The sequence below is a fragment of the Phyllopteryx taeniolatus genome, chromosome 7 (assembly GCF_024500385.1).
Source record: "Phyllopteryx taeniolatus isolate TA_2022b chromosome 7, UOR_Ptae_1.2, whole genome shotgun sequence".
NCBI lineage: Eukaryota > Metazoa > Chordata > Actinopteri > Syngnathiformes > Syngnathidae > Phyllopteryx > Phyllopteryx taeniolatus.
This window is the reverse complement of record NC_084508.1, coordinates 10,641,211-10,749,840: the sequence shown is the minus strand read 5'-3', so window position 1 is coordinate 10,749,840 and position 108,630 is coordinate 10,641,211. Positions and strand designations below refer to the sequence as shown.

At 41.0% G+C, this 108,630-nt stretch overlaps 6 protein-coding genes across 13 annotated transcripts; 1 reads left to right on the top strand and 5 right to left on the bottom strand.

The window, feature by feature from the left end:
• Nucleotides 1-11,117: 11,117 nt before the first annotated feature.
• Nucleotides 11,118-40,532, bottom strand: faah (fatty acid amide hydrolase). Its single transcript, XM_061779421.1, has 17 exons — nt 40,126-40,532; nt 39,783-39,896; nt 39,442-39,582; nt 37,847-37,980; nt 36,635-36,841; nt 36,504-36,544; nt 36,307-36,431; nt 35,582-35,707; nt 35,406-35,500; nt 34,685-34,784; nt 33,825-33,868; nt 33,712-33,751; nt 33,530-33,638; nt 33,255-33,400; nt 30,379-30,500; nt 12,780-12,836; nt 11,118-11,136 (listed from the first exon to the last, which is right to left on the bottom strand). Exons 1-16 carry the CDS (start codon nt 40,345-40,347, stop codon nt 12,818-12,820), a joined length of 1,785 nt encoding a protein of 594 aa, XP_061635405.1. The 5' UTR covers nt 40,348-40,532; the 3' UTR covers nt 11,118-11,136; nt 12,780-12,817.
• On the top strand, nt 11,399-19,149 carry dmbx1b (diencephalon/mesencephalon homeobox 1b). 2 transcript variants are annotated; one of them, XM_061779423.1, is made up of 5 exons: nt 11,399-11,893; nt 14,469-14,675; nt 14,792-14,970; nt 16,127-16,556; nt 16,658-19,149. In XM_061779423.1, exons 2-5 carry the CDS (start codon nt 14,522-14,524, stop codon nt 17,074-17,076), a joined length of 1,182 nt encoding a protein of 393 aa, XP_061635407.1. In that variant the 5' UTR covers nt 11,399-11,893; nt 14,469-14,521; the 3' UTR covers nt 17,077-19,149. The 2 variants fall into 2 exon arrangements, with proteins under 2 accessions (XP_061635407.1, XP_061635406.1); XM_061779422.1 differs by having other exon boundaries at nt 11,400-11,893; nt 14,520-14,675.
• A 754-nt stretch (nt 40,533-41,286) lies between the features above and the next one.
• LOC133481065 (cytochrome b-c1 complex subunit 6, mitochondrial-like) lies at nt 41,287-44,166 on the bottom strand. 2 transcript variants are annotated; one of them, XM_061779956.1, is made up of 4 exons: nt 44,026-44,166; nt 43,605-43,640; nt 42,456-42,617; nt 41,287-41,480 (listed from the first exon to the last, which is right to left on the bottom strand). In XM_061779956.1, the coding sequence occupies exons 1-4, from the start codon at nt 44,068-44,070 to the stop codon at nt 41,448-41,450; spliced, it is 276 nt and encodes a 91-aa protein (XP_061635940.1). In that variant the 5' UTR covers nt 44,071-44,166; the 3' UTR covers nt 41,287-41,447. The 2 variants fall into 2 exon arrangements, with proteins under 2 accessions (XP_061635940.1, XP_061635941.1); XM_061779957.1 differs by having other exon boundaries at nt 43,605-43,637; nt 44,026-44,164.
• Nucleotides 44,167-44,338: 172 nt separating this feature from the next.
• Nucleotides 44,339-59,621, bottom strand: si:ch211-221n20.8 (uncharacterized protein LOC100034409 homolog). 4 transcript variants are annotated; one of them, XM_061779952.1, is made up of 23 exons: nt 59,492-59,621; nt 58,453-58,590; nt 57,403-57,454; nt 57,057-57,326; nt 55,887-56,006; nt 55,632-55,772; nt 55,209-55,334; nt 55,043-55,075; nt 54,704-54,826; nt 54,437-54,559; nt 53,040-53,162; nt 52,499-52,621; nt 52,145-52,267; nt 51,340-51,465; nt 50,008-50,136; nt 49,833-49,925; nt 47,739-47,834; nt 47,445-47,540; nt 47,247-47,342; nt 46,097-46,198; nt 45,922-46,027; nt 45,722-45,838; nt 44,339-45,589 (listed from the first exon to the last, which is right to left on the bottom strand). In XM_061779952.1, the coding sequence occupies exons 2-23, from the start codon at nt 58,579-58,581 to the stop codon at nt 45,514-45,516; spliced, it is 2,523 nt and encodes an 840-aa protein (XP_061635936.1). In that variant the 5' UTR covers nt 58,582-58,590; nt 59,492-59,621; the 3' UTR covers nt 44,339-45,513. The 4 variants fall into 4 exon arrangements, with proteins under 4 accessions (XP_061635936.1, XP_061635937.1, XP_061635938.1 ...); XM_061779953.1 differs by lacking the exon at nt 59,492-59,621 and adding an exon at nt 59,342-59,364; XM_061779954.1 differs by lacking the exons at nt 57,403-57,454; nt 59,492-59,621 and having other exon boundaries at nt 58,453-58,588.
• Nucleotides 59,622-61,490: 1,869 nt separating this feature from the next.
• On the bottom strand, nt 61,491-89,512 carry ghrhrl (growth hormone releasing hormone receptor, like). The gene is made up of 13 exons (XM_061780283.1): nt 88,544-89,512; nt 76,459-76,564; nt 75,035-75,142; nt 73,656-73,747; nt 72,682-72,785; nt 69,277-69,409; nt 69,013-69,166; nt 68,019-68,079; nt 67,749-67,818; nt 67,364-67,455; nt 66,965-67,094; nt 64,494-64,535; nt 61,491-62,419 (listed from the first exon to the last, which is right to left on the bottom strand). Exons 1-13 carry the CDS (start codon nt 88,595-88,597, stop codon nt 62,318-62,320), a joined length of 1,248 nt encoding a protein of 415 aa, XP_061636267.1. The 5' UTR covers nt 88,598-89,512; the 3' UTR covers nt 61,491-62,317.
• Nucleotides 89,513-89,649: 137 nt separating this feature from the next.
• Nucleotides 89,650-107,919, bottom strand: fyco1a (FYVE and coiled-coil domain autophagy adaptor 1a). Of its 3 annotated transcripts, none has more exons than XM_061780274.1 (18): nt 107,805-107,919; nt 106,203-106,303; nt 104,805-104,911; nt 104,579-104,704; nt 104,038-104,144; nt 103,301-103,444; nt 103,097-103,190; nt 99,522-102,023; nt 99,364-99,456; nt 97,984-98,102; nt 97,745-97,912; nt 95,973-96,125; nt 95,677-95,906; nt 94,567-94,720; nt 92,722-92,814; nt 92,426-92,636; nt 90,800-90,909; nt 89,650-90,606 (listed from the first exon to the last, which is right to left on the bottom strand). In XM_061780274.1, exons 2-18 carry the CDS (start codon nt 106,261-106,263, stop codon nt 90,531-90,533), a joined length of 4,548 nt encoding a protein of 1,515 aa, XP_061636258.1. In that variant the 5' UTR covers nt 106,264-106,303; nt 107,805-107,919; the 3' UTR covers nt 89,650-90,530. The 3 variants fall into 3 exon arrangements, with proteins under 3 accessions (XP_061636258.1, XP_061636259.1, XP_061636257.1); XM_061780275.1 differs by having other exon boundaries at nt 106,203-106,300; nt 107,805-107,911; XM_061780273.1 differs by lacking the exon at nt 107,805-107,919 and adding an exon at nt 107,614-107,760 and having other exon boundaries at nt 106,203-106,300.
• Nucleotides 107,920-108,630: the final 711 nt, after the last annotated feature.

Below are 108,630 nucleotides of genomic sequence, written 5' to 3'. Positions count from 1 at the left end.
AAAAAAAGGTATTCGTGATGTGTAAATGTGTAACCTGAGGATCAAAAAAAGTTATGTAAATAGATATATTGTTCCAGTTTGTGATCGGATCGGTGATCGGTTTGTTTCGACTCGCAAAGCGGTGATCGGCCCCAAAAATCCTGATCACGTAAAGCTTAGTAAATACAACTAAGGAGTGAAGGACTCCTTTGATAGAAGGGCTAAAAACGATGCGACATACATTAAATATAGTGAATGTGACACTGAACACACTGAAGCATTTATCAGGCTTAATGAAAATGCTCCGTTCACACAAAGGAAGGGGCCAAATGAACACGCTTTTAAAAAATCAATCCAGCCAATTACTGTCCATCCCGGTGTCACGGTGGCACCCATTTTAAAAAATAAATAAATTGGGGGGGATGGGGGGTTTCAGATGCTGAGGAGGAGGTGCCGTGAAGAGTGACAACTTCATGTTTGGGTAATTATCACCACTCCTGCCATGTCGTCAGGGGCCTCTTAACAGCCTCATTGTTACTGTTAAACACTTTGGCCCACTGATTGATGAATGAAAAGGGAACATGGACACACACACACCTCTCGTGGGACTGACACATAATGTGTGCGCGCGCTTGTGTGTGTGTGTGTGTGAGAGTGACCCCCGCCAGCTGGGCAGACTAAACACAACACAACAACACACACACGGGCGGGATTGTGAGGACTATGCCACAGGGGGCTGGCTATCAATACATTATTCATAACCATCTGACGGGACGGGACGGGCTCGGAGGCAAGCATGCACACACACACACACACACACACACACGCACACAATGTGAAAGCGGCCACTTCATCATATCAGTGACGGGTGCGAGTGAGAAGTCCCCATGCGTCCTTTTACTGCACCGTCATCAGCTTCCATGACACTCCCTCGTGTCTTTGCGCTGCTCATTCATCTCATTCATAGTCATGAGGACCCAAATGTAATAATATTAGCAAGTCTATCATGTCCACATGTATCACTGTGACTTATTCTTAGACGCTAAACAAAAAAAAAACCAAAAAAAACACAGCTTTTAACTCTTGTCGCACATTATCAGACAAAGAAAAATATTTTGCTAACCTCACTGGGCTAGCAAAGTAAGACAAGATATAGTTGGCCGTTCTAATCTAATCTGCACAGGGTCGTCACAATCAGTCATGTTGGCCTGTAATTGTAATTTCAATGACATTAACATTTTTTGTTAGTTTACTCACATCAGTGGCGTTCTGATAACTATTTTCCAAGTAAATGTAATTTAATATACAGGAGCTGTGAACACTTACAGTAGTTCTCTTTATTATGACGGATGAGTAAAACTTGATCAATTTAACTTTTCTTGACCTAAAAGAATTCTACAATACAAATTACAACGGCACATGCTTATATTAAAACCATTATCCAACAACAGAAAAATTACCCCAGAAACACAATGAATGGAGAAAACTCAGTATCTGTACGCGACAAATAATGATTAGAAGGTTTGAGTATAAAGAAACGATGCTGATTGGCTGACTGCTTATTGTTACATAACATCTCGCCACTATTCTTCTACAATATTGTCCACTTCTCTCACTCTGTTTCTTTTCCAGACTTTTGAGTAACATGCACTTTTTACTCATTTTACCCGATAAAAACTGACATACGTTTGCGAATAGCAGTCATTATTATGAGCATACTCACACAGTACTAGTCCAGTGGCTCTCAAACTCTTTATAACAATTATCAAAAGTACCTACGATACCTCTTCATGTGTACTTTTTAAGCACAATATAAGAATACTCGAGTACCACCATAATGACCAACAGTAAAACATGGTAGCGTAGTCAGTGTCATCAAAAACAAGACGGAGGTTTTGACTCCAACTGTATGAATGTTTGATAAAAATTAACTATAAAAATATTTTTTTTAATTATGCAAAGTGTCCTGCACGTTGATCCGATAGCATATTTATAACAAATCAAATATAAAAGATTACTTTAAACTACCTTTACCAAAAATGCCATTTGTTGCCTGTCCTGTTTCCTAAATTAGACTTTTCCATGAAATATAATAATTTTTATTTTATTTTTTTTTTAAACATATTTTTGTTACTCCTTATCCCAGCTATATTAAAATGTTAGTTTCTTTAGAATAAACAACATTTATTTCGTGTACATTCACACTTTCGTAATGTCCCTGGGGTTTCATTCACTCCTATGACTCGAAAAACCAAATCTGGAATATTCACATAATACACAACACATAACACATTCACATATTCACATAATACACAACTCATAACACACGATATTCACATGGTCCACAGAAAGTTGCATCATGCACATCCTCTGCAGGCCATAAGAAGGCCAAAAATTAAGTTCAGTCGTTTATTTTTCCTGTATATTTGATGATATTTCAACAGTGATGGTGCGGGGCACATTCCCGTTACCTAATTTTTATTTGTTTATACTTAAAACACAACTATTTTGTTGAATCACTGTAACGTTCTAGTATACTATATTGTACAATATATACTATATTGTACGTCATGTGGTCACTGATGGTGTAGTGATACACTCGCCTGACTTTGGTGCGGGCAGCGTGGGTTCAGTTCCCACTCAGTGACGTGTGAGTGCGAATGGTTGTCCGTGTCTATATGTGCCCTGCGACTGATTGGCGACCAGTTCAGGGTGTAGTCCGCCTTTCGCCCGAAGTCAGCTGGGATAGGCTCCAGCGCCCCGCGACACTAACCACGATAAGCGGTGTTGAAAATGGATGGATGGATTGTGCTTCATGTATTTGCTCATTCTCTGCTAACAAGTCACTCATGTTAATTTCAGTCGTGTTACTCAATGAGGATGTTCAGTACAATAAAACAATTGGCTGATATAGGCCCAATACACATTTGAACTCATTCACTGCCAGCCTTTCCAGTTAACATGGATATTTGACTTCGAAAGCCGTCAATGGCAGTGAATGTGTTAAGCAGATTTATTTATGTGTATTAACAAATTTAGAGTTGAAAAAAAAACTAAAGAAATACTAATATATTTTGAGAGAGTTACAAAAAGCAAATAAATGGCACAGATTTGGCAGAAGGGCCCGCATACAGTTTTTAAAAAAAAAGTACACGGCACACTCGGTCAGCCATGAGCATATGAGTACGACCAGGCACATGCACGCATAGACCCCAAGTGGTGCTCAAGCACTTGCCCTTTGGCCCTGGATGAAGAAAGATCCCTTTTTGCCGCTGTCCTTTTTTCTTCATTCATAAATATTTTGAATAATACAAATCACCTTCTCTGTCATCAATTCCACCTAAAGTATTTTGATATTTGCGTGTCATTTAATTGAGTCCTTGAGAGAGTTGTACATAAGCTCCCACCTTAATTTATTTGGGGTTAATAAGAGGCACTTTAAATGGTGACACGTTTGTGATCAGCCCCATTTAACATGAGCTTGAATGTGATTGTGCTATTCTGAACACAGCCACATCGCGATTTACTATGTAAGAGGGTGTGTGCACTTGTGCAACAATGTTATCACAGTTGTTTATTTTTACTTCCCCTCTCTAAAAAAAAAAAAAAAAAAATTATTATATTGAGTTGTATAGGTTATAAGGGGGGGAAAAAGGTTTTAAATTATTAATCTTGGTTTCATTTTTGTATATCACAAAAAGATGACATTTGTGAATAGTCACCTCCATTGTTTGTAGTGGTATTATTGGCTGTGCTAAATATATACTACTGTTTTTCTTCTTAATTGTATGAATCATTTGTACGATGGGTCCCCTTCTTCTTGGCTTGGGCGCCTTGCTGTTTACGAGCAATGTATGTGTCATATAATTACTGCAATGGCTCCTTTGCGACACTTATTCCTGATAACCGCCACCTTGCCCAATAGAAATTGAGAGAACGACTAGAAATCATTCCGTCAAATAAAGTCCACGGTACACTCTGGCACATGCACGTGCAAAGTACTTACACTCATTTACGGTATTTAATAAGATCGCTCCTTATTCATGATAATAAGTACGACATTGCAAAATTGAAACAGACACAATGATTGGAATTAAGACACAATAACAAAGTTAAGGACATGATGTTTACGAATAAAATATTGCTCCCATGGCGTCTGACATACCTGCCGAGCACCGTGAGGCCATCCAGCACCTTCGGTTTTGTGGACGTCATGTCGTTTTTTTTCTCGCTTAATGCCGGCTGCGGCTCTTCTCTTGAGGTCAGCCAAAGCCTTTCTAAGAAGGCTTTGCAGAGCACGACCTAAAACCAGATTATAAAGCCACAATAAAAACAATCCCTTATGCTCATTTCACAAAACAACACCGTACAGTAATAAAGCTTACGGGAGAAGCCTTCGGCGTGCGTATACGCTTGCTAACTTGAACATATCAGCGGCCATTATTGCGATGAAGGCCTTTAAGAGAAGACTGCGCTTAAGCTGCACAGATGAGCCTCAATTCTCTAAATGTCGGAATCCGCATGACCCTCAGATGCTTTATCGCAGATTTGACAACAAAAGACAGATGTCAAGAGGTACCTCGCACTGTCATACCGCCCGTCCGTTTGAATCGGGTAAAGACTCGGAGCTGTTTCTAAGTGCTCCCAAATCAGATAAAAACAGACGGAGAAAACCCAACTTCTCCGTGTAAGAGCGCGCCGCTTTGTACGGCTCATGTGGGCCAGAGAGGATTACTCCTGGATGGGAGCCTGGCTTTGGAGGACTATGAAGAAGGGAATATGGACTTTATAGGATCACTCGAATCAAATAGCGGATGGGAGCCATTGTGTGCGCCGTGCACTTGTTCTTAGATACTCCTCAATTTCCACACAATCAAATTCAGGATGTGTAGTCACGGTGGCTGGCCAATGGAGAGCGCTGGAGTCCCGCCCCTCCATTGCCACATTACCTTGAAAAAGACAAAATAAACATGAAATAATAACATTTGAATATTTCCAGATATATGGAGCCTATTTTTATGTTCAGATAAGCAGGATATGAATTATATACTGTAATTTCTTGTGTATATTGCAAAAATTTTCCCCCCAAAAATTTCAAAAATCAATAGTGCGCATTATACATAGGTATAGGGGAAAATGGGATTTTTTAATTTTTTTTTAGATATATATATAATTTTTTTACCACCATCGAGAGGTTATGAAAAAGCTGGACACTTTCATTCCAATATGCCACCGCCACCTTCAGGTTATGACAAAGGTGTAGCCTACACTTTAATTCCAATATGACAGGGGTACGTATGACTGCATATATGTACAATTGTGCTCATACGTTTTCATACCCAGGCAGAATTTGTGAAAAAAAAATTTTGAAATACGAGTGATGACTGAACAACAACCATCATTACTTTTTTTATGGTTGTGTTTTGTTTAATGATAATGCTTTTCTGAAATGCTTGACAGTTTAATTTGAATCCCATTAAAATAAAAGTAAATGTGTTTCGCCTGGCCCTTCATGTTTACCGATCAACTCTGGTTAAAAGTTGTACATGCGCACGTCACGACGTCACGGCCATCTGTCATAGGGTGCGGATGATTGACAGATTGCAATGTGGTAGTTGGAGATGATTGGGAAATGGATAAAGAGAAATTAAAACATACACTCCTGCGGACGTTTCTGTTCGTCCACTGGAAGCCAACCATTTACTGCCACCGATGGATACTGTATATACGTCAAGCGTATTTTTCAACGGGAAGGAGTGGAGGACTACAGCTTGTCTCTGAAATTTGTGTTTGCAATCAAGTGTGATGACTAACAGATCCCTTTAGATGGCGGTGTTGCAACAATATTTTTATTATTGTTATTTGCACACGGTGTCATTTTTTGTTCTTCTAGCTTTTGTTTCATCTTTGCAAATGGTAGTCTGCTCAAACCATTTATCTAAATAAGTTAAATTGAGTTGAGTTGACAATGGTAATTACTTTAAGTGCAGAATTTGTTTTTTTAATACACGTTTATTTTTGCAAATGCATGCAAAATGATTTCAGTGCACAACAGAATGCGAAAAATGTCCTATTTTGTAAACGTACTATTGAAATCCATTTGAAATCATCCTAATAATAGCGATGTATCGACTGCATTCGGGGTTCTTCTCTTGTCTGACTCTGCTGTAGGTTTGGGAGCCCCCTTCCCTGGGTGATAGTTAATTACTCCCCGATAAATCCATTGGCAATTTCTCCAGTAGTCCCCCCCCCCCCCCCCCCCCCCCCACACACACACACCCACATACACCCACAAGACCACTTCCTCCTTTTTGCTCCTTCTAAGCTCATGTAATGAATCACTAATCATTCATTCCAACATGAGTATCCCCAGTCTGTTATCTTTTAATTACCCCCTTCCAGGGGGTAACAAGGCACCGTGCTCGGAGGTGGGGGTGGGAAGACGACAAATAGCATTCCAGCCAAGTCCGTTTGGACCCATGATGTATATGAAATTTTAAAATCCAGAAGTTTGGTGTCGTTTAAAGTCTCGCGAGGACAGCGTATTGGATGCAGTGGCAGCTAGTAAATGATCATCGTCATCTGAGAGCCTCCGAGCTACGCTAGTTTATGGACTTGGAGAAGCAGAAGAAAACGACCTGTTCTCAATCTCTGCAGGACTCCTTGGGAGCCAAATGGTCCTCTGGTGGTGCGTTTATGCGACGGCAGGAAAATGGAGTGCGGAACTCGGTCATTTGCCCAACGCGACGCTTGGGATTCGGAAGGCCGAGACGCAAATTGGAATTGGCGGTGAAACAGGGTCACGGGGATTTGTCCGTCATATCAGCAGCGAGATGGCGTGCGTTGATGTACGCGGGAGGTCCGCTGGAACAATGGCCGGCGCGTCCGCAAGCTGGTCGAAACAGACTTAGGGTTTGTCGCTGCCATTCAGCGTCTTTTGGGGGAATTCCCACGCATGGAATTGGCTCAATTATTCCTGACCTGGGATCTTTTTTTGTAGGTCACGCTCAGGAAAAAGAGACATTCCCATACGTTCTCCTGCGAGCCAAAGCTGAGGATCTCATAGTTTACATCATCCAAACTGAGAACCACTTCCAAATCTGACAGGTGCCCCCTCGCAAGTCCCTTTACGGCTCTGGAATTTAATCTGGCTAATTTCAACATATCCCGTGGAGGATCTTAAGGCTCAATTTGAGAATAAAGAGAGACCCTGAATGGCCCTATTTTGGAATCCCGGTGTCCGTTTTGTGTCAATCCTTTCCTGAAAGCCTGTCAAAAATGGTTAGCTTCTCCAGTGAAACTACTTCTTTGCATCTTAGCTCCCGCTCTTGCCCTGTGTCTGCACAATTTCTTTCTATCCTCTTGTTTCTCTCCTTTTGTTTAGATAAAGCGAGGGATTAGCGAAGATTTTCCCCCGTAAAGTAGTGGTTTGATGGGCTTTTATCCCACCATGTTGCTAAAGCTGTGTATCCCCTGGATTAGGGCCCGACAATAGGAACCCTTGTGCTGGGCCGCAGCCGGAGGGGCACAAGCAAAGCGCGGCTCTGAGAAAGTGGGAGGAAACAAACCTGCCAGCCTCGATACGTCAAAGTCTGCAAGCGGGAACGTTCGGGAGAGCGGCCTCGGGTTGCCTCCGCAGGATCACGCCGGGATAAACTAGTGAGGAAAACTTGGGGTCACCTTCACAGAGGCAGAAAATGTCTTTACAGGATGTACTGTAGCTGCTTTGGTACTTAACTGTACACGGCAGCGTGTCTGCTACCTGTCCCCAAACAGCAGAAAAACTTCATCCTTGAGCCATCCTGGGGACATTAGTGTCATTGAGTTTTGCTTTACAGATGATTTCATTTCAATTTAATACATGTGTACATACATAAATAGTTGATTTTTTTCATTGAATAGCTGAGGATAGGTTTCACGGGGGGGGGGGGGGGGGGGGATGTAAACACTACTCTTTCTCCTTCTTTGTATTTTACATTCGTTCGTATTCCCTGTGGCACCATGCCGCCTCTCACAGGTCGGTTTTGGTACTACAGCAGACGTCTGATTTGGATGACGTACGGTTGCTGTACGTGTGTGGTGTGGCCGTAATTTGTGCATTACTACAGATATTAAAAGTGAACACACCCCTGTTCAAATGCCAAGTTTATGTGATATTCAAAGAAATTGACCAAGATCAATCTTTTCAAAACTTTTTCCCCACCATTAATGTGACTTATAACTTCAACAACTCAATTGACTTGAAAAATAAAACCAAATCGAAAGGGAAATACAAATAAACACCTGAGTTAATGTGGTTGCAAAAGTGCGCACATCCTCTTGCAACTAGGATGTGGCTGTGTTCAGAATTAACCAATTACATTCAAACTCCTGTTAAATTGGAGTCAGCACATGCCTGCCACTATTGAAAGTACCTCTGATGAACACCAAATAAATTTCAGGTCGTCCCAAGCCCGGATAAAATGGGTGGGTTGCGACCGGAAGGCCATCTGGCATCAAAACGGTGCTCAACAAATCACGCAAGTGACTCGCTGTGGCAACCCCTGACAGCAAAACGCCATTAATCTGACTTTCCTGACTTTTTTTTTCCTAGTACAAGCCTAAAGGCTAACACTGACTGCTACTTTGAACTGTTCATAATTCCTTCCATGTTTTCTAAGGCCCCAGTTCCAGATGGCAGGCAAAAAAAAAAACAAAAAAAAAACACAGCCTAAAATCATGATGCTGCCAGGACCATGCTTTGCTGTAGGGATGGTGCTCTTTTAGTGATGAGCAGTGTTGTGTTTGCACCAAATATACCCGATGGAAGTATGGGCCGAAAAGTTCAAGCTTGGTTTCACTGGACCATAACAAGACCTCCCAAAACACGTGAGAAAATGTGTTATGGTCCAATGAAACCATGGTTGAACTCTTTGGCCATAAATCCCAAAAAGTATGTTTGGCGCAAAGACAAAACAGCTGGAACTCAGGCCTTAGTCAATTTAAAGGGAATTATGAACAGTTTGAAATAGCAAAAGCACAAAACCTTCAGATTTTCAGCTAGAAAGCAAAAAAAAAAATTGCTTATTTGCCCTTAATCAGAGGCACTTTAAAGGGGGGAGGGGAAAAGCTGCCATTCGAACAGGAGTGTGTAAATGTTTTATAGAAACTGTATAAGAGCAATAAGATATTTTTTTTTCCCTCGTCAAGTGTGGGGTCTCTCACATTAAGATGTCCAAAACCGGTATGCGCACGTGTGTACCCGCATCGACAGGCAGCTGACCTCATGTTTCACTCGAAGGAGTTGACGGCGGTCGTCAGCTGGCATCCGGCGGCATTTGGAGGCCTCGGCGTCGTCGTTCTTCGACACCATCCTCCCCCGGAGCGGAAACTCGCTCCACGACAACACGTCACGACGGAGTTTGAGGGCTACTCGCGAAGTCAGAGGATGGCTAACGGCGGCTCGCTTTGTCACTCCAGTCACAGGAGTCCCTCGGAAGCGCTCCGTTCCGAGCCATGCATCGAAATGATTAATTTCACCCAAACGAGCGCACGTGCGAGGGCTAACCTCGGTGGCGAGCACGCGCGGGCCGTGCCAGCTAATATATTCATGATGTCCAAGAAAGCTTAATGATACAAGGTAATGGGCTCCGAAGGCTGACAGCATCAACTTTCTCCTCGACAGTGGCCGCTGAAGGAGCGGGACGACAAACATCCACACGTTTTAAAACCCGATTAAAAACCGAACGAGGTTCATAAATCGCCGCGGCTTCCCTCGGCTGAGCCGCCTCCGGTCCTGATGCAGAGGATAAAGTTTGCAAGCGGGAAGAGGATGATGGAGAGGAAAGGCGATGAGTTAGATCTGGAGAGGAGCTTAAAGGGGGGGGCACAGAACAATGAGAGCCCCCAGGAAATCCAGCAAAATCTCAGATGAATTCGAGGTTTAGGGAAAGTTAGCATCCTGAAGGTGAGCACAATGAGCGAGGAGAGCGAAAACTTCCACTGCCGCAGCATCATCATCAGCATCCGCGTCATCGTCATCATCAGCAGCAGCAGTGAGCAAAATGTGTTTACCATTTGAAAGCCAACGAGCTGCAACATGTGAATAAATCAATCAGAAGAGGAGAACTGATTGTGCGGCTCCTCTTTCTTGGCCCAAAATCTCATTAAGCCCGTGTTGAGCTTGAGAAACATATTTGGATTCAAGCAGAACTTCTCCAATCTTTGCAAATCATACACTGGACAAACTTTTTGCATATTTTTCATTTTGCTTTGCCTTGCTTCTTTTGCTTACTTTGCATTTAATGTGCTTTTATTCGGTGCCAAATTCCTTTTCTGCAAAGGATCAATGCATTATCTATCTATCTATCTATCTATCTAATCTTTTTTATGATATTAAGATCCTTTTTGACTCAGTGTTATAGTAAACATGATTCAACCATTTATAAGAAAAAAAGAAACACGTGTGTGTATAGAGATTAAAAATGTATTTTGATTACATTTAGCAATTGTAAAAAATAAAACTTCCCCCCCCCCCTCCAAATAAAAGGGTTAGAATTGTCATCTTAGATATTACTGTGGTTCTCCTTTCATCCTATTCAATTTAACAGATAATGTCATCTGCCAGGAAGTTATGAAATCACACATATTCAAATACATGCTATACCGTTGCAGGGTGGAAAACTACCAGAAAAATGTCAAGGGTTGTTTTTCCCTTTCCCACGCTGCACGGCTGCAAATGTGTCCAAACGTCTCCAGCGAAGTTTGGCATCTCACCTCGTTGCACCCCCTCGACACTTTTTTTTTGTTTCTCACTCTGCACTCCACAAAATATGCAAGCTTTACTTACATTAAAAGGCTACTTCGTCTCCTTCTTTTCGCTGCCCTTAATTCCAAAAACCTAAACGCTTTTTTTTTTTCCTCACGGAGAAGAAATCTTTTGACGGGAAAAAAAACCTTGAAGAGGAGCGGGGCATTATTGTTTTAATCCTCTTACCAGCAGTCATTTCAAGACATTTTTTTTGGGGGGGGGGGGGGGGGGGGGGGGGGTTAGATGGCGTCTTGTCTACCAAATCCCGAACCCCCAAATAAATCCCTCGGGGGCCCGACCGGGAGAAGCTGGAGGCAGGAGCCCGGCAGCCTGCGTCTCCAGCGCGGGTAACAGGGCCCCGAATAAACCTGAAAAGAAAGAACAAATAATAAAAATAAAAAATAAAAAAATATGTATTTAATTAAACAATTTAAAACTATTTTATTACCCTTAAACACGATAGCTTTTTTAAAATATTTTTTTAAATAAAGCAAAAAGGCATATTTATTTTCTGGACATAAACTGTATGTCTACACATTTAAATTCGAATGCAAAAATACATAAGACTAAATCTATTAATCTGTCATGTTGACTGAAATAAATAGTAGTTACAATAAGAAATAAATGATCGTTAATTGCGATGTTGATGTAAAGTATGTAACGAACTCATTTACAGCCAAGTATACAAAAAATAAAAAGACAATAACGTAATATTAATTACATTCATCATGTTTTTAAACAATAAAGAAAATACGGACGCTAAACTTCAGTGGCGGATTTGGGCGGGGCTGCGAGGTGGAGGAGAGCGACGCGATTGGCCGACACGATGTCCACGTCACTGGGTGCGCCGCACTTTTAAAAGGTTCCACAGATGGACGCCGCAAGCATCTTCGCCACTTTTCAGGAACCTCGCGGGATGTTTTCAGGATCTTTTCACGAACTCAAAAGGGAAACGTTTAAATGACATATATAGATATAGATATATATATATATATGTATATATATATATTTTTTTTTTAAACCAGTAATGAAAAATATGAGGATTTTTGACGAGACTATTTAGGAGGACAATAATCGACAGTGGGTGGAGATATTTCATTTAAAAAGAGAACAAAGAGGACAGAGGTAAGTAGGAATAACACTGAAAATCATGTTTTGTTTTGTTCACAAAAAAAAAATGACATTCTCCCATTTTTGTTTTGTGCTGTTATTACTTTTGTTAACGTAAAACTGTTTTTAAATCACTTGGTAAGTGAAATCTTTTTTTTTTTTTAAAACAAACACTAAACCCGCATTTAGAATTTTTTATTTTTAATGGTAACAATGCCATAATGCTTAAACTGTATATAACTAAAATTCCCACTAACAGAGCAGAATCAGTTTTGCATTGTGTTTGTTCGTCTATTTAGTGACTCCAATGACAAAAAGCGAGTAAATAAATTGCTTTATATCAACACCTTTACCCAGATTCTCGACAATAGTGGTATGTGTTTTATTATGCATGTCAAAAATGAATGTTGAGAAAAGAAACCAAGCAGCGTAATATTTTTTTGCACAGTACTTTTAGTTTTAGTTTGCTGTCACATTTCTATTTGATTATTATTTATAGGTTCGCGTGTCACTTCACGCGGGTTAATTGTCAATTCAAATGTTTTTTGTCCCGTCCCCCCCCTCCTCCTCCCACTTTAACGTTTTCAATGCAAAGCTCACGCCTGGAGCCAAATGCTATGTAAGTCATAAATCCACGGCAATTAGGATAATGAGGGTTAAATCACACCCCGGAGCCAAATTGTCCTGAACAGAAGACATAAGAAAAAGAACATTATGTTTGATTTTTATTCTCTTCTTTAATGCATTTGAAAATGGTGCAGATTACAGGAATACTGCCGAGATTATGTTATTTTCGAAGAAGATTTGATCACACTCGCATGTATGCTGCTGGTCGACCTTTCATGTGTCAGCTCGATGATGAATTAACAGCCCGGTACAGTTCAAACCCATTTGCACCCACATTAGACAGGAGTCCACGGGGAGCGCCACGCAAATGTGTCAGTCAGCCTGCAGGCGTCTGGAACACAACGCGAACAACGTGCAGGGCCCAGGAAGAAGGGGGGCGGGGGGTGGGGGGGGGGGACAAAAACAAAACAAAAACGGGTTAAACTGTCACACAGCAAAGAAAACTATTTATTTTGACCGTTCATTAACCATTAATAACGATCATCCTCGTCGTTTTCAAAAGGCAAAACAAACATTAGGAAGAGTGTTTAACTATTTGCAGAATATCTTACAATGAATTAATTAATTTTAAAAAAAGAAAACCAAGTTGTCGGAATGGTTTGTTTTTTGGAGGAAAAAAATATTATGGCAAAGAACATAATACAGTATACTGAAAATAGAAACAACAAAAATCTCTAACATTCCTTTTATAAATCACTATTATTGGTCAGAAATGACAGATTATTCCATAATAAATTGTAGATTGTAGAAAGAACTATGACAAACCAAGACATTTATTAAGAAAAAAACAATATTCTATCACAGAAAAACATTTCATCCCATGTACCATTTACTGCATGACGGTGGAATTACATATTTAAATCTTCATTTTAAAGTTCAATATGATGAAAACACAAATGTTTTATTTACAGTCCATTTTAATTAATAAGACATTGCCATAAATAGTTGTGTATCCTTGAAGTGGTATTTAGTTATATTGTGCGCCTTAATTTTATAGATTTGAAACTTTCACTATCTTTTGTGAATTATGAGTTTGAAATATACAATCGAACTTAATATTATACTTCATCATAATGTAACGTTTGTCTTCCAGTTATGTATGTATACAGTATGCATAGCAGTAATACAATGCACGACGTTCCATATTTTGTAATCATTTCAATAATCATTATTTATTTGGCCACAGCATCCCAAGCACACTTTTTTTTTTTTCTTCTGGTAACTTTTTGATATTCATGACAAGAGTTTAGTCTACCTGCTGTAAAAGCTGTTTTGAACAATTACAAAGCATCGGGGCTAATTATCAATCGCACACAAAGACTTTTCGTGTCGATGTCCTTCCACCTGTTGCCATTTGAATGATCCACTTCCAACCGCTAACTAAATAATAATGATGCTTCCTCACACTGTATTGTACAAATCATAACCCCCCCCCCCACACTCCTGTGTGGAGTTTGCATGTTCTCCGTGTGTCCGCGTGGGTTTTCTCCGGGTTCCTCCCACATTCCAAAAACATGCATGCCAGGTTAATTGAGAGACTTGAAAGTGTCCACTTATTATCTTGGCTGTATTTGATACAGATGAGTTGAACCCACTCAATTATACGATACTACACGGATGTACTAAGTTGAAGCTGCAGCTCCATAAATCAAATGCATGGAAAACCTGCCCAAAATTAATTCGTCTTCAGCCACTGAGTACATTTTTTTTGAGGGTGGAAAGTATTCAGTTTAACTTAATAGTTCTAAAAATGTCAAATAATGTATCTTAGTTCATCTGATCTATCGATGCAACTGACGTACTGTATATATATATATATATATATATATATATATATATATAGTGACAGGCAAAAAATGTTTAAATGTTCTTCCACTTGATGGCAGAAACAAACATTTTTGTTTGTTGGTTTCCCAGGAGGTTTTTCCTAATGTCAATAATTTGTGCTTTGTCTGAACAAAAGTGGAGAAGCACTGCAAGCAGAGGCCTGACCTAGATGCTTTCTCCCCCGAAGTCATGCAGCACTACGGGGTCAACGGCTACTCCCTGCACGCCATGAACTCCCTCAGTGCCATGTACAACCTCCACCAACAGGCGGCACAGCAGGCGCAGCACGCCCCCGACTACCGGCCCTCCGTGCACGCCCTCACGCTGGCCGAAAGACTGGCTGGTAAGTATCGGCCGCCGGTCACGCGGCGTCGCCGTCGACCCCCCGGGCGGCGCAGGGGGCCTCAATTAAACGTGCCGCGTGGCTTGTTTTTTCTCTCAACGGCTGCACGTTTCAAGACATCATCCTGGAGGCCCGCTACGGCTCCCAGCACCGAAAGCAGCGGCGCAGCAGGACGGCCTTCACCGCCCAGCAGCTGGAGGCTTTGGAGAAGACCTTCCAGAAGACGCACTACCCGGACGTAGTCATGCGGGAGCGTCTGGCCATGTGCACCAACCTGCCCGAGGCGCGAGTGCAGGTAAAGCATCTTTAACCTTACTTTTGACCCAAGCATCGCATAGTTGAAAACTGAAACACATGTAGACAAGTAGACAAATAACATAATACTCACAGGCATTTATATTCTTGATCCTCTGTGAAGAATGACTAATAATACTGTGCCCTACTGAGCAATTGTGACCATCTCCATGTACAGTATCCATGTCTGTATCATACTGCCCCCAAGAAGGAGCAGCACAATGTCCATTCAATTGAAGCAAAAAATGCTGCTAATCAATTGTCATTACGCTGGGTTTTTATAAAGTATAACATTATAGAGTGCTACTTGTTAAAAGGTAATTACAAATATTTGCTTGTTTTTTGGGGAAGCTGTAACATATTAATGACATTTCCATTCATTTCATCGGGGAAAGTGGACCATTCTGCACTTAAGGCCCATTAACAAGGTCAGTGGGGACAATTAACATAATAACCACCGACAGTCTCTCCTCCGATGACATGATTAGTTAAGCTCAAAGATCCACAGCAAAAAACAAAACAAAAAAAAAACATGACTGAATCATGTCAAAGCCAAAAAAGTAAGCAGAGCTGCAGACTTTGCACAGATTAGCATGAGCTAACAGTGCTACCAGCCTTCGCTTCTGATAATACAGTGAACATTGCAGAAGAGTTTGCTATTCAGAAATTCACCTACTGCTGTTCTCTCTGTGGAACTTATCTTGGGCTATTTGCTGAATGGAACGCGCTAATATACCACAAGATGGAGCCAAAGCTGAGGCTAAAAGGAAAGAAGCAATTAGCATCAAGGAAGTCTGTTGAAGCGAAACGTCTTGACTGAGATACCAACATCAGGGAGGAGCTACGTTTAGCCTGGGTTGTTAGTGGAAGTTAGAGAGTCTCTGCAACATGTGCAGGTAACACAACATTATTTTTCTCACTATTCACAGCAGGGTTCGGTCCATAATCCCCCATTAATAGCAGTGGTTTACTGTAATATTTTAATAATGTTCACCAACAACAACATGGGGAGAACATGCAAACTCCATTAGCAAGGCCGGAGCTCAGAATCAAACCCCCAACCTCAGAACTGCGAGGTGGATGTGCTCGCCTCACTTTCACCATTTGAAATAGTGAAGAACAATGCATGATGTGTTTCCTCCAACGCATGTGCTCAGGTGTGGTTCAAGAACCGGCGGGCCAAGTTTCGCAAGAAGCAGCGCAGCCTGCAGAAGGAGCAGCTCCAGAAGCAGAAGGAGGCGTCAGGAGCCGCCCAAGCGTCTACCGATGAAGCCAAGGCCGAGGTCCCGCCCGCCGACGACACACGCGTTACCCCGCCGCCTCCATCCTCCGCCTCGTCCTGCCACTCCGAGTCGGACAGGCTGGCGGCGGTGAGGTCTCACGAGCCCGGCGAGACGAGCGTGGAGGTGAACATCACTTCCCCCGAGCCGTCGGATGGCGAATCGGCGGTAGAGGACAACGCGGACGCGGAGGAAGACACAGTGAGGGGGGAGGCGAGGGGGAGGGCCAGGGAGGAGGCGAAAGCGCACGGGGGGACGCAGCCCGGTGGAAGCTCGCCGTCCTACAAACAACTCAGCCCTACATCGGGTAAGAACACTGTCTTCATGTCCTCTCATATAGTTTTTCTAAAAGAATTACAAGTTGTAGTTTAGAATGTGAATTCATAACATCCTCTTCCTGTTTCTCAGACTCCCCCCTGAGCTCGCCCGCCCTGCCGTCCTCCAGCAGCGTGACGAGCGGCCCGGCCCAGAGCAACTCATACGCGTCGTCGCCTCTCAGCCTCTTCCGGCTGCAGGAGCAGTTCCGGCAGCACATGGCGGCCACCAACAACCTGGTGCATTACCCGTCCTTCGACATGAGCGCGCCGTCCTCGCTGCCCTACTTGGGCATGAACGTCAACATGCCGTCCCCGCTGGGCTCGCTGCCCTGCCAGTCTTACTACCAGACGCTATCGCAGGCCCAGCAGGTGTGGAACGGCCCGCTGCTGCCAGGGGCGTCGGGCGGCCTTCCGGGTAGCCTCAATAGCAAGACCACCAGCATCGAAAACCTCCGGCTGAGAGCCAAGCAGCACGCGGCCTCGCTGGGATTGGACACGCTCCCCAACTGAAGCTGCTCCCATGCCAAGCGCGTTCGCCCTCCGTGTTCGCCCTTCGATCCGGGCCTGGGGACTTTGGATCCACCCCCATTTTCCTTATTCAACCTCTCGCCTGTGCACAAAAACTTCACACGGCCTTCAGAGGCCACCTCGAGTTGAACTTTCCAACTGGCCTTGTTCTTTCTAAAGGTGTCCATCATGAGCATGTGTCTGCCGGGACTCAAAAGAATCCACTGAAATGCAGTACAGTGAACCTTCGCTATTCTCGGGGGATAGGGACTGAGAGCCCTGTCAAGATTAGCAAAAATCTGCAAGTGACACCCCCACTAAAGAGGTTTGTAATTACCTATAAATGCCACATGAAGATGGCAAAGCACTACTTATTTTGAAATGAAACTCAGTATACAGTGGAACCTTGTTTTTTTTTCTGATTAATCCATTACAAAAAGTCTGTCTATAACCACATTTTATGAAAAACTAATCAATATTTCCCTTAGGAAATAATATAAATCCAATTAATCCGTTGCAGACACCTAAAAATATTACAAGGAACTACGATAAAAAGTTTATACTGCAGCTAAGCAGTGAAATCCATGGTTCAGTCAGTAAGTGATCAGCAGTGCAAACGCTTCGCTCAAGGAAGTGCCACACCCCGTAACACGGCAACGTTTGGGCGCTTAATTCCAGGGAATGATTGGCAGTCAGGTGGAGGACTTTGGTACTGATCATTTTCAAACCAGAAAAAAAACCCACCTGGATGGATGAAAACCGTGACAAATTTTGGAGAAAAAAAAACAATTGTCGAAAACTGAATCTTACAAAAACTGGGGCCTTCAAAATCAGAGGTTCCACTGTACTTCCTTGGCACTAAAATGCTACCATATAGCACCAAAGCAATACTTTTATTGCGATAGCCTGAGTTTAAAAAGAGCGAATAGGTGAGTTTTTCAGCAGATAGGTTCCCCCCCAAAAATCCAAGACTAGGCAAATTTGCGAGGGGGGTTTACTGTATTCTATGCTTGGGGATATTGTTGTTTCCTACTCCACTTTTGCTGTTGCACATACAGAATATGAAATACTCTTTTATTAGCCAGAACTACTGTATGCATGCAAACATCACACTGAAGCAAGGTTTACAGGTGGACCGTTGGCAGTGAGTTAAATAGCTATTGACACCAAACTTGGTAGAAATAAAAGTTCCCATTGATCACTGTAATCCAAGGTGTAACGCTTGTATACATTGATTTTAACTTGAGCTAAAAAATAATAATAAATAAATAAATAAAAAATGCTTGGCATCATTGATCATAGCTTAAAGGTAACGGTAATGAACACATGCGTTATTGCTCAAGGGCTCCCCCAATTGTTGGGAAGTGAAAATTGACTAAGAAGACCGAGCGTTGCCGTGACCAGCGAAAAATAGCGAGTAACTGAGTCCGCTCCCGAAAATTGTTTAGAATTGGCTATATTAAGTTTAAGTGAATTTTTTTTCATAAATAAAAGAATAGTCCCCCCCCCCCCCAAAAAAAAATAAATAAATGTGAACTCGTGAATAGTGAACCGCAAAATGTGTGAGGGATTACTGCATAGAACAGAAAATACAAGTTGTTTTTAACTCAAATACAAATTACCATATTTACATTTGTTTCATCACTAAATAAGTCAAGCAATGAATGTACGTACTAAACGTTGACAACAAATTAATGAATTAATCATCTGTGTTGTAACCCCATGTCTTGAAATAAGCATTGTCCCATCATTTGAGCAAACCGCAAACAGAAAAGTAACGTGAGCATCGATGTTAACACAACGTTTACAGGTGTCCTGGCTGCTCTACCAAAATTATATACCACTAAAAATAGGTCATCTTGAGTCACCGTGGAAACGACAGAGACGCTGTCTAAATACTACACCTTGTCGCTTTAAAAACAAACAATTGCAGGACTAAAGAAGAGCAGGCAAAGTCTATGTATTTTATCTCTGTACATTTAAGATGTGTATCTTTCAATTGTGTAAAAAAAAAAAAAAGTGAGTAATTTATCTGTGAAATTTAAGGGAATAAATCAAGCCTGACAGGTGAAAATATGTTTGCGTCTTTATTGTTGTTTGCATTAAATTATAAATGGGAGCTAAGCTACAGTAGTAGAGCCACACTGAATAAAATCTAATAATACTACGAGAATCAACTTGTAATATGTATATAAAGGTTTTTTTGGGGGACGAAAATAGAATCATGTAAGAACAAAGCTATGCTTTATTGAGGAAAAAAGTACGACAGTAAAGTTGCATAAAAAAAGTATGATTTATTTTTTTAATATTACAAAATTAAAGTTGAAATTTTAGATGAAAAGTAAAAAAGTCATATTTTACCAAAATAATTTTAATATGCTCCGTACACATCACAGCGGCATTTTTATGATGAGCTAGGAAGACCTAACCGTCCAGACTGAAAAGAATATTTAAAAAAATAAAAAATAAAGAATTTTTGGGTAGGATATTAATCTCCAGCACAACACATACAGACACAGGTCACAGATCGCATAAGATCGGTTGCATAAGAATTCCACAAATCCAGCTCAGAATCTAAAAAAATGAGAGAGGTAAAAACTCTACGTGTGTTTTAGTTGTTCTTTTGATTTTTTTTGTGATACTGCCACAGAAGGGTATCAGCGATGGCAAGACTACGTGGGCACACGGCACAAGAACACACGCTTAGTTGATGCCGTATTTTTCAATTGATTATTTTACGGCCTAAAAGTGTTTTTCATATGTGATATTTACTGTAATTATGTCTTTACTACCATGTCAGTGTAGAATTGTAATAGACTATGGCAAGTTCAGACTTAATTTTAAACAAATGCTTGTCATATCGCCACTTCGGATGCCGATATCGTAAGTCTGTACTTGTTCTCGGACAAAAAATGTATTTAATTTTTTTTAAAATGCTCTGATACTGATACTACAGAGTGATACCGCCGCCTGTAAATTACGCTCCGCAAAATGAACGATGAATTCCGCTCCAGCGGCGGTCTGGCAAGCACCAAGTTTCTCGAGCCTCGTCGCCTGCTTCGATAAAATTACAGTACTGTAATGTTACTCTAAAAAGTCTTGTATTTGAGCCACACTTATGTCCTGTTCATGAAAAGTTTTTTTATTTTTTTTATTTTACAATATTTGATTAAAAGAAATGACATTTTTAGCAAAATTGTGAGACATAAAGTGTCGGTATCGTACTTGGCTTGAAAAAAGTGGTATCGGTACATCCCGAGGCACCACCATCAGAACGGAACTCCATCGTAAACTGAGGACAGAAGGCTTTATTATGAGGAGCATTCATCAATTTTATATGATTACGTTGCCTAATAGGGAAAATGTATTCAAAGTTGAGGTGGAGATCAGAACAGATTTAAGAAATTTGAAATTCTGCTGTTGATTTTGCCAATTTTGATGATTTTTTTCCAATTCAATTCGGACATTTTAAAATGTATTTGAACAAAAATCCTGACTCAAAATTACATTGAGCATTTAAATTCGGGGGGGGAATACTTAAAAATGTCTCCTTTTTTTTGCATCGATTTGTATCACATTATCATTAGCATTATTAGTATTCCAGATTGACATCTTAATTGAAAAACAAATATATTTTTAAAAATAAGGAACATTTTAAGTGACCCTGTGTTTTTCATGGAAAATATGATATATAGTGGCCACTTTTTTTTTTTAAGAAACTAAAAAAATCTTTGTTTCTAATAATTACAGTAGATATTGATATAAAACCTCCCAAAAAATGGTCATGCTCTGCACACCCATCACCGTTGTCCTCCTCTACTACACAAACCGCGCAGTTTGCTTTCGTCACGCGACCCGTAAATAATCCTGACGCACACGGACATCCCTCGCATAGTCGACGCAGAGGTTCACGATGCGGCGCACGGGGGAGAACCTGCCGCTTGTTCAGCCGTTGCGGGAGAGCTAATCCCGAATGAAGCGGGAGGTGTCACACCCATCCGCACGTCGCCCCCACCCCTTCCCTCAATCCACATCCACCCTGTCAGCCGAGGTTTGGCTGCACCGAAACAGAACGCTTTTGCCATAAGAAGATTACCTTGGGTCGGGATATCGATGGATTAAGTAAGAATAGAAGGAGATAAAATAAGAGCGAAAGGGTTCATGCAGTCAGCAAAGTTCACGCACCTGGTTTTTTTTCTTCTTCTTTTCCTAACCTAACCATTATGAACCAGCAAGGCCTTCTCTGATGACCTACTACACATTTATAATCTAAATTTTAATATTTGTTCCATGAAATGAAATTATTTTATTCCTAACAGTCTATTCTATTCATTTTGTGGCGTTTGTCTTGGCTGAACTGATTCCAGTGTGTCTATGTTGATTTCTTTTTTTTTGTCCAATCAGACTTCAGCCTATATTTGTTGCCATGTCAATGGCATCTGCCCAGGGCCTTCAAAATCATGAGTGCTGGTCAATGTAATTTAATATATTTTACCAATGGAACGTTTTCTTTCACCAATCCGACTTCACAATCATCCTCCTGGGGCCACAGAGCTGGCCCTTGATGACGTCAGCCGTTTTCTGTCCTCTGATTGGTTGATCAAAGCAAGCCAATTTTCACTTGCCAACCACGTCTGCAGCAATTTGCACAAATTCCATACATTTAACAATCAGCATTTCTAGTGAGTATGATGTATTTTATTTATGCGTTTGTCATGTTATTAGATGAATATTGATTCTGAACTGTTTTAGATGATGTGACGTGGCTGTGATATTGCATTTTTGTATAGTCTTGATGGTTTCTGTCATAGTGACGTGATCGTAGTAGTATTAAGAGGTGGATTAAGTCTGGTAAGTCCCCACAGAAGGCCTGCCACTGCTATAAACTATATTAGATCACTTTCTTGGACAGAATGAAAGTGGTTAGTGTTTTAGTAATGGAGAACGTTTACACAAGACTTCACTCCTTTGAGCACATGCACTTCAGATCCTTTTAAATATGAGGTCCATTTACCATCAACACTTGAGTTTTACTTGCAGCACGGTAGGAGTGAAAGTTAATACTGTTTGTGTGTGTGTGTGTGTGTGTGTGTGTCTGTGCGCACGCTAAGCCACTGAAGGTTTCCAGGAGCTCTTTGATGTGTATCTCTGCAATGCGCTATTAGAAGGATTTTCCTAGTTGACAGCTCAGAGAATGTGTGGAGGAATTGCGATGCCAGCGGGCCTAAAAGAATGCTGGAAACAGGATTAGGATCATATTCTGGCAGCGCCTGTCACTTCATCAATGGCTAAGGTTTCCTCAGTGACAGCCCTCCTTCTCTGCGAGCCTAAAACCTTTAGTGGGACCATAAAAGGGGTGAGAGAGGGTGGAAAAAAAAGAGAAACAACACAATGATTGAATGGTGCGCCGTGATTTTCTGGGCTGGTTTGGATGCGAGGGGCTTTGTGCTGGGAGGTCTGAGAGGGGCGGCATTGATTTAGAGGGAGGAGTAGGTCGTGGGGGTGAGAACAGGGGTAAGGGGGGGGGGGGGTTTACACCCACAAACACATGGTAGGGTTTTACTCCACACAGCCCTTAACACAAGGGGGGCAGAAGTTTGGTGTCCCCCAGCAGGTGCATGAGGGAGGGTCTCTTGACAGTTTGTAGTCCTGCCTGCTTTCGCTGGGCGGAGTGAAATGTCCTATCACAGTGGTTCTCAAACTGGGGTCTAGAGACTCTCAGGGGTCCACGAGCTGTAACTAGGGGGTCCACAAAATAATTTCAGAAATTACTATGTTGTCATTTTTTTTAAAGTGCATATCTACATGTTGGGGACTGGGACAGCACTAAAATAAACAGACCAATTACACTGGTACCTTGATTTAGCTAAATCCGCAGTAACTGAAGAAACCCACGTAAGAACAGGGAGATCATGGCAGGGCAGGGCATTCATAAGGAGGGGGGGGGGGGGGGGCACAGGGGGCCAAGCCCAGTGTTAGAGGGGCACCCTTAGCCCCACACCCCTAAAACCGCCACTGGCTGCCTCTCTCGTTTTCTTGGAATAATTTGCATTCAAAGATCCAGATAGTGTTTTAAGGACGGACATTAAAATTAAGGCTATCAGTTAATTGCTTTTTTGAGGGCATTCCCCATTCTTAAAAACTTACAAAATGTTACGGATCAGAATCAGAATCATCTTTATTTGCCAAGTATGTCCAAAACACACAAGGAATTTGTCTCCGGTAGTTGGAGCCGCTCTAGTACAACAGACAGTCAATTTACAGAACACTTTGGAGACCTAAAGACATTGACAAAAAACAATTGTGCAAAAAGATGCAGAGTCCTCTAGCACTTAGAGCAGTTCGAATGACTAATATCGCAATAGTCCGGTGCAATGACCATTGTGCAAAGGGCGCTGAGACTTCAAGGAGTGTGTTAAAAATTTGTTTTGCCCGCAAAACCAGCTTCACTAATAAATGTGAAATTTGGTTGCTATGTCTGTCATGATTAGAATCTGGAAAAAGTCTCAAGTCCTGAAACACTTTTACGGTCATTATCACCATTTTCCAGGTGAACTTCAAAAACAGACTTGTCCTAGAGATTTTGGAAAATTCAGCTCCCGAAGCCACTTTCACTTTACATGAAATTCAGTAGACAAGTCTATCAGGAGTAGAAGCATGAAAAAAGTCTCAAGAACCCATGTCAGAAATGACACAAGAAGCCGGCCATTGTTGTCTTGAAGCAGACAATTTAGGGTGATTGTCACCATTTCTAGTGGTTGAACTTTTGTCTGTTAACCAGTAGGAGAAGACGAAATATTTTTTTTATCCCCATGTCATTTCTGTGGCTATGTGCAAGCACTGTGTTGTGCTGTGCTGATCAGGTGGTCTCGTGCAGCGACTGAGTGTCTTCACATTGCGCCGCCGCCAAAACAACAAAAAAACAAACTCTTTTTTGGCAGGAGTGTAACTTGACACTTTTTTGCTCGCCCCCGTGAAACACGACTTCCACAATGTAGCAGGAGTTTGATTGCTGGCGACAAGTTATATAATGCCAGGAATTAGAGCCTAGCATGCAAATGTGAAATCCTCCCCTGGTTCTCCTGAGGAGCGCATGAGACGGACTATCTGCTGAAGGCTTCACTCCGGCTCCCCCAGCTTTGTGCTACAGAGGCGCTCTTCCTTTCTCCTCACCGACTCGGGTGATAATCCTGACACGCACTGTCTGCATTTTCTTACTGTACGTCTTTAAGCGCATTTGCTGAGCATTTATCTCTCCAATGTAAACCAATTTGGCTATAAGGGCCCGGGGCCAATCAAGGCGCTGGAGGGGGAAGAATGGAAAACCCAAACGTAGCAGATGTGCAAAAAGGGCGAGATGGAAGAGCTTGGCGACGATGCGGGCTTTGACGAACGAGTGAATGCAGCAAAAAAAAAAAAAAAAAAAAAGGAAAGCGGAACAGACTGAGAAAGAGTGTCCCTTGTCCGAAGGGTAAGCTTTTCAAACTTCGGATAGGGCCTTTAAAGCCGATAGAAAGTGGATCACGGAATTGTTGAGTCACAGAATCGGAGAGAATCATACAGCGCTCGTTTGTTAATCCTGTCATAGGAGAATAAAAAAAAAAAAAAAAATGCTGGGCATACTTTGGGAATCCTTCTGCTGATATTGAGAAGCAGTTGTATTGACAGGTGCTGTTGTTCAATAGCGCCTGTATCAGCTCTCTAGTAATCCCCCGTTGCTCTCCTCCCACTACTGCGCCGCGCCGCCATTGGAAGAAATGGCCGATGGAATGAAGCAAACAGGGTGAACTAGTCAACGGGATCATCTAGATCAGTAGTCCCCAACCGCCGGGCAGCGGATTGGTACCGGTCAGTGGGCCAGAGACTGAACCCAAAATGTTTTATTGACCATCACTCTGAAAGAAGTTCATCTTTTAGTCAAGTCCCCAGTCTTAAAAAAATTGTTTGCATACAGATCGCATTATTAGACATAAGGTTTGGGCCACAAAAATAGAGCTTCATTTCGCACCACTGCCATTGTTCCTCTCCGCCAGTCCTGAGTTAATTAACGCTAGTATGAATCTAGCGGCGATGGGAATAGCCAAAGCTAGCGAGGGTAATTGCTATTCTCATCCACCACTGGCTTATTTCCGTGATCTTGGACCCGCGCAGACTTGGTTATCTTGTTGGTTGGACATTTTACTCCTCCACAGAGCGTTATAAACCAGCGACGGCAGCAGACGGGTGAGTTGAAAGTCCTTTAAATTGGCCGATTGAAAGACAAGATGCCAAAAACACGTGGTTAGCGATTAGTTGACTATAAGCGTTAAGCGTCAATGCAGAATAGTAAAGTCGACTTGTTGACTAATCGGTTCAACCCCTAGCTCCCACTAATTACAATTACACCTGGTGTCATGGTTGGTTGCAGTTTTAATCATTTGTTTATATTTGATTCATCTGTTGAAATATTGCTTCACATTGAACCAGTCTGTGGCACCAAAAAAAATGTTGGGGGCCACTGCTCTAAAAGACAGGAGCCCCCCGCTGTGTCACATTACGGTAGCGGCCATAATGACTATGGGCTCCTTGGCCCCTGAAATGGGACATTAAGACAGAATCATCCCAGGTTAGTTGGGGCGACAGCAAGGTGTTTTATTCGCTCGCACACAAGCGGCGTAGGAGTGGGACCGGATGGCTTTTGAAGTACCCGATCTTATAGCCTAAGGTTCCTGGAAATGAGGTGTTTGCCGCTCTTATCAAGGCGGACGGTTCAGGCTGAATGCGTTCAACAGGCTGATCGCCGTCCTCCTCCATCACGGCGCATACTTCATATTTCACGATACACTAGCTCCCCGCTTTACGTTCCATCCCTGGAAGGATTGGATTGGAATACTCACACCACAATAACTAAATGAAGACATCTGCAAAGTTTTGAAGCTGTGACGCCAATGGGGGTTAATGCCACACATCAAGCAATGAGGAGAAAAGTATAGAAATCCTTCAGTTAAATAGGATGACTTCACTCACCCTTACGTTTTTCCTCTTTAATGTGTTTGTTTGTGCAAGCGGAGAGTTGCTTAATGTATGTGTTATTCAAGAGTTCCATGTTCTTTTATTACCCCTTAAACTTATACACAAGTAGTCATTTTAACATAAAGGAGGAGTGGGAACTTAAAAGGTCAAAAACAAGCCATTCTGGGAAGCTACATTTTTAAAAACGCCAACAAAAAATGTACCTATCGAAAATAAAAAAATAACTTTCCAGGGTCAAATGTCGTCAGTAAAAATAAAAAAAAAACTAGCGAGTATACAGGGAATGCGCCTCAAATGGACAAAAAAAATGCCTCATTGAAAAAAATTTGAAAAGTTATTCATCTTAACATAAACTAATACAATTTTTTATGTGAACATTTCAATTTGGACTACTGCTTTTGTGTATTCTGTATATCATAAAAACTGTATACAGTGCCGTGAAAAAGTTTTGGCCCCTTTCTCAAATTCTTATATTTTTGCAGTATCCCCACTTTAATGTTTAAGATCTCCAAACAAATGTAAGTATCAGAAAAATATAACCCTAATGAACTTGAATTTCTGTTTTTAAATGCCGATTTCATTTATTAAGGGGGCAAAAAACTGTTTAAAGTTACCTGGCCCTGTGTGAAAAACTTTTGGCCCCCTAAACCTAATCACTGGTTGGGCCACCCTCAGCAGCAAGAACTGAAATCAAGCGTTTTGTATGACTGGCACTGAGTCTTTCACATCTCTGTCGAGATATTTTGGCCCACTCTTGATTCCAGATTTGTTTGAATACAGCAAAAATTGAGGGTTTTCGAGCATGAAAGGACTTTTTAAGGTCATTGCACTGCATTTCAATTGGATTCAAGTCTAGACTTTGACTAGGCCACTCCAAAACCTTCATTTTGTTTTTTTCGAAGTTGACTTGCTGGTTTGTTTTGGATCGTTATCCCGCTGCAGAACCCAAGTGCACTTCAGCTTGAGGTCACAAATTGATGGATCAACCTTCTCCTTCAGGATTTTCTGTTAAAGAGCAGAATTCATGGATCCATCAATCACAGCAAGTTGTCCAGGTCGTGAAGGTGAAAAGCAGCCCAAGACCATCACACGACCACCACCATGTTTGACTGCTGGAATGATGTTCTTTTTTCTGAAATGCTGTGCTATATTTACACCAGATGTAACGAGACACACACCTTCCAAAAAGCTAAACTTTCATCTCATCAGTCCATAGAATACTCTCCCAAAATTATTGAGAATAATTCAGATGTTCTTTTCAGTCAGCAGTGGTTTTCGCCTTGGAACTCTGCCATGGATGCCATTTTGTCCAGTCTCTTCCCTATTGTTGTGTCATGAACACTGACCTTAACTGAGGCACGGGAGGTCTGCAGTTCTTTCGAAGTTGTCCTGAATTCCTCTGTGGCCTCTTGGATGAGTCATTGCTGTTCTCCTGGGGTAATCTTTGTAGGCTGGCCAGTCCTGGGAAGGTTTGCCACTGTTCCATGTTTTCTCCATGAGGATAATGGCTCTCCCTATGGTTCACTGGAATCTTAAAGCTTTACAAATTGATTTTGTTACCCTTTCCAGACTGATGTCAATTAATTTATTTCTCAACTGTTCTGGAATTTCTTTGTATCCTGTCATTTTGTTGCAGCTTTTTGTCCAACTTGATTTTTTCGGTGATGATTCTATAAGTGATTTCTTAAATGAACGGGTCTGGAGGTAATCAAGCTTGGGTGTGATCAGTTAAGATTAACCAAAAATTATGATTAGCCACAATAAATTCATGATTCAACAAGGGTAATTACTTTTTCACACAGGGCCAGGTAACTTTGAATAGTGTTTTTTTCTCCTAAATAAATGAAAATCACCATTTAAAAAGAGCATTTTAAGATCAATTGGGTTATATTTTTTTTCTGATAATTACATTTGTTTGATGATCTTAAACAAACTATGCAAAAATCTAAGAATTTGGGAAGGGGGTCAATACTTTTTCATAGCACTGTATCTTTGGTGATACTTTCTTCCATTCAAAGCATGCAGCAACATTTCACACCCTTTAATTGTTCCTGCAAGGGTTCCTCCTTCCTCTTTATCTTTTACATAAAAGATGAGTGGATGTCCCCATTGAGGCTGGATAATGGGCAAAGAGTAGATGGAAATCCACACACTCCGATATAAACAAATTAATTCAGTAATACATAGGTTAAAATCCCCCAAATATAATTAATGTATGTTTCATTTGTGTTCTTGTATACGTGTGTGATTGTCACCGCTATACCTCCTCAGTTCCTCCGGGATGTATGAACAATGTCAAGTTCCCCGAGGACCCGGCAAGTCCCTCCGGTGCCTTTTAAAGCTTAATGCTCCCTGACTGAGTGGCACAGCGAGAGCCACTCGCTCTCTCTCCACGCGCCTCCGATAAGCACCGAGAACAACCTCTCAATTGCGGCTCCCCCGCTCGTCTCGTGTGCCCGCCTTTTTAGCTATTTCCCCATTCAGGCGATTGTAATGGAAAACGGAAGCGCTGTACCTAATGGCTTGGCATCCCCGCGAGAGCTGGGGAGGAACATATGTAAATTTATGTAAACCCTACAGAAAACACATATTTACAATAGCGCGGGGTAATGTGACGACACGCTAGATGGAGACGCCATGTGTCATTAGGCTGCTTTATCGCTTTTCTTTTACCTGGGAGGTGCTACAATCACTCACGAGTGGAAAAGGAGAAAGGAAATGATGTGAGCAGTGATGAAGAGGAGGAGGAGAGATAGAAAGGTAGAGTGTTGGGGTGAAAAGAAAAAAAGTTTGATTGTGCAGGTATTATCAAACATAGAGCACGGTGGATGACAGATACAGCAGAATGTGTACTTTATTCTTAATGATTGTACATAATGACACAGGACACAAACCTTAGAAATTGTTATTTGGAATTTTCCAGTGCAGGTTTGTAGTTTAATCCAAAATACTACATCACATATTATGCAATGGTCCAAATGGGAAAAATGAGCAATACTCATGTGTTAGTCTAATCAAACGTTCTAAAGACATAGGGGGAAAAAAATAAAAAATTTAAATAATCAATGAAATGTGAAAACTTTGAAATTTGCCAATGTATTAGTTCAAACAACTCAAAAACAGGAGTGCATCATTTTTATCTTGTTTTAGCTTAGCGGTAGGTTAAAGTCTGTGGTGCACCAAGGAGTAGATACACAAAAATACACTTTATAAACAGAGAGTAATAAACTAATTGAATGGAATGTTCGTGCATCATGACTAATTTATTGCTGCTCCTTCTGGTGTAAGCAACCTGGCCTTCGGGGGGCAGTATAATGCAGACATAAATGAAGTAGATTTTCAAAATGACTATTTTTCTTAGAGGATTAATAATTACATGCCTGTGATTATTGTTATGTCTACACGTGTTGCTACACGGTTTGTGTTCAAATATCTGTTAATTAAAGGATTACAACATTGTGTTAGCCCGTCTATGCCCTTTTGAATTGTGTGTTAGGATTAAGCTAGGGGAAGGGTACAATTGTATGGTTGTTTTAATGTCACAAGGTGTTATTTTCTCTGCTTTGTTTAGTTTGACAGTCCACATTAACCGGGAGTGGCATTAAACAGCTTGAAGGCACTTTTTTTCAAACCCAATGAGAGCTTCTATCTTGAAAAACTCTTAAGTCTGGTCACTCATATCTCAAGGCACTGGATAGTGCTTTTTTTTTTTTTTTTTTTTCCACCATTCAAAGCAAAACGTTCTTACTTTTATACTTTGCAAAAATAGCCCATGAAGCTGAGATGTTATCGTCAATTTAGTTCAATTCAGTTTAATTCAGGTTTGCGCTTTCAATGCATGCAGCAATAATTCCTATAACATGTTAAGCTCAAAGTTTTTTAGTTGGTTCCTTATAGTTTAGTCAAATAACCATCATTTGGTCAGTGTTTCCACTTTGCTACAATTTCCTATAATTTAGTAGTTATATTGCAAATTGACTACCATAAACTCATTGACAAAAGTATTGGGACACATGGCCATAACACAATGTTGTTTATACGAGGTTGTTTCTACTATTATGTGATGAGTACACACCAGGCAAAGGTTGATACAGTTTCTTATTCAATAGCACTAGAAAGTGTCTTAACTTTTTTTACTGGTACTGCATGTCCGGTGTATTGCGATTCTTTTCATGAAAATACTCACAAGCCATAATGACATTATCTTGAGTGCAAAGAGGAAATGGTTGTGTTTGACAATAAAGTCACAGTCGCTTATCTTAAGTGTCCTGAGGGTGACAGTTGAGGCCTTACTTCATCCTGCTCTGTTTAACAAGCTCCTCCACCTCTTTCATAAAGCGCAGACACAACTCATCCTGCCACGGACGGGCGACGCACTGCACGGCCATTGGCAGACCCCGGCCTCCTGACAATGCCTACACACACACAAACACGTTAATACACAAAAATTCTCAGATACTAGATAGCATCCAGGGTAGTCTTTTGTCTCCATCTGTTGACTGACAGTGGAACTACAGGGAGTTTTTTTTTTTTTTTTCTATCCCACATACATTTTACCTTGTCCAACCAGCACTTGTTAAAATTTCTTTTGGACTTCTGGCTTTCAGTTTTTAATTTACAGTACATCAAATGGTGCTATTTTCCCCCATTCAAATCACACAGAAACATTTGGCAAACCTTTTACCGTTTTCTGTAAGGGTGCATCGCTACTGAAAGGCAAAAAAAAAAAAAAAAAAAAAAAAAAAAAGTGCACATCTATTGATATTGCATAAAATCCTCAGAAATCCACACTCTGCTTTATAAACTTGTTAAATAATAAAGGGTTAAAATACCATAAATATAATGAATATTTCATGTTTGTTTCAGTCTGAAATAGTTTATAAACATTGACATTGGTTTAAAGTAGAAAAATATGAATATATATATTTTTAGAATCAGGATGGATATTTATGTCCTCATAAGGGTTCAAATATTTTCTTTGTCTGTCACATACTTTAACATTTGTACAAACATGAAAAGGGCACGACAAAGAAAATGTATTATAATTTTATCGGCTTGTATTGACCACTAAAAGCTGATCCAAGCCATAAACTGTAGAGCACTTTCAAGTACAGTGAACCTCCTTTATCGCGGGGGATACATTCCAGATCCACCAGCAATAAGTAAAAATTCATGATATAGAAAGACCATCTTAAAACTTTATTTAAAGTAACCCTGGCGGCACGGTGAACGACTGGTTAGAGCGTCTGCCTCACAGTTCTGAGGACCGGGGTTCAATCCCAGGCCCCGCCTGCGTGGAGTTTGCATGTTCTCCCCGTGCCTGCGTGGGTTTTCTCCGGGCACTCCGGTTTCCACCCACATCGCAAAAACATGCATGGTAGGTTTATTGACGACACTAAATTGCCCGTAGGTGTGAATGTGAGTGCGACTGGTTGTTTGTTTGTATGTGCCCTGCGATTGGCATTTATTTCTATTGCACGAGGTGGCGGTTGTCATGAATAACTGACCAAACGAACAAACACACGTTGCCAATGTGTGTCCAAATGCTCAGGAACACTTTCAGAAAACTATTGTCAGTTAACACAGTTTTTCGCAAAATCTACAAATGCAAGTTAAAACTGTACCATGCAAAGCGGAATGCCATATACGTTTGTCAGTTTGAACATTAAATATCTTGTGTTGAATTCAAATGAATATAGGTTGAAAAGGATTCGCAAATCCTTGTTTGACCGCTTTACATAACGTCCCACCGTCATTGGAATTGTGGTTTGTCCTTGTTGCGACATTTTTGTTTGGTGGGGTGCCATGACATCTTTTTCATGTAAATTATTTGCCTTGGCTCAATAAAGGTTGGGAAACATTACCTTACACATAGGACACCGCGGTTTATATGGCGAGTATAAAAGTTTTTTTTTTTTGCCAAACATTAAATGATTTAGCAAGGACACACCTGCGCATTAAAAGGCACAGGTGGGACAGTTGGATCCAGGGCAAACATGTGGTCACAGAGCAGCGCCTGCATACACAGAGCCAGGCTGTACACATCTTTCGCCAGGGGCCCGGCTGTTGCCGACACTAATCCGATCACAAAAGTCACACAATTGTTGTTCAGTTTGCCTGGAACCAAATGGCAGAGTAGTTCCTCACCTGACTTTTGCCCCGGATGCTTTAAACACATTTAAAATGATTAAAACACACTATTGTAAATGTATTTCAACACAATACCAAAAATCGCAAGCATGAAATGCAATGCTTTACACAAATAATAAACTGCTAACAAAACATGCTGAAAGGTAAATAAATAAAACATTTTGGTGAAATGTGTGTAAAACATTACACAATGGTGACATAATAACAAATGTAAAATTTAGACAATAGCGCTTCATATGACAACCCAGATAAATGAATGTTGCATTAAAAAAAAAGTCCAAAATTATAAAGATAAAACTGTTCAAAGGTCAATGTTCTTGTAGGTGTTCAAAAGTGCAACTATGAGACAAACCTTTTCAAAATCTCAGACAAACTAATAGATCGCACCATAGGGTGGCACTTCGAGATCATATTTGGAAAAATATGTCAAATATGACGAGGCAGAATGGCACATGACCGGAGAGAGCCAATCACAAAAAATCGGACCTTTTGCGGATATATTTCAAATGTCACTACAATTGTAATTATGGAAAGAAACTGTAATTTAATTACCCGTTTTCTACCAGTAATGGATTATAATTACATACATTTTGTAATTAAATGACATAATCTCATTATATGTAATGTTCTAACGCTGCTTACGAGTGCACCAATTTACTAGTTTTCTGGGGGATAGCAGGGGAAACACTGTACTTTCCCTTATTACATGGAGGACAACAACTACAAACATAACATTTTTTCCATGCAAAATGTTAGTTTCAGATTTTGGTGTGAAGTCGGGAGCTGTAAATTGGACGAAATAAGCAATGTGATTAGGCTGATGACGTTCTGAAAAAGTGTACATTAACACAAATGAGTCAATAACCTGATAAACAGGGAAAAAAATGGCCTCTGGGAGAGCATCAATCAGAAATAACACAAAATACAACTACCGTATGGCACAGAAATGATTATTATTATTAATGCTTCCCAGTCACCGTGTTAATGAAGTCCCCGTTCTTTGTTGCGTGTTGCATTACCTTTTTGAAAAGCTTGTCCCAGAAGTCCTGAAAGAAGCCTTTATAATGGCGCAGTTCCTCCTCATCCTCTGCCGTCACCGTGGAAACAGGAACCACGCCGGCAGGAAAGTTGAGCAAATTGTAGATTGCCGTGTAAAACAGAGGAACTAGACGGACAGAAAACAAACAAACCAAAAAAAAAAAAGCTAAAAACGTGCTTTGCTTCTCTGCTGGGTTTGTTATGTAAATGACGACTGCGGCATCATGTAAAGTGTACAGAAATCCCGAAGACGTACAGGGAAGCCTGCCGCAGTGAAAGAAGTTGTATGCGGGTCCGAACATGGGGCAGAGCAGCACGTCGATGTTGCACCTTCTCCATTCGGCCAAGGTCTCGTGAATGTAGTCCTGATGGACACACACGAGACGAACAGTCAGCGTGTCCTTCTGCGCGTGTTCAAACGTCATCAGCTCACAGTACCTCCACAGCCGAGTGCTGCTGCCACAACTCCGAAACGGATCTGAAACATCAGCGGAGAAAGAACGAGTGGGTTCACTTGTCATCTTTGACCAAGAAAGCTTTCAACTTCTCACCCAACTCCAGTGGAGGCTTGCATGAGGAAAGAACCACGAGGAGACTGCGGGCAAATGAAAAAACTACTTTAGGGGAAAGAATGAGGGAAGAGGTGGAGTTCTACAACATTTCTCAGACAGTTCAAGCGTTCAACAGAGTTAATAGCTTTGTGCTCAAGCTATTATCAGCATGTTAAATTGGTTAAAATTGAGTGTGTAAAACACGTAAAAGTAACAGACGATGTGAGGACAAACAAATAGTACGGATTTGTGAAAAATATGGGATTGAGCATATTTGGACATAAGTGTCCACCCGACAGCGACGATACGTACCTGTGGATGACATAGTGAAGCGTGGAGAGGCTCTGTCACCAAAATGCACGCAAGCTTTCGCAACAAAAAATACATTTTCGTGTACGAAGCGAGATCCAATCGTGCCCATTTACTCTATTTGAATTACCGTAATTTCTCGTGGATAATACGCTCTTAAGTATAATCCGCACCCCCAAAATCTGGAATTCCCTAAATTGGATAGCGCAATGTGTATTCATGTGAATTTAGTAGAATTTGTATAAAGTAGTAGTTGTTTTTTTTAAGCATCTTTTTGGGGATTATTGAGAAAATGATATCAAAATATATCCCTTTATGCCAGTTACACTATGCTATCCTGTCACCTAATCAGTAACAATAAACTTATTTTATAAAATTTTACTCCGTATAATACAGAGCAGTTCTACACCACAACAACAGACATATACAAGCAAAAATGGCTTTAATTGTGCAATTGCTGATAGAATTCTTGCATTAAATCTCATTCGATTGTGCAGGTGTACTCAATGAAGTGTCCAGTGAATGGAGCTGGCTTTATGCAGACTACTCACCAGAGGCCTCATCAGGAAGGAGAGGGTCTTCCTCAGCCAGCACGGAAGATAGAAAGGGTACACTTGAAGTTTGAGAGAAGGATCAAGAGGTCCCCCCTTCCTAAAAGTACGAAAGTAGAACACAAGAGGGCCAGAGTGATTGGAAAGTGATTTACAATTCCTACCACTGAAGGTTTATTTCCAGAAGAATGCTGTACAATGAACACTACAAAAACGCAGCTCATTCCATAATAATTTATGTCCTATTTGACATGCTTAAGTTTAATTGTATTCCCAGTGATTTTGGTTACCATCAAGAAAACCATGGAAAAGGGCTAGATGAACAGTTCTTAAATTCAACACTTATGAGCAATTGTTGTTTTCATCATTATATTTGTTGGAATAAGAATGTATCTTTAGTTGTACCATGGATTCAAAATGAAGAAACAATGTTGGTCTCATCATTTTTTAGATTTCCACCATTTCCAATTATCACCTGCACTCAATATGTTTGTGTCATCTGCAAATGAGATGAATTTGAGTAACTGCATGATCACGGAATGAATGGAACTCAGACGTCAAGGCGCCACTGTACACAATACACAGATAGCAGAGTTTGCATGAATGTGAAAAGAATGCATGAATTTGAAACATTGGAGTGCTACTAGTGGAAAGTCAACACATGACATCATGAGTGCGGGCCAGGTTGTACAAATCTCTTCATCCACTGAATGAGACTCACAGTTTTTGTAGCAGGTTGGCCCCTCCATCTGCAAAGACGCCTTTGGTAGCGAGCTCAAAATTGTCCTTGATCCTCAGAGGATTGTATGGCACCAGCTACGTGTTCAGAGACACATATACAAAGAAGATTTAAAAACACACTTCACTTACAGTTGTGCCCTTATGTTGAGCTCTTACGGTATGTCCCGCCTGCTCCAACAAAGCTCTGACTTCTCTGAGGCTTCGGGTCATGCTCGGCGTCGGTTGCGTGAAGCCGTCGCTTTCCATGTAGCCGATCCTCAGCGGCTTGGCGCTCTTGTACATCTGACAACCACACGTACATTCATACCACGTTTAGAATAAAGCAGCCAAATTTTAGCACAGTAATTAGAGCTAATGTGGGACTCTCGGCCAGATTTAGGGAAGTCGTTCCATTTATTTCTATTGCACGAGGTGGCGGTTATCATGAATAACTGACCAAACGAGCAAAAACACACGTTGCCAATGTGTGTCCAAATGCTCAGGAACACTTTCAGAAAACTATTGTCCGTTAACACAGTTTTTCGCTAAATCTACAAATGCAAGTTAAAACTGTACCATGCAAAGCGGAATGCCATATAAGTTTGTCAGTTTGAACATTAAATATCTTGTGTTGTATTCAATTGAATATAGGTTGAAAAGGATTCGCAAATCCTTGCATGACCGTTTTACATAATGTCCCACCGTCATTGGAATTGGGGTTTGTCCTTGTTGTGACATTTTTGTTTGGTGGGGTGCCATGACATCTTTTTCACGTAAATTATTTGCCTTGGCTCAATAAAGGTTGGGAAACATTACCTTACGCATAGGACACCGCGGTTTATATGGCGAGTATAAAATTTTTTTTTTTTTGCCAAACAGTAAATGATTCAGCAAGGACACACCTGCACATTAAAAGGCACAGGAGGGACAGTTGGATCCAGGGCAAACATGTGGTCGCAGAGCAGCGCCTGCATACACAGAGCCAGGCTGTCCACATCTTTCGCCAGGGGCCCGGCTGTTGTCGACACTAATCCGATCACAAAAGTCACACAATTGTTGTTCAGTTTGCCTGGAACCAAATGGCAGAGTAGTTCCTCACCTGACTTTTGCCCCGGACAAAGAGCTTTCGTACCCAGTTTGCTAAGACACAAAACAAGTCATTTTATTTCAGGGAAGTATTGTGAGAGTTAACTGCAAACTCGTAGGACTGAATAAATAAGAGATGATGACCTTAGTCGCCCCACTGTTGGTTTGAAGCCGCAAATCCCGCAGAATGCAGCGGGGATACGGACGCTGCCCCCGAGATCACTGCCTATGCCAAGTATGGAGCCTCCTCCGCCAATGAGAGCTGCCTCCCCGCCGGAAGATCCTCCGCTGGTCTTTTGGAGGTTGTGGGGGTTCACCGTCGGTCCATAGATGACGTTACTGCATTCGTAACTGGAGGTAAAACCCGAAGGAGAAAGGAGATGACTGTGACCGTTTCTTTCCAAGATGAAAAATATGCAAATGTTAAACATAGCACAGCGGTGCCATGAGATATGAGTTTAATTTGTGCCGTGACCACGCTTGTAACTCAAAACACTTATCTTAAATCATCTTTTTTCATTTAAATGAATGGAAATGCCATTAATCCGCTCCAGCCTTCCCCCCTCCCCCCCCCCCCCAAAAAAATGGTTGTTATGTGTATTATGAGGAAAACATTCCATGAACGTGAACTTTATAAAAACATACAGTAATGACATAGTTAAATAGAATTAAAAATCAACAGTTTTTATCACACTGCATCAATTAAATTCTGCTCCTTCTGGTGTGTCCACATTGGCCAACAGGGGGCAGTAAAAAACAGACAGCTGGACATACTGTTGCTTGGGGTGTTATTATGAATCCCACTGGAGTTCTTGGCAGTCCTGCCCTCTTTGCAGCAGCCAATCATATTGCAGCGGGGTATGTCCTAGGGACTGAGCTCATCAGTATGGCACTAATATTAGTAATTCAATGCAGAGGATAAAAGGTATATGACTGTGGTTACTTTTATGTCTGTCTAATGTTTTTACTGAACCATTTGTGTTCACTCAGCTGCTTAAAGGGTTAAAGCACCTCAACATAAATGCTAATTAGCGTTAGCATTAAGCTAGCTGGGCCTATCTTTAGGCAGTTATTTGGCTGTTTTAAATACACAAAGTGTATGTCTCTTTGTTACACGTTTAGTTTGACAATAAACTTAGCCGGGAGTGGCATGAAAAAGCCTGAAGTCTCTTTTTTGATGAATTGCTCACTATTTGACAAACTACTGCTTACTGTAAAGTGTGTTGAGTTGAAAAATCTGCGCTTGCAAGTCAAAGCAAAAACATTTATTAAATCGGTCAAAGCACTCATATATTGAAAAATTTACAAGTCAGGTCACCCATATTTCAAGGCACCACTGGACATGGTTGACATTACCTTAACATGCTTTGAGAGATGTTGGTTTTCACAAATGGAATGGCGCCTTGCCTCTTCAGGACTTGCACAATCACAGAGTCCCTCTCAGCCGGCCGGCCCAGGTTAACGACCACGCCGCAGGAGGAGTCGTAGTTCTGTGGGAGCAGGACAACCGGCAAAGGGCAATGTCTTGCATGTGGATGAAAAAAAAATACATTTTATGGTCTCAAGAGTTGAAGCTGGCAGATTTAGCTCCTTTACAACCTCAGTCATATATCTAGCAAATTTTCTTCCCGTGAAAACAATTGCAGGTTGTCAAGCAAATGCCAAAATCAATGGATACCATTGTAACTAGGAATACACCACTTTTTTCAGACTGAGTACAAGTACTTGCATTTGAGTACTGGCCGACACAGAGTACCCATACTTGATAATACCGTTACATCTTGCAATCGTGATGAAAATTTGTTTTCATTTGATCAAAACACTCAAATAGAACATTTTTTGAGTAACGACTTGACTGACATTTTACCATCCAACTAAATTATTTTTTATAACACTCTTGCTATACATTTTACTGGCAGTTATGTGGTGTCTCCGTTGGTGAGGCGGCCACCAGATATAAAACCTATTCATCTGAAATATTGAAGTGAAAGCTATGTACTGTACTACATATTAGTAATCACGTGTTCTCTTTTTTAAGGTGCATACACCTGAAAAAAAAATTGCCAAAACTGAAGCATGAAAACAGAAAATATGACTAAAAATGTGTAATTGGTTAATGTTTTGCAGCCACTTTTTAAGGGCTCTTTTGAAAATACTCAAGGAAGCCATCCAACCTAACAGAACTGGAGAGGATCTGCAAGGAGGAATGGCAGACGATCCCCAAATCCAGGTGTGAAAAATTTGTTGCATCATTCCCAAAAAGACTCATGACTGTATTAGCTCAAAAAGGTGCTTCTATTAAATACTGGGCAAAGGGTCTGAATACTTATGGCTGTGTGATATTTCAGTTTTTCTTTTTTAATAAATCTGCAAAAATTTCAATAATTCCGTTTTTTTCTGTTAATAACGGAGTGCTGTGTGTACATTGAGGGGAAAAAAATTAACTTAAATTATTTTAACAAATGGCTGCAATATAACAAAGAGTGAAAGATTTAAGGGGGTCTGAAAACTTTCCGTACCCACTGTATATACAATAGATAATAGACAAAGAAGAAATAAGATAGCAAGAAGAGCATGAACGTAACTTGAGATAAAACTGCAACAGGACAACTTTAGTACAGCATTGCCCACCGCGCGGCTCTCCACTAGGCTGACAAGGCTCCGAGCATAAGTCGGGCTGCTGAAGTAGTATCAGTGTTGAATGCCTAATTGTAACCTATTGCCAAGACAACCAAGTCTGAGGTAAATCTTGGAAAAGGCACGGTGACAAGAATGGCAATTAAGCAACTTGCCGTGTGACAGTGGAGTGTTAGTGAAGCAGAGTAACTCCTGAATATCACATAATTTACATAATCAAGAATTAAAGTTTGTGTGAGTAGTTTTGAAGCGCATGATTGGATGCAGTGACCATACGAGTCAGCGGGATGAGCGATAAGCCAGCTTGCAATTACCTTGTACGCCATGTTCTCCTTGATGCTAACCGGAACGCCGTACAGGAGACCTCGGTCGTTGGGGTCCAGTGTTTTCAGATGCTCAAAACTCTCCAGCAAGATAGAGGTGCAACAGTTCAACTTTTTGTTTACTTCGATAGCCTGCAAAAAGAATGATAATTGCAATAATATATTGGAAAAAAAATAAATATCACAAAGTATTTGAAGATCCTCTTCAGGATAATGATTAATTTGGTGGACGTTGAGCTCCACAGTCAGAGCAATAACTCAAGGAAAAGTACTGGCAATCTTGAGTACTCCACTTTTGCGGAATAATTAAGACTAGCTTTGGTGTCCTGGACCTTTTCCATGTAGGAGTAAAACAGATCTTCGGGTTTCAGCAAGCCATCCTGAAGTTTACTTGTCAGCTCGGCAAGGGACAAGGACACAATGAAAGAGGAGTCCATCTTGGGATGCTGGAAGAGACACACACACACAAAAGTAAATAACCTCATCCCTCGAGTAAACAAACAATATTTTCTTGAACACATACACACACACAATTTTATATATATCATTAAAAAATACTCATCCCTTAAGTATAAAAGCAATATATTTTTTTAATTGCACACACGAATACACAATTTCTTATGGAACCACTGCGCAACTTTTGTTGTTGTTGTTTTATTTTTAACCTCAACTCACCAAGTTCTTGTAGTGAAGTACAGCCTGTTCGGCTTTCTCCAGGCTGCCATCTCTGAGCTTTCTGGCTCGCTGAATTTTCTTCCCAGCGTCCAGGTGGCCGTCGACCGCCCGGGCCCGCACCACCAGAGCCCCCACGAGGCAGGCGACAGCCCCGGCGAAAAGGGCGACTGTCGGCCGGATGTCCAGCTCCAGCCCTGCGAGAAACTGTTTGACATGTGCCATATTCGCTAGCCTCGTTCGCTACTACCAAACAATTTACGTCTGCGCAATCTTGTGCGCAACACTTTTTAAATGGGAGCCACCCATGGACGTCATATGTTTAAGAGGCGGGTTTGGCTCTCCTTTTTGTGTGTTTATTAACTCATTTGTTCAAGATTAATGCGGCTTGTCCTTGAAGACATTCATATCTGCGCATGCGCGTCCGGGATCCGTGGCATCTATTCAAAAGAATTACCTGAAATGGGCCAATAGAGGGCGCTCATGTCTCCTTTCTGTCATACAGAATCTTCTATCCATTTCCACTGACCTTTCCTTTTCAATATTTTGTGAGTGATTTTGTATACTTAACCATATATTTTATTAATTTGGAAAAAAAGATAGGATGGATTTTTTAATTCATTGAAAATGAATCCTAGGATAATAGTAGTTTCAATCTACCTTCCTGTTTTTCTGAACAACCTTTTTTTTTTACCATAATGTAAAAAAGTATGAGGTTTTTGGTTTTTTTTGGGGGGGGGTCATTTATTACACTTGATTAATTCAGATCAAACTAATGTTAATATCTCACAAAGTAAATCTATAATGATTTCATTGAGAAAAAACATTTCAAACTTATCTCAGCCTATATGATAAAGCAATCCCTTTTTTATTCCACCTGGCCTCTTAATAAATAAAATCATCATTTAGAAACTGCAATTTGTATTTACTTGTGAAATGTTAAAATTAGCTTGATCCACAACATTCAAGTGTGATAGATATGTACACAGACCCCAAAAAAACATTTAACACTGGAAGGGGGCAACTACTTTTCAATCTGTACTGTAAGAGCATGGTTAATTCTTAAGATTTATTTTTATATAATGGATAAGGAAATACAGCCTTACTATATGTAATTCACAAATTCAGCTGCTTTCAACTAAAAGTTAGACACAGGGCAAACTGTCTTGAGCATTCCACTTTAATTATTCAGTTTCCTCACATAATCATACAGATAAAACAACATACAGCATATTCATGTACATACAGTATATATTTTTAGATGCACTCAGAAGCATATTCTCCTTCTTGCACGGGCCACTGGCACAGCCAATGAGAAGACGGCTTCATTTAGCTGAATGGAAGAGCTTGTGCGCCACCTGGAGATGACAAAAATGGGAATTAGATGCACATCACTCATACTGACACGTGTCCGCTATTCAACTGGATTTACACTTTGTAGTTCAAGTGATAATGTTTTGCTCTCAAGTGGCACAATTCCAATACGCGTAACAGGTGTTAGGGCGGTAATATTAGTCATTTTACGCAGAGGATGAATAATCTATACCTGTGTTTATTGTTATAATGCATGTCTACATGTGTTGCTACTGTTTGTTTTCAAATATACGTTCTTAAAAGGTTTGTAATAGTGGTTCTCAACCTTGTTGGAGAAACTGAACACCATAGTTCCATACGTGCAGTCACAGAACCCTTCCTAAATTGGGAAAAATAAAATGAGATTTTCTTGTCTTCATTTTTATTTCTACCCTATGATAAAAGGATTTCAGACAAAGTTGTAACGTTGGAAAATGTTGTAACATGCCACCAGTGATGGTGAACCGAAGCATGATGTCACAGATCATACGAGTGGGGTGTATCTTGAACCCTTCTTCGCTGAACCCCTGAGACTGACTTACCGAAACACTGGTTTATAACTACAACAATATCAATACTACTTTCATTAGCCCATCTATGGCTTTTCCCATTATGTCTTCGCATTAAGCTAGCGAATTTTTTTGAGGCAAAGGTAAATAGATGTGTACTTTTTTTTGATTTTGTTTAATTTGACAGCAAAGTTTAACTGAGAGTAGCAATATACAGCTTGAACAAAGCACTTGACCTCTTCTTTGAACAACTGTTCCCTGACTGCCAAACCTCTGCTTGTTGTAAAGTTCACTGGCACCATCACGTTTTTGCTTGCAAGTCAAAGCACGGGGAAAAAAAAGTACATTTAAATCATCCGCACGACGGCTAAAGACAAAAACAGTGCGTTAAAACAGTGAGTATGAGTATTTGACCTGACCATGCAGTGTAAATTCATCTTGTGAGCCATAAAGCAGTCACATCTCACGTACGCAGTGGTCCCGAGCATGGAGGAAGTCAAAAAGCTCCTCCGTGCAGTCTTCTGTTGTGGAGGAGCGAGCGTTCACTCTGGTCGCACACTGCTCCAGACGTGCCTGAGTGAGGACGCAGTGCTCTATCTCAACACACTTTTCTCGCATTGTTTCCAGGGGATCCTAAAAAAACAACATTAGGAATACTGACAGTCACATATGAATTTTTTTTCTTCATAAAAATCAGATTTTAAACGATTATTTTTCTTCGCTTATGGAAAAAGCAAATGAAAATGACATGACTCAAACCAACTTCCTCTTTGTTTTCTTCTCCCTTCTGGGATTTGCTTCATTTCCTCTTCTAACAAAAAAAAGCTTTGGAATTGGGTTTTTTTCCCTAGCAGATTTTGCTCCCTGAACAAGCATTAACATGCAGCAGTTTCCACAGAATTTAAAATATGTAGACAGTATCATTAACATTTCAAAAATAAGTAATTTATTGGAATAAAAATGGAAAAGAAAAATCGAAATCCACAATTAGCTGAATCTGAAGGTGACCATTGTAGTTGTTTACAATTACAAGTTACCCTGCTGAAAATGGAATAGTAGTGTAACTATTTCAATTACTTTCCCAAAGTAATATAACTAAATACATTTTGATTACTTAATTTTCAATGAATGCATCAACGCTGTTGACTCAACAGCATTGATGCATTCGTTCAGCTCTTCTGGGGTGATCCCGAGGTGTTCCTAGGCCAACCGTCAAACACCGTCTCTCCAGTGTGTCCTGGGTTGGCCCCGAGGCCTCCTCCCAACGGGATATGCCCGGAACACCTAACCACGGAGGCGTCCGAACAAGATTTCCGAGCCACTTCATCTGGCTCCTCTCAATGTGGAGGAGCAGCGGCTCGACTCTGAGCCTTTCCCGGATGATCGAGGTTCTCACCCTACTAATGGACTACAATTACATGAATTTTGTAATTAAATTACATAATCTCATTACATCTAATCAGTTACTCCCTGACACTAACACTACAGATCTGTAAACAAATAAGAACCAGAGATTTTCTGAATTACTTGTAGGTTTGTTAAATCTTCTAAATGTGACAAACAGGCAGTGCATGTGTAAAGTCAATTTACAGTTAAGTGTTTTACAATGTGCAAACATACCACTAAGTCTGCCTCCACCTCTTCTTCCTCTTCCTGCTGCAAACAAACAGCGATGAGAGTAGTGCCTGTGAATATTCTCAGTCGTGCAGGTCACTGGATTCTCCGGCACTGAATCCATCACAAGTGACTTGTTCAGGCTGTTTTAGACGACACTACCTATCACTCAATATCAAATAACACTTTTCAATTAAAACGCATTTAAAAAAAAAATAGACTAATGACGAGCAAATTTACAGTTATCAATTTTACATATTCATTTTTTCAACAAAACAAAATATCCTCGAAAGTTGACACAAGGGATTGGCAAGGAATGGTACCCCATCATCTTGCTTAACCGCATCTGGCTAGCTACAAGCTAATGTTACCAATCATTTTAAGGTGACACATTCGTTTATCAGGCTTTATTAGAACCTGTACATACGTCGTCTGGTTCGACGTTCGTGATCATTTCCTCCCCGAGGACCATGTTGCCTGCTGTCCCGTGTTCTTAGTTTATCACAATCCAATTCGAGTGTATTTTTCTTTTTCCTCTTGGAGGACACTGCAGGTCACGTCGGCTGGATTCAAAGCGAGCGTCAGGGAGAGCGCGCCGGTACTTTCCGCTGTTTCAAAATAAAAGACTAATCCCTTCCTAATCCTCTCCCCCCTCTCTCCAAATATCTCGACAGTCTCCCTATCATATATACCTAAAACTACTATCGTTGGCGCATGTTATAAATAATATATTGATAGTAAAAAATTCGGGTTAGTTTCTTAAGATACGACCAGGTTTTTTAAGTTTGGTAGGTCCAAAGCGGAACTAAACTGCGCAATGTTACGCGTTCCTTCACCACCATCGTGTGGCTCAAAACGGTACTACACAAATAAAGACAAGACGCTTAAATTTAATGTATTTTGGCCACTTGGGGGTTGTATAAAAAAGCTAAACAACACAACGGGTTGGCATCATTACGTGTGGTGCACAAAATCTTCCAGAGGATTCACGGCTGTTTACCTTTATTCATGGTCGCATACTTTTCATTTGACAAATGCTAGATATTATGAGATGGCGCTATGCATTTTTGAAGTATTTCACAAAGCGTAGGCTTGACCAAAAAGTAGGAAAGCAATTCTATATTGTACTTTTAAAATGATTGCGTTTTTCCATTTGTGGAATGGTCGCCAGCCAATCGCAGAGCACATACAATATAGACAAACAACTCCTTATCTAGATCTGGGTCATATCCCAGCTGACTCTCCCAAAGACATCTGAGAGACTTTTTGAGACGGGGAACGCCCAGGACTGGTCGCCAGTCAATCACAGGTCGCATATAAAAACAGACAATCAATAACACTCAAACCGTCATTAAGTGGTAACTGAACTGATTCTGCCTGCACCGTCAGTGACCCAATACAATAAATTTATACTTCCCTCCAATTTAGATGGACATATTATACTGCAGTTTCTCTCACTTTGGTAGTATGTGGCCATTGTTAAACAGGGGAACTAGGCGGTAATATCTTCACTGGGTTGCAATGTAATAATCTGTGTTGCTACGTTCTAGCGATAATGATTTCATACGTACATATAATTTGGTCATATTGCGTCAGAATCAGGTGTAAAACACACAGGTTTGATACTACCCTGCAAGTCAGTGTGGACAGTGCAGCTATTAAGTCATTAAAAAAAAAAAACTTTAATCCGCTGTAAGAAAAAAAAAAATCATAATAGTCCATTGTACAATTTACTTTCAAGGAAAACAATATGAAATGGAAACCAAGATAACTATCAACTTGTCTTGTACAGTAGTATTAAGCCATATCCTGTCTCATTTCAACATTTAAGCAAACTATAGTCATCACAGCAGTTGCCTCCTTCAGCATTGACTGAAATGTGATTTTTGAAATGTTTATTACAAACAGTCCATCGTCAGCCTCTCCTCTCTGGACACTGGATTTTGTAGCCCACCCTGTAGGCTTGCAGGTACACGCGTGCCTGATTCATCCTGTTGGCCGGGGGGGGGGGGGGGGGGGGGGAATGTCACGTGCTATTATAATTAATGACACTAGGATATAACTGTAAATGTGTCGAAATGATGGTGCACTTCTGCTAATATGTATGTAAATGTAATACAAACCTGTATTTGGTGCAAAGCTGAATCCCCAAGGGTCCACAACGGTCGACGTAACTTTCCCTAAACGCTTTTCTCATCGCTCGAGCCATGCTGACCACAGTGGTGACCACTGGGCATGTCCTGCACATCAATGAGAACATCACACATGACATTGCAAGACCAAAACGGTTTTACACCATTGATTAGAAATGGTATTAATTTACAGTCTCTCGCAGCGGAGGCCCGCGGTGCCCTCAGGACAGGTGCAAGTGTTGTGAGGACTGCAGGTGGCTCCGTGCCGGCAGGGAGGCACACACGGGGTGGTCACGGCTGCGCATGAGCACGCTAGCAGAGTCAAGAAGTGCAGACATAACACACACACACACACACGCAGTGCACCTGTTTCACAAAGACGTCCAGTGAATCCTTTGGCACAGCGACACCTGTTGAGGCCTGCGCACACGCCGCCGTTTTTACAAGTCTTCTGACACTGAACAGGCTCTGAATGAGAAGAATTTAAGGGAGAACATAAGACTATAAATGTAAAAGCGAATGCCAAAATGGTGGACAAGGGTGTGAAATTCACAAGCCACTGCACTTTACTGATCTGGGTAAAAGATTTTGTGTAAAACCATTCTATGAATGGGAAACCTTGGTCTCAACTATTTTTTTTTTTTTACCTGCTTGAATAAAGGTTGAAAAAAATAAACAAAAAAATGGACACTTGACACACACGCATACTGCCCTACTGTGGTGAAAGCACTTGCCGCTGTCTGACACTTATTTTATAGGATGTCACACGATGTCTGAATCCTGGACACGCTCAGTTACGGCAATACACTATCTCTTGCCTTGGGACTGTGGACAAAGCAAAGTCTCTTTCAAAACTCTAACACAGAAGACAAGAAAACACGTTCCAAATATTATTTTGTAGGAAACTGTAGAAAGTTGTCCCTTCAACATGAGCATTAGTCCAAAAGTATGATTGGGGCCCTCAAGAAAATTGACACACATGGCAGGTATGGAGAAAAGATTTTATATTTAGAAAAAATATTTTTTGCTATATGTATATGTGTGTGTGTGTGTGTGTGTGTGTGTGTGTGTGTGTGTGTGTGTGTGTGTGTGTGTGTATATATATATATATATATATATATATATATATATATATATATATATATATTTCAAGTTCAGGTTATGGGTTAGGCCATGTCATATTCATAAATACAATGCACCCGCGTATTCACCTATTTGTGGATTTTTTTACATTTTTATTTTGTTTTTTTTCAGGGGGGCGGAACCAACCACAAAAAAACTTATTGGTGGTTTATCGCCGCTTATTCAAGAATTTTTGGGGCTTAAAAATAAAAACAATTATTTATGCAATTATAATGGGCGTCAGTTATTCGCACATCTTTGCCATTCGCGGTCCGGCCTGGTCTCTATTCTCCGCCAACAGCAGAGGTCCACTGTAGTGCTGTTTTTGGGTAAATTTTTATGAGTACAGCCAAAACAGGTACATTACCAGGATTCAATCTGGGCAGAATCTCACCTATCTGGCAACGAGCTCCTTGCCATCCACCAACACATGTGCACTTATTGACGTCAACACATCGGCCACCATTTTGACAGGCGGGTGTGCACAAGGCTGCAAATCACACACACACACACAAACGGCGTGTTGTTGCTGAAGTGGAAAGCCGACTGATGGACTGTAACTGAACATGCCCGGTGATATTGGGTTACTCACGCAAAAGACACTGGGGACCTGTGTAGTCTGAGGGACACTGGCAGGTATCGGGACCCACACAACGACCGCCATTAGCGCACGGCAGCTCGCACACGGCTGGTAAGTAGATCAGGTACAAGGGGTGGCGGGGGGAATGTTAAAAATATCATCTATTTAAAAAAGCAATGGAAACATAGCAGCAGAAGACTGACAATGAGTATAAACTCCAAGTATCACGCATCATCCAATAAGGAAAACTTCTACTGGTTACCGAAACACTAATAACAAGGGATAACCACGCAAGAGACAACGTACCTGAGTGGCAGCCTTCTCCAGTCCAGCCAGAAGGACATAAACATTTGTTCCAGCGCATACACGTACCGCCATGTGCACAAGGTGGGGAGCACATGGCTGAAACGCACATAGAACACATTATAAACTCCAATAACAAACATATTGTTGAAGTAATACCAGTGTCAATCAAAACTGGGTTATGTAACAGCACAATCTTTGATCCTTTTGTACTAAACCTCGTTAATGTAGTGTTCAATGAGTATATAACAGGGGTGGGCAAAATATGGCCCACTGGCCACATCCAACTCGCTCTGTTCTTTAAACCTAGCATTAAGAGTCTTGTAATACTTGCTGGTTAAATTGAGTTGTTCTTCCTAAAACTGGCTAATTAAATGTTGTTATTTACCTTTTATTCCTTTAACTAGTTAAACAATTGGGTATAGTATTTATGGTAAATAATATAATAAAACATTATTATTAATATAATTATTTTCTGTATTTCTGTATCTTATCAAATAATTGGAAAATTAATTATAATTAATGAATGTATAAATAATACAATTAAAAACAGATTCTCAGAGCTGCCAACCTATAAAAAATCCCTTCCAGAACAATTTGTCAAAATTTGTCTGAATTTCCATTTTTTCTAAATTTTGTCAAGAACATTTCCGCGCGACAGTCATAATCATAATCATTAACAAATAATGGCTTCTAATATTTTTCATTTTAATGTTTTATTACATCAACCTTGTAATGGTGGACGCAGAGAAGAGATTGCGACATTTCATCATAAAAAATATTGGTGTCTATGGATTAATTCACCTTTGCCAACCCTGGGAACAAAGAAACAAAACAAAACAAAAACGCATCTACTAAAGAAGATTAATTAGATCTCAAACGTCTAAATTAAAACTCAGCACTCTATTTTGCAAACAAATAAATAAGATTGCTGATCGACTGAATTGGCTAGTTTATTTATGGACAATAGTTTTGGTTTTTATTTTGTGCAATGTACTTCTTGTACACGTACAAGAAGTACATGAAGAAGAAGAGATGTAATTAAGTCTTCTCTTGCATGCTATCTATATTTATGCACATTTATATTTCTTATATCCACAATTCCTGTTTAAACTGCGCAAACTATTTTATATTTAGATTTATTTATATCTCTAAATACGTATTAATTGGCTTGTTATTTTCGTGTTTAAAGTTGGTTACTCTCCACGAAAACACGGTTCCAGCCAGACCTATATGACAAGTGTACTGTATCACTGTTTTGCGATTGCTTGTAACGATAGCTTAGCAATTAGCATTGACATTGTCTTCGCCTATCCACTCCTCGTCCTCCCTTCATGACACTTTTAAGAAGCATGGTAAGATGTGTAACTTATTCGCGCTACCACGGAGGCGATGATTAGCGACTTACAATGAGTTGACACCGGACGCGAAGAGAACTTTCGCTTCCACAGCTTGGCAGCCGGACGGCGTAATAAAATGGCGTGCAGCAAGCATCTGTTTACTGTGGCCGGTAATTAACCATTAAAACATTAACCAGTAATGTCAGATGCTGATGTTTTTTTTTTTCTAATATCTGGAACAATCAGTGTTACGGCCGTAACGAGTCAACGTTCAGTGATTTCCGTAACAAAATACGTAAGTTCCGTAACATTTGACAGCTCTGGATTCATTTTATTACAGTGCTGCCTTGAGATAGGAGTGCCTTAACTTTCGAGGTTTTTGAGATTTTGAGAGCAAAATTTGAGTTACGAGTGTGCTTCAGACCCCCACTGCTAGATGGAGGCAGCACACGTCACAACAGTCAGCCACCATCGATTCACATTGGTTTCCTTGCGGCGGAAGGACAATATCAGTCGGTGGCAGGAATGTGCCATTAAACTGGATTGCCGAGTGCCAATAGACCCATCAGAGGAAGAACAAGGAAGGACAATACATTAGGCACAGCAGTGTTTTATGCTTGCATTTTCCGTATATGCAGGTTATGTGGAGAACAGATGTTATTACTGTGTCTTTTTATACGGGACAATACTGTCCGATTTAAAATTTAAAGTTTTGCCCACCCCTTGGTATATACAGTATGTCAGTACAGAAAGGAACCTGAGCAGCCGAGGCCAGGGTAGCCCGGAGGACAGTCGCAGATGTTTGGCGCCACACACGAGCCGTAGTTCCGACACGGGGGGTCACACACAGCTGGAAAGACGACACACCAAAAGTCTTGAGTCATGCCAGCATAAAAACTAGACTGTACTCGCAGATTTGATGTTTGACTCACGCCGGCATTTGGTGGGGTCGTCCGTTTGCACTTGATAGCCTTCTCTGCAGGTACAGTTGAAGGCGCCAGGGTGATTCTCGCACAACTGCTCGCAGCCTCCATTCGTAAAGTCTCCGCACTCGTCCGCATCTCATGACAGAAGACAAAAGCATTCTAAGATTGTCTAATATAAAGGACTGTTTTGGCACAATCTTGGGTGTTAATTACTTTCAGATTTTTGCTATTTGTGGCAGGGCTCGGGCCCTACCCCCCACGAATAGCGGGGAAACGTTGTATCTCATCTCAAAGGGGGGAAAAAAACCTGGATGGGCGATGAGTGCTTAATTCGCCAAGTCATATCTGTTACCACTGTGCAGCTGATCATTGAGTACATTTGGGAGACTTTCCAGTTGCATTCAAAAAGGCTGACGTAACACAGCTGCCCAAAAAGCCACTGCTAAATCCCACGCTACAGGCCGAGCATGTCATTTGTTCCATTCAAATAGCACCAGTTCTTGGTGTGTTTCTTGAAACAACCTATCCTATTATGACTCAAATCTAGTCGCATCACCATTCTACTAAAGTCATTTTTTTTTAAATCAACCACTATCTTTTGTTGATGGTTAGTATTGCAAGACGTCAACATCAGTGTTAGGCTATGCTTACACAACATTCCCGGCAGCCCCGTTTCAGGCCATGATAGTTGTGAGCAATGACTGGGGACGGGATGGGCAAACGTGACAGGCCGTGATTACCCGGTCAGATTTTTTCAAGTGTCAAAAAATGTACCGCGGCAAACCTAGTTGGCCGTAGTAAAACGAAGTGAACACAACTAAACCTGACAGTATGTAATGGGGCGTATCAAAACTTGGAGGAGAGCCATGGTCGGACGGCAAGCATATGTATTCCCATTTTACACGCTGCCTGTAACTCTCAAGCTCAGCCATGTGTTTAATTGACTTACAATGCCAGCCACGGCGTGCCTGTTTATAACGCTAATGTTGAATGTGTGTGTGTGAGACAGAGCGAGAGCAAGAGCGAGAGAGAGATTGGTACAACAGACAGATCAGTGAATTAGTTGTAGTATGTGCCCCCCACTACCCAACTCCACCCCACCTACCCCCTGCGTTGACACAGACTCTGGAGCCGGGGCAGGCAGGGAAAATAATGGAATCCATGTGACTTTGAGCCTCAGGGACTTAGCAGCCCCTTCCTCCCACAGTCCGTCACGCACACCGTCATAGAACGTGAGAAAACTTGCAGAGGAAAAAAGGCCAAAATCCCACGTCGCACTACGTTTTAGGGTCGCCGTGGCCTCTGGGAACATAGTGTAAATGTAGCCTGTGGTCTTACCCTCGCAGCTTCTCAGATCCTCGCTGAGCTTCCAGCCAGTGCGGCAGCTACACTGCACGTGGCCCTCGGCCCTCGTAACGCATACGTGGTCGCAACCGCCATTTCTCAGTTTACAAGATGTTACATCTGTACAAATGAAAAAAAGACACAACAGGAGAGCGTTTTGTAAAGAAGACAGACGAATATCTGCAAACTGCTTCATATTTAGCCAGTTTACATAATTGAAATAAACTTACACCTCAACTCTGGAGAGATCCTGGGGACATTTTGTGCCATTCAGTTTTTATTTTTTAAACCATTTTGGCAGTGTTGAATGAAAACAGATCATTGCATTGTAGCATTTTATACATGGTCAAATTTGGCAGAGGAGATTCATAATATTTTCTTTTTGGAATTGTCATCTCTGTCCGTCTTTGCCTAAAACGGCAAAACAACACAAAAACAGACATAGAGACGTAGTTTTGGTGAGAGTGCAAGCAATACTCTGGTCTCCTGAATTGCCGCGACTGATGCGGCAGATCAGTCGGTGACATCTCCGCCAGTGAGCTAGGCCATTCAGATTTCCATTTGGACTACTGCAATGGCTTTCAACTAATTTTGTTCATCTTTGTCCACCATGTGGCGCTACTTTTTTCTATTGAAAGCATGCAGCAACATTTCAAACTTGTTTTTAGTTTTCTGCAAGGGTACCGTTATACTGAAAGCATAAGTGTGGCTATGGATGTTGGACAATTGCTTTGCATTGTAGCATTCCACTGGGATAAAACACAAGATGGCGACAATGTCATGATTGCCCTTAACATACTGCTGCAGGTGAGATCGTCAGTGTTGAGTAGCAGAGGAGGCGGGCAGTGGCAGTTGTGTCCCCCTGGGGAATTGGTGCAGGTGTGCGAGCAGCCGCCGTTCTGAAGTTTACATTCGTCGATGTCTAAGCACGCACAATCATTGGGAGATATTCAGAGGGGAAAAGTAATTTTCAACAAACTTTTCTCTCTCTGTGCAACACATTTCTGATATCGCTGAACCACAAAATGTGCTCTTGGAACATCCAATTGTGGACACAGTGAGTGATTTAGTGATTCCCATCCATGTTTAAATGGTTGAAAATGAGTAGGTATACTGCAATGAAAAGTGAATTAGTGTCAGCGAGTAATCTGACCCACGCAGGTGTGGGCGTCGATGTGGAGCTGATAGCCGGGCCGGCACGAGCACTGGAAGGATCCCAGAGTGTTGACGCAGAGGTGCGCACAGCTTCCATTCAGGGACAAACACTCGTTCACGTCTAGAGGCTCAGAGACATTTCATTAGCTCTGCTGATACTGAAAAACATGCTCCATTCCCATTTGGATCTGGAATTGACTGAAAGACAAGCTTTGTGTGTCAGGGAGGAGATAGGTTTAGCCTGGGTTGTTAGAGGAAGTTGCAGAGCGTATTCGCCATATGCACACTATGGATGCATTCTATTGAAATCAAATCATCTTGTATGCCACTTATTTGTATGGCTAATGTTGTAAGATGGGTTCGAAATGATAAACTGTTTTTAGAGCATAGTTCGGGGTATGTTTACAGTTTGAATATATTACTATACTTTAGGAAATTATAACATTTTCATTTCTATTTTTGGGCTATTTGCTGCCGAGCCCCTATACCCCACGAATGGTTTACTGTCTTCGATAACTAACTTCAAAGCCTGGCTTCACCTGCGCATCCTTGTCCATCTTGGTTCGGTTGGTAGCCAGAGGCACACTGGCAACTGTAGCCTCCTGGTTCGTTGGTACAGATGTGATCACAGTGTCCGTTGTTCACAGCGCACTCGTCAATGTCTGTAAACGAAATACAATTGGACAACATTAAGAGGTGTTGTCGCGTGTACGGTACATCAAGACCGCGTTTCCACCAAGCAGTACAGTTCTGTGAGGCACAGGTTTTTTTGGGGTGCATTGGGTTATCCGACACAGTGGCATAGAGTTAGAACTCAAATTTTAGAATTGCCATTTCTGTAAGTTAGCCTAAAATGGCCATGCTACACAAACACAGACGCATTTCTCCCTACCGACAAAAACAAATGTCCCAATGAACACCACTGAAAATTCTAGGAGCTAACATTTTAAGGTTTTAATTTGGTACTACAATAAATGCTTACTTTGTTTTTTCTTTAACAGTATATTTGTTACTTTTTCACAGTCAAACCATGCAGTAAAATGTCACATCTTTCACAGTTTTCTGCAAGGGTGCTTAAATGAAAAAAGTGTGTGTGTGCGTCGCTATAGATGTTGGATAATGCTGTGTTTGTAAAATAACTTTGTGAGTATCTTTCATGTCCAACATAATAATTCATGTATGATTTAACCATGTATTATTGATTTCATTTATACTGTAGCATCTTGACTTCTCAGGGAAAATACTTTGAAGTATTTATACATAAATACTAAATCAAAATAATTAACAATTGATACCATATGTACATTTCAAGCCAAAGAACTACTTCATTGATTCAGTCTCAATGCGATGTGGAGCTACCTCCACGCAGACGACGCTTACAAAAGAACCAAAAAAATAATAATCTGAGCTGTTCTTTGTGTAGTGAATCCAACTATAAGATGATAACACAATTTACAAAGCAAATGCAGCTAAAGTGAATCAGATCATGTTTTTTTCCCACCAATTATTATGGATTTACACAAGTCATTTATGGTCATGTTTCAAGAAAGCCCGATTTTGACTAAATTAATTTTGCTTAAAAAAAAAAAGATTGCTCCTATGATAATTAAACTCTACAACTTATCAACCTATGGTAGCACCAGCAGTATGCTTATTTGTGATGATGTTTTAACTTTTCTGGAAACTCAGTTGAGATTATGGATACCGTAGATGTTTTTGTATAGCTCACGAACATTGTTCTCATTTAAAGTTATGATTTATTCGTTTACACTTTAATTTGATCATAGAGTTTTGAACATAATTGCATTGTTTTATGTCCATTTTTGCATATATATGGATTTTTTTGCCATTTTATGAATTTATATGAACTTTACAATGGATTAGATTGAGCTGCGTAACGGTGAGCAGATCATGCACACACCAGCCCACCATTTACCAAAACAAGAATGCCCATCTCCATTGAAACCCTGGTAGCACTGGCAAAAGTAGGAGCCAATGATGTTGCCGCAGCGAGCGTTGACGTCACAGCCGTGAGCGCCCGATGCGCACTCGTTCGTATCTGAAAAGAAAGACACAAACGGACGCAGTTCATTTCTGTAAATGTGACTAATTCTCAGGGAAGGCCTTAAAACACACTCACGCGAGAACACTGTCAACAGGAAGTTGCGTTCCTAACAGAGGGAAATCAAGGATAATTGCTTACCTTCACAGTGTGTGCCGTTTCCCCGGTAACCTGGTGGGCACACACACTTGTAGCTGCCCAGCGTGTTCTCACACACACCCCGGCCATCACACAGCGCGGGACTCTCCGAGCATTCGTCCACATCTGGGACGAGGATGAGTGGCAGAGGAAGGGAGAGGCATGCACTTAGTGTTAATGTACCGCTCAGATGTGAATATTTTAAATGTGATTCTAAAATGCACCCGTGTAGTATTCGTATTACAAGTAAGTAGGATGTTTCCAAATCATACTCATACTTGACAAGAGCATTTTTGAATGAAAGAAATGAGTGCGCATTAGCAGTACGAGCACATTTCCCACCTTGACACATGGTGAAGTTTGGACACACAGCACCTAAGAGAATGAGCATGAGAGGATGGCAACATTACAATGAAATCAGTCATCAGTGTGTTGAGATAAGCAGCAGAGTACCACAGTCGCCACGTCACACTAACCCAGAGAGGCTGAAGCTTAGTGCCAAACTCACCCACACAGGCAGCGGCCTCTGCTCTGAACCCAGTCGGGCACTGGCACACAAAGCTCCCAGGTGTGTTCGCGCACACGTTTCCCAGCTCACGGCGACACAGATCTTCAAAGCTGCACTCGTCCACGTCTACAAGAGAATTAAGAACGGAGATGACAAAGGGGCAAGTTGACCGCCACAGGGTTCAACTATATCACGCCAGTACCCACATGACAACATACTGTAATAACAGACTATAAAGCAATATGCCAGAGCAACAGGTGGTGCTAGGACCACTGAGGCCATTTGTGCCAATCAGAAGCCTGTAGGAAGCAAGTTTCCGAAAAGACTAAGTCAAAACATTACTGTGAAACCAAAGGTCATGTTGCTGAGCAAAACTGGCTTTGGGGGCTGAATTTTGAAAAAGTTATACATTTCCAGCCTCACCGTCACAGTTTTGTCCATTCGGAGCCATGACATAACCCGCAGGGCAGGAGCAGCTGAAGGAGCCCAGGGTGTTTGTGCACTCTGCATTCCCATCGCAAGCTTGAAGGCCCGTCACCTCGGCCAAAGTGCACTCGTCGACATCTGACAAACGAGCAAAGTGCGCCGTTTAGCAGGGAAGCACGCGAACCAAAACCGCTCGGCTAATTATTCCTCATCATGCACTAACACACACAAACATCATCTCTGCGGACGGACCCTGGCACCCTCCTGCGCCCTTCAGGTAACCATGGTGACATCGGCACGAGTACGAGCCTGGGATGTTGTTGCAGTTTGCGTGAGGTCCGCATGGCGCCTCTTCTGAGCACTCATCGACATCTGTGGATGGGAGAGGTGGAAATACATTCAATTATATATGTATCTCAATGGGAAAAAAATCTGTAGTTAATTCAAAGTCAATCTTGTATACATATCTTGTATTTTAGAATCTTAATCATTATACAGCAGCTTACAACTGATGACGACCCCAAATTGACCTTCAAGACATTTTTAAATTACATATGAAACTAACCAGATTAATTTTCATATCAAAACTAAGGTAGGAATTGTGATTCTGAAACATATTTCCCAATGTCTTCATTGAATCTGTTTGAGTTTCACTTTCTGAATTGCGCTCCCAAAATAAATGGACTTTTATCTATTATCTATTTAGCTAACTGAGATCCACCTGTGCATTGCAAATAAACATAACTTGCCGCTTCTGTCAAGTGGTAGAGTGCCTTGAGATTCGAGTGACCCAACTTGCGAGTGTTTCCAGACATAAACTGTCTGTCGGCTGATTTTTTGCTCGAACATTTTAAGATGCGAGCGCTTGTATGGTAGCACTGAACTCAACGCGGCGGACTTCACAACAAGGAGGGGTTTGGCAGATAGTGTACAATTCACGTTGTGTATTTAGAATAACCGCACCGTTCAGCTTCAGCTAACAATTCTATTTAGCTTAATGCTAACAAACAATGCAAAAGGCTATAGACGGGCTAATGAATAGCATCGGCGTCGCAATGTGATACAGTATAACCCTTTAACCAACTGATATTTGAACATAAACTGTGGAGCAACACATGTGGGCAGATAACAAGACAAACAGGCATATATTCTTTATCCTCCGTGAAGAATGACTAATAGTACTGCGGCTTACTGCTGTATATCCATATGATTTTAGTATACTGCCCCTAGGTGGCCAAGGAGCACCCACCAGAAGGAGCAGCACAATATCCATTGAAATGAAGCACAAATGCGGCAAAAATGGTTACATTCTCTAAATTCTATTTAAATATGTCAGTACTATATGTTTTTAAAAAATTCACAATTATAGTGTACTTATTACACTAATGAAGACCGTATGTTCTGGTCTTATTGCCGCTGTACCTTTACACCCTGTTGCTCCTTCAAGATTGAAGCCAAGCGGGCATGTGCAGAAGTCTCCAGCCTTAATCAAGTCGGACGGGCAGCCGCAATCCGAGCTGCCCTCCACCATCACCTGGTTGCCGGGACACTGAGGAGGAAGACTGGACACTTGGTGGGTAGCGGTAGTGGGTGCTTGGCTAGGAGCAGTACTGGACGCTTGGCTTAGAGTGGTCACTTGGCTGAGAGCGGTAGTTGATGCTTGCCTTGGAGCGGTAGTCTTGAGAGAAGTGGCTGACGTAAAAGAATATACTGTATGTTAGAAACCACATTATGACTCAAAATGAAATGAATTTGTTTCTAACATCACCCATAGTAGGCGTGAGACTTGGAGTGGATCTGTTTTCAATTAGATTCTTTATCTGTAAAAGAGGACAGCAGTTCAATTAAGGATGGGCACAGTAATGAATTAATTGATGCTTAAGAATTTAAGTTAGTGAAAGGTGTTGAGATGATTGTTGATAAATGGTGTCTTTAAGCAACTGAGTAAAAACAGTTAGTATTCTACTCCATCTCCTTTACTGAGCAGAATAACGCTCACAACAAATAGTTATCCAAACAGAAGTTCAGAAAATACGAATAATATATATTTTCAAACAATTAATTGTTCATTTCCCTCATTGCCAATTGAGGAAATTTAAATCCCTGTCTTTCGCTTTTGTGTGTGCTTCACATTAAACACTGTTCACTGCCATCTACTGCCTCACTCTTGTCAGAATGCATACTGCTGATTGCAGAAAAAGTGATCAAAATTGTTTCCACTTTTCTTTTCCTTTTCTTATCTAATATGTATATAAAGTATGTAAAATTGTTTCACAATAAACTATTAATTGAGTCATTTTTGCATCCTATTATTGAAAATTAATTTATAATTAACCAATGATTTAATAAATACAAAATTGTTAAATATACAGTACATAAAAATTGTTTACTAATACTATACTACTACTACTACTACTATACTAATGTTTTTAATTTATTATTTACAACAAATGAATTAACCAATTTAATGAGCTATATGAACAATAAGAATTGAAAATAAATAAAAGATAGATATACTTTAATTACCTAAATTAGAAAAAAAAAATGCTAAATTGCTGCTCTAAGTTGTCCATAGGCGGGAATGTGCGTATGAATAGTTGTCTATATGTGCCCTGCGATTGACTAGCGACTAGTCCAGCATGTACTGCCCTTCTTGCCCAAATTCAGCTAGCATAGACCCCAACTCACTCCTAACCCTAAACAAGATATGCAGTTGAAAATGGATGGATGTTTTCCTTCTAAGGCTGTAACGCCGTCAAAATTCCTCCCTGCGGGTTTAATAAACCTGATCTCCATGCTACCTAGTTCAGTCACTCACCTGGTCCTTGATGAGGTCTGCCTGCGTGCCATTTACGTCTTCATTTTCATCTCCCTCACGGCTATTCTGTGGTTCGGCCGCTGCGGTGACCAGCAGCAGGGCTGACAGGAAGCTGCAGAGATGAGACATGTCTTGATTCTGTAGGACGATAAAAAGGAGGAGGAGGAGGTGAAATATGTACATATACAACTTTACAGATGAGCAAACAAGACTCATGACCCAAAGAGTGACCATATGAAATGTGAAATGTTTAACAGCTGTGAATGTGGTAAAGGTACATCCATCCACTCATTTTCTATGCCACTTATCCTCATTGGGGTCGCACGTGGATCCTCTTCCAGCCGACTGGGTTAGTCAATCGTCGGGTACATATACACAAACAAACATTCACACTCACATTCACACCGATGGACAATTTAGAGTTCTTCTTACATGCATGATTTTGTAATGTGGGAGGAAGCTGGAGTACCCGCAGAAAACCCAAACACAGGGAGCGCATACCAATTCCACAAAGAGAGGCCGGAGGCGAGATTCGAACCAAGAACCTCTCAGAACTGTGAGGCAGACTTGCTAACCACTTGCTTGCTTGCCCGCCCGCTTTGTGTCATTTTCGGTCTCTTCAGAAAGAGTTAAAAAAATAATAATAATAATAATACATGAGTAGCTAAATTTGTCAGCAAACGTGTAAGGAAAGGTAAAATATAATCTACTTGTTTTTTAAAAACATTCATTCATTCAGTGAACATGTCCAGACAGGCAGAACAACATAGAAGCGAAGTGCACCCTGTTATTAAGTTCACACGAAGCCCCTTCCTCCCTCTTACTTCGGAACAAAAGAGGCAGCTACAATAGAACAGTTCACAATATTCTTTGATATAAAACATTATACCGAACAATGAGTCGTCGATTAAACACGGAAGTGGCCTGAGGACCCCCACGAAGAAGAAACCCCAAATGAACATAACCATTCACTTTGAACCTGACTTTTTTTTCCCCTCCATTTTAACAGCTTGAAAATGATACAAAGTAATAAACTCACCCGGTTAAACGTGTTTAAAAGAGCATAAAAGGTGGTTTAGTGACGTCAAATCGCTGCCTTCTCGTGTGGACCCGAGACAGAACTTTTTTCCTTTTTTTTTTTTTTTTTTTTTCTCCACCTCCCGCTCGTCAACTTCTCCAGCAGAAGCTCCCAAGCGGGTGCTGGTGGTTCTGGTAGGAGTCGAGTGGGTATGACAGAGGCCACATGGGGGCAGCAGGTGATTGCTCACTGGTTACATGGAGCACCGGACAGGCGTCCTCGGGTTACGCCGTTTCGAGGTTACGAACCGGTGCAGTTTTGCGAAGCAGGCACGTGCACACATATCCACGAGGTGGTACTCAAGCACCTACCCTTGTGCCCCAAACCAAAAAAAGTTTAAATAAGACTACTTGAAAAGGAAAAACACAGACGCACAATTTAAATTACCATTTAAGAAAAAAAAAGTCATCGGTTAAAATAGGATTACAGTTTTGGAAAAAAAAAAAAAAGAGTGAAAAAGAAGTTACACAAGATAAAACACGATTACCCTAAATTGCCCAAAAGCTGTACAGGTTAAAATAGGACTACCTTAAAAACACACAAAGTTGTGTGAGTTAAAATAGAGCAACCATTAAAAAAAATAAAGGAAAAAGATGTGCAAGTTAAAATAAAATTAGCATAAATTTTCCTAAAATTGCACAGGTTAAAATAAGACTGTTTAAAGGTTAAGAAAGGAAGGTGTTTCGGGGTTAAGATAGGAAGGTAATGAACTAGTTCTCACAGCAACGTTAAGAACACGTCGTCACATGGTACAAGGAGACAGTTACTGCCGTACTTATTGTTCATTTGAAAGTTTTATATTTAGAAGTTTTTCATATAAATATTCTAATATATAATATTCTGTTCTCATGATTTTATTGCTGTGTTACAGTACGTTTGTGAAACACTAAGGCGAGTTACGGTTCACGTGCAAATTTAAGTTACGTTGCTGCCGTAGGTACAGAACTCTGCCATAAACCAAGAACCACCTGTACTGCGCTTTCTTTTTCTTAGATACACATTCGGTCATTATGTTATCATTACACAAAATATTGACAAAACTTTGAGCTCCACAGTCACTGCCAGCTAAAACTAATTCGCTGAGCGGCTATACCTGCTGTTTGTATCAGATACAAATATCAGATGAAAATTGCTGAAAATTAAGGTTTTTCATGTTTCACTGGGTTGACATTGCCGTGAACTTGAGCTTTTTTTTTTTTTAAACCATCTTTTTAAATCGGTTTTATGCAGCATACAAAACAATGTCACACAGTGTGACAGTTGAACAAATAAATAATACTAAACAATAATAAACCCCACCCACCCAACCCTTGCTTTCCCCCGGGGCAAATGAAACAAGATAATAATGAGACAGACAAGACACATCAAATATAGAAAAGAAAAAGTAAATGGACAAGAACCTTCAAATGTAACCTCATTGCATAATAGCACTTTAAATGACCCAATCAGCAGCTCAGTCTGGTGCTAAAATAAGTTGCATGTCATTAATTAGGGTAAAAAACTGCTTCCAAATCCTGCTGAATTTTCTTTATTTTCCAGAGATCGATAGCTTAATTATTTTCAAGTCTTAAAAAATATGACATCCTTTAGCCATTGTGTGCGTAGTAGGTGGGATGGATTTCCACCACAACAAATTTCCCTTCGGGGCAAAAGGGAGACAAAGGCCATGACATCTTTTTGTGAGGAGGAAACACTTGGGTGGGGGTGATCTTGAGCTTTGACATGCACAGCTCTGAAACCAAAGAAGCTCCATGCTGCGTATCAAATGGTTTGATAGTACTGTCATTTGCACGCCGGAGAACCATAGCTACAATATCAATTGCACACTTTATGATGCAATTTTCTGCTTGTGGTTTAAAACCAAAACAAAACAAAAAAACACTTAAAAGCTTGTTTCTGTAATCTGATTTACTTGAAACAACATTTTGGAGATGCCACATCTGATGTTAGGAAAGCCGCAGTGAATTTATTATTATTATTTTTTTTTTTTCCCACAAAGAATTCAAAAAGACCACTGTGAGCACAGGAGAAGTCGAAACACGTATAATTACGTTTCAATAAACACAAGCTCATACATTCATTTTAAGGCAAAGGACTGATGTATGTAACATACATGTTCTTGATATACCACAAATGACTGACCATTCACACAAATTACGTAACAAAATACTGTATTTTTACAACATTTAACTTAAAGGCAGTGTTACCGTCATTGTTTTCATGCAGTACAGTGGTACAGCTGAACAACAGACAGTGCTAGCAGCTGCAGAATTACAGTATATATTGTTGCAAAAATAGCAAAACTATCCTTACTGTAATTCTCATTAGTTCTCATAACACTCCAAATAATTTTTTTCCTTCCAACGTACTGCCAACGAATTCATACATGAAACTGAATATTGTAAAACAGTCTAAAAAAAAAAAGATACAAACCTGCATAAGATGCAAATGTCATCAGTAAGTCAAATCGATATTGGTTGAATAATTGAAAGTTTATTTAAAAAATAAAAAATACAAAACACTGAAACACAGTGTACCAGTGGTCCGAGGAGGAGTAGGAAAGGAGTAAACAATATTTAAAAAATAGAATAAATAAAAAAATAAAAAAAAAAAAGTTTTTCAAAAACATTTGATTATTAATAGATGGCTTTAGTCTTTAAAATTGGGCTCTCTATTCAACTAAATCACCAATGTTCAGTTTGACTAATGAGGCCTCCACGTAAGTCTTGAGGCAGAGCAACATAATGTGTTTGTGTGCATGTGTTTGTGTGTCCTGCGGCGCCACGTCTAGAAGGGTGTCTCCATCATGCTGCCCTTTGCTGCAGGGGAAACCACACCACAGCTCCTCTCCTGCCACCTCAGCCACTGAAAGTGCACCTCTTTTTGCACCTGTAATCACACACACACACACACACACACACTAGATGCATGTGGCTAATACGATGTGGTCACATTTACATATTAAAATCACCTTTTTATTGCAACATTATACACAGTAAAGAGCTTCTAATACTTCAAGCGTATCTAACAAATACAATTTAAATAATTAAAAGCCGCAAACAGCTATGAACGGATTCTCGTGTCCACTTTTCAAAATTATTAATTAAATTAAATTATCATTTTAATTTTACAGCATGCTCGCCCCACGTTGGATGGTGTAGGCAAAAAAAAAAAAGACTGGTAATTTAACGATGCCTGTTTCAGATTGGGGTTTAGTTCGTCGAAGTACGAGTCTAAAATGGCTGCTTCAAACCAAAATGGTTGATTTCCCGATTCATTTCAGGCATAGGTCATTGAGATTTGTTCACGAGTTCTGTTACGATAGACACGTCCATCAAACTTCGTGTCAATTGGTGAAATTACTGTCTAGGGAATTTTGTTTTTTAAGCGTTTCAGAAAATAATAATTGGTGAAATTTTAGGCACGTTGACGTCCCCAAAAAGGCAACTGAGAATAACAATGAACACAATAATTTCAGACCTGATTATGGATACATTTGTTATATATTTTTTAAGGTTGACAGGACTACATCAATTTTTATAATCTATTTTATTTTAATAAAATTTAGCAAAAAAAAGCAAGGATTAAATTCTGCCAGCAGCATAAGGCAAGTCAATGACATCATTATGTCTGGAAACAGACATTGTGCACAACTCTGTACGGTAACTTTCAAAGAAAACGAGAGCTGTCCTTGCTGGTCCAACATTACATCGACTACTAAATAGACGATCTAGGCGTCACATGGCAATGACCCACTGTTTTCTTTCTTTCTTTTTTTGAATTCTTTATTTCGAACATCCATCCAACCATTTTCTGAGCCGCTTATCCTCAGAAGGGTCGCCGGAGTGCTGGAGCCTATCCCAGCTATCATCGGGCAGGAGGCGGGGTACAACCTGAACTGGTTGCCAGTCAATCGCAGGGCACACATAAACAAACAACCATTCGCACTCACATTCACACCTACGGGCAATTTTGAGTCTTCAATTAACCTACCATGCATGTTTTTGGGATGTGGGAGGAAATAGGAGTGCCCGGAGAAAACCTACGTAGGCACGGGGAGAACATGCTAACTCAACACAGGCGGGGCCGGGGATTGAACCCCGGTCCTCAGAACTGTGAGGCAGACGCTCTAACCAGTCGGTCACCGTGCCGGCTATTACGAACATGTAAGAATGATATCCAAAACAAGAACAACAAAATCAAATCAAATGAAAAATAAAAATTCAAGTTAAGTTACACATATTCAAAAAGGAGTAGGATGATGTAACAAAGACAACATGAGTGGTACAGTATGCTGGAGGGTCCAACAAGTGGTAAAAGGCTTACAAGTTCCCCAATTTATGATTTTTTAGAGTTGTCGCTTGGTCGATTATTTTTTTTGTGTGCTTTGCATTACGTGCCAAAATCTGCTCACATGCAGACTCATCGGCTGACCGACTCTAGCTCCCGACGTCGATTGGTAAACCACGGCCATTAAAGGCACATATCCACCACTCCAATACTACAGTAAGTACAGTAATTACGCTTCATAAAAAAAAAAACTGTTTATTTCATTACATTCTCATTTATTAAGTTCAAATAAAACACATAACTACATATTGGATAGAAAGCAAACATCTTAAGTGTTCTTTCAAAGGTCTCAAGGTCGTATTGCCGAACATCAGTATTCACAAGCTGCTGTTTGTGAAGATTATTGACTTCTCCAGAGGAGTGTTCCAGTGAAGAATGTGCACTCCTCCAGGTGAGTTATTACCTGTGAGGTCTTTGCTATTAAGTGCAGGCGTTGTCGCCCCCCAAGTGTGACGGGCGCCGACCTCTAATCATGCTCTTATATAAGTGCCCGGGGTCCTTCTCCCTTATGTAATGAGAGCAAAAAGTGCCCCAGACCCTTCACACCTCAACTCCAATTGTCAGGTAATCTCAGATCACACGTTTGTGTAATTTGGGTGTGGCGCGCACTCACCTCTTGATTGAGGAAGCAGTAGAGGATTGCGACAAGCAGCCCCTGAAAGAGAAGGACGTTTTCAATGTGATTTAGCTTACGAAACCTTAAAGGGGAGATGCTATGAAAAACTGACTTGTAAAGCGCATGTTAATAAATCCACTGTTACGTAACAGCAGAGCTAATTTACATAACAACCGCCCCCACACAGTTTCTTCACCCATGATGTAATCAGTTAGGCTAGCCGAAGATTCTTAGCCACTTTCAAGCAGCGGCCGGACTACACAGTTTGAAGCAGTCGCACGCAGAAACGCCCACATCCGCCACACGTGCGACATCCCTGCTATCATGTCAAAGCCAAAAGGTAAGCAGAGCTGCATTGAGATGTGTTGGATGCACAGTGTGTAGCGTTACTTAAAAGCGCTAGCTTCGATTGTAATAAGCGACACGTCCTTGGTGACAATGCATACTGTTTCCTTAAAATTATCCATCCATCCATCCATCCATTTTCTGAGCCGCTTCTCCTCACTAGGGTCGCGGGCGTGCTGGAGCCTATCCCAGCTGTCATCGGGCAGGAGGCGGGGTACACCCTGAACTGGTTGCCAGCCAATCGCAGGGCACATAGAAACAAACAACCATTCGCACTCACAGTCACGCCTACGGGCAATTTAGAGTCCCCAATTAATGCATGTTTTTGGGATGTGGGAGGAAACCGGAGTGCCCGGAGAAAACCCACGCAGGCACGGGGAGAACATGCAAACTCCACACAGGCGGGGCCAGGGATTGAACCCGGGTCCTCAGAACTGTGAGGCTGACGCTCTAACCAGTCGACCACCGTGCCGCTGTTTCCTTAAAATGATAACATAAAATTCAATTAAAATCACGACAATGTTAATGCACTTATAATATCGTCGCATATTTTACAGTCACACAATGAGTGCAAATTGAGCGGTATAAATGTGGATGTGGTGATGATGGATGGATGATAATATGAATATAACAGTGGACAGTATGTATGTTAATGTAAATAACATTGTACACATGTAAGAATATACTATGGTTGACTACACCTTTCAGATTTGATTAAACCACCAAAATGTATTTGACCATTTACCAAGCAGAGAACACTTGTTAGAGCCGATGATGCACCATTATCCTCAGTAGTCGCACTTCCTTGCCTAATTACCAGACAGGAAAGTGCAGAGAACTTAATTACCTTGTACGAGACGACTATCGAGCATCCAATGGTTACAAATGCGAACACCCTGCATTTAGCTTCAAGTGCAATCTGGCCCAACTAACTGATAAAGTCATACATTATTCATTTTTCACCAGGTAAACGAATCTTACGGAAGAGTAATTCAATGAATTTGAATATGCTAATGAACATTGCGTTAACAATGTAGTTACGAACTTGATGTATCAGGATGGTTTGTTTTACAAAACAGGTTTTCAACAAATGTCCTTTTCCTTAAAAAAAAAGAAGCCTTCAGTGACAGGATATGCACTTTCATAATTTTGACATTAAAGCACAGTCCTCACTAGGGATGGAAATCGAAAACCGCTTTCCAGTAATTCAATTCCTTGGAACCGTTTGTTATCTTGCCTGAGTCTGCTTACCGATTCCTCTTAGGAAAAAAAAAATATGCAGAGGGTATTTCGCAAAACCATGTCAAATATGCTCTTTTCTTAGATAAAAAATATTTTTTTATGTCTTTATTAGTTTTGCAATAATTAAGCTGAATACAAAAAGGAGCACTGTTTGACCTAACGCTCATTCATGAACACATTTGTTCATAAAACCTATGATCTTCTTACATAAAAAAGCGCAACAATTCTGTTGCACGGCGTAGGGAAAATGGTGGTCACACTAGATACTGACTGTTTTTTCTGATCCCCTGAACTCCCCCAATATAGAAACAATCCACATTTTAGAGTAGACTTATATGTCTAAGGCACACCTGCACAATAATCATACTGTCTAATCACCATCTTGATATGCCGTGGATATGGATAAATGATCTCGGCAAAGGAGAAGTGCTCACTAGCCGATGTAGACAGATTTGTGAACAATATTTGAGAGAGGGCCTTTTGTGTACATAGAAAAAGTCTTCAGTTCATAAAAACATGGGAGCAATAACAAAACTGTTGCAGTTATATTTTTCTTCAGTGTAGTTAGCTAGTTATTTATTTACTGCCAAAGCTGAGTGTTTTGTCATTTTTACGTCACAGTGGTAGGATATAAACTAAAATTTATTACAAAATATTAATAAGAATGGTGATATTTTTTAAACATCTATTCACACAAAAAAAACCTTAGCTCGATTAGTTATTTTGGAGAAAAAAACGTGGATTCGGTGTTGAGGAACTGATCCCACTTCAGAGTTTCTGCTGAATTGCAGATTTGGAACGCTTACTTTTCTGAAGCACTTTTGCAGGAACAAATTAAAGGTAAAACTTGAATTATTGGTGAACGGGACACGTGCAGGTACCTGGAAGGATCCGATGCAGAGCTCCACACAGAGTCGCAGGTTTACGTTATAGTAGTCGGGCAGGAAATTGAAGAACATGTAGTGGGTGCCAAACAAAGGGATAAGCAGCAGGGTGGACTTGGTCAGGCGTCTGGTGGGCACAAACAAAAGCAATGTAGGATGAGAGAGTTATTTAACACCGTTATAACAATAATTTATAACAAACATTGGGAAACACCAAGAGTTTTATTCACTGTTATAGAAAAGCCACACTTCTAACCACTAAGCAACAATTGTTACATATTGCATAACATGCAGGAGAAGTTCAGCAAGTTGATTCTGAACATTTCTGGATGAGTGCACCTCCATCTGGACTAAAGCAAAAAGTTAAAGAAGAACAACGCGAGGGCGAGGAATCACCTGTACTGTGAGGAGTTGTTGAACTGGATCAGACGAGGGCTCAGCTTCTGGATCAGAATTCGGACGATGTTGACGAAGAGCATGAAATTAACCTATGCGTGAAAAAGAAGAATGAGGGGGAGGTGGTGGAGATTCGCTGCAGTTTATTGTGCGGCGCCAACAATATCTGCAGCACAGCGTATAACTGAATGGGACGGACGCATCTGGCACGTCGCTCTGGTGCACACAAAAGAGGCTTCATTGAAATTTTTTGGGGGGCAATAATTTATCAATATTGCGATAAAGATGACGGTAAACAAGTCATCTGCATGACAATCTGGGAGGTTTGTTGTGTGGAACCAACAGGAGCCTCGAGTGCAGGTGCAACACAATGAGCAGCATTTACCACAATGGACAGCACGATCGGGCCCTTGATGATCCACCAATAGAGTGAGTCCTCATTGATGTCCCAGCATCTGTATGTAGGGAGGCGAGACATTTGGAGACATGACCTTTAGACAGGTTCCTTTAAGATAGAGGACTAATCTGGTTTCAGATGATGACGCACTTATTTGAAAGGTCAATTCAATCTCTACGGTGCCCTTAAGATTTGGATTTCTTAACAATCGGATTGTAAGGAACATGCTTGACATGTGAAAAAGGAAACGATACAAACGCTGTGTTTTCAAAATACACCCTGGACCCAATCCACAGCACAACGAAGAACACAGGAACACCTGTGAAGGTTAAAAAAAATAATAATAATAAATACTTGGTGAGACATACTTGAGGCAACAATAATAGACAATTAAAAAAAAAAAAAAGTTAGAACCCCACTCAAGTTAGATTTTCTAAGAACACTTTTGATTCCTTGCTTCAAAAAGAAAAAGAAAAAGAAAAAAAATGAATGGTAATTTTAAAATGTCAATGTCTTGCCTCTTGGACAATCGCTGGACTGAGGCGAGAAAACGTTCTTTTGTCCGACCTAACTGGGCTCATTTTAAGATCAATATGATTTTTTTTCGCCATCTTTGAAGCCTTTTATGTTCACATAGAGCGAGACCTCATGTCTTATCTCCGCCGAATCGTAGGAAAATCATGAAACTCTCCCTATATTATGGATAACTACATTTTGGTGTATAAATAGTTATTTTAACAAGAATGTGTATTTCATATTGGTAAATCGTATTTTATGTTAAGTTTGATCGTAGCATTTGAATAATTTTAAATATTTTGGATAGATTGATAATGAAATAGAGCAAAGAGGGTAGGAGGAACAGATAAGTACTTATTCCTACCCCTTTTCAAAACATGTCAATGATCAGGTATGTGTCGGCATTTTTTTTATCCATGTTTGTTATTTCTATTCTTTAACTACTACTGTTTTTTTTCCTGTAAGTTACATTATTACACTTTTGTCAGTATAGTAATTGGTTGTTTTTTACAATTTTTATACATGTTTGAAATTTTTTATATATTTTTTTATACCGGTTCGAAAAAAAATTCCCCCACAAAGTAAAGAAATGGAATCACTACTTGGACTTTTAAGTCTTTTATTTACTTATTTAACTTTTGTAAATAGCAACTTTTTCTTAGTGTGAGTAGCACTTTCGCCATCCTTACAGAATGCCACACAAACGATGGAATGCGCATGTGTGCGAGCGTCTCACCCCATCCCAGCAGGCTGAATCCCCACAAGCAACGGCGGCTGCGGTAAAAGGAGGCGAGCAGCAGGGAATTGAGGTAGAGCGCCTCCACCAGGAGCCAGAAAAAATTGGCCATGACGCAATAGTGACAACAGACCACGGCGGCCTTACAGGCAAACTGGGACCAACAGAGGGATGAACAGCACAGAAGGGTGAGGAATTAGCAGGAGCCCTATTTAATGAGCATGAGAGGAACGGGTTATTACAGTCGATGGCCTCTTGTCTTACGGTGGAGAGGGTGCAGTGGTTGGTGTCGTCGCTGGAGAACAGAGTGGCGTCCTTGATAAACACCGCCGCGGCTTTCAGGATGAACGTGAGGAAAAGTTGGATGTGGATGAAGTTCCTGGCGCAACGGAGCCTCCTGGGGAAGAAGAACAAAATGATACATTAATGTTTATTTGGATATTATTGTTTTACACACACCCTGTTCAAATGCCAGGTTTTTTAGATAAAAAAAAAAAAAAGATACCACGATAAATAATTTCAAAGCATTAATGTGACATATAGCTCCTGCAACACAAGGGGGGGGGGACTTTTTGAGAGGGGAACTAAATATTAAGAACTGAAATAATGTGGTCGCACAAGCGTGTACACCCTCTTATAACAGGGGATGTGACCGAGTTCAGAATTAACCAATCACATTCAAACTCATGTTAAATATGAGTCAGCGCACACCTGCCACCATTTAAAGTCCCTCTGATTAACCCCCACTAGATTTCAGATGTTCTAGTGGGTTTTTTAGGGACTGCTATTTCGAACTGTTCATAATTCCCTCCAGGCTCCAGTTCCAGCTGAAGACAATCATCCCCGAAGCATGATGCTGCCACCTCCATGCGTCACTGTAGGCATGGTGTTCTTTTGGTGATGAGCAGTGTTGTGTTTGCGCAAAACATACATTTTGGAATTATGGCTAAAAAAAAAATTCTACATTTTTCAAGATTTTTCCCACACGTGTTTGAGAGATTTTGTTTTGGGAGCTGCCGTCACATTATACTAAAACACGAACCTCCATTATTATCTGATTGCATTGAGCAACCCGCTCGAGTAATTTCCCATGACACATCATATGACTGAAATACAAATCAGCCACATATCACAGTGAATAAAAATAAAAACACTTAATCTGGAAACTAAAAAACATTTGAAAAACAGGTGAAACCGGGAAGTTTTACACATTCCCTGGTGTTTCTCTCAGTGCTTCATTCCAGCCTGATTCGGGCTTGACACCTAAGCTGATGTTTGGCTGCTTGCACCTGGGAAGCGTTCCGAATGTCCAGGTTAAAAAAAAAAAAAACATCATAACACATCTTCTGAGGTCGTTCCTCAGAGAACCATCCCATATTTACAAAAATTGCACCTGCTGTCCTCTTGTAGTGCCAACTTGAAGTGATCACACTCACAGCTGTCATCTCCAGAGAGACTCCAGTCAGGATCTTAATTACCAGTTCACCTCTTAGTGGAGCTTCACCATTTTTTGCAGCACAACTCTCACGTCAAGTCCTTAACAGTTTGGACGAAGCAATACCATCCCTCCTAAAGTCAACTTTTCTTTTCTTGTTATAATTTCAGATGCTTTTAGGCTTTGGTAAAAAAAAAAAAAAGGGAGATAACTGTATGCAGTATAAACTATATTTAGTAAAAAGCCTGAATATTTTTTATTACAGTTAAATTTTTGTAACTGAATTAAATGAAAATGACATGCCCCAGTGCAAATTTTTTTTAGGATTTTCTATAAAAACTACATTTCGTAGAACATTTTGTGTGCGTGTGTGTGTGTGTGTGAATGAAAATCCACCATATTTAGCAGAAAATGTACATATTTTGTCTACTTGAAAAAGTTCCATTTGCTATTCTGAAAAAGCCCAGTTTAAAAATGTTAAGAGTTGTAAATTCAACATTTAGAATCAGAATCATCTTTATTTGCCAAGTATGTCCAAAACACACACAATGAATTTGTCTTTAATTGGAGCCGCTCTAGTACGACAACAGAATTTACAAAGAACACTTTTGAGACATAAAGACATTGAGAAAAACAGTCACTGAGCAATAAAGGGTTGCTAGTTATCTGGTAATGCCGGTACAATTGTTTTTTTTTTGACAATTGTGCAAAAAGATGCAGAGTCCTCAAGCACTTAGAGCAGTTCGAATGACTAATATTGCAATAGTCCGGTGCAATGACCATTGTGCAAAGGGCGCCGAGACTTCGAGCGGGTAGTACGATAGTCTGGGACAATGTTGATTGTGCAAATGTTGCAGATACTCCTCAGTTAGTGTGCAAATGGAGCAGATGCTACTCTGGCATGAGTGGCCAGTATTGGTCAACAACAGATATGCAAATAGTGCCGCGTGGTGAGACTACTAAAGTGAGTGCACGAGTAATATATAATTGGCCCGACAGAAATGTGACAACAAACTCAAGACAAAAAGACAAAAAATTGCCAGCATGTTGCAATGGAATTGTAGGTTAGCTGTTTAAGAAGTTGATTGCAAGAGGGAAGAAGCTGTTGGAATGTCTGCTAGTTCTAGTTTGCATTGATCGGTAGCGCCTACCTGAGGGAAGGAGCTGGAAGAGCTGGTGACTGGGATGTGGAGGGTCCGAGAGGATTTTGCACACTCTTGTCTTAGTTCTGGCAGCGTGCAAGTCCTCAACAGTGGGTAGGGGGGTACCGACAATCCTTTCAGCAGTTTTGATTGTCCGTTGCAGTCGGCATTTGTCCTTTTTTGTAGCAGCACCAAACCAGACTGTGATGGAAGAACACAGGACTGATTCGCGTAGGTCCCTGCACTGTCAAGGTGTTCTAAGATGAAGTGCAGTCCCATGTTGACTGCATCATCCGCAGACCTGTTTGCTCGGTAGGCAAACTGCAGGGGGTCCAGCAAGGGGCCTGTGACGCTCTTGAGGTGGTCCAGCACGAGACGTTCAAAGGACTTCATGACCACAGATGTCAAGGCGACAGGCCTGTAGTCATTTAGACCTGTGACTGCAGGTTTCTTGGGGACTGGAATGATGGTGGAGCGTTTGAAACTGGATGGTACTTCGCACAGTTCCAGAGATCTATTGAAGATCTGCGTGAAGACTGGAGCGAGCTGGTCCGCGCAGACTTTGAGGCAGGATGGGGACACATTGTCTGGGCCTCCCGCTTTGTTAATCTTTCGTTGTTTGAAGATGCATCTCACATCCTGTTCGCGGATGGTTAACGCGGAAGTTAGAGGTGTGATTGTGGTCAGGGGTGCGGCTGGGTGGGTGTGGGGTGTGACAGTGTCCTTTTCAAATCTGCAGTAGAAGGTATTCAAGTCGTTGGCTAGTGTGCTATTGTTCTCAGCTCGGGGGGATCGTCGCTTGTAATTTGTCAGCGATTGGAATGCATGCCAGACTGATTTAGAGTCGTTAGCACTTAATATTACTTGATAAAATTACAGTGATGTGGGAAAAATGAAAGTTTTTATTTTTCGCTGCAGTGTAAGGTAACTCAAGCAAGATTTTTTTTTTATTTTATTTTTTTTTTTTTCTTGAATGAAAAGTAGTGATTTCGGAGATACGAAGATTCCGCCCGGCGAGTGACGATATGTTCCAAGTGGCCAGAAAGTGGCGTATAAGGTGAACCTGGTGTGCGTGCGTGCGTGCGTGCCTACCTAAAGAGCAGCAGGATGACCACAGCAGCTGTCAGCACCAGCAGAGAGATGCTGTACCCGATGGTGTAGATCACTTTCACTGTGGCAAAGTAAGTCTGCTCGGTCTGCACACACAAAGAAAAAAAACTCATTAGTTCCAAGGTCGATTATATCGGATGGCTTTGGCATGACTCTGAAACAGTTTTTGCATATATTAATGTTAAGGTGATGTCAGAAGGCAGTGTGAAAAATTGCCTTAAAAAGCTTCTTAATTAATCTAAAATTCGACCTCGCGATCAGTCGGATATCATGTGGGTTTTTCTTAACTTCACAATATGCACTGTGTGGCACCCGAAGTGGTTTGCTCGTAATCGTCTCCCAGAACACACTTTTTCTCTTTTTAACAATTACACCACATTCTCTCTTTGTGAAACAAGATCATTTTTTAGTTTATAACTGATGGATGACGAGCGATTCACTTACTGCTTTGCTCAAGTATTTGCACATTAGGCTCATTAATGTCTCGTCGCAATTTCTGAATATGAATCTCTGACACTGAAGAGGGAAAGGAGAGTCCCGATCGCCACTGCACTTTTCAGCCGTTTATTAAGAGCTGCTGTCGGTCCACAGCTCACGCGCAGACTCTCACACGTAGATCCATCCCAGCAGGCCCCTTCTCTTAAAGGCACATCCCTGTTCACAGACACTAAAATATGTACAGTGTATTCTATACATTTTATGCTGTAAAAAGTGTTTCAATAAGTGTAGTGAGTTGTAATAAGTTTAAATGTGTTTAAAGTGTGTCGGAGGTGTACATTTTTTTTTTTTCAATTATATGGTTTCTCTATATTGTGGATAAACGTGTTAAACGGGGTTCACTGTACATTATTTGTATTTAATGAATACCGGTAATAATTTTAGCACCAATTAAGTGGTTGACAATCACTGCTTGACATATAAAATAAGCACTAAAAGCAGTTTTCTCTACCTCTCACCTCCGGTATGTCATCGTCCACGCTGCATGCGACGTGGTATGGCGGGAAGGGCCTGGACCAACCTCCATCGGTGCAATTTCGGCTCACTAGCCCTTATGTAAAAGAGGAGGAGATTAATTAGATTAGCTCTCACTAAGGGATTTACATAATCACAAAAAAAGAAGAAAAACACCAAGATGGCAAAGCAGCTTCATTGCCGGTATACTGATTAATTGCTTTAATCCTGATGAAATTGGAATGCGTCATTAAATAGTAAATATAATTTGTTGGCATGCAATGGCCTAATAGAATGTGTTTTACTCCCAAAATAGTAAATATGTCAGAAAAAATGTTTTTCCTCTCAGGGGCCATTCCAGTCATTCAGCCTTTCAATCTCAGCTCAGGCCCTCCTGTGTGGAGAGTGCATGTTTTCCCCGTGCATGTTGGGTTTTCTTCAGGTACTCCGGCTTTCTCCCACATTCAAAAAAAACATGTATTTTGGCTTCATTGAAGACTACATAGGTGTGAATGTGAGTGTGAATATCAGCACTGAAATGATACTTCCCTTCATTTTGTTTGATTGTATCGCATGTTTTAAAAGTTTATTTTTTAATTTTTTTTATTTGCATTTAATTCAATGATTCTTTCGCATACCACTCGAGTGAGCCCTCGTACCACTCGTAGTACCCCGCACCACACTTTTATAGACCTGTGATTGTGCGTTTTAGGGTCATCCTGAAATTCCGCCCGAAAGCCAAATTATAGTACATATAGTACAATATACTGTACATCATAGTGTACAGTATATTTTCTCATAGTTAGTTGGATATTGGATATTGAACAAATGTCTAAAGTTAATTACCAATTGTTCAAAAATAAATAGGCTGATTCATGCTTTCAATTTAGAGGCCATCACTCATCCTTATGCAAAGTTAGTTTAATATGTCTATAATTTGTATGTGATTTAACCTAATGACCCAGCCGAGCTTTGCGATGACAGCACTAATAAGCAAATGGAATGCGGATTGTCATCATGACCATAATTAGCAGCGTACTTGCAGAGCATCGGTCAATGATTGAGTGATATAAACGCCTTACTTCGGACACCTCACGTGTACCAGCATTACGTGTTTCAGTCACTGCAACCATATATTTAATGACACTTTTAGATCACTGACTTTTCGAAAGCACTGCTGAACCTCCCATTGCGGATAATTAGCGGAGACCCCCGAGAATGCAGTCTCCATGAGTCATTCATTCTTTATAAAGAAAAGGCAACATGAATAAATGAATAGACAAGCATTGTAAACAACTCCATGACAGAAGTAGAATGTTGTTGTTATAGACCAACTCACAATACTACAGCAATGTACATGATATTTCAGGTAAAAAAAAGTCACCGGTGTTGTTTCTGAATAGGGAAAACACAGCAGGACAAGCACTGTGCACCGTTTCCCCAACAGCAGCTTGAGGCCAACACACCACTGTGTCCCAGAATGCTCGACAACCTGGGGAGGCAGGGGAATGAAAATAGCATCGTTATTGTGAAAATTCAAAAAATTCTAACATTTTCTACAAATGAAAATAAGATAAACTTCTATGCATTTGTAGGTTCTCCTACAAATGCACCATGTTTCGTACAAAGCTAATATATTTGCGTCTATTAATGGGCAAACTTAAAATTTGCTCGCTAAATGTCATGAAAATAACTTGAACCAATATATTTGTAGAAAAGCCAATTTTTTTTTTGATTAATCCATATCATCAAAAGGTTCAGAGAATCTGGAGAAATCACTGCATGTAAGCAGCAAGGCCGAAAACCAACATTGAATGCCCGTGACCTTTGATCCCTCCGGCGGCACTGCATCAAAAACCGACATCAATGTGTAAAGGATGTCACCACATGTGCTCAGGAAGTTGGACATTGGAAATGTATCTGTTATACTGTATTGCCTATTGAAGTGATTGGTACCCTACCGATATAATTCTTTTCATAGAAAATGCCACTACAATTTGCTTCGGAATGATTCTGAAAACACAGCATAGGGGGAAAATGTTCATGACATCGAGGAGACCGTCATACAGAGTTATGCGGCCTCCAAATCACCCATTAAAGGGTACATATAACACAAAGGGGACTTTTTAATTGTATGCAAACAGATGGCTCTTTGGAATGGTACGTGTGAAATTAACAATTAACAGAAAAAAATACAACAACAACCAAGTACATTTTTTGAGTCCAAAAGCAAGTTGTTCCAATCTTGGTGCTCCTGTGACATCAAATTCAGGCAAATTTATACATAGCATAAATGCTTAGGCACGCCCACACCGAGTTATGTTATCCACGACTTGACAGCTACCTGGCGGAGAGCTGACATTTTCTTCTTTCGAAAGCATCGGTTTTTATAGCCTAAATTGATTCCGTCTGCTTCAGAATAGAACACATAAGAGAAGTAGTGCGCTCTTACATTGCTGGGTCGACTAAACTTACACCACTCTCATGTTTTTCAAACTTCAATTGAATGAACATCATCCACTTCTCAGCACTCACTTTCATAGGATTCATCATGGTTAGAAACAAGCCGTTTGGCCCAATTATCGGTACCTGTGTACTCCACTTAAGACGTGAATGATGACGCAGCGTGTTGGTTATTCTTCCCATTATGAAGCCAACATACCATCTCTAATTGGACAGCTGAGTCTCATGGCGCTATTAAGAACCAGACTCCATTTGTGGATAATTCTGTGAAGCATTTAGCAGGTGACTCGTTTAAATATTTCACCCGTCAGCCGCAGGGGTGTTGTTTGAAAAGAGAAAACGCACCGTGTGCACTTGTGTTTCCCTGCTCGGCAATGGAGCGCAGGCAGCGGCGCTCGTCCTTCTCCAGCTGGAAGATGAACTCACATTCAGGGTGCAGGCTTGTTAGCGCCTGCAGACATCACACAGGGAATTAACGCACATTTAAGCAGGGGTGATCAGACATTGAACTTGATTGGATGAAAGACATTCGTTAGAGAAAGTTTTGTTTTAAAGTGTCAATTGGACATTGCTTTACATTTGAATCTGTTAGTAAAAACAAGTTTTCACAATTTTGTGTCATCCCCTGGAGGCCACGGAGACTTTAGCATTTGCCTATATTGCCTAATTGGTCAGCCAGGTTTACTCGAATCAGCCCTAAGTCGTCAATTTAGGACTTGCTTGGCGAAACCTTACGAAAGAGTCGACTTTGACATTGACTTGATATTCATTAGACTCAACTTGACTTAGACTTGAACTACCGTAATTTCTCGTGTATAATGCGCATTTTCCCCCAAAAAAATTGTCAAGTCAATAGTGCGCATTATACATAGGTATAGGGGGAAATGGGGGGGGGGGGGGGGCTCACATTTTATTATTGTATGCCGCCATCTTGAGGTTGTGAAAAAACTGTACACTTTCATTCCAATATCCCACCGCCACCTAGAGGTTATGAGAAAGGTGTAGCCTACACTTTCATTCCAGTATGACAGGGGTACGTATAACAGCATATATGTACAGTTGTACTCATAAGTTTAAATACCGTGGCAGAATTTATGAAATGTTTTTTTTAAATAAATAAATACGACTGATGACTGAACAACAACCATAATGAATTTCTTTATGGTTATGTTTTGTTAAATGATAATGATTTTCTGAAATGCTTGACAGTTTAATTTGAATCCCATTAAAATAAAATTAAATGTGTTTTGCCTGGCCCTTCATGTTTTATTTTAAGAATTGTACCCATCTTACAAATTCTACCTGGGTAATCAAACATATGAGCACAACTGTGTGTTTTCTCATTTACAAAATAAAAGTAGGGCTGTGAATTTCAAAATGAGAGCAAGTAAATAAAAAGAAAGTATTACGTGTTCAAACAAAGTGCTTAACTTCAGAATAATTACTTGAAAAAACTAACAAAATACAGAGAATACTTCATGTTTTGATCATATGGGTAGAAGCAAAATCATGCATTGTAAAAAAGCATTATACATAGGTAGAAGGGTTTTCCAGAATTTTGAGGTCAACTTTGGGGGTGCGTATTATACATGGGTGCGCATTATATACGAGAAATTACGGTAAATGACTTGACAAGTCTTGCCTAATGACATTTGGAAGTTATTTTTTTGTGCAGTGTGCGCAAACCTGGAAACCCACCGGCTTGCTTTAATGCAGAGTGCAGGGGCCACTTCATTAAGCAAGTATTGTGGAGAGAGCGCCAAAGATGATTACATTTGGATTGAATTTTTGTTAAATCCCGAAAATGAGAACAGCAAAATGCAAGGTTTGTAACTCGAAGAGAAGAAACACAACTATGACATCTAACTTCATCACTCACTGTAAAACCCACAAAGCAGATAAGCTATGCTATCTACACAACTAACTACACTAAGCGACAGCTGGTCAACCATGCTTCATCTCGGTTATGTGTTTAATTGAGAAGTAAAAGGCAATATGGAGACTGGTTTAGGACCATTAAAAAACTGAGTGCAAAGTGGCCAATGTGCCAATTGTTGTGACTGAGCAAGATTGTATGACTTGATTTATATCCATCCATCCATTTCCTGAGCCGCCTATCCTCACAAGGGTCGCGGGAGTGCTGGAGCCTATCCCAGCTACCATCAGGCAGCAGGCGGGGTACACCCTGAACTGGTTGCCAGCCAATCGCAGGGCACATACAAACAAACAACCATCCGCACTCACATTCACACCTACGGGCAATTTAGAGTCTTCAATTAACCTACCATGCATGTTTTTTGGGGGATGTGGGAGGAAACCGGAGCGCCTGGAGAAAAGCCACGCAGGCACGGGGAGAACATGCAAACTCCACACAGACGGGGCTGGGGATTGAACCCCGGTCCTCAGAACTGTGAGGCAGATGCTCTAACCAGTCGGCCACTTGATTTATAATCCAATGATTTCTTACCACAGTGACTTGGGAGATCCTTGAAACTTGAAGTTTAAGACTTGAGACTTATTTATGACTTGCACATACCGTATGTGACTTACTCCCACCTCTGCGGTGGCTTGCTTAATTCATCAAAGCCGTTTGTCCCCGAGGTGGGCCAAAATTGATTTGGCTTTGAGCAAGTTTGCACTTTATCAAAGTCAGAGTCACTGGAGACTCCGACCGGCACTGCTCACACCACAGCAGTGTTAAATAAACACTCACAATCACTTTCATACAGTATTAGATTATGGCGTGACATTTGTCACATAGTAAGGCGAAATAAGAAAGTGTAGTTTGTGAGTTGAGGAGAAGTTGGATGAATAACATATTTAACATCTGTATTGATGATTTAGAAGTGGTGCGATGCAATTAGTGGTAAAACATCTAATTAATTAGAGGCTATGGAATTAAACAATTATAACTCATTTAATATAAAGTGCCATTATTACCAAATTAAATGGTTAAAACATCCATCCATCCATTTTCTGAGCCGCTTCTCCTCACTAGGGTCGCGGGCGTGCTGGAGCCAATCCCAGCTATCATCGGGCAGGAGGCGGGGTACACCCTGAACTGGTTGCCAGCCAATCGCAGGTTGTTATACCGTTCATGCCATTTGTTTTATGTCCCTTAACTAGAAAATGAAAAGCTTTGTCAAGTATCTACTTATTATTTTTGTACAAAATCCCGCTAAATTCTCCTGAGAATAGTCTTTTCATCGCTTCTTCTTTTGAATATATTAAGTGTCTTTCGCCTGACGTCAGCTGGGATAGGCGGTGGAGAAAAGGGGATGGATGGATGTTTTAAAAAGAGCTTCACAGGGATATGCAGTATACCACAAGCTATTGTATGTGATACTTATTCAATTCATATTCACATCATTCCCCATCCCCCAATCTCTTATTCCTTCAACTGAGACCGCAAAGTATATTCAGGCAAGGTGGGTGCTCATTAGCAGCAACACAAACCCTCAAGTGAGTGAGATTTGGGATTCGATGCACTTTTTTGTGTGTGTGCAAAAGGTCCCCAAAAACAAATTTCCAGCCAAGATAAAAGTTAGTGATGTTCAGCAAGCTCCTTTATTGTTATTCTATTTCCCCCCCACTTATTATTAATTTTCTACACTGAGGAGACCATGAATACATTAATCTTGTTAAAGAGAAAGTCAAGATGCAGAGTGATTGTCGTCTATTAATGCTATTTCAGTATTTGATTATCAGAGATGATTTAAAAGGTGCAGTACGTCCAGATGGAAAGCAAGGGCAGTTGACTATTTTTCCATAAAAGAGGGAGTACCAGGGGAAAAAAAAAAAAGTATTACCGGTACTTACTTTTTAGAGGCCAAAATGTCAACATTTTCATTTCAGCGTTACTCGGAATTGTAAGAGACACTATAACCACAGCAGTGGGTGTGTAGGTTTAAAAAGTGGGGGAGAAAACATTAAAAAATTGAAGTAGAAGAAAGGAGAAAGGGGAGGCATTTTGAAGCAGAGGTGTAACCATGACAACTTCTATTTAGAAAATTACTTGAAATTTTGGAAATGATTCACATTTTGTTTTTGTCTGCCTGGTCAGTGTTGCTATAGGAGATGCACTATAACACCTTTGAAGACACATACATCAGCTTCGTGAATGTTTTTTCCTATGCTGATAAACAACAACAACCTTTCTTCTAATGAGTAGTTTAGCATGTTTTAAAGGACCAAGGGCAAGTAAACGTTTGAGGAAGAGCAGCTTCGTTCCATTGGGAGCACACCCAGAAGGCAGGGAACAAACTTACACAAACCCTCCTGCGGGTGTTCATTGAGTTATATAACGAAGCTTTGATGGGCTTTTTATTCGTGTTGCATCTAGGTTAACGCCCTAAACCTGTGTTTCCCGGCCGGCCACTGTGCTGCGACGCCTCCAAATTCAAACAAAAGGTCATCAAATTTGGAACTTTCCTGAACATTTGGGGGAAAAATATGCCTTGAAAATGGCAAAGTGGTTAGTACGTCTGCCTCTGAGGTTCGAGATTGGCCTCGTGGCTTCCTGTGTTGTTTGCCTGTTCTCCCCGTGCTTGCGTGGGTTTTCTCTGCCTTACTCCCACGTTCCAAAAACATGCATATTAGGTTTATTGAAGCAAAGCAACCACTTCCATCACTGTTTCTGTATTTAATTTTGATCATCTTTGATGTACTTTTATGGGGTTTACATGATAAATTTGGGTGGAAAAGCCAAAAATGTCCTTTTTCAAATCTATTCTAGTTGGACTTTTGCACCTGGCATTTGAGATGGTCGGATTTCTCATTATTATGTGACATGTAATGGAGCTTTGCTCTGATTGGATCACTCATCTTCCTTAATTTAACTATGGAAAACAGATTGGGCCTGAATTGGTCCATATCACGGCATAGCAAGACAGATGTCACGTCCTCCGATGCCTAGTTCAGCGCATTCAAATACAGTCTACAAGTATACATATACATGACATGTTTTACAACAATACTTACACTATATTTCAATTTTTTAATGTAGCTGTGGTGAGTGAAACAGTAAAGCTTGCAATCATTGTCGCAAGCGACGGCAGCAAGTTCAATTCGCATGAATCGGAGCGGATTTTGAAAAATACCCCCTCTTTTTGTGTGTGTTTCTGTTTTGGCTTTTAAGGTTCCGATGCAAGTGTAGTAAGGGAATTAGGGATTATAAATAGAAGGACAGGATCAGAAATTCAATCCAATTATGTTTTGTTTCATGTGTACACTTTTGCACAAAAGGTCAAACACAAAATAACGTGTAGCCAAGTGCACCACAGTGTATTTCACAAAGGTTGGAAGCTTCTCCTTCCTATATTTCCCTCGGCATTTTGTCCTTGTATCGTTTTGTGCGCCTTAACGATCTTAAGAGAAAAACAAAAAGGACACACGCAGCAGAGAAGATTAAAGTTACGCACGCAATCCTCTTGGCACTAGGCGGCAAAGAAAATTAACTGGGCCAACTAGGCGAGCAATGTGCGGCAACACTTCTGTTTCCATCCGTGAGGAAAGAAGGTCCGGAAAGCAACCTGAGCAAATTGCTGCTCCTAATGTTATGCTTATGATTTCATGAGAGGCGTTCGCTTGAGATATGATGCGCAATTATGATCGGTTTCTCTTTAAAGTCAAGGAAGGGATGAATGGAAAAGTAACTGTGACTGTATTGAAGTAAATTTTTCAGGTTTCTGTACTCTATAGTAAGTATTTTTTTCTGAGGACTTGTTAGTTTTACTACCTACATATTCAAACAAATATGTATACTCTGTAGTCCTTATTTTGTCAAAATACTTGCTAAATTTAAAGCACTCTTGCTTAAGTACAGGACTTGAATCAGCATTTCTACCAGTCTTTTTTCCAGTATTTGTACTTTTACTTAAATATAGAGAAGTACTTGCTAAATACAGAGAGTGGTCACTTTTGCCACTTCTGAAAAATACTTGGCACACATTCAGAAACCAACATACAGATATTGTGTGTATATGGCACACATGATTTGATTCATGTCTGTGACAATAACATATTTTAAGTACCAAATTGCTAATTTTGGTCATGAGCTGTGAAAATTGAGGAAGCCCTGATACCTCTTTGACTGTGTCCATTAAAATGTAATCATTTTTTTCTTAAAGCAGAATTTGTTATACAGCTTTTGGATTAGAGTTCATTGTGCAGGTTTACCTAATATGACGACTTATGAGTAAATGTTTATAGTACAAACACCCACTCACATTGCAATCTGCTCATCAAATGTTTGTTGAGTGGCGACGCCCATTATCCACCAACAGCCCAGTACGGGGGGGCATATGATTGAGGTCACTTCTCTGTGTCTATTTTCAACAACGTCTAACTGTATCACTCAGTATACAAATATATGTGATACAGACAGTAGATACAGCAGAATGTTTAGATTTTCAGTACCCTTCCAAAATGCTTATTGAGTATTGACTAAATGTAGCGTTATAAATAAACTGGAACTCACAACACACATGCCAGAGGTTAGGGTTAGGGTTAGATGTGAAGATCCATCATCAGGAGCGACATTCATGGTAATGATATTGGTAATGTGGAGTTGACTTATTACAGTTTTAACACAAATGATCAAATTTTGCAGCCAAGACAAAATGTTTTCTTTTGAAATTTAGCGTCATGCATCTATACATCTGTAGTATCTAGTAAATGGGTTTCAAATTTGTTTGCAATTTGATAAAATCCATAAGACAAATTCTGGAAATGGCCAAAACTACCCCTAAATGTCCGCTGCAAACCAAAATGGCAGACTCCCTGTCTATTTAGGAAAACATTTTCTGGGCTTTTGTCTACTCCTGATAGACATTCTTGCCAGATTTCAGATTGTTAAGGAAAATTAGCTTTGAGGGCAGAATATAGCAAAAGATTTGAGTCGGACATTTACAAAAGTAGAGACAAAAGTAGGCACGGTGGCCGACTGGTTAGAGCGTCAGCCTCACAGTTCTGAGGTGCGGGGTTCAATCCCCGTCCCCGCCTGTGTGGAGTTTGCATGTTCTCCCCGTGCCTGCGTGGGTTTTCTCCGGGCACTCCGGTTTCCTCCCACATCCCAAAAACATGCATTAATTGGAGACTCTAAATTGCCCGTAGGCGTGACTGTGAGTGCGAATGGTTGTTTGTTCCTATGTGCCCTGCGATTGGCTGGCAACCAGTCCAGGGTGTACCCCGCCTCCTGCCCGATGACAGCTGGGATAGGCTCCAGCACCCCCGCGACCCTAGTGAGGAGAAGCGGCTCAGAAAATGGATGGATGGATGGAGACAAAAGTAGTCCATTTGCTGCCATCTTGCGGCATCAACATGCAATTACAGTTCAGACCTTTTTAAGGGGGACGTTCATCACTTGCAGATTTTTGCTATTCGCAGCAGTTTTTATTGTTTTGTGTTTTATGGTGAATCAACAAACAGCCATGCTCCGTCTACACGCAATTACAAAAACTCCTATTTTCCACAATTTTGTGTCGTCCATTTGTCTAGTATACACGATTAAAATTTGGTAGCAAAGTGACAGAATTTCAAGGACAGGCTCTTCTTTCAGGGTTAACTGGAAATGTCCCTTAAAATTACCCAAAAATGGCAGGGACTGAGAGTCCTTTTAGTTGGTCTACTCATGATAGACATGCCTACAAAATGTCATGTTGCTAAATAAAACTTTTGGGGGATGAAATTTTCCCATAATTCAAAGGGATGCAGTTTTTCTGGGGTTAAGGTCTACGACCCTACCAAATTTAAATTATCAACAGGAGTAGGCAAAAATCCTTGAAATTTTGTTTTATTTGGCCTCAAACTGCATGCCCGGGTGCTAATTAGCTGCTGGTTTTGTTACGGCAAAATCAACTTGGCAACTCTGTCCTGCGCTTGATCAGTCCAGTGTACAGTGGGTACGGAAAGTATTCAGACGCCCTTAAATGTTTCACTCTTTTTTTTTTTGGGCCTAAATGCTCCCAACTTTAAACACTATTATTTAGCTAACCAATTACAATACCACATCAAATGGTTGCACCACAGTGAGGAGTGTGATTCCTGGCTAGAATTGGAACAAACAGACTGCAACAACATCAAACTACCAAAACTCCCATTTATTTCTACTAGTCTTAAACGCCATAAATGTTTCAAGAATCCAATAATCACATCCACCTTAACGGCTTGGTGGCAAAGTTTAGATTCGACAGGATCTCAATTAATTCCCACTATGCTCTCCCAAATCTGGCATAATCCAGATTTCGAAATTAATAATAGACCCCTTCATTTTAGTACATGGGAACAACAATGTTTTTAGGACACGTGATGAACTGTTTCAAGAATTCCAAATAACAACCGTAAACTTTCTTCAATACAATAAATTAAAAGCAGCAATATAAAAAAAAAAAGAAAAGAATACCAACACTCCAGAGCACCCTAAAACTGCCGGAGTTTGTAAAGCTTCTCCCGCAAAGTAAAGGAAATCTCTTTGAGATTTAAGGTTGATACATTAATTTCATGTACTAAATCAATGCACTTACCAATCACCAAACGGGAAGAAGACCTTTCCATGTCGGCTGACCGTAGCTACTGGATACAGATTTGTAACAATACGTTTAGAATGACAAAAAAACACAAATCTACAGTTTATACAATATAAAGTGCTCCAGAGAAGACACTTTACTCAGTACACTATGCATAAAATGGGCTTCTGTCCATCTAATATATGCATGCAATGCACCAAAAATACCCCAGACACCTATTTTCATGCTATATGGGAATGTACACCAATTCAATGCTTTTGGTCTTCAGTTATACAAAAGCTCTTGTATATTTTAAACTGCAGGATTCCACTTTCCCCAAGATTGTGCATACTTGGCGACTTAAGCATAATTGACCTCCCTAATAAATATTCACAGTCATTACTTGTCGCGTTAGCTACTGCTAAGAAAACAATTCTATTAAACTGGAAAAACAAACAAGCTATTAACATCAATCAGTGGCTAAATCTCATCATAGAATATATTGCGTTAGAAAAAAATATCAGCAGAACGAAAAAAATCAATTACACATATACATAGATACCTGGTCACCTTTCCTCAACATGCTAAATCTAGACTCTTGATTCCTTTGCCTGAGTAGGGTGCCATCTGACAATAGCAAGACTATTTTCATAAGTGTGAAAGTAAACAATGGAATTTTATATTCTATTATTCTATTTCTTTCTTTTTATTTTCACACATTTTAGATCGGTTTGCATGGTGAAAATACACATGCATGCTGTGGGGATCTTCTCCTCTTGTCCCTGTGTTTGCTGTTCCGGAGTCTGTGGGGGCGGGACTTCTTTTTCACTCCTTCCTGATCTCGGGGGTGGGGGGGAACCACCGGTGTGACCTCCCGGGGAGTAATGGTGGTGTGATGGTGACTCGCCCATGTTCCGTGGGTGCTGGGCCGGCTGGCACCCGCCTGGGTCCCCCACTCTGGCTGCTGGTGGGGGCGGTGGGGCCCCCCTGTCGCTCCTCGGGCCTGCTTCCTCCTCTTCTCTCCGTTCCTTGCGTCCCGCTGCAGTCGCCTCTTCCTCTTCCCGAGGGGGAGACGGGCGGTCCCCTATGGGCTGTGGGGCCACCTGTGGGGTTCTTTTCCCTGCCTGGTTTGGGGGAGGTGGGTCCACCTCCCACGCTCAGGGGCGGGTAGTGGGTGCTGGCGGGGGTGGGGCAGGGGGTGGCCGGGGTTGTTGCTGGTTGGGATGGCCCATGGGCCTGATCCCGCCCCTCGTTTGATTGGGTGGGGTCCTCAGCCGCCACGGTGCGGCCACAGCAATTACAGGACACTTCTGTCAGTCTTTGTGCATGTATCCGCAGGCACACACCCCTAGGACTCTTTCACTGGGTGTGGGGTCACGCACTTACTGCAACCGATAACTCATGAATATGCAAATCGCTTGTGTATCCCCTCACTTATACTCTCGTCCTATAGACTTATAATTTACATAATTAATGCCACCACACTTCAGTTGTACAGCCGGGTTCACGACCCTTGTCCTACATGCTTCTTCTCCTGTCCTTGCCCCCTTTTCTAGCTTGTCGTGTCCTTCCCTCACAGGGTGTAGCACTACAGGTCCCACGCAACACTCATATTTAATGTTTCATTGTTGTAGATAATGTAATGATTTATTTGTCTCATCCCGTTTACAATTAGTGCTTTGTCTTTTGTCTTTGTTGCTCTCTCCCTTCTAGAAACTTTGTTCTGTTCGACTGATCAAGTCTGATTCTCAATAAACCTCAATTATAATACCACAGCGGAAGCTTAAAAACTCCACTGTGACACAGTAAAACTGTTCCGGCATAAAAGGGATACAGATTTTCCATTCTGCTTGACCTAACAGCCGAACAGGACAAAAAAAAAAAAAGGTTGTGTTAATGAATGGAGAAATGATGGTGTGTCGCACTGTTATAGCAGCTTTTGTAGTGCTGTAACATTACGAAGCACCAAAATGGGGATTTTTTTATTTTATTTTTTGCCACAAAACAGATAAGAAGAATACGATTATAGAAGAATATATGAGAAGCGCAAGTCACTGAAAGACAGATCGCAGCAGCTGTGCCTGTGTAAGCTACAAGGAGAACTATAATGGCACTCACTGAGCTACGCCATTTAAAGGCACAACACACTAACATACTAGTGTAGTGTGTGTGTGTGTGTGTGTGTGTGTGTGTAAGAAATGTTTGGCTTAATTACACTTCGTAATTATTTTTATTTTTTTTACTTCTTTACAGTCTCTTTTAATGTTACTAAAATTGTATATTACACAACAACGCTATGTCTTTATTAAAAACCTAAAAAAAAAAGTGTTTGTTTTTTTTAGGGGGTGGGGGAACCCATTCATAGACTTTCCAGTCATATCAAAGGGGGGAGTGTCACGGAAGAAATTAAACTCATAATTCAAGGTACTTCTATATCTCGTGAGCACAAATTAGTTTTTCAGGGCTACGAATTAGCATTTTGTGTACCTGTTAAATACACGTTGTGGCCACAATATTGGTTATTTTTAGGTTAGGCTAACCCTAACTACTGTACCAAATTTTTTTTATTCTCCATGTCGCTGTTTGGGTCAACATAAATGGAAACTATAGAGACTACTGGGGCATAGCCTGACCACTGGTGGAGTAAGTCAGTTTTAACTAGTAAAATGCTCATACTCCCATAAATAATTCTCACTGCACAATTGTCATCCTGTCTGTTTGGGCATCTCAGGTCTCAGTGCAACGTTTCAATCAAAATGAATGAACAAAATGACTTTCACAGGGGCTGTTTTTTGCGTGTGTTTGTTTTGGTCAGAGTGTATTTATGTGAGTGTTTTGCAGATGGTTATAATTCTCCAAAGTCCCGAGCAGTGAATGGGAAGAGATTGAAGTGGAACATTGTGATGAGCTGCCGGCGACGTTGATCACCACACTGATCAATTGTCAACATCTCTATTTGGTTATGGAAATAAGTGACCGGGGTAATGGGGTGGTGGGGGCTACCTAATAACAAGTGTGGATTTAAAGACGTGTGCACGTGCATTCAAGTGTACTGTTCAAGTTTGCTTGTGGCTGGCTGTGTACTTGATTTGCCCCAAACAAATTGAGCACACTAGAAATGAAATGGTAAACAAAACCAAATGAATGAAATACAGCTCTGGATCTCTAAGTGTTTGTCCCTCTCCAGTTTGGACTAAGATTCATTCTCTTCGCTTACGGCTAATGACAAGTTTCAATAATCAATCAATAATAATGTCAATTAGGGATGGGCATTTGACTACATTTTCTAAATTGACCATGGGGGAAATAATAATAATTTTTTTTGTTTTTTTTTTGTGGGATCGGAGAATCCCTCTCTGAATCTACTGAACTCCTATTTCCTTGCCAGTGTTTTCTTGCACAGATTAAAGCTGCCTGGAGGAGTCGCAATAGAATGGGGATGTACAGTGGACAGAAAATGTCTACACACCCCTGTTTAAATGCCAGGTTTTTGTGATATTAAAAGAGACCAGGATGAATAATTTCAGTTTTTCTACCATTAATGTGACCGATAACCTGTACAACTCAATTGATTTTTTTCTTTTTTTAAATCTTTTCAAGATGCAGATGTTTGTACAGATTTCTTCAGAAAAGTCTAAAGGGACTAAAACTAGTGTTCCAGACCATACAGTTTATATTTTCATTCAACCAATTAATTGAAATATCCTGTCACCTCCACAACAGCTTTACATGCACCCTTTTTAATGAATATTAATGTACTCATGCAACACATTGTCATTCAGCGCACCAGTATAAGTGAAATTGTCCTCTCATACGGCATTTAACTTTCAATGAGCTCGGGTCACCATTTCAGCAAATCTATCACACAAAGTCCCAATTTTCCAGCAGAATACATTTAAAGAAGGAGAAGTTTCGAATGGACTCACTGCAGGAGCTAAGCACAGGGTGAGGAAAACCCCTCTGGAGCGCAGCCGCTGCATGTTGCAGTCCACCCGGCGAGAAGCCTGCGGAAAGTGGAGCCCACCTTGGGGATGCGAAGCACCTCTCTCTCTCCAGTTTAATATTAGTTCCAACTGTCAAGCTCACAAAAGTGGGAAATGTAAACTTCCAGAGTGTGTTTTCAGAATAAAAGCATGGATCATCAATTAGCAAATAAACATGGTCGCCAATTAAACATCTGCTAGTGACAAAGACAGTACATCATATACACTGTATATAGGTAAACAATGGTATATTTACTCACCAGTCAATTCATCCAGTAAACCTGCACAATCAAGAGCAATAAGATGATCAATTCAGATTAGACAAAAATAGTACATTTTGATTAACACTATCAGTGGAGGGATTCATTTAACAAATTGTGCATTACAGCGGTAGTCGTTTGCAGTGGCATCTCGTATTTTGGCAGTAAATCAAGCAATTCAAACAGCTATGAACTACAACCAAAATATTAACAGACCTCAAACTGAGCATTATTATTAAGGCAGAATTGCTGTTACATGTTCACGCATTTTGTCATGAAACTCTTCCCCCCTGTTCTTTTTGTATTTTTTCAACACACTATTATACTAAGACACAACATTGGTGCAGCTTTAAATGAATATAATGTTATATAACATTCTCAAGACAAAAGGGAGTCTGACAAAAATGTAACACACAAAAGTTAACCTCACAGGTTCATTTCCCTGCAGTTGCAAATACAAAAGCCACGGCGAGAAAAACATCAAGCAAAAATATAAACGGTATGACATTGTCTGCTTGAGTCCAATTTGGATTGAATTTGCCATTTGGGCAAAACATAGAAGATATTTAATTTACCTGTCTGGGACAAGCCAGTACAACATAAAACTTACTTTTACAGATTTGGACTGTGCTGGTGTCAACCCCCTTAAAACACTAATAAAGGGTAACATATCTTACTATTTGGGTTCTAATGTCCCAATATTTTAAACAATAAATTCTGCCAATGTCTGACTTGGTTACAGCAGTCATTCTTCATGCACACAGGAAGTAAAACACATGACCGCGTGGATCATACCATGAGAACATTTTATATTTTTAACAAGTGAAGCTTTGTAGAGAAAAAAAGCTTTGCATACAAATTTGCACCAATCAAAAATAGAAGAGATCGGCAAAGGTAAGCCCTTGCTTTAACAAGAACAGCATTCAAATGTAACGCAACTTGGTTTTCTCTAAATATAAAACAGACACACAATTAAAACATGTCAAAAAGACATAATAAAACCCAACCTACTCAAACACAACATTGCCCAAAAATGAACCCGTATTACGAGCCATTAGTCAATAGGCACTTGGGAGCTACAGTGGCTGCAAAATACGACAACGTGTCATCGTAAGATGGCGGTGTTCATTCACTATTTTGCTTTGCGGTAGACAAAACCATAAAATGACAACTAAGTGTCACATTCATGCCAAACTCCTGAGAAGTGCGCACAGTGCAAATAGTGTTCAGACACAAAAAAAAAAAAAAACAACTTCAATGTTTCCTGCCTCTTAAGGGTGTTTGAATTGGAAGACTGGACGAGTGCACAAAAGACTGATAACTTTAAAACAATGTTGTATAGTAAAAAAAAAAAAATAATAATAATAATGATGATTAAAATACCCAAAAAAGCAGTCTCCATAGGCTTCTTGTTTTAGAAATAAGTGCCAGATTTCATTTTTCTAGTGTTACTGCTTTTTTCCAATGTAATGCTGAAATACAAGAATGTTACTTGGTGTATATATTTGCTTTGCAGCACGTCAACGCTGTCAAAACAAAACAAAAAAAGTATCTGCAAATTTTGTGAGACATTTTTGGGTTTTTTTCCAACAAAAAAATGATGACTTTTTCTAACGCTCCATTTAGTTGCCATGGTGATACTAAAGCGACAGCCATGTGACGTTAAAGCCTCAGGGCAAGTCGCTTCCATCGTAGATAATGGGCTTTTCCATGGTCAGATGATAGAAGACTTTCTTGGAGATAAACCTGCGGGGAGAGGGATTCCAATCAAACGGTCGCAATTCCATTAACTGATGCATGACGCCGCGAGATAAACAGACAGCCGGATAAACTGTAGTAGGAGGCCATGGTCAGAGTTGTTTTCATGTAATAACTCATTCACAAGTGTCCATCTACTCAAATGGATGAATCACTTGCAGGTAAAGAAGCACACGCCTACCGTGAGAAAGAGTTGTCGAAGATGAGCGCATAGGTGCCCGGCCGACGCACTTTCAGCTGTCCCTGAATGGTCTCTTTGTGGGAATTGCAGCGAGTCAGTGGAATTAGAACCTTGAAGAGAAAAGAACAGAAGACTGTCGGCCTGTGGGGGAAAAAAAATCAATGTCCCCCAGTTGCCGATCAACAATATCGAAGCGGCCTCATTACTGCCTGTAGGGCAAGTCAATGTATGCCCCACTGTGTGTGATATTCAGTTCAGATTTTGGCATACCACGTGAGAACATTTAAGGGTTTGGACAGATTTTATTTTATTTTTTTAAAGAATTCCTTTTATTAAACTCAATAGGAGACAGCAGGGTGGGAGAGCCTGTCTGCCTCACAGTCGAAAGGTCAGACGGTTCGAATATCGTATTTGGCCTTCTTGTGCGGCATTTGCTTTTTCTCTCTGTGCTTGCGGGGGTTTTCTCCAGGTACTCTGGCTTCCTCCTACATTTCATAAACATTTATTCACTAAAGACTCTAAATTGTCCATCAGTGAGATTTGGGAATGTGAGTGTGAATGGTTGTTTGTCTATATATGCCTTGTGATTGACAGGCGACCAGTTCAGAGTGTATGCCGACTCTCACCCAAAGTCAGCTGGGATAGGCTCCAGCTCACCCGTGACCATAATAAGGACATCCGCCACACAAAATGAATCAAAATGATCAAGGAACAATTAAATAATGTAGGTGGTTATGGAATATTAATGTCGCTATCCTACATGTTCTTCAGTGGTTCCACAATCTGCAAGGGGTCACAGTCTGTGGAGCGTGAAAGTCCACTCCTCTCACAGAACATTCGGGACACCCCCACAAAAGAGTTGAATAATAACTGTCGAGGGAGTGCTATTACCGGTAATTATAATTTAATAACATCCCGAGAGATCTAGTACAGTACTATTAGTATTTGTAGTAGATTTCATTGACGTTATTTATAAGCACAGTTCAAAACCACTGTAAACTGCAACAAAAATAGCAATATGGAAAATATGGAGAAATGAAAAAAATACAAATTATTATTCATTTTAAGCAAAAATAAAATGACCATATTACTTACAGTTAAGGCGACCTATCTGCGGGTCCCAGCCACAGCATCTCACTGAAAAACTCACCTATTTGCGCATTTTCATACACTATTTTTTATGCTCCAAAAGGCCACAAGATTGTGTCAAAGCCCTGCCTAGTAACAAAGTAGTAATTGGTGTATAGGAAGTACACAATTTATTTTTCTGTGGAACCAATTCTCAGCTGTTCACTGAAAAACTCATCTATTTGCATATTTTAGTGGTCTTTCTGTAACGCCCTAAAATATCACAAAATGATGTCAAAGCCCTGGCTAAAAGGAAAGTAATAGTTGGTGTGAAGGAAGTATGTTGAAGTGATGTGAACTGAGCGACTAAGATCTATATCTGGGAGGATGTAAGTTTAGCCTGGGTTGTTAATGGAAGTTACAGAGCGTATTCAACACACAAATCAAATCCTCTGTAAGGCATTTATTTTCAAGCATAATGTTGTAAAATGAGTTTGAAATTATATGAAACCGTTTTGGGATCATAGTTTGCTGTATGTTAACTACCAATGTATCTACCTTTGACTGTTCCACCTGAACGTCATCAGATTCCTTGAAAACCACACTAAAGGAGATGCTTTTAGGCTCCGAGGAAAACATCCAGCTGATGGTTGGACCCGGGTCGCCCACAGCAACAGTCACTACACTGTAACAGCTGGATTTGATGAAAAGCTCTCGGGAGCCGTCGCCAAACTGGGAAATATCCTCGATATCGAGCGGCACGGCCATCCTGCAAGCAGGGAGAAGCGCAGAGGCAATTTTAGTAGGAAAGGATTTGGCAAAGGTCACGGGGGTTGGGTGACGTCAACACTCACGTGAGTTCTCCTGACTTGAGTAGGTTGATTTCCGAATCCTGCACGGTGGCCACATTCTCCTCCGGTTCATTGGGGATTAATTCTCCTACACCTCTGCACACACAAAGGAAAATAATATCATCATTTCCATCCTCATGATGGAACCCCATCTAAAGCTAAGGGGGAGAGGGACAGCTATATCTCAAGATGACTTGCTGAAACCCTTCCAGGATAATGACTTTTACTTGGATGCTACCCACAAGTCCGAGGCAATCTTAACCCAACATCACGCATCTACTGGAGCCTTTTTTTCTGGGGCTTTCAGACAAATCTTGGCGGCCAATGAAATACGCTCTGTCGTCATGGAGATGGCAAAGTTGTCATTACATGTAACCATCAGGACTCACTGATAAATACAGTGATATGCAGTTGAAAGCTCCTTGAAGAGCCAGATTATTTTGACACATTACGAAGCTCAAGAAAGAAGCCGCGTGACTTTCATACATTTACTCGGCACAGCTATATTATTCCTAACATTAGTGATGAGTGTTCTCCAAGGAGTGCAAGAAACAGCAGGGTGTACACAGCATGCAACAATTGATGTTGCACCTCAAGCAACAGGGAAATTGTGTACTTCTAGATTTCCTGCTTCCCATCTTTGAGGGTGGAGAAGATTATAATAGGCTTAGTTGTATGACCTTTTTCACATCTGTACTCATGCTTGACCCATTTCCAGTCTCAAAACAAAATAAGACAAGAGGTATTACTGTATATATAAGTGTAGTCTTAAAATTTAAGTAGCAATGTTTCCCAAAAATGACAGCCTGTCAAAATACTAAATCTGGTTGGAATGGCCACCTCAAGCTGAGCACAAAGCACCTAGACTTTTGAAAATTACATCACGGAAGAAAATTGCCTTTTATGACACTTTTGTTTCATCTGTTACTTGGGGAACACTCTCTGATTTGCTGACAAGTTTCCAAATATCCACGATAAGCTCTTATGGGCCAGAATTCCGAGGGGTTCACCGAGTTGACGCATCAAAATTACCGTGATGTTTCAAACGGCGTTTTTGCCCTAAAAACTCCACTTAAATAGTGCAAATGGAACATTATTTGCGAGAAGAGCAGTCTGCAATAGTAGTAGTACTAGCGATAGTTATCATGTACTTGAGTAATTGATTGGTTTTTTTGTCAATTTATTTGTTGTGGAGGATTTTAGAGCCGTTTGGGCACTCATTCCATGTTTTTCAGAAAATTACACAAAGATGGCAGCCACTTGTCACATTGCTAATTTGAGGATGGCTAGCAATAAAAAGGGCAATATGGTGGTTTGCACATCTGCCTCACAGTTCTGAGATTTGGGGTTCAAATCTTGGCTCCGGCTTTTCTGTGTGGATTTTCTCCTTGTGCTTGCTTAAATTTACTACAGGTACTCTGGCTTCCTCCCACATTCCAAAAAACATGGATGTTAGGTTAAGTGAAGACTCAAAATTGTCCATAAATGCGACTGTGTGATTGAATGCTTGTTTGTCTATACGTGTCCTGCGAATGTCTGGCAATCAGTCCAGTGTGTACACTGCCTCTCCCCCAAAATCACTGCTGCATTATAATCCAATGCCTCCACTGTGCTCCAAAAGGTTGTCACTATTAAATTGATTCCATTTGTCTCTTTTACAGCAAGCTATCACCAGACTGAAGCGTTCGACTAAGGTTACAATTGCTTAAAATCCATTGTGGTCATTCTTTCTTGTCATATTACTTTCTTGCAATTCGAAGTGCATTGCAAACACCCACGGTGAGAACTGAAGTATACCAAGCAAACCTTACTGAGCTTGGATAGGTGGCTACAATTATAAATACTCACATGTCCAAGGATCCAGGTGGCCTTCGCTCCTGTTCTCCCTCAAAGGAGCCGCCGGTGGTCTGTGAATTGGTGTCACTGTCATACACGCCGTTTACCTCCTCCTCTGTGATGATATCGAAAGTGCCGTCGTCAGGCTTGTCGCTCGGATCTGAAACTGGAAGCGAACATGCGGATGTGATTGGGTTCAAAATAATGGTGATGAGGGGGAATATGGACCAAGTACCAACTACACACTGACAGTGAACCCAAGCTCATCGCGGGCGATATGTTGCAGACCCACCCACTATAGGTAAAAATTAGTAATATAGTGAGACCATAGTGAAACACTTTTTTAAAATCGTTTGACCCCTCCCACAAACTTTAAACACATTTAAATTTAGTAAAACGCACTACACATTGTAGATGTATTTGAACAAACAAAAAAATAGCAAGCTTAAAATGTATAGAAATTACTGTGTTAGGTATCTGCCTTTAAGAGGCGGGGCCTGGTGGGATGTGCGCGTCGTTGGCGAGTCTGCGTGAGTGGTAGGGAGTAAGCTGTAGCCTACAGCAGCTCCTGCATGAGTGTGCTTCTTGTGTTTTACTGTTCTCCTAACGTTCAATAAAAGACTGAAAAGTGCACTGGCGACTTTTTTCCCTCATGCGAGGGCATTACAGTAAGAATGCTGTAACAACCCATGAAAAACAATTGCTATAAACTACAGATTTCCGCAACACGCCACATAACAATCTGCAATATAGCAGGGACGCAAATGATGATACATTGCAAGTGTGTTTGAATACGTTTTGCGTGAGTGTGTGTTTGTTTTTGTTTTTTAATATGGTCTCTCTATATTGGGATTTCCACCGATTGCAGTAGGGTCTGAATCATCTCGATAAACCCTCCTCGATAAACAGGCCTTAACTGTAATGCTTTCTTCCGGCTAAAAGCAAAAAGCTCATTGACAGTCTATGGTGTTTCCTGCTCCTGACAAGTCCATCTTTTCAGTTAAGCTTAGAGCTTATGATTTATTGATTATCTTTAAAGAACAAGCAAAGTGTTGATTTATGTCAAGGAAACTGTCACACATGTCCCTGGGATAATGTTGCTTTTCCCAGCTAGCCTCGCACCTGTGACACTGGGAGTGGATTTATACGGGGCAGGTTCAGGGGTAGGATGAGGTCCGGCTCCCGGCGGAGAAGGCTGCGGATCAGACGGGCTCAGCTCGGCGGCAGTGAAACGTTCCACCACTGCGCTGTGTTGGCTGAAACAATCCCTGCAGCAGCGCTCCTTCTTTCCGCTGTGCTTGGTCATCACGTAGTTGTTGCTGCAGTAGTAGCAGAAGATGCGGCCGCAGAGTCTACAAAAAATTATTGTTATTATGGCATGTCTTGAAAAGCGTCCGTTTGGGATGTTCAGTGCACACCTGCAGTGATGCCGCCGCAGCCACCAGGTGAATTGGCCCTGACAGCCGAGACAGTGAGTGGTGTCTTTGTCCACCAACCACCAGCGCTCCTCTGCCCGCAGTTTTTGCTCGAATTCCAGGGCGTCCGACTTCTGCCACAGGGCATCTTTGTCCCTGAAGGGAAAGGAAACCTTATATGTAGCTGGATAAGAGGCACAAGTTCAATACCATTACAAACTTCAACCCCAATAATACACTATACACATAATACCCAATTGATTGTCGATTAAAAGAGAGCATTATGATATTAGGAAAGGGTAGATTTTTTTTATATAGCTCTTGTATTAGATTGTATTATGTTTACACAGATAAAATTATGGGAGTAAACTGGAAATGTACAAAAATGTAGGTTAGTGTATAACATATGGAATATGTTTATTCAATTTTATATATATACACACACACACACGAGGAAGTGGCTGTGGAGAGGGAAGTCTGGGCTTCCCTGCTAAAGCTACTGCCCCCGCGAGCCGACCTCGGATAAGCAGAAGAAGATGGATGGATGGATAGACATCGTCAATTTGGTAAAAAAAATAAATAATAAATTAAAGAAAACGTACAAATTTGACCCCAAACCTTTGAAAAATAGTGTGTGCACCATGTACAAAAGTGCTTTTCATGGGTCAAGGTGACCCAAAACGTTTGAATGGTAGTGTTTTTTTAAAAAATAAAAAAAATCAAATACAGTAACAATTGTTATTCATTCCGATAAAATTGCCCAACTTTGGATATATTAATATTTTTTCTAGAAATTGAACCGGAAATCTTTTGCACATTTGCCACCCAAGGTGTATGTAATGCTGTGGGGAAAGGAAGTGTTAGAGCAGTGAATGCACTTGTGATTGGCTGACGCGTGTTTCAATAAATGTAGTGCAGAACACTTCAGCTGCAATTGTGTAACATTCACAGCGGTCTTAAAAGGAGGAAGCTGTCAAAAGATTGACACTCAACATTTGTAGTTCTTTTTCATATGATCGGTGTATACTAGAATATTCCTCTCGGAGCTTTAACTGCTTCAAAAGGACAAGCTAATGAGATTCAATACAAGACTTGCATCAAAACATCCGCCTTTAGGAAGATAATAATTCTCACTTTTGAATGACGCTGTCAGAGGAATATGAGAGGACGAACTAAAGGGCATCATAATGAAATCTATTTCTAGCATTGTTGCTTACATGAATATAACACGAATGAATCGAATAAGCAGGTGTACCTGAGGTCCATGTAACCATATATAGAAGTAGATTGATTTCACAAAATAAAGCAGGTGAAAAGTAATTCATAACACATGAGGAAGAACATTGAGATCGTGTGGTCAGATCCAAGGGGAAGTGATTGACAGAATCACCGCCATTCAGTGTTCAACTTTGCCGAACGTAAAAGCCTTGTGGACACTGAGGCAACAACAGCTGCTGATACCAGAATAAAAGAGAGAAAGCTTCGATTCTCTTTTGCTGCCCGTAGCTCTCGCCTCCTGCTTTCGTCTTCATCAAAGAGTCCGCGTACATTTCCTCATATTCAAACAAACCTTGTCGGCTCTTATTCGGTATCTTTCAGCCTATCCAGCGTGAGGAGAACAAATTCTGCTCTCCCTGGAAAACCCTGTTAAAAACCCAGTGGTAATATCTAAGAACCATAATGGCTAGAAAGTAGACTTCCAAACATATAATGACGCGCTCACGCCACTTGTTCCAGCGGCTGCTCTTCACTGCCGTTAATAGACTGGGTGCTACCTTATAAGCTCAATGAGGCGCTCCTCCAGGTTGGCCTTGGTCCTGTTGAGGTCATCGATCTCAGCCGTCATCTTCAGGTCCTGACTTTGTCTGGCAGCTTCGGCCGCGTCCAGTTTGCGCTTCAAGTCTTCGCATGCGTTTTGCGCGGCCAAGTGTGAGCTTTCGGCGCTGAGGAAGGAGAAACACTTTAGGGACAGCACAAGCTCAACACAAATTGGCAATCGTCGCTGTGCGTGAACCTTGCGAGTGCATCTCTCAGCTGCTGAATCGCACCGTTGCTCTCGCAAACGGTCGCTTCAGTCTTGGTGATATGAGAGTCCTTCTCACCGCTTACCTGCAGGTACTGCTCATTCTCAGCCTGTTAAGAATAGGAGAACAATTAGTAAAGCACATATGGTTTAGACCGAATTTTTATTTGTTGAAAAGGTATCCCTTTGGCTGGAAATAATATAAGAAAGTAGCGAAAAAATGAAAAGAAGAAACTATTTATCAATATCCCTGATTTTATTGAAGAAAACAATTGTTTGCACCATTCTGAAGGATCCTGGCATAATCTAAACAACAGGTGTCCCTCACTCCATTCATTTTATGTAGAAATTATTGCAATTATTATGGTTTTTATATCATAGTAAGTCACACTGGAAACTGTTAATGTTGTACTTTTAGTTCATGCATCATTCATTTCCGAAAAAAAAAAAAGAACTACTGATGTTACACTTTGATTTTACACTTTCCTAAAAAATAAATTATTTCAGCTGTTAATTTTGAATATCATTAAATCTGTCCCGGGGCAGCAAGGTGGGCGACATCTGTCTCACAGTTCTGAGCCGTGGGTCTTCTCTGGGTACATCCCACATTAAAAAAACACGCATGGTAGGTTAATTGAAGACTCTAACTTGCCCGTGAGTGTAAATGATTATCTATATGTGCCCTACAATCGGGTGCCGACCAGTTCAGGGTGTACCCCGCCTCTCGCCCATAGTTAGCTGCGATAGGCGCCAACACTCCTGCGACTCTAGTGAGGATAAGCGGTACGGAAAATGGATTGATGGACGGAGGGATAAATCTGTCCCTGTTTACACATAAGATTAGCATTTACCGTAATGTAATAAACATGCACTCAGACTGTAAGGCCTAACTGCTTACTTCCTTGCCTAGTACAGCAAAAATAATAAAAAAAAAAAAAAGGGGGACCCACAAACAACACCGCAACACAATTATTGGTCACCACAGCCCATTTTAGTCATCTATCAATTACATCTGGGTCTGCTACAGTGCTCAGTTTAGCTATTCTGCGGCCACCATTCAAGTAAGATACAATTTTCAATATGTGTGAAAAGACGTCATCCCAATGTAGCGCAGCTGAATGTTTGACAAGGCACAAATCTGTGTAGTTATCTCCCAGGGGCATTTATGATGAAGGCAGTATCATCTTTTTTTTTTATTATTTATTTATTTATTTTTTTTACTCTGTGGAGTCTCAGACTACAGAGCATTGAGTCTGCAGAGGCTTCCTTTTACTTCAAGTGTATTTTCATACATCTATGTATGACCTCTCTGGAGAGTGAAGATGTATTACTACGACTAAATGTGTTGGTTGATGCCTGGAGGACACATACCTCAAGTTCAGACACTCTATGCTTCAAACACGACACTGTCTTCGTCTCCTCCTGGAGCTGGCTTTTGACCTCCATTAGCTGCTTCTCCACATTCTAATAAGTGAGATGGGTGAATAATCATGGCATAAAAAGACTGCAATGTTTTTGGACTAATTCACCTTCATCTGGACTTGATGGTTCATGTTCTCGGAGCTCATCTGGAACCTCAAAGCCTCCATCTCCTCTTGACTGGAGACCCTGATGTTCTGCAGTTGGTACCTGCTCTTTTCTTGTTGTTCTTGAAGTTTCGTGATAGTTTCTGGTAGTTTCTCTTTGTGGCACAGCTCCCCTTCTAGTCTGTTATTCTCAAGTTGCAATTGGCCCACGCAGTCCTCTAGGCGCTCGACCTCTTGCCTCAGTTCCTCGATGGCGGCGGCATCGTCCACCCAATGCTTTCTGGCCTCCTCCTTCTCCGCGCTTAGCTTACAGATGGTCATTCCCAGCTCTGCCATCTCTGTGTTGGCCCTGTGCAGGCCTTCTCGTGTTTCGGTGTTCTCCACGGTGAGACGGTTGTTCTCAGCTTTAAGGGCGGACATCTCCTCTCGGTGGGCGGCTGCGGAGATGGAGAGCTCGGCGTGAGCGGCCATCTCCCTGTCGCGATGCTCAGTTAGCGCCTCTTCTTTCTTTTTAAACTCCAGGAGCTCCGCTACGTGCTTCTGGTTCAGGGCTTCTGTCTGGACTTTAAGCTGCTCAGTCAGAGTCCGGAGCTCATCTCTTTGGACCTCGGTCACCTCCAGCTGCGCTTGGGACTTGAGCTTCTCCTCCTCCGATCTCTGTATGTTCACCTTGAGGTCTAGCATGTCCGCCTGGAGCCTGGACACTTCTTTCATCCTCACATCCAACTGGCCCTCCATCACGGTCACCTTGATGGACACTTCCTGGTTCTCTTGAGCCTGGACAGCGCTTCTCTCCAGCTGGCACTTCTCCATGGCCTGCTTCTCACTTGTAACCATTTCAATCATTTCTGTCTGTTTTGCATAGGTTGCTTCTGCTTTTGCCTTTGCCAACTCAAGCTCCTTCTCCCTGGCCTCCAGAGTAATCACCCTGGACTGCACCTCAACAAGGTGCTTCTCTTTACTCTGTAGCTGCGCCTCCATAGCCCGGAGCTGCTCTTGAAGGTTGATTTCACTCTTACGCGAGTCTCCTAAGCTCTTCTCCAGCTCGCCGATCTGCCCATGAACGCTCTTCAAGTCGGCCTGCACCCGAAAGAGAGACTCTTTCACAGTGTCCTGCTCCTCTCTCAGACTCTGGTTCTCCTTCTCGAGCTGCTTCGACGTAACATCCAAGAGCTTGGTAGCCATGGTGGCCCGCTGCAGATTCTCCTCCAGTTTGAGATTCTCCTCACGCAGCCCCTTTTCTTTTTCACCCACGGTCATCTTGGCATCGTCCAGCTGTCTCCTTAGTTGTTTCTCAGAAGCCCTTAGGGATGCTAATTCACCTTCGAGAACTCTCCGGTTCTCTGCTATCTCCTGCTTAAGCTCCTCATTTCTCTTCCCCGAGGTCAGCAGTTTCTCATTTAATTCCATTAGATTGGCACACTGCGTCTTGTAGTCTTCAATCTTTGCGTCTTGCTCTCGAACGGAGCTCTCTAGGTTGTTGAGCTTTGAGGTCAGTTTGTCCCTCTCGGCGCTCAGTCTTTGGTTTCGGTCTTCAAGATGTTGTAGTTTTTCACAGCTGGAGGTCAGCTCTGCCTCTTTAATCTCCCACTGCTCTTTTAGAGCAGACATTTCTCCTTCTAAAGTCTCCCTCTGGCTGTCCAAACGTTGGAGCTCCCCTCGATCCTCTTGTCCCTTCCTTTTCACCTCCTCCGCCTCTTTCTCCTTTTCCGCTAGAGATGTTTGGAAGTCCTGAAGCTGCCTCTGTAAGTTGCTGGTCTCCTTCTCGCTCAGCGACAAGGCGCCTTGCAGTGTTTCAAGGGAGTGGCACTGTTCCTCTACTTTGGTCTGCAGTCTGCCTTTCTCCTCAGACGCAGATGTAAGTAACGCGCTGAGTTTTGTTTCGGCATCCTTTGCAGCAGCTTCCTTAACCCTCAGCTCCTCCTCTGTCCTTTCTGTCTGCCTTCTCTTCTCCTCAGCTTCAGCAACTGCCTCCATCTTGCCCTTCTCTGCCTCCTTCAAGCTGTCCAACAACTCGTGTATCTTTTGCGCTGAATCAAAGTAACTGGCCGCCTGCTGGCCCTTCTCACTCAGAATTCCATCCAACTTGGCCAGCAGTTCGATGTTCTTCCCCTCAGTAACTGCCAACTTTTCCTGGAGGAGGTGATGTTTGGCCTCCATGGCTTCTTCTACATTCTTGAGTTTTTCCACTTCTCTGGAAAGGCTCTCGTCTCTCCCTTGCAAACCCCTGAGCTCTCCCTGCAAATCATGTTGCTCCTCTTGCGCGGTGAGCGATATATCCAGCTGTCTCTGGAGTGCCACCACAACCCCTCTTAGCTCCTCGGCTTCCCCGCTAAGCTGCTGCACTTTATTCAGGAGCTCCTGCTGCTTCAGATCGGAGCGGTCCAACTCCAGACGGAGGTCTTCGACGGTGCTGGCGTCTTCGTTGCAGGGAGGCAGGGAGTCGTTCAGGTCATTCAGAAGACCGTGACCATAGTCGGGGCTGGAGAGGAACTCAGATGCGTGCTAAATTTTTGCAAGGGAAAACAGACGAGGAGGACAGTTTAATGTGGTGTACTGAGAAAACAAAGACAATTTTAATATAGTAGTGTTTCCCCACTATAGCTTTGATTATTTAATTTTTTTGTAAAGCGTATCTACTTGTCTGTTGCCGAAATCCCTGCTAAATAGTGGTAATCTGTGGTTTCCAATGCATTGTTTTCATCAGCTTTTACGTTATATTTACTATGGTAATGCCCTCTCAAGTGGGAAAGGAGAGCCTCAGTCACTGATGCACTTCACATCCATTTACTGAATGCCCTGATAACATTTAAACACAACCTAACAAGCACGCTCATGCAGGAGCTGCTGCCAGTCACAACTCACACCAAGACACTCACACCACCCCACCAGGCCTCGACTCTTAAACGCAAATACCTAACTACGCTACAATATGTACAGTCATTTCTATACATTTTATGCTTTCAATTATATTTGGGAGGGTTGTGTTCTATTCAGAAGGTGTGCGTTAATAGTTTTTAATGTGTTTTAAGTGTGTGAGGGAGGAAAAACTATTTATAAAAAGTTGGTCTCACTATATCACATTTTCACCTCAAGTCCCACAGAAAAGTCTGATGCGAGAGGTCAGCACATCAGTTTATGTCACAAGAATGCAGTTCGGTGCACTTCAGGAGGACAATTTTCTTTGGCTTTTCTTTGGCTTATTTGTGAAATTTGTTCTAAAAGAAGGAGCAGTCTCAGAAAGCAGTGTTAAGAGAACGCAAGAAAAATACACCATGCACGTGCAGTCAACCGACTCGCATTCAAAGCAGTGAGACTAGCGTCAACATACATGTCAAAGTTAAGTGTTTTCTCGTTACTATGTAACAATTAACTTTGGTTTATTCAATTGTACACGTACAACCATGAAGAATGTTAAAGTGTTACGCCAAACAATATTGGTAATTTTTTATGACCGGTACAGTGTGACAATGGAACAATTATTTGTATGGGATTTTTTTTTTTTCTTCCTGAATCCTGACAAATTGGAGGCCAACCAGCATCCTGGAATCGATTTTGCTCGACTTCTGATCGGTTACCTGGGAGTAACTGCTGGCCAAACTGTTAATACTGGAACTGCGACTGGGTGGTTTCCATGTGTGTCCAGGTGAGCTTGCACCTCCCAGTGTTCTCCTGTTCAAAGTGACATTTCTAGTTTCAGTAAATCTTAACGACCTCAACTACACCTCCATTTCCAATTCTTATTGGTATTTTTCAGTTTTTTTCCCGAGCAAAACTCTTACCTTGCAAAAGTGGGCCAGGAGGCATCAAGGTCATATCCTCTGGAAGCGACATCAAAGTGAATGTCATTGAGTTCGTACAAGTGATTGATGATATCGACACTGAGGTGAGGCTTCAAGAATGGGCTTCTTGCATAGTACCAGTCACTGTGGAGACAGAGCAATAGAAATGCATGGGGGGAAAAAATAGCCCTAATGATAGCGTTACTTCCATTTTCTTAATATACCAGTGGTTTATTTCTTCTTCAAAGCGTTCCAAATGGTGCCATTGGCTGTGGCCACTGTTTGTGTAATGGCTTTCCATTCTCTCTCAGCAGCATAATTGCTTTATTTGTTCACTCATAGACAGCTGTTTGGTTTTCATGTTGGTTGAAAATAAAATCTAAATTGTTGATCTCTTGTCTCATATTAATTCATTTATCCAAACCAAATGTTTTCAGTCTATAGTAAAGATTTTTTTTTAAAGATGGCCTCCCTGTTCCAATACTTCCAGAGGAGAGTACATGTATTATTTATTTTTTCATTGTGTTGTAAATGTGTACAAAGATATTTGGGGATTCTATGTAATTCTTTTACATTCTTATCTTCCTGTGTGCAGCTACTATCCACTTTGCTGTTGTAAAACAACAACAACAACACAAAAATGTAATTATGGAAAAAGAATAAAGTACATTCTATTATAACCAGCGTGTCTTAATTACTGTAAACAATGTTTTTACATCTAGAAGTAGAAGTTGTACCTGGTGACTCTCTGGTTGATGAGGCACTGCTGGAGGGTGTCAGCCAATCGCTGGTGTACGAGGGAGTAACGAATGAATGCCCGGCCCTTCCCCAGCGACGTCTTCAGCTATCGGAGGGAGAAAAGGTTAAAAGGTCTTCAACGAACAAGAAGAGTCCATTTGGCTCGATTGAACCTTTGCAGATTACCATGATGGATGAGAGAGAATCTATTACTACATTGTCCACAAGGAGCTGTGATAAAAATGACAATTCATCCTCCTCGCACTCAACTCCAATTGAAATCACATTACTCCACATGACTGAGAAGCAATCAGCATGCAATACATTATGTACAGACGTAAACCGATGAATCTGATTTGGTTTTGTGCTTTCTGGCATATAAATGTGAATGTTGTCAGAGGTGCACGTTTGCTTCCTCATCATCTTCCCTCACCAGCAGTCGCCTCCTTTGATTGACAGTTTTATTCTTTGCAAAACAGTTTTAAAAAATGGATTACAGTGCAATCTGGGAGGGCTAAGATTGCGTAAAACTTTTCATACCTCCGAAATGGATTTGACAAAGCGAATGCCATCGTTCGCGCCTTTAATTTTAGCCAAGCAGTCAGTGAAGTAATCCCAGTAATCCTTCTTTGTACCAAGAAATGTTGTCTTCTCCTTCTGGTCAAACTGAGAGACAAGTTGTGACACAGTTGTCAAAGTCATTTGGAATGACATTATTTAGGCGAATATAACTGCATATATGAGATGATAATAATTGGACACAAACCTGTAGCAGGTACTCCAGTTTGTAGGAGAATTTGTGTAGGCTGGTGCTGTCATCTGTGATTGGCTCCCCATTTTCCTTGTATTCTTTAGCAAGTTCCCCAACAGCCTCTGCAATTCCAAAGAATTAAAAAAAAACTTGATTCATTAATAATTTTTAAAAAAGCAACAGAACACTTATGCATTTATGTACAGTGGTGGACAAATGTATTAGACCAGTGATTCTCAAAGTTGCGTTTACCCTTTTAGTACAAGAAATTGCATTTAATATTTACGAGCTGTTTATTTTTAAACTTTTATACAAGTACAATATTTAACTTTTATGGACAATAGTAACCTATTGACTATTAAGTACCCGTACAGTTTTATATTTTCCTATAATGAAGTGCAGTGTTAATGTTCAAACTGAAACTAATGTTACAGTGGGTTACAATTATATTAAATATTAAATATCTCGTTTTTGATGAACACTACCTACTACGCTACTATATTTTAAGGTTGCTCACTATGGTGGGACTTGAAGAGCCAAGAACTTCTGGAGGTGGTAGGTGGTGGCAAAAGTTTGCGAACCACTGAATTAGACCAACACCCAGCTCGCGCTGCCCTAAATAACAACATTGATAATTACGAAAATCTGTGGCTTATGTTTCTTGGCTGGTTAATACCCGAGTATGTAGAACTTTGCAACATTTTGAATGCTAAAATATCATCACTGTCATCCATGAATTTTTAAATCTACGAGACAAACCGAAACTCGCAACAACTGTTTAACATTAAAAATGAAAAAACAGAAAAGACAATAATTACACTTTGACTATGATGTCAAATTATTTAAAGGGAACAATGACATGACATAAAATGTCAAGAATGTCACAGTCTACATGAAAGCACTTTGTGGCACAGGCCTAGCAATTAATGCTTACTGGTTCTTGTAGAAAAACAAGTTCAATAGAGTCGGTAAACTTGCCAAATGTTGAGTTAGTTAAATCGCCTTTCTGTAAACATTTTCCCATATATTATAGCACTACCATATTCAAGCGTGTCCACTTTGTGTGCATACTCTACTTGCCTCGTATCCATCGCAAAAATTGAAAGGAAACGTGCGCTGGGTGTACTCTCAGCACACGCTCTTTGTCTGGCTGCATGCTGACACAGACTTCGCCACTTTTCTACACGGAAACAAAGTCACATCCACCGGCGATAGTTTTTTTGTTTTTTTTTTTAACCAGATGAGGTGAGATTAGCTGGATCCAGGCTTGCCAAGGAGGGTCATCGTGTGATGGTAAAGCCTCCTTTTGCTTCTCCACAGTCACACACCAAGTCAGACCACAACTGTCGCCACCATGTCTCACACACATACACATGCGCACACACAAACACGCACACAAAGCTGGGGGCGTACCATGTAGATCTCGGATAATCCTCTGGAGCTGGCTCTCCCCCACCGTAGCTCCGACAGCCATGGCCCCACCGCTCCTCCTCCCAGTGGTCACATCCAGTCTGCTGAATCAGAATATCAGAATCAGCACAAAAGCCAGCCTGAGATACTTTCACATCCCATCATGTATAGTTTTTTTTTTTTAACATCCCTCTATAAAATTCTGACCTTCGCAAATTTTTGATGGTGTACTGACTGCCTAAATCTAATGCCACAAGAATGGTATGTGATACTGAATTGTGATGATAAACACTAGTAGTGTCATTCTCACCCACACTGACTGGACACATTTTATTGAAGTGGAGGGCCGTGCATTTGGTAACTGGGACTTAGCTGACTTAATGCACCTCTTAATACTACCACTATCATGTCATGATCATCAATACTATACAAAAACGCTACATAACAGTACATAACTGTGCCACGTACATTATCTGGAGCAGTTCAGAATAAATAATGTGACAAAAATTCTAAAACATTTAAATTAAAACAAATACTCATCACAGATGCTTATGATAAATGTAATAATGTGTGCGTATTCCTATCGACCTGTTTTGCTTCTCAAAACAAGTTTTGTTAAAACCAACCAATCAGAGGACGGAAAAATACAGCATAGACATCATTGTGGGCCAGCACTCTGGCCCTGTGAGGAGGAAAGTTAACCAGAACTACCGATTCTGAAGACCCTGGGCAGATTAGATTTACATGACAGGCTGAAATCTGATTGGGCAATAATAATAATAATAATCCAACATCAACATACGCGTACTGGAAGCAGTGCAGCCAAGAGAAATGCTACGAAATAAAGATAATAGACTGTTGGGGAATAAGTTAATACAATCTCATGGAACAAATATTAGAATTTAGGTTGTAAATGCAGGTCAGCAAAGAAGGCCTTGGTGGCTGTGACGCTCCAACACTGTTGTATTGCACTTTAAATAGTTTTCTGATGCTTCACTTTTAGGGTTTATTAAGCTGTCAATAACCAGCAAGTTGTATTGATTTGATGGATATGTTTACGTGATTTAGCAAGGTAATCTAAATCTACATTGGGGGAATGACATGTAAGTGTTTGGGAAGCATAAATGGCGTCGAACAAAGAATTCTAAAGTCTAAGCAAGCGAAACCAATGACAAGGTAAACCGAAACTTACTCACGTTTTACTAAATCGTCTATTTCTTTAACCGGGGCCACTTTAAGAGCAATGTTACGATTTATAACGTTAGCTTAAAGCTAACTAGGTTAATCTCCGGCGGCTTTGTTCAACTTTGACAACATATTTGAAACGCGAGTAAATACCACGTGTCATTAATAACATTATCCAACACATTTAGCAACTAAAGAGTGGGAAAACACATTTAAAGAGCTCACGCACACGTCGAGCGAGTCGTTCAGGCCGATTCGACTAATAAGTAATAACTTGTAACTTAGCCATAAAACGGTAAACATTCAACAGGCATTCTTGACAACATCTAAGTCATCAACAACAACAAAAAGCTATTTTAAAATGTTAAAGATTCTTATCGACATTTTGTTTCTCAGCGGAATAAGCAAACTTTAACATACTTTCCAGCATATGACTCATGTCCATATCAACCCAGCTGCGCCGCAGGATCAACACGGAGCAGCTGGTGTGATTAACACGTCACCATCCACTCACAAACCGAGTCTTATTTCCTCCGACCAATGGTTATGGAGATGGTAGGCGGAATCTAACGACTGCCAAGGTTGGTTGTCGTCGCAGTGTAAACACTGGCGTCACGTGATTGCTGGCATCCAGAAACATTTGTCCTCGTTTTCTGTTCCTTGTTTTGACACTTTTACTCCTATCGAAAGTAACAAGCAGCACAGTAGTACGCACAATTTCTTTGCTATGTAATCTATAATTCGAAAAATATATTTAATATGTATAATTATTTGTAATAACAAAGGGAGAGATTATATCTTCATTTTTCCCCCGAGCATCTTGTCTTTCCTGACCTCCCTCCTTCCTTCCCTTAGAGTTGCCTTTTATTCTTATATTCTTATTTCCATCCTTCCTTTGCTTAAATCGACATTCCCTCCTTCCTTTTTGACTTCTTTCCCGCTCTCCTTCTCCTAAAATGCTTTTTCTTCCCCCTGGCATCATTTCCTTCCTGACCTCCTGTCTTCCCTCTCCCTCTTCATGCATCCTTCCTTCCTTTTCTGGAACCTACTTTTCTGCCTTCATTTTTTCTTCACTTATCCTTCCGTCCCTCACTTAAAACTGCTTTTTCGCCTTCCTTCCTTAGCTCAGGCCTGTTTGTTTCTTCTCTTCCTGACTGCCCTCCTTTCCTTCATCTTTCCTTCACTTGAAAACTATTTTTCTTGACTTCCTTCCTTTGTTCCTACCTTCCGTCCTTCCTTTCTACCT

Excerpts from the sequence above, each read along its gene's own strand:
- dmbx1b (XM_061779423.1), top strand. The coding sequence starts at position 14,522 with ATGCAGCACTACGGGGTCAACGGCTACTCCCTGCACGCCATGAACTCC. Across the intron at positions 14,676-14,791 it reads GCTGGCCGAAAGACTGGCTG|ACATCATCCTGGAGGCCCGC; the intron begins GTAAGTATCGGC and ends GCACGTTTCAAG. Across the intron at positions 14,971-16,126 it reads TGCCCGAGGCGCGAGTGCAG|GTGTGGTTCAAGAACCGGCG; the intron begins GTAAAGCATCTT and ends GCATGTGCTCAG.
- faah (XM_061779421.1), bottom strand. The coding sequence starts at position 40,347 with ATGGCACATGTCAAACAGTTTCTCGCAGGGCTGGAGCTGGACATCCGG. Across the intron at positions 36,842-37,846 it reads ATCTCTCAAAGCATGTTAAG|TTACGAATGCAGTAACGTCA; the intron begins GTAATGTCAACC and ends TTTTACCTCCAG. Across the intron at positions 33,639-33,711 it reads AGCAGCACTCGGCTGTGGAG|GACTACATTCACGAGACCTT; the intron begins GTACTGTGAGCT and ends TGTGTCCATCAG.
- LOC133481065 (XM_061779956.1), bottom strand. The coding sequence starts at position 44,070 with ATGGTCCTCGGGGAGGAAATGATCACGAACGTCGAACCAGACGAC. Across the intron at positions 43,641-44,025 it reads CGAACGTCGAACCAGACGAC|CAGGAAGAGGAAGAAGAGGT; the intron begins GTATGTACAGGT and ends GTTTGTTTGCAG. Across the intron at positions 41,481-42,455 it reads TCCATGCTCGGGACCACTGC|GTGGCGCACAAGCTCTTCCA; the intron begins GTACGTGAGATG and ends TGTCATCTCCAG.
- si:ch211-221n20.8 (XM_061779952.1), bottom strand. The coding sequence starts at position 58,581 with ATGTCTCATCTCTGCAGCTTCCTGTCAGCCCTGCTGCTGGTCACCGCA. Across the intron at positions 49,926-50,007 it reads CGACCCCACCAAATGCCGGC|CTGTGTGTGACCCCCCGTGT; the intron begins GTGAGTCAAACA and ends TCGTCTTTCCAG. Across the intron at positions 47,343-47,444 it reads AGGTCCCCAGTGTCTTTTGC|CCTTGTGCACACCCGCCTGT; the intron begins GTGAGTAACCCA and ends TGTGATTTGCAG.
- ghrhrl (XM_061780283.1), bottom strand. The coding sequence starts at position 88,597 with ATGCAGCGGCTGCGCTCCAGAGGGGTTTTCCTCACCCTGTGCTTAGCT. Across the intron at positions 64,536-66,964 it reads TCTGCATCGGATCCTTCCAG|GGGCTGCTTGTCGCAATCCT; the intron begins GTACCTGCACGT and ends CTTCTCTTTCAG. Across the intron at positions 62,420-64,493 it reads ACTGCTTCCTCAATCAAGAG|GTGCAAAAAGAGGTGCACTT; the intron begins GTGAGTGCGCGC and ends GTGTGATTACAG.
- fyco1a (XM_061780273.1), bottom strand. The coding sequence starts at position 107,687 with ATGTTTACCGTTTTATGGCTAAGTTACAAGTTATTACTTATTAGTCGA. Across the intron at positions 104,912-106,202 it reads GATTATCCGAGATCTACATG|AGGCTGTTGGGGAACTTGCT; the intron begins GTACGCCCCCAG and ends TTGGAATTGCAG. Across the intron at positions 90,910-92,425 it reads TTCAGGTGGAACAGTCAAAG|GTTCTAATTCCACTGACTCG; the intron begins GTAGATACATTG and ends TTTCTCTTCAAG.